Source organism: Lepidochelys olivacea, assembly GCF_965140295.1.
Source record: "Lepidochelys olivacea isolate rLepOli2 genome assembly, chromosome: 1".
NCBI lineage: Eukaryota > Metazoa > Chordata > Testudines > Cheloniidae > Lepidochelys > Lepidochelys olivacea.
Genome location: NC_140411.1, coordinates 262876680 through 263019799, shown reverse-complemented (window position 1 = coordinate 263019799; position 143120 = coordinate 262876680). Strand labels below are relative to the sequence as shown.

The 143120-nt window shown below is 46.2% G+C and overlaps 4 protein-coding genes across 9 annotated transcripts; 1 reads left to right on the top strand and 3 right to left on the bottom strand.

Annotated features, from left to right (window-relative positions):
* Positions 1-40754: 40754 nt before the first annotated feature.
* LOC311520540 (cytochrome P450 2D15-like) lies at positions 40755-75827 on the bottom strand. Its single transcript, XM_084628082.1, has 9 exons — positions 75377-75827; positions 73882-74053; positions 73254-73406; positions 72793-72953; positions 71050-71223; positions 51319-51460; positions 47739-47926; positions 46855-46996; positions 40755-42453 (listed from the first exon to the last, which is right to left on the bottom strand). Exons 1-9 carry the CDS (start codon positions 75587-75589, stop codon positions 42275-42277), a joined length of 1524 nt encoding a protein of 507 aa, XP_084484208.1. The 5' UTR covers positions 75590-75827; the 3' UTR covers positions 40755-42274.
* A 14270-nt stretch (positions 75828-90097) lies between these two features.
* Positions 90098-96420, top strand: NDUFA6 (NADH:ubiquinone oxidoreductase subunit A6). Its single transcript, XM_084640060.1, has 3 exons — positions 90098-90277; positions 92813-92928; positions 96221-96420. The coding sequence occupies exons 1-3, from the start codon at positions 90139-90141 to the stop codon at positions 96350-96352; spliced, it is 387 nt and encodes a 128-aa protein (XP_084496186.1). The 5' UTR covers positions 90098-90138; the 3' UTR covers positions 96353-96420.
* Positions 96421-99705: 3285 nt separating this feature from the next.
* On the bottom strand, positions 99706-103701 carry SMDT1 (single-pass membrane protein with aspartate rich tail 1). Its single transcript, XM_084621731.1, has 3 exons — positions 103434-103701; positions 101306-101445; positions 99706-100007 (listed from the first exon to the last, which is right to left on the bottom strand). Exons 1-2 carry the CDS (start codon positions 103587-103589, stop codon positions 101308-101310), a joined length of 294 nt encoding a protein of 97 aa, XP_084477857.1. The 5' UTR covers positions 103590-103701; the 3' UTR covers positions 99706-100007; positions 101306-101307.
* Positions 103702-106872: 3171 nt separating this feature from the next.
* PHETA2 (PH domain containing endocytic trafficking adaptor 2) lies at positions 106873-139906 on the bottom strand. 6 transcript variants are annotated; one of them, XR_014711639.1, is made up of 4 exons: positions 139450-139906; positions 131915-131969; positions 130533-130672; positions 106873-107509 (listed from the first exon to the last, which is right to left on the bottom strand). XR_014711639.1 is itself a non-coding variant. In XM_084628094.1 (4 exons), the coding sequence occupies exon 4, from the start codon at positions 116892-116894 to the stop codon at positions 116094-116096; it is 801 nt and encodes a 266-aa protein (XP_084484220.1). In that variant the 5' UTR covers positions 116895-116898; positions 130528-130672; positions 131915-131969; positions 139450-139889; the 3' UTR covers positions 110341-116093. The 6 variants fall into 6 exon arrangements, 5 of the variants coding, with proteins under 5 accessions (XP_084484220.1, XP_084484218.1, XP_084484217.1 ...); XM_084628094.1 differs by lacking the exon at positions 106873-107509 and adding an exon at positions 110341-116898 and having other exon boundaries at positions 130528-130672; positions 139450-139889; XM_084628092.1 differs by lacking the exon at positions 106873-107509 and adding an exon at positions 110341-116898 and having other exon boundaries at positions 139446-139888.
* Between the last annotated feature and the right edge of the window lie 3214 nt (positions 139907-143120).

The following is a 143120-nucleotide window of genomic DNA, read 5'->3' as shown; positions in this document are numbered from 1 at the left end:
CTGAAAAGGAGGACTTGTGGCACCTTAGAGACTAACAAATTTATTTGAGCACACTTCATCGGATGCATTCAGTGGAAAATACAGAACGCCACACTGCAGTTTCCACGGTATGCATCTGATGAAGTGAGCTGTAGCTCACGAAAGCTCATGCTCAAATAAATTGGTTAGTCTCTAAGGTGCCACAAGTCCTCCTGTTCTTTTTGCAGATACAGACTAACACGGCTGCTACTCTGAAACCTAAGATAACTGAGTGCCACACTAGAAACAGGAAAGAATTTTCTCCTTGTGGTGTTTTTTCCCGTTGTTACAAGGAAGGGTTTTTTCAACAGCAAGGTTTTTTGCCTTCCTCAAGAATTACAGCTTGCTGTACAATTCTAGGATTACCCAACACTGGATATGACCTCAGAGTCCAAGTTTACATGTTAGTACTCTTCTAAGTCCAGGAATGCAAAGACTATGCTCATTCTTCCACTAGATGGCGCCGTGCACTGATTTACATTGCAGACTCACAGTAAAAAATACTGCATGTCTGGCCACTATTGTGTGCCAATCACCCTCTTCCTTCCATTAGTCTTAGCGATACACACATATCCCAGTCGAGAGGAAGGGACAGAAACAGATGTTTAGTTCACACCTCTAGCGTGCATCCCAGCTGCTCTTCGGGGCACGTCTGTACTGCAGTGGGGAGGTATGATTGCACCTTGTGTAGACACACCTGAAGTAGTTAGTTCAGGTCACAATAGCAGCAGCAACATGGGTGGTATGTACCTGGGGTTCCAGGTGGACAGGGTTAGCCTGTGCTGCTGCAGCTGAGTTGTTGCTATTGATCTCGAGCTCACTTTGACCTAGCTAGCTCCTTCCCCCACCTTATTTCTTCTTGCCTATCGCTCTCTTTTGCCTTTTGCTTAATAAAAGTCCGGCTTAGCCAGCCAAGACCATATATTTTGCAACACTGCTGGGACCCTATGATCAGAAAGGCAGCTACAAGCAAAGCTCGAAATAGTCCACTGCGAGTACAAGCTTGCCCCGTCTTGGAGTAGCTCATAAAACCACAGGCTATGCCTGTGTGCTCTCTGTCTGAGAGGTTGCAGGTAAAAGTCAGCACCAAAGACAGAAGCTGCATTTTCTATCTTTGCTGCTCTTTTCTTTCCCCACTGGTGCGAGTTTGTCTTGTTTTGTCTTCCAGCGAACAAGACTCGACTTTAACAAAAGCAGCGCCAGACTAATTTAGTTAGTTCTCTTTCTCTCTCCAAAAAATACAGTTATTAAACACCTAAAAGACGGTCAGTGTCATGTTTCTGTACTAGATATGGACTGGCTTCAGAGCTTCCTTTTTAGCGAGGTACACTCCAGATGTGTTCATCCTGAGATTCTTTAATGCTCTGCCAGGTATGGCGGAAGTTAGCTTAAAGTATTGTATTCACAGCACCACCTAGTGAGTGAACTATATAATACAGTTTAGCATTCCATTACATCTCCTCCAAGTCCTACATTCCCACCATTTATTAAAAAAACAAGGAGTACTTGTGGTACCTTAGAGACTAACAAATTTACCATATATAGTATTTACACTATCACAGTGTCTGTGAAGTTCAGTATGTATCAGTCTGTTAAAGTGTCTCTGAATCATACCGGTTTTCTAATTACATGATCCAAATGCATAACAACTTGGTCATCTGGGTGTACGTTAGTTGCAACAACCGGCTGCGCTTTGTCTAGAATCCTTGAGTTTTCTTCTTCTTGTTCTGTATCAGTTATCTGTAGAGTTTGCTCCCTTGCTTATTCTTTCTGAGGCACAAACTATAGATGTGGATGGTTTCTACTGAAATCTCCACTGTTGAGCTCAGTCTCTCATGGTCTGGGCACTGAATTATTTTTCTTTATGACAGCTGGAGTTGTCCATTCTTTTTCTCCATCCAATTTGACATGAAACACAATTACTAGATTCTAGACCCAGAAGGTCTCTTACTGAGGCACTTCTGTTGTAAAAGTGTTCAGAAACTCTTTTAACCTTTTTATTTGGTTTGGCTACGTTCTTCATGTCTGGCCACTTTGGAAATAGATTATGTTCCAAAGTTGAAACAGTAGTTCTGAGCTGTCTTCCCATCAGAAGTTGTGCAGGACTATATCCAGTAGCTATGTTGGTGCTGATCTGTAATTCAGAGGAGCAAGGAATGGATCTTTCTGATGTAGGATTTTCTTGGCTCTCTGTACAGCTCTCTCAGCCTCTCCATTTGCTTGTGCATATTGTGAGCTGTTTAGTAATATGATCAAAATAATATTTCATTCAGAATTATTTAAAATCTGCTGCAGTAAATGGTGGTCTGTTGTCCGTCACTAGTTGTTCTGGAATATTTAAGTGAGCAAAAGTGCACTTCCGTTTCTCAATAAACCTGTGACATGTTATGTCTTTCAAGTACATTATTTCTATATACCTGGAAAAGTAGATCACAAAGAGCAGGTAACAATGTCCTCTGAATCTGCATAAATCTGCAGCTAGTCTCAGATTATCTCTGGTAATGGTGTTGTTATGAAAGGTTCTTTTATTGTGTTGGTTTGTTAGTTCCACAATTTTCACATGCAGATACTTTATTCTTTATGCCTTGCTGATGCCTGGCCATTACACTGACTGGTTGGTCCATTTGCAGCATTTAGTTAATTCTTGATGTCCTTCATGGATGAGGTTTAGGATTTCTCCTCTCATTTCTTTTGGAATTAAGATGCAATTGCCTTTAATCAGGTGGATGGGAATCTGAGAGGCAGTGACCTTGAGATGGTCGAGTTCAGGATCCTGACAAAAGGAAGAAAGGAGAGCAGCAGAATACAGACCCTGGACTTCAGAAAAGCAGGCTTTGACTCCCTCAGGGAACTGATGGGCAGGATCCCCTGGGAGAAAAATATGAGGGGGAAAGGAGTCCAGGAGAGCTAGCTGTATTTTAAAGAAGCCCTATTGAGGTTGCAGGAACAAACCATCATGATGTGTAGAAAGAATAGTAAATATGGCAGGCGACCAGCTTGGCTTAACAGTGAAATCCTTGCCAATCTTAAACACAAAAAAGAATCTTACAAGAAGTGGAAGATTGGACAAATGACCAGGGAGGAGTATAAAAATATTGCTCAGGCATGCAGGAGTGAAATCAGGAAGGCCAAATCACACTTGGAGTTGCAGCTAGCAAGGGAAGTTACGAGTAACAAGAAGGGTTTCTTCAGGTATGCTAGCAAAAAGAAGGTCAAGAAAAGTGTGGGCCCCTTACTGAACTGGGAAGGCAACCTAGTGACAGGGGATGTGGAAGAAGCTGAAGTACTCAATGCTTTTTTTGCCTTTGTCTTCACGAGCAAGGCCAGCTCCCAGACTACTGCACTGGGCAGCACAGCATGGGGAGGAGGTGACCGGCCCTCTGTGAAGGAAGAAGTGGTTCGGGACTATTTAGAAAAACTGGACGTACACAAGTCCATGGGGCCAGATGCGATGCATCCAAGGGTGCTAAAGGAGTTGGCGGATGTGATTGCAGAGCCATTGGCCATTATCTTTGAAAACTCATGGCAATCGGGGGAGGTCCCGGAAGACTGGAAAAAAGCTAATGTAGTGCCCATCTTTAAAAAAGGGAAGAAGGAGGATCTGGGGAACTACAGGCCAGTCAGCCTCACCTCAGTCCCTGGAAAAATCATGGAGCAGGTCCTCAAGGAATCAATTCTGAAGCACTTAGAGTAGAGAAAAGTGATCAGGAACAGTCAGCATGGATTCACCAAAGGCAAGTCATGCCTGACTAACTTAATTGCCTTCTATGACAAGATAACTGGTTCTGTGGATAAGGGGAAAGCAGTGGACGTGTTACTCCTTGACTTTAGCAAAACTTTTGATACGTTCTCCCACAGTATTCTTGTCAGCAAGTTAAAGAAGTATGGGCTGGATGAATGGACTATAAGGTGGATAGAAAGCTGGCTAGATCATCAGGCTCAACAGGTAGTGATCAATGGCTCCATGTCTAGTTGGGAGCCGGTATCAAGTGGAGTGCCCCTAGGGTCAGTCCTGGGGCCGGTTTTGTTTAATATCTTCATAAATGATCTGGAGGATGGTGTGGATTGCACCCTCAGTAAGTTTCCAGATGACATTAAACTGGGAGGAGGAGTAGATACGCTGGAGGGTAGAGATAGGATACAGAGGGACCTAGACAAATTAGAGGATTGGGCCAAAAAAATATGATGAGGTTCAACAAGGACGAGTGCAGAGTCCCACACTTAGAATGGAAGAATCTTATGCACTGCTACAGACTAGGGACTGAATGGCTAGGCAGCAGTTCTGCACAAAAGGACCTAGGGGTTACAGTGGACAAGAAGTTGGATATGAGTCAACAGTGTGCCGTTGTTGCCAAGAAGGCTACATTTTGGGCTGTAAAAGTAGGAGCATTGCCAGCAGATTGAGGGACATGATCATTCCCCTCTATCTGGCATTGGTGAGGCCTCATTTGGAGTACTGTGTCCAGATTTGGGCCCCACACTACAAGAAGGATTTGGAAAAATAGGAAAGCGTCTAGCGGAGGGCAACAAAAATGATTAGAGGGCTGAAGCACATGACTTATGAGGAGATGCTGAGGGAACTGGGATTATTTAGTCTGCAGAAGAGAAGAATGAGGGGGGATTTGATAACTGCTTTCAACTACCTGAAAGGGGGTTCCAAAGAGGACGGATCTAGATTGTTCTCAGTGGTAGCAGATGATAGAATAAGGAGTAATGGTCTCAAGTTGCAGTGGGGGAGGTTTAGATTGGATATTAGGAAAACCTTTTTCACTAGGAGGGTGGTGAAGCAGTGGAATGGGTTCCCTAGGTAGGTGGTAGAATCTCGTTCCTTAGAGGTTTTTAAGGTCAGGCTTGACAAAGCGCTGCCTGGGATGATTTAGTTGGGGATCGGTCCTGCTTTGAGGAGGGGGTTGGATTAGGTGACCTCCTGAGGTCTCTTCCTACCCTGATATTCTATGATTCTATGATTCTGTCACTCCACCCCACCACAAAATACCCAGCAGCCCAGTGGTTCAGGCACTCATGTTGTGGGGGGAGGGGTGTCAGTTCTCAGGGTACATAGAACTGTGAATTATCTCATTACCCCCTGCCTCCTACATGAGGGAGTCCTTCTTGTGGTAGCTGACTGTCAGCTCCGTGGCACCAACAACCTTTCAGCCACTCAAGCACTTTCCTCTGGGCTATGCCAGCCCTTCCTTCACCTTGCAGGTTAGCAATAGGTGTACCCCAATCCCAGAGTCCCTTTGAATAATTTCCTGTGATATCTAGCCCCTGACACTGGCTGCTGGTAGAAATTTCAGATCCTCTGCTCCCAAAGGTGCAGTGTACCACTGTTAACTAGTTTTACCTTTTACCACTGCTCTTGTAACCACACAGCACTTGTGAGCACTTATGATAAGACAAAGGTAGGTTTAATTAAGAACAAAGATTTAGGTAGAAATAAGAGAAACGATGGAAACAATTGGTTACAACTCCAAACAAAACATAAAACGCGAATCTGAACCTATACTTATTAATAGTTATCTTTCTTATATAATAGAGTAGATTTTCCCCCAAAAGTTTAGTCTTTTGCAAAGCTGCCTGGCTGCAGACAAAAACCAGGATCCAGGCATTCATGAATGCACCCTATTCCTCAAAAGGTTTCTTCAGTGAATGGATGCAAAGTGTCCTTCCCCACACTCTGTTACACTGAAAAGAGTCTCAGTTTTATGAATAGACACAATCCCTCTCTTGTTGCAAAGTTTCTTTTTTACTTTTAAGAGGTTTCATCTGTTTGTTGTTGCCTCTGATGGTTTCCCCATTCAAAATCTTAATATTGCACAAAGCTATGCAATTGAGCCTTGCATTGCATCACCAGCCAACCAGAGCAGGGTAACAACCCCATGCCCAAATGGGCCATTACTGAGACATCCTGATGATTAATCTTTACTTTTTACTCCAAGTCCATAAGACATATTTTCAATATAAATACATTATATTCCTTAAATATCACCCATACACGTCTCACAGGTTGACAAGTTGCAAGCTTTCTGTAGATACCTTACACATTACTCTTTATGGATATGTATCCTGCAAGACATGTGTTTGGGGCAGTGAGGTTGTCGGCTCTTAGGTGAGACTAGTTTGCAAAGAGCAGGGGATCCATTGCCAAGAGGTCTCTGTATCACGGGGGGAAGACCTGGGTTCAAGTCTCTGTTGCAGATGAAGTTCTCCTACATTCCTTGTAATGGCCCTAACCGCTGGTTGATGGGCTGTAATGGGGTGGAGGAGGGCTCTCTCCTTTCATGAGAAAGGGCCGCACTGGCTTAGGTGCCTAATTCCAGGAAAGGGTTTCTGCCTGAGAGCGCTGAGTGGAAATAGGAGCCTCCTTCTGGCCTGTTGGCCAGGCAGAAAAGGCCCAGTTGAATGGAAGTTAGGCTCCTGAGTATCTTTAAGGATCTAGGCCCTGTTTCTGTCCTCTGCATTTCACCCCTAGCTAAATTGGGCAGCTCCCAACTCAGCTTATTGGCTTCTGAGAATCCCTTTCCTTGGCGTCTAACATTCCCCATACAATGCCTGTCTAACTCAGGGCTGGGAATTCCACTGAGTGCCTAAGACTGAGGCACCAGAATACCTAAGTCACTTGTGTGAATCTAGCCCACAGTGTCCAGCCCAGTAGCAGGAAAAACAGCTCCATCTCTGACCCCTGCTTGCTGCCTGTCCCTTGTACACTCTCCTGGGAAATTCCTCAGCCCAAAGTCAGACAGCCCTTCCTTGTTCTCAGTACTGATCACAGGTTAGAGCCCGGATGTTAGCCCCCCACTTTCCAGCTGCTTTGAAACACAAAAAACCCTCAGACAGCTTCAACTATAAGCCATGTCCGCCAGAGCCAGCTCCACTAGAAAACTCATCCATCCACAAGTCTTCATCTCATAATGGGCTAGGCAGCGGTGACCCATAATCCCTTTAACTGGTGTCCAGGTGCGATTATGGCAGCTGACTGTTATGGGTCCTTTGGGCCAGAGTCTGTGTCTAACCCTGGCTATGGAGGATTTCATATTGAATGTTATATATCAGCAACTCATAATATGCAGCCCATTAACTCTTTTGCTACAACATCAGCAAGAGCCCCTGTAGCCAGACAGTCAGCCCCCCCCGCCCTCAGACCGGCATTGCTGGAAACACAGGAGGAAGCAGGAACAGGGCACTTAACATATATTCCAGCACAGCCTTTGAAGCTGTGAAAGCACAGGTGTGCTGCTACAATGTGCCTCTGGGAACAGATACAAGGATTAAGCTCACAGCAGGCAGAGGCCCTGTGACAGACATGGCTCTTAGCCCCAACTAAATAGCGTGATGCACACACACCAACATCCTAGTTGGGAAAATATTTACCCTGATAAAAGAAATGTCCAGTAGTCGACACTTATTGTTTCTCTCCTTTGCAAGTGTAAACTACTCTTGCGAAAGCTGGCGTCACCCCAACAGACCAGCCTCAATTTGGCATAAGAAAGGAGAAAGAGAATAAAGGAGTACAGAGGTATAAGTAGGGGACCTACAGCACCATGATTTTTGAGTGCTTTTCACTATCTATCTGCTGGTCAGATAAGTGACAGCCTCCCAAGGCTTCTGCAGCTAAGAGGGTCCCTACGCCTTGTCCCTTATTCGTCTTTCCGCAGAATTGAGTGACCGATCCTGGCTTGGCACCGCTGGAATCGAGAGATGCAAGGAGGGTAAGAAGCACCCACACCTGATCTCCTATCTTTAGTGTACACATATTTTGAAATAGAGCTCTATATTTTGTTTTCTTTCTTTGGGATTGTGGCTTCAGTTTTGTAACTTGTTTGTGTGTGTAACATCTCTACATTTAAATAAGTAGGCACTAGCAATTTTGTAACCACATGATTAGAATCTAGCTTAATAAATTTTGGTAACCATTTATGCATAAGCCTGACTTGTTTTCTCTGGTTTACTGTAAAGCAGCCAACACAATTAAAGAACCTCAGCCGTTTTGGCTCTAAAGCCTGGCCATTAGGTGAGAGTACTAAGAGCCTAGCGTTGAGTTGTGCCGCCTCCACGGGGCAAACTCTTGGGGCACCTGTCAGTCAATCCTGGCTGCCCGCTGCGAAGGAGCTCTGAGCTCTAGCAGTTAAAGTCACGGGTGTGGAGAGGCTCTTAGTGCTGCCATTGGGGCACCTGTCAGTCAGTATTGACTGCCCGCTGCGAAGGAGCTCTGAGCTCTAGCAGTTAAAGTCACGGGTGGTTAGGACCTTGGGGCATCCGTCAGCCTAGCCCGGGCTGCCCGCCGCGAAGGGACAGTGCGTCCTAGCGGTTAAAGTCACGGATGGTATAAACGGGCATAGCTGGCACCTCACCAAACATCCTTGGCCGTCGGCTAACAGAAATTGGCGTCACGAACAGGATTGTGATATAGGCTGCACTACAGTAACACAATGAAACCAGTCATGATAAACACCACAGAATTCCCTGAGCTAGAGAAAAGTTTGACCCAAGAGGGATGGGGAAATCCTCTGTGGAGCAAAGAACTGCTGGAGAAATATTGGGGAAAACCAGCAGAGATCTGGCAGCATTTCTGTAACTGGAGAACTGCCTGCAAGATGAAGAAAGGGAAAGGAAAAGGTGCTTGTATATGGCTGCTTACTAACGTTTGGCAAGCTGCCTGTAAGGATTATCATGGTCTGGCAATAGAATTTAATAGGCTGCAACAGGAAAGGGACACACTGCGCAAGGAATGCCAGAATTTAGATACCAGAGTAAGAACACTGAATAGGGATATGGAACATCTTCAGAAAAGATTACTTCCCTTAATTGAGAAATAAGGGATAGAACGAAGGGAAAAGCTGGAGACTAAAACACGCAGTATCAACCGGGCTAAAGTTGAGACTGCTCTCTGGCTAGACCCTGAGGAATGGGATGGAGACATTTGGGATTCAGCAAATGAGTCCCCCTCCTCTGAGGAGGAAGGTCCCTCTGTAAAATTAAGACCAGCTATCACACATCACAAATCAGAAGAACATGAGGAAAATTTGAGTGGGGCAGAGCTGGATGAAGAAGGGGATGACAATTATCCATCCACCTCTTCAAAAACAAAGAAGGGAGGTAAAAAGGGAAAAGGGAGTAAAGCTCCAACACACTTTACCAAAATTACCACCCGCCAATATACTCCCATGGAGTTAAAAACAATCCAGGGAGATTTTGCTAAAAAGCCTGAGGAAGGTATAATAGAGTGGCTGGTCCGCCTCTGGGACACTGGGGGTGGATATATACACCTGACAGCCCAAGAAACTGAGCGCCTTAACTTAGGTGCAGGAATATTCCTGGAACACTCAGAGGGGAACACCCCTAAAACACTTTGGTCTCTGGCTTGTCGATGGGCAAGAGGAATTTACCCAGCAGACCGAGATGAACCCACAGTAATGCACTGGACCAACATAGATGAGGTAAAAACAGCTCTATTAACTGTGGCTGTCATTAGCATGCTTGGCCAAAACCCTCAAGAGTTAGCCTATGAAAGCCCATGGGAGGGTCAGGTAAATGTAGATGATCTCAGACCCCTGCTTAAGGGAGTTCCGAGTAACCACAGGGCTATGGCACTGTCCCTTAGATCAGAAGCTGCAGCACATAACAGTACCTTTCGGGCACTGCTAAACCTTCTGGTGTCATACTTTAGAGAATTCGGAGACATCAGAGCACTGACAGGCAAAGCTAAGATGCGTTCCCTTCAGGGAAACAAGGGGGCACCATCTAAAGGACATAAAAACAAGCGAGAGCCAACCCAGGAGGAAAAGGAGCTTAGAGCCAAGTTGTGGAGACAATGTCTGGCTTTAGGTTATCCCAGAGATGTGATAAATGGACTGCCCACAGAGCGGCTAAAATTATTCACCACCTTTAAAAGAGCTGACTGGGAGACAACTAATGCTACTCCCAGTGCACCTCTGCAGCTCTCTCCTCTTTCCCCACCTGCAGACACCCGATATACTCCATTGCTGCGGCAACTGCAAGAGTTACCAGAGCAGGGAAACTAGCTTGTGGGGGTCAATCTCCTCTCCTAATAAACCAGCTTAAATCCAAAGAGGAGAAAACAACAGCAAAAGACCCCCGGATACATGTAACTGTAAATGACAAACACATTATCTTTCTTAATGGACACAGGGGCTCAAATGTCCATGATTAAGCGAGAAAGTTTTCAGGGCTCGCCACCTACTGGCGAAAAGCAGGTACTTGTTACAGGGGTAAATGGCAGTACCATAACTTACCCATTAGTTAAGATAAAACTGGATATCCCCTTGCAACCCCACCATCAGCCCCGAAAATATGAGGTGATTTTGGGCAATGCCAACCTACTGGGCATGGATGTTTTAAGAGGAAAGAAGGGAAGGATTAATGGGGAAAGATGGGCTTTTGGAGTCAGTTCTGTTCCTCATGCCACCCACCTGGAAGAGGAAAGCCCTCCCCACTATTCTGTAAACTTACTTAGCAGCGCGCCTGCTCTCCCGCCCTCAACAGTAACAAACATAAAGCAGTATAATGTCCCAGCTGAGGCCATAAGCCCTGTTACTGACCTGATCAAAGATTTGGAACAGCGAGGAATTTTAATTCGTACCCACTCTCGCTTTAATTCTCCTGTGTGGCCCATTAAGAAACCAAATGGCAAATGGAGACTCACTATAGACTATAGGAAGCTAAACAGTAACACTGGACCATTAACTGCAGCAGTCCCTAGCATAACAGATATTGTAAACACCACACAAACCTGGGATAAACCCTGGCTAGCAGTATTAGATGTAAAGGACATGTTCTTCAGGGTCCCTTTGCAACCAGCTGACCAGGAAAGATTTGCTTTTACTTGGAAAGGTGTACAATACACTTTTACCCGAATGCCACAAGGGTTTAAACACTCACCCACTATTTGCCATGGGGCACTGGCAAAGGTCCTAGATGACCTTATACTGCCACACAATGTACAAACTGTGCAATACATTGATGACATCTTAATAGGTGGGAAAACCCCAGAAGAGGTACAGGAGGCTATGAATCAAATCAAAGGAGCACTAGAAGCCCTTAATTTAGAGTTACCAGCTGAGAAATGCCAAGGTCCCTCCCAAGAGATAAAATTCTTAGGTACTGTATGGATGGGAGGTAGGAGGTCTGTGCCTAATGACACTGTGCAAGAGCTAAATCAGGCACCCTCCCCTGAAAGTAAAGATCAATTGAGACAGATTTTGGGAACCCTGGGGTTTTGGAGAAAACATGTACCTGGCTTTGCCATTATAGCCAGACCATTGTACAATTTGTTAAAGAAAAGTGCTGCCTGGGAATGGGCTCCTGCCCATGAGGAAGCCCTCAGGCAACTGATAGGGGAGATACACACCTATCAGGCTCTGGGTCCCATACATCCTGAAGCCCCATTCCATTTGTACCTAACTGTGGGAGCCACTGGAATGTCTTATGCTCTCTGGCAAGACAGTAACACTGCTCCCAGACGACCAATTCAGTTTGGTTCCACGTCATGGCAAGGGTCACAGGCTAACTACACACCTTATGAGAAGGTGCTTCTGGCAGCTTACACAGCCTTGAGAGAAACTGAGGAATTAACTCAGGATAAGGACATCACAATTCACACTCCTCTTCCAATCATTAAACCTATATTGGAAGGGAAAGAGTTACCACCTGGTGTAGCACAAAAGATGACTATCCAAAGATGGGCACTTTACATACACCACAGGGTAGGGAGTGCAGACACTGCACAAAACCCCACTATGATTCAGGAATCCCTATGGAAAGTAGGAATGCCTGATGAATACCGCCTGCCTCCACAGCAGTCTCCCATTAAGGATGCTGCCCCATTTGATCCTTCTAAGCCTGAGGGAGTATGGTTCACTGATGGCAGTGCCAGGCTGGTAAAAGGAAAATGGAAGGGAAAAGCTGCAGCAGTGCCTGCAGACACCTCTGCAGCGCCCCTAACTGCTGAAATTGATGGGTCAGCACAACTTGCAGAATTAGCTGCAATTAAACTGGCCTGTGAAGCAGGAGCCACCGCAGTATATACGGACTCCTATGCGGTATGGGCAGGTGCCACTCAGTGGATCACTAACTGGAAAAATAACCACTGGGAAATAGGAGGTAAACCAGTCTGGGGACTGGAATACTGGCAGTGGTTATATCAGCATGGCCTGCAACAACCCCTGTCTATAGGACATGTCTCAACTCATCAGAGGAATAATACCCCAGCTGTACAGTTAAACAATTTAGCCGATGCAGCTGCCCAGCTCTTTACCACACAAGTAGAATGGGAACGCTTATATTCATGGTTACATGATAATTTAGGACACACAGGAAATGATGAGTTAGTGCGGCAAGCACATATCAGGGGGTGGCCTATCACCCACAGACAGGCTAGAGACCTGGTGCAAGCCTGCACTATTTGTGCTGAGACTAGAAAACATATAGCAGAAGGACAAAGGTTTGCCAGGCTAAGAGATGGAAAAACACTATGGGCAACCTGGCAGGTCGACTATGTCGGACCACTGCCCACTACAAGGCAGAGGTGGAAATACATCTTGACTGGAGTAGAAATTGTTTCAGGGATTGGTTTTGCATATCCAACCCGATTGGCAACAGGGTTGTCCACAGTTATGGGACTAAACCGCTTAACAGCAATTGTCCCAATGCCTCAAGAAATCCAATCAGATAATGGTTCGCATTTTAAGAATAAACTTGTAAGGGAATGGACCCTTAACCATGGAGTCCAATGGACCTTCCACCTTCCATATCGACCTCAATCTAATGGCATGGTCGAGCGCTGGAATGGGTTGCTAAAGAATCACTTGAAGCCTACTGATGGCACATGGGGAGACAGACTGGACGAAGTGGTGCAGAGATTAAACAACAGACAGACTCCTACAGGAAGTCCAATCAGCAGGGGATTCTTCCCTACAGGGAAAGCTATCTCCCCTGCCAGAACACCACTGCACAGTTCCAAGTATGCTCCCGGAGATACTGTCTTGATTAAACACCCAGCCCTGGGAACCTTTACCTGCGTTTTGCATGTCTATAAAGAGAAAGGTGTATGGAGTGCCTTAAATGCTGATAAAAGGCTAATAACCATTACAGAGGCTTGGATCGCATCCAAGACCGGCTGACCATGTGATTTATTGCAGGAATGGTCCCATGGTTCCGAGCAACCTGTCAGCTAACCTGTCAGCAAAATGGATCATGCAGCAGACCTGTTTGATCACTAGAGACTACTATGGACTGTTGATATATTTGCCATTACTTATAATAGCAGCTGTAATTTTTGCTTTTGGTTTTAAAATAAGTTTTTTTAGCTAGAACACGACCCACCAGAGATATGTTCCTGCAAGCCCTCATGATCCTTCTGTTGGCTCCAGTCACCTTGGCAATACCAGAACATCCTCTTCGGGGAGCAATCCAAACCATCGCCTCAGCTGCTGGTGCTACAAATTGCTGGATGTGCACCTTGCTAGATTCAACCAATGGACTGGGAATTGAATTTGTACCACTACATGCAGTGGCTGAGAATGGACAAACCTCATGGATGCAATGGTTAGCTCAACACTTGGGATTCTCCCTCTCCCCGTTTTTACATTCGGTTGTGAAAACTGTTTTAACCATTTTAATTATTGTAATTGTTTTTTGTGTAACTTTATGTATTATGAAGCGTTTGATTCAAACTGCTCTTTCCTCCACGCAAATCAGATACCTAGAGCTAAAAAGGGATCCTAACCAATTCCGCAAACCCTCATCCTCTAATTTGGTTGTTGGGTATTTCTAGATTTCCCCAAGGAGGGCAAGAGGTGCTGGCATCACCGCCACCTTGCAATCTGGGATGTAGTGTGGTGCATCAGGGGGTGGAATGTAGCCAGACAGTCAGCCCCCCCCCCTCAGACCAGCATTGCTGGAAACACAGGAGGAAGCAGGAACAGGGCACTTAACATATATTCCAGCACAGCCTTTGAAGCTGTGAAAGCACAGGTGTGCTGCTACAATGTGCCTCTGGGAACAGATACAAGGATTAAGCTCACAGCAGGCAGAGGCCCTGTGACAGACATGGCTCTTAGCCCCAACTAAATAGCGTGATGCACACACACCAACATCCTAGTTGGGAAAATATTTACCCTGATAAAAGAAATGTCCAGTAGTCGACACTTATTGTTTCTCTCCTTTGCAAGTGTAAACTACTCTTGCGAAAGCTGGCGTCACCCCGACAGACCAGCCTCAATTTGGCATAAGAAAGGAGAAAGAGAATAAAGGAGTACAGAGGTATAAGTAGGGGACCTACAGCACCATGATTTTTGAGTGCTTTTCACTATCTATCTGCTGGTCAGATAAGTGACAGCCTCCCAAGGCTTCTGCAGCTAAGAGGGTCCCTACGCCTTGTCCCTTATTCGTCTTTCCGCGGAATTGAGTGACCGATCCTGGCTTGGCACCGCTGGAATCGAGAGATGCAAGGAGGGTAAGAAGCACCCACACCTGATCTCCTATCTTTAGTGTACACATATTTTGAAATAGAGCTCTATATTTTGTTTTCTTTCTTTGGGATTGTGGCTTCAGTTTTGTAACTTGTTTGTGTGTGTAACATCTCTACATTTAAATAAGTAGGCACTAGCAATTTTGTAACCACATGATTAGAATCTAGCTTAATAAATTTTGGTAACCATTTATGCATAAGCCTGACTTGTTTTCTCTGGTTTACTGTAAAGCAGCCAACACAATTAAAGAACCTCAGCCGTTTTGGCTCTAAAGCCTGGCCATTAGGTGAGAGTACTAAGAGCCTAGCGTTGAGTTGTGCCGCCTCCACGGGGCAAACTCTTGGGGCACCTGTCAGTCAATCCTGGCTGCCCGCTGCGAAGGAGCTCTGAGCTCTAGCAGTTAAAGTCACGGGTGTGGAGAGGCTCTTAGTGCTGCCATTGGGGCACCTGTCAGTCAGTATTGACTGCCCGCTGCGAAGGAGCTCTGAGCTCTAGCAGTTAAAGTCACGGGTGGTTAGGACCTTGGGGCATCCGTCAGCCTAGCCCGGGCTGCCCGCCGCGAAGGGACAGTGTGTCCTAGCGGTTAAAGTCACGGATGGTATAAACGGGCATAGCTGGCACCTCACCAAACATCCTTGGCCGTCGGCTAACAGCCCCTTGCAGGAATAAGGTTGGTTTTTTGCAATACCATAATAAAAACGAATAACTGAAAATGTTCTCTCTTAGCATTCACCATTGCCTGTCTCCCTTGTGATGACCTCTCCATCACAGTGGCTTCAAGGTGTTTCCAAGGAGATCTCAGAACATCTAAAGTAAACAGATGGACAGATGCAGATAAAGTCAGTGAATAACTGGATGTTGTACAATTTAGCAAGGATGATTAAGATTTGCAGAATGTAGAGGGGAGGCAGGCGTTACTCTGGAAAAAGCAGATTAAATGCCTTCTGCAGTGAATTCTCCGCAGCTGCCTGGGATCCCTAGGGAGCCTTCCATTCCCCACCTCCAGTCCACCTCTTGCCTCTAATAGTCCTTCATTTAAGGATAAGGCAGGATTCCCTTTGGAACCCACCACTGGTGCTCTTTCATTGACATTCTATTGAGTAATAAGGCACTCTCAGCACTACTTGCAGTCCCATGGGCTCCCATAAGAGCTCTCTTTAAATCCCACTTCCAGTGCAGATGTAGCAGGGCAGGGCTAATTGGAAAGGGCTGGCTGACCCACAGCCTCCTGGCCCTTCAAGGGGCAGGCCACCCTGTTACATGTGCACCACATGGACACAGAAGTTCACAGGGCCACTTGTTAAACTTAATCTGCATTCACCTTCAGGCTTTGCTAGTGGAACGTGGTGGCAGCATGAGCCAGAGAACTTGATTAGAAGCTTCCTGGAGCCTTAGATTTGGCAGACACAAACCTAGCCCATTGATGGACCTGAGAAGTACACAGACTGGCCAGGCAGGATGATGCCACCAGCAGGAAAGTAAAACTATTATTTCACCTTAGTGGGAAATGAGGCAGAGAGGTCTACAGCACTCTGAAGCTCACCACTGCCTCAAGCCTCACAGCAGTCCTAGGAGCCCTGGAGTCCTATTGCTCCCCAAAGCAGAATGAAACTGTGGAACAACACAAGTTTTTCACTAGATACCAACACCAAAGGTGAGGGTGTGACAGTTTTCTGTTACTAATCTGCCTGAGGCGTCAGGTGAGCAGGCTGAGGCCGCAGGATCATAGATTCATAGATTCATAGATATTTAGGTCAGAAGGGACCATTATGATCATCTAGTCTGACCTCCTGCACAATGCAGGCCACAGAATTTCACCCACCACTCCTAAAAAAGACCTCACACCTATATCTGTGCTATTGAAGTCCTCAAATTGTAGTTTGAAGACCTCAAGGAGCAGAGAATCCTCCAGCAAGTGACCCGTGCCCCATGCTACAGAGGAAGGCGAAAAACCTCCAGGGCCTTCCAATCTGCCCTGGAGGAAAATTCCTTCCCGACCCCAAATATGGCGATCAGCTAAACCCTGAGCATATGGGCAAGATTCATCAGCCAGATACTACAGAAAATTCTTTCCCGGGTAACTTGGATCTTACCCCATCTAAAAACCCATCACAGGCAATTATGTTTCAGGGCCTCATCTTACTACACCGCAAGCCCTAACCCACTTTCATACTCACACCTGCACTACCCGAGACTGGCCAAGCCTGGGTGTAACATAAGAAGAAGAGGGGGAAGGGTGGACAGGAGTTCTTGTCCAGTGTATGGGTTGTCCAGGGTCCACTGTTGATCTCCGACCTGCCCTGGCTCTTGGGAGGATTCTTAAGCCCTTGGTTCTTCCGGGATGGCATTCCGTTCAGGGACCTTTGTCCCTCTTGCTTTTTGTACCAGTCCAAACCAGCTTTTCGCGGCTTCCTCAGGTTCCCCAAAACATACTGGCTTCAGGGCCATGAGATGGTTATTTTTCACTCGCTGACCTTCGTCGTCTCACTCCTTTTCGCAGCCCCTGCAATTTTGTTCAGCAACTCTCCTTTCTCACGGCTGGTCAGGGGAGTGTGGGGGATGGACTCTCCCAGTGTTTCTTGGCAGGTAGCAGAGTGTGCAATGGCCTTGGGCTGGAGTCAGCTCCTTATCTTCAGGTTTAGCTGGAACTTCAAGTTAACCCGTTCCTTTCTCCTTTCCGCCCCCTTCGGCCTTTTGCCACCTGCAAAGAAACCTTTTGCTCCACACTCAGACCTTTAACCCTTCCCAAGATCCTTTCGAATACATATAAAAGCATTATCAATATATGATGCTGGTGTTTACCCAGCGAACCCCGGGGGGGGCAGCTATATTGTGACAAAGGGACAAACCCCTGCATTACTGCCTTATGCACAGTGGCTCCTATGTGTAATTTTGGGGACTTGACAGATTCCCAATTCAGGACAGGACAGTCTGCAGTACCTGGGAGCAGGAGTGACTGCTGTGGGAAGATAATCTCATATTAGACAGATGCTTAGACTTGGGGCGGGAACTAGAAGGCTCAAGAAAAAGGACAAAAGTCCGAGGAGGCACAACATCCGCTGAAGGACATGCAGTGAGGCAACTGCAAAGGAGGGCAGGTGGCCAGGCTTCCGTCCCCACCGTGAGATGCAGGAACTGTGGGAGACAGCATGAGCAGGTAAAGGAGAAGTGCCCCACCCTAGGGCTGCATTGCAAGAACTGTAGCAAGCTGAACCATTTTAGCAATGTGCGCAAGAGCAGAGGAAGGTCTCCGAAAGATCCAGTCAGACTTGTCCAAAGAGGGATGGCATATGACACAGCAGTGATGACACTGTGATTCTCCCCTTGAGTCCAAGAGCCTATCAGAGTCAGGCTGTCAGGACAGGAAAGCAACCAGGGACAATACCAGCTTCTGTGAATGGAACAAGAAATCCCCTGTGCGATTTCAACTGGATAGCAGGTCCTCCTGCAGCAGGATTCCTCAGGATGAATTGAACTCGAACACACCCATTTACAAAGAGCCGGCACAATCTAATATGTATAATGACAGGATAATGCAGCCAGTAGGAAAATGTGACCACATAGTAACTAACCCAAAAAATAATAGATGGTATCTACTGTAGTTTGTGGTGGCAGATGGTAAACACCACAGACCCCTCTTGGGGAGTCGAGCCATACAAGCCATGGATCTGATCAGGGTGCGGCATGAGAATTTTATAACTGCAGGGCAAGAAGCAAAAGGGGGAGTCCCGTGGACAATGGAGACAATTTTTAAAGCATGCGGGGATGTTTCCAAAGTCAATGGATGCCTCATGGGAAAGCTGTGACTGGAAGTAGACCCCACAGTAGAACCTATGTGTTTATCATGAAGGAAAATTCCAGTGGCACTATGTAATCCAGTATGTAAAGAGCTCAAAAGTCTGCAGAACAGGGGTATCACAGACTCTGTAGAGGCCACTATAGCCTGCGTAAGCACAGGCATTGATGGCACAAAAGACAAAACCCTGCTAGGGGAGCCCTGTTGCAGTGAAAAGGATGGGAACACCTGCCAGAGGAGATGGCCAACAATCAGAGAAAGCAGGCAATAGAGTACAGCAGGTCAACCAGGGAGGTGGGGCCTTTTCAGAGCTAGGCTCTAGGCGGTGGAACATCCTGCTGGAGAATCAGACTGCTGTAGTCTGGGCACCTTCAGAGCCTAGCGTGAAACCCACCTTCTGTGTGAAAGATCCAGTAAGTAGGAGAGCTGTGATGAGAAATACATTTAGCGAGCCCCAGCTCCTGAACCCCAGGAAGGCAGGAGTGGAGTCCGCTTTTCTCTAAATCTCATGTCCTCTTACTGTGTTCAGTGCCAAGATGATGCAGAGATTGGGACTCTGTAATTACTTTAGATAGACAGGAGTGGCAGGTGCCTGTCCAAACTATTGATGGGCAATAAAGACACATAAGCCAGAAAAGACAAATCATCCACCTCGCAGAAGACAGACCACAGCACTTAATACAAATGTGGCAAACCACTCCTTTGTGAAGAAGATTGTTGTCCTGCAAAAAGGGAAACCTGACACATTCCTGGGCAGAAATCTCTGCATCAGTGTGTAAAAGCAAGAAGGCAAGTGACATATATGTAATCACCAGAGATCCTAGAAATGCATTTGCCATGGAAAAAAGCAGAATTTGTGTTTTTACCGAGAATCTTTAGTTCTTACTTTTTGTGAAAAACTAAAAACATATACACTGGAACCCCGATGATCTGACCTAACTGGGACTGGGGCCAGATCAGATCATCAAAAATGTGGATAATGAGTAGAATGGGTAGAGCTCAGGCTCTCAGCTTAAAAATTGTAAATATAATAAATAAAACATTGTGTTCAACTGATACTGATCTATATTGTGGCTACAGAAACTAAAGTTCAGTGTTTCATTTTAAATGCAAAAAAGTGCAGATTTTTATGTGTTTTTAATCGGAGAATTTTGAGGAGGTTTTGTCATAGAAAACTAGGATCCCTGGTAATCACATTCAGACTCCAAGGCTTCAGACAAGACACAGCCCAACAGAAGACAGAGTTTCAAAAAGTTTCACTGAATAGAAACTAATGCAGATTCATAGAATACTTCAAAAGAAGATGAGGAAATCTGTGGGCTTATTTAATACCAAAATGTCAGATGGCATGCTGCATGGATAATCACTACCAACACCTTGGGCCTAATTAAAAACTGTGGGAAACACAGTGGTTGATTGAAGCACCAGGATAGTATTAACAATCTAGTAGCAGAGTATGACACACAGCTTGAGTGAAATAAGGGAGTACACAAGGCTCGCCTACATATGGATGCCACAATTATACTTGCAGTGTCGGAACACTGAAGCCATTTCTTTCATGTGGGAAAAGTAGTGAAGAAGAAATTACAAAAAACTAGACGAGCAAGACACATCAAGAAAGACGAGGGATCTGCCCCAGCGATATCTCCAACTGTTGCAGTCACCAAAGCACAAGAAACAGATGCAACATGTATTTTTATTTTCTAGATGTCTCTATTAAATAAAAACAGCATATTACACCAACTGTGGATGTTAGGAAGCAATTTAAACGGAGCTTTTGTACTCCTTAAAACTAGACCTTAACAACTGGACCTTAGTAAGACCCCAAGGTGTTTTACACTCAGGCATGCATACATATCCTGCTGTGGGGATGCCCCTTTAAGGACAGGTGGTTACAGGGGTAGTCACCAGCTACCAAAGCCCTGATACAATGGCTCCAATGGAACAATGCTGTCATGTAGTGGAGGGGTACAAGGGGACACAGAGCTGATGCAGAGGCACAGAGTCTGTGTGGTTGGAGCTAACCTCCTGCAGATCCTGAGGATTTGCCTAGTGTGGAGCTGGAGCCCCAGTCTGTTTTGAGGCTGGGGAGGAACCCCCGCCCACTGATCTGGACAATTAGTAAGAACTCTGAGAGGAGAACTCTCTGTGGTTTCTTCTCCCTTAGCCTCCTGCCAATGAAAAACTCCTGAGAGGGGACAATCATCCCTTCCACTGCAAATCCGAAAGCAAAACAGCTGATCAAAATTGAACAATGTGGCCTATAGTCCTTACAGTTCAGAGATCTGGAATGACCATTGCCACTGACTATACCTCCAGATGCCCCAGAAACACTAACACAAGTCCATTGCTGACTGAATATGTCAGGTATTATCATTGATAAAATTCCAGAAAAACTTTAACTATAACGGAATCTGGAAACATGTTAACAGATCTGTACTGGTTGCTGTGAGATAATTCACAAGACATAATGACTGGTGGAACTGAGGAACATTTTACTTCAAAAGAAAATGAAGATGACTAATTCTGGTCTGTGGTTTTGAAATCAAACAACCATTCATGAGGATTTCATCCTTTTAAAAGAAAGGGAGTGATCCCCGCAAGTCCCAGGAAAAGGGTCATGGATTGAAGTAGCATAGGCCATTCACCTGGTATTGTTAAAACAAAACCATTACTGACCAATAAAAAGTCCTTTCCAAAAATCAAGCAATATGTTGACAGTTGCGTTAAAATATGACAAGAATATTGTTTCCTTATCTTCCACCCACCTGTCTTTCTGTATCCGCCTGTTGTCCTAGTTTTATATGTAGATTGTAAGCTCCTTGGGACATCTTTTTGGTTTCAGTTTGTAAAGCAGCTAGCACATTTGGGTCGTGGCCCAGGAATGGAGGTCCTAGGCACTACTGCAATATAAATAAGAAACTATAATTAATACATGTGTATTACAAGCTAACGAGTTTGAACTGGCAGATATCAGACATGCCAAAACACATTTGAGAAAATCTTACAAATGCATTAGTCATTACTGATCAGATTACATTACAGGATACATTTTATGTCAACAGCAAACATCTTTGCATTGCCTCTACTGAACAAAGTTTTTGCAAACTTTGGCATTCCCACTGAAGTCAAAACAGAAAATGGGACTCCGTTTTATGGTCAGCACTTCCACGGGCTGCAATATTTCCATTGCGATTATTCCAATGGTTGCAATAATCTGGTGTTGTTCACCACCCCATAACCACTCTGACCATAGAATAACATAACAGTTGAAAGATCTGTGGATAATGAGAGTAAACAGATAAAAATCATCAAAGGATCCAAGATACCTCTCAGACAAGTACTGCCCCTATTCTGGTGACATCCATCTTCACCACGTGTAAACAAGATATGTTAAAATGTCAGAATCTTTTAACCAGCTGTGTCTTTTTGGGTCATGCATGCACCCTGTACACTCTCGTGCTACCCCTCTGGAGGGCATAAAGGGTTGAGCGGCACTCAACCGTTCGTATCGCCCATTGTAATGAGACAGAACGAAGACTCTGTACAGCTAGACTAGAAGAGCTGGGGCTGACAATGGCTGGACACATTCACAGCACCATAGGCACCAACTCCATGGATGCTATGGGGCTGGAGCACCCATTGGGAAAAAATGGCGGGTACTGAGCACCAGCAGCAGCCCCCGTATCAGCTTCCCCCACCTCTCCAGTGCCTCCCACCTGCTGGCGGGCCCTAGGGATCAGCACCTTCTCCCTCCCTCCCTCCCCGCACCTCCCACCCACCGCAATCAGCTGTTTTGCGGCATGCAGGAAGCTGGGAGGGACACGGAGGAGTGAGTACACAGGGCGGGGTGGAGTGGGGGCAGGAAGAGGCAGGGCGGGAAGAGGTGGGGTCTTGGGGGAAGGGGTGAAGTGGGGGGCCAGGTCCTGAGGCAGAGCTGGGGGTTGAGCACCCCCCAGCATTTTGGAAATCAGCGCCTGTGCACGGCACTGAACTAAAATCCCATATCTTTCCACACATTCCAGATCTCAAAGCACAGAAAGAAGAATGTGATGTGCTCCTTGCATTCAACCAGGCTATTGTCCATGCCCTCCAAAAAGTATGTGAGTAAGTCTGTGACAAAGAAGCACTTCACCTGTCCCAAATAGCAAAAATTATTCCAAGGGACATGTTTCACATGCGAACACAGTTCACTGGATCTCTTGACCCAGAATGCCAACCAAAATGTGTGCCTGAGTCACTACTGGCACTGATGTCCATGATATTGGATGAGCCAAACATTAAAACTCAATAGGAACAAGTTTCCCTTCAGCCAGCTCCTTGGCACAACTGTTGCAGTACAACAGTAAAACACGTCGCTGTGAAGGAACAGAAAGTTTGTACCACAACAAAGCTGGAGAAATGCCTTTCCTAATCTACATTGGTTTGACACTTAAGGGCTCCCAGGTGGGGCCTCAGGGCTTCTGCACTGCAGGAGCACCAGGGCTAAGGGATTTAGACCTGTGGGGAGCACTGGGGCTTGAGACTTCAGCTCCTCCTTCAGCTCCCACAGGGGGCGCCAGAACTCAGGATGCCCCCTGGCTCTGCTCCCAGTTTCAGCCAGTGCGGGGGGGGGGGGTGCCAGGGCTCTAGCTATGGGTGGGAGCACGGATTTCAGCCCTACTTCCCCCATAGCTAAAGCCCCAAGACCCAGCACCCCGGGGCTTTAGCTGGGAATGGATCCGCAGGGCTGAAGCCCTGAGCCCCAACACTCCCCCTGGGTGTAAAGCTCTGAGCCCTGATGCTCCCAAGGGTCAGAAGCCCTGAGCCTGGGCCCGCCGCCCGGAGTCCTGACCTCCCACTCTCTCCCCTCCCCTGGTTGAAGCCCCAACTCCTTGTGGCTGAAGCCCTGAGCCCCAGGGCTAAAGCCAGAGGCAGTACAGTATTTGCTGGGGGATGGGGGGTTGTTTTGGCTTTTTGTGTGTCTCCGCTGCTGCCTGATTGACTACTTTCGGTTCTACATGGTGTCCGGTTGACCAGTAACTCCATAACTCTGGTGTTCATATCTTTGAGGCTTTGCTGTATTGTCATAATTTTTGTATGTAACCCTTCTGCCAGTCAGAGTTGGCAGCAACAAGGGCCAGGTTCAGTATCTAGGGGTTCCTTTTCACAATACAACACAAAACTGGCTCGAGTCCTCTCCCAGTGACCTGGGACAATTACACACCGCCCTCTAAGGCAATACTTCCCCTCTCACAAGCACAGAGTCTGAGTGTAGCAAAAAACTTTTAATAAAGGGAGGGAAGTAACTTGGTGTTAATTTGTGAAAACACCACAAACAGGGTTCATAAACATAAACCATGAGCAAAAGACCCACCCCCAAGTAAGTTATGCAGTGTTCTTTTCCTCTCAGGTTCTTAAATCCAGCAACCCAAAAATCCCTTTAACGTGCCTGTCCCTTCTCTGTTTCCCACTCAGAGTTGTTGTCCTTGGCCAGTGCAGCCCCAGAGTTCAGAGGTGCATCTGCAGAGTTTACCTCCCACCCTGGATGGGGAGAGGAGGGTAAGGAGGCACCTTACTCACTCTGCTGCTCAGGCACTCACTTACCACCCCTCTCTGCAGAGCTCTGCTCTGGCCCTCTCCACCAGCCACCCTGCTGGCCACTTGCTGCGCCTCTCCACCAGTCACCTTGCTGGCTGCTCACAAAGATGTTTTTAGGGCCCACCACTTAACACAGCTCTCAGAGATTTTAGCTGCTAGTAGGGGAACCCCACTGCTGGTGCACACTGGGTAATCTCTTGCATCAGAAACACTATCCCAAACCAGATCTAATATTTAGACCTAGGTATCAGTGATTTCAGCTCTGCAGCTTGTAACAAGACTCTCAATTGAGTCTAAATTAGCTCTGCTTGTACACAGTAAAGAGAAGACTGGTCAAATGGCATCTGAGGTCCTTGGGCAGAGCCCACACCACCAGCTACAAGTACTCATCCCCACCTGCTCTCAACTCACTAGGCTTTGGAACCCATGTCCCCTGCCTAGTGAGTGCTGCTTAGTTAAGGGTGAGTCTCTCAATCGGGAAATGCCAAGAACAGTTCTGCTGTTCTTGAGTCACACAAAAAGAATAAACCAACACTTTATTACTCCTGCCCCAACAACAAGGAAACTGGGGATCCCACACCAGCCAAAAGTGACCATTTGGGCAAGCAATCCCATCATGCTGAGCACCTAGGCAGGGTTGGTATGCCCATGCAAACGAGATCAGCTTCTGAAGTCCTCTTCCACAGCTCATCACTACATGTCAGGGGAGAGCTCATTCAGACTCTGTTTACATGTACAAGTCTGCTTACATATCTTATAAGGTATCATTTGAGAACACATAATTTGCTGGTCATTATTATCCTGATAAAATATGTATGGCAACAATGTATGTAAATTATAATATTTCCCCATATGATATTATTAACTCATGTTACCAAACTCCACAGTCCTGCCCAAACTAAGGTTGGCAAACAGGTCTGTCCTAAACAAAGGAATGTGTGCTCTGCTTAATTTGCATTTAAGCCTCAAACAGAGTCATCAAGCAGGAAGGGAAACAAAAGGCTCAAAAAGATTAGAAAAAGCCAGCAGGGAGCATCCTTCCACATAAACTCTTAGTCCCTCTCTTGAAAAACACGCCCAGCTGGGCACTTGGAGATGGAGACTGTAAAAAGGAGGGACAAACACCCCAATGCACCCCACCCCACCAATCACAATTACTGCACCTGAAGAGAGAAAGGAAGCATTCATTGGACCCTTTGGCAGGGGTCCTGACCTGCAGAGTTTGGTCAGTAAGACTACTGAAAATGTATGGTGACAAATTTTGCTTGAATCTTATATAGTTTGTTAAGTTAGGTATTAGTAAAGTCGTATCTTTATTTTTCTTGTAACGATTTCTGACTTTTTATGCCACATTACGGATATTCACTTAAAATGTCTTCGTAGCTAATAAACTCATTTTATTGTTTTATCTAATCCAGTGTGTTTAAATTCAAGTGTCTGAATAACTATTTAAGATCATAAGCTAGCATATTAGTCCCTTTAAGGAATAATGGATTTAAAATATTTAGTACTGTCCAGGAGAGGGGTGAGCAGTACAGGACATACATTTCTGGGGGGAAATCAGGGACTGGCGTGGGGGTCATCCTACTGTATAACCAAGGCTGGTGAGAGCCAGAGCATAACCCAAGTGTGGTTGGCAGGCTGCAGTTGCATAATCAGGGTGGGGCTTGCACGCTGGAAGGCTGTTTGTGAATGGCCTAAGTGGGAGCTACTTCAGCAAGGCATTATAAGACCCCAAAGCTTGCAGGGCAGGGGTGACACAGTGGCTCATTAGTCTGGATTGTACCCTGGTATGTCAGAATGGGGTATGATACATCGTGTGATAAGCAAAAACTAGAAAACCCAGTGTCCCAGATCTAGCATAGCACACTTCATCTGAAGCCTCTTTTATTGACCCATGTGCTGTCAATCTGCCAGGCAAACTTCCCTCTCTACACTGAATGCCATGAGAAGCTGTGACCCTGATTCTTTGCATTAGATGGTACTAATTTCACTTGTAAGGTGCCTGTTTACCTCCCAGTTATGGTAAGCCTTCACACAGTACATCCAGACATAGCTAAAGAATTCCTAAAGGGGAACTTCACAGTTCGCCAGACATAGCACACTTTCTCTGCAATCATCCTTGACCAAGCTCATGAGCAAAATAATGCCAAACTGAAAGGGGATGGCAGCACTTGGTCTATCACAAAGTCCACAGACTCTTCAGCACTAGATGACAGCAGGACCAGAGGTGGCCATGTTGAAAGGAGTTTGGAGCCGCAGCAAAGAAAGGAGCTAACACAAAACACCATGAGCAGGTGAAAAGTGTCCAGGCTTCCTTTGCATGACATGTCAAGGTACTGGTTGAGGTCATAGAAGACGAGGGCAACCCCTTCTCCAAAAAGTGTGTAGACTTTGTTAAACCAGACACCAAAGACATTGCAAACCCTTCTGTGATTGTCTCCTTGTTACAGCATGTTTGTACCAGAGATTGCAAGATAAAGCCAAGCTATTAACAGAGCCTATCAAGCAAAATAAACTCCCCTTATTCAGCAAACCTCCTGCAAGGGAGATCTCCAAGACCAAAGTGCAGCTCTCCTTGAAAAATGGTGCACAATGCATTGTTTCAATATATTGAAGATTGTGAGAGACATTTTTCGGAATTTGGCTGCATATTTATGTAAGCTGCCCATTCAGTCTTCTTGAGACGCAGCAATATGCTGTTATGTATGGTTTCAGAGTAACAGCCGTGTTAGTCTGTATTCGCAAAAAGAAAAGGAGTACTTGTGGCACCTTAGAGACTAACCAATTTATTTGAGCATAAGCTATGTATGTGGACTGTAACTTTCTGTTCCTGAACGGAAACTTGTAAACTTATTGTGTTATTTTTCTGTGCAATTAATACTTCATAGTGTGTCATCAGGAAGAATTTACTAGAGCATGTTAATTCTTAATATTTTTGTACAATCTCAAGTCATCACAACTCATTGCTTTAGTTGTTAGAACACCTAAAACAATGGGAATATAGAAGTACAAAAATAAAAACCCACTGGGATGATTTAATACCATAAACAATCAGCATCAGAAAAACAGCAGTAGACCAAAAAATGCATTCTGAATTTAAAATGGCTGCCACAGCCAGCACTGCATGAGATGGCAATGGCCCCAGACCTGAAAATCTTTATTGGGTCATGTGCTAAGATTCTGGCAAAATTTGTGCTCTTATCATAAAAGCCATCATTCTTTCACAAATCTGATCTGCTATTACATATTTGGGAGTGTAGCTACTCAGTATACCATTGCCAGATTTGTATCAATGCACATCACCCCAACACAATGAAATTAGATGACAGGACAACTGCAAAACAACAAGATACGATTGGAGGCTGAGCCAAACAGAAAGCTTGCCACACTTGACTCAATGACAGCAGCCATGTACATGTAGAGAGTGTGTTGTAATAATAAAAATAATTGTTACATTTAATTGTGAAGCATGAAAAGCCCCCAATCAAAGCTCAGATTCCCATTGTGTTGGGCGTTCTACAGAGACAGACGTGGTTCCCACCCCTAAGGGTATGTCTACACTATGAAATTAGGTCAAATTTATAGAAGTCGAATTTTTAGAAAGCGATTTTATACAGTCGACTTTGTGTGTCCCCACTTAAAACCATTAAGACCATTAAGATGGCGGAGTGCATCCACAGTACCGAGGCTAGCATCGACTTCCAGAGCATTGTACTGTGGGTAGCTATCCCACAGTTCCCTCAGTCTCTGCCGCCCATTGGAATTCTGGGTTGAGATCCCAATGCCTGATGGGGCAAAAAAGATTGTCGCGGGTGGTTCTGGGTACATGTTGTCAGGCCCCCTCCCCCTCCCTCCATGAAAGCAAGGGCAGACAATTGTTCCGCACCTTTTTTCCTGGGTTACCCATGCAGACACCACGGCAAGCATGGAGCCTGATCAGCTCACTGTCACTGTACATCTCGTGAGTGCTGGCAGACGTGGGATTGCATTGCTACACAGCAGCAGCTCTTTGCCTTGTGGCAGCAGATAGTGCAGTACAACTAGTAGCCGTTCTTGTCATCTCCTGGGTACTCTTGGCCGGCCTCGGTGAGGTCTGTCAGGGCACCTGGGCGGACATGGGTGCTCCTGGCAGACCTCGGTAAAGTCTGTCAGGGGCGCCTGCACATAAATGGGAGTGACTCAGGTCATTCTCTTCTTTAAGTTTTGTCTAATGGAGGTTCAGTCCTGCCTGGAATATTGGCAGAGGGATAGCTCAGTAGTTTGAGCATTGGCTTGCTTAAACCCAGGGTTGTGAGTTTAATCCTTGAGGGGGCCGTTCTGCCTCAGGCTGCTCTCCCAGCCAGCAGCACAGTCTGCTGCCAGCCTAACCCTTGCTCCTCCCTCCATGAAAGCAACGATCATTTCGCGCCTTTTTCCGTTAGGGCACCATATTGCTGTCAGCATCGTCATCCACCCGTCACTTCCACTGCCACTCTGCTCTCCTGCTCACACCATACAATGGCAAACATGGAGCGCGCTCAGATCACCGTGGCAGTTGTGACTGCTTTAAACACCACGCACATTATCCAGCATATATGTAGAACCAGAACCAGAACCAGAACCTGCAAAAGCAGGCAAGTAGACGATGGCAGCGTGGTGATGAGAGTGATGAGGACATGGACACAGACTTCTCTCAAAGTATGGGCCCCAGCAATTTGGCCATCCTGGTGGCAATGAGGCAGGCTCATGCCATGGAACGCTGATTCTGGGCCCGGGAAACAGGCACAGACTGGTGGGACCGCATAGTGTTGCAGGTCTGGGACAATTCCCAATTGCTGCGAAACTTTCGTATGCATAGGGCCACTTTCATGGAACTTTATGACTTGCTTTCCCCAGCTCTGAAGCACCAGAATACCAATATGAGAGCGGCCCTCACAGTTCACAAGCGAGTGGCAATAGCCCTGTGGAAGCTTGCAATGCCAGACAACTACCGGTCAGTCGGTAATCAATTTGGAATGGGCAAATCTACTGTGGAGGCTGCTGTGATGCAAGTAGCCAACATGATCACTGAGCTGCTGCTATCAAGGGTAGTGACACTGGGAAATGTGCAGGTCATAGTGGATGGCTTTGCTGCAATGGGATTCCCTAACTGTGGTGGGGCTACAGATGGAATGCATATCCCTATCATGGGACCAGACCACCAGAAAAGCCAGTACATAAACCGCAAGGGGTACTTTTCAATGGTGCTGCAAGCATTGGTGGATCACAAGGGACGTTTCACCAACATCAAATTGGGATGGCCGAGAAAGGTACATGAGGCTCGTATCTTTAGGAACTCTGGTCTGTGGGAACGGCTGCAGCAAGGGACTTACTTTCCAGACCAGAAAATAACTGTTGGGGATGTTGAAATGCCTATAGTTATCCTTGGGGACCCAGCTTACCCCTTAATGCCATGGCTCATGAAGCCGTACACAGGCAGCCTGGACAGTAGTCAGGAGCTGTTCAACTACAGGCTGAGCAAGTGCAGAATGGTGGTAGAATGTGCATTTGGACGTTTAAAGGCGCGCTGGCGCAGTTTACTGACTCGGTTAGACCTCAGTGAAATCAATATTCCCGTCATTATTACTGCTTGCTGTGTGCTCCACAATATCTGTGAGAGTAAGGGGGAGGTGTTTATGGCAGGGTGGGAGGTTGAGGCAAATCGCCTGGCCTCTGATTACACACAGCCAGACACTAGGGCGGTTAGAAGAGCACAGGAGGGCGCGGTGTGTATCAGAGAAGCTTTGAAAACCAGTTTCATGACTGGCCAGGCTACGGTGTGACAGTTCTGTTTGTTTCTTAATGAAAACCCACCCCCCTTGGTTCACTCTACTTCCCTGTAAGCCACCCGCCCTTCCCTCCCCACTTTGATCACCACTTGCAGAGGCAATAAAGTCATTGTTGTTTCAAATTCATGCATTCTTTATTAATTCTTCACACAAATGGGGGGAGAGCTGCCAAGATAGCCCGTGAGGGGTGGGGGAGGAGGGAAGCACCAGGTGGTGGGGGGGAGGAGGGGGAGGAGGGAAGGACAAGGCCACACTGCACTCTAAAACTTATTGAATGCCAGCCTTCAGTTGCTTGGGTAGTCCTCTGGGGTGGAGTGGCTGGGTGGTCGGAGGCTCCCCCCACCGCATTCTTGGGCATCTGGGTGAGGAGGCTATGGAACTTGGGGAGGAGGGCAGTTGGTTACACAGGGGCTGCAGCAGTGGTCTGTGCTCCTGCTGCCTTTCCTGCAGCTCCACCATACGCAGGAGCATATCACTTCGATCCTCTAGTAGCCTCAGCATTGCATCCTGCCTCCTCTCATCACGCTGACGCCACCTCTCCTCTCGCTTGTCCCTCCTGTCCTTGCGTTCATTTTGTGCTTTCCTGGACTCTGACATTGTCTCCCTCCACGCATTGTGCTGGGGTCTTTCAGCGTAGGAGGACTGCATGAGTTTAGAGAACATTTCATCCTGAGTGCGGTTTTTTCGGCTTCTAATCTTTGATAGCCTCTGGGATGGAGATGATACATGGAGCGATGAAACATTTGCAGCTGCAGGAGGGAAAAGAGGGAGATTAGTCTTTAAAAAGAGACATTTTAGAGAACAATGGGTAGGCTCTTTCATGGTGAACCAAGCTGTTAACATTACATAGCACGTGTGCTTTCTTTACAAGGTCGCATTTTGCCTCTTATGTCGAGGGCCTGCCGGTAGGGTGTGAGAGATCACACACGCAGGCTGGTGGGCAACATAATTCGGCTTGCAGGCAGCCATGGTAAGCCACAGTCTTTTGGCTTCTTTAACCTTCCTAACATGGGGGAATTGTTTCAAACAGCACCGCCCTCATTTCACATACCAAGCACCCGTTGGGTTGGCCCTTTAAAACTGGTTGGCCATTTAAAAGGAGGGGCTGTGGTTTTCGGGTTAACGTGCAGCACAAACCCAACTAACTACCCACCCCTCCCCACACACACATACCCAATTCTCTGGGATGATGGCTTCACGCTCCCCACACTGCGTGGCTAACAGCGGGGAACATTTCTGTTCCACCACAGGCAAACAGCCCAGCAGGAATGGCCACCTCTGAATGTCCCCTTAATAAAACTCCCCTATTTCAACCAGGTGACCATGAATGATATCACTCTCCTGAGGGTAACACAGAGAGATAAAGAACGGATGTTGCTTGAATGCCAGCAAACACCGGGACCATACACTGCCATGCTTTGTTATGCAATGATTCCAGACTACGTGCTGCTGGCCTGCCGTGGTAAAGTGTCCTACCATGGAGGACGGAATAAGGCTGCCCTCCCCAGAAACCTTTTGCAAAGGCTTTGGGAGTACATCTAGGAGAGCCGCGAATGCCAGGGCAAATTAATCCTTTCACATGCTTGCTTTTAAACCATGTATAGTATTTTAAAAGGTACACTCACCGGAGGTCCCTTCTCCGCCTGCCGGGTCCAGGAGGCAGCCTTGGGTGGGTTCGGGGGGTACTGGCTCCAGATCCAGGGTGAGAAACAGTTCCTGGCTGTTGGGAAAACCGGTTTCTCCGCTTGCTTGCTGTGAGCGATCTACAACCTCATCATCATCATCATCATCATCTTCTTCATCCCCAAAACCTGCTTCCGTGTTGCCTCCATCTCCATTGAAGGAGTCAAACAACATGGCTGGGGTAGTGGTGGCTGAACCCCCTAAAATGGCATGCAGCTCATCATAGAACCGGCATGTTTGGGGCTCTGACCCGGAGCAGCCGTTCGCCCCTCTGGTTTTCTGGTAGGCTTGCCTCAGCTCCTTAAGTTTCATGCGGCACTGCTTCGGATCCCTGTTATGGCCTCTGTCCTTCATGCCCTGGGAGATTTTGACAAATGTTTTGGCATTTCGAAAACTGGAACGGAGTTCTGATAGCACGGATTCCTCTCCCCAAACAGCGATCAGATCCCATACCTCCCGTTCAGTCCATGCTGGAGCTCTTTTGCGATTCTGGGACTCCATCATGGTCACCTCTGCTGATGAGCTCTGCATGGTCACCTGCAGCTTGCCACGCTGGCCAAACAGGACATGAGATTCAAAAGTTCGCAGTTCTTTTCCTGTCTACCTGGCCAGTGCATCTGAGTTGAGAGTGCTGTCCAGAGCGGTCACAATGGAGCACTCTGGGATAGCTCCCAGAGGCCAATACCGTCAAATTGTGTCCACAGTACCCCAAATTCGACCCAGCAAGGCCGATTTAAGTGCTAATCCACTTGTCAGGGGTGGAGTACGGAAATCGATTTTAAGACCCCTTTAAGTTGAACTAAAGGGTTTCATCGTGTGGACGGATGCAGGTTTACATTGATTTAACGCTGCTAAATTCGACCTAAAGTCCTAGTGTAGACCAGGACTTAGAGGTTTCTAACCTCCCACTCTGCCCTGTATCTTTCAGGTAATGTAACAGCCCCTTTTTAATAATACTCCACTTTCCCAATATTTTTACTAAATCAAATAAAGTATTTTTTTTACCGTAAAACGTTTGAATTGCTCAAAAATCTTTTCCCTTTCTTTACTAAAGCCCTTACATACCCATAAACTGTGATCAATTGTTTCTTCTACCTTACAGTGTATGCATAGGCCATCTTTGTGTCTATTTATTTGGAAAAGATTTTTGTTTAAGCCACTATGGCCGGTTAATACTCTAAACAAAAGCACTTCATTAGTCCTATCCAGGCCCTGAAGTATGTCGTAATCCTCAATTCTAGGGTACAATTCCAAAATTCTTCTTCCTCTCTTTTCATTCATCCACATTTTTGCCATTCATCTTTTATTTTTTTTCTGTGCTGGGCTTTTGAATTTCTGCTACTCAAGGGAATTTCTATGTCAAGCCTTCCATTTCTTACAGCAGTTTTAGCTGCTTTCTCCGCCATGTCATTCCCTGTCATCCCGATATGCTCTGGGATCCAAGCTAATGCTACATGTACGCCCATCCACACTAGCTCTGTTATTAGAAATATCATTTCATTGATTAAATCACTTCTGCGTACCAAGACACTCCTTTTTATTGCCAGAAGGCCTGAGATTGAATCTGAAAAAATTACTGCAGCTGCTGGGAGTACATCCCAGATCCAATTCCATGCTCGCATTATTGCTACTAGTTTGGCTGTCATGACATCTACATAGTCAGATATTCTTTTAGATGTAACTAATTCCCAATTGTGATATACAATATGCTGTCCCTACTTTTCCTGTTTTTTCTTTTTTGGACCAATCTGTATATATTTGACAAAACTGACCACTTTTCTTCTATATATTGGTACCCTTCATTTTTAATACCTATTGTCTTTTTTACCCTTAAGTCTTTAAAATAAATCTAAATCCACATTGGACATGCAACTTCCCATCCCTAACTAATTTTCCCACGACTACAAGTTTTGACTTCGTTCAGCTTTTCCTTGTCCCTCAACTCCTGCATCCACACTTTAACTTGAATGGCTTGTGGAGTTCTAACGTCATGTGCTACAGTTTGCTTATCAATTTGGCAACAATCCTCATACATTTATTTGGTACTTTCGTCATTGCAGTTTCCATTAACGTTGTCCCAGAAAGTTGGGTCCAGTAGTTTCATTCGTAGTGTAACTGGCATTTCACTAGAAGCAATCTGCAGAATGCATATAGATGTTGTAATAAATGCACTGCACTCAAGTTGTAGTAATTTTAACTTAAGTTCTGATTCTGCTGCTGACCCAAAAGCTTGGCAGCATAGTCAATAACTGGTCTGATTAAGGCTCTGTTTACCATCAGCAGTGTTTTCTAATCCACCACCCAATTAGTCCCAGCAAGACTTTTAAGCAGTTTAATCCTTCCTGCACATGTATCGTTACCATAATGTATATGATTTTTCCAAAGTAATTTACTATCTAATATTACCCCTAAGAATTTGAACCTTTTAACTGTCTCTTTGTTCTCCATAACGATACAGTTATCATTCTTTTGTAACTTTCCTTTTTGTAAAGATCAGTCCTTTGGTTTTAGCAATGGAAAACTTGAAACCCCAGGCACTTCCCCAGTCAGATATCGCACATAAGGCTTTGTTGATTCTCTTTTCTGCCATCTCAGTATTCCTGCTCCTTACCCACAAAGCACAATCACCTACAAGTAGAGTGACACCAACCCCAGAACTTATTTCTTTTGGGAGACCATTTATCATACTGTTAAGCAAGGTTGGGCTGATAACACTTCCCTATGATGTACCATTTTTTATATAATATATATTGAACATAACTTTCCCAACTCTGACCTGAATGTCCTTTTAATCAAAAATTCTCTATTCCACCCATATATTTCCCCCTTATCCGCAGTGCACCTGCTTTGTACAATAACCCTTCCCTCTACAGCATGTCTTATGCCTTTGCAATATCTAGAAAGACAGCGCTAATGAAATCATTGTGCCTCATACTTTTTGGTATTTCAGTTTCTGAGGCTATGTCTACACTACGCACCTTTCTGTGACACAGCCGTGCTGCTACAGCCGTGCCGCTAAAAGGCACGCGGTGTAGTTGCTCTTTGTCGGCAGGAGAGAGGCCTCCTGCTGAAAAAAAAACTTCCACCCCCAGGGAGTGGCACTAGCTTTGTCAGTAGGCAAACTCTCCCACCGACAAAGTGCTGTTCACACTGGCGCCTTTCATCTGTAAAATTTTGTCGATCGGAGTGTGTGTATTTTTTCACAACCCTGAATGACAAAAGTTTTACGGACGAAAGTCCAGTGTAAACAAAGCATCTTCCTCTCCTAAAACCACTCTGCACCTATAATGTCATTGTTTTCCAAATAGACAACCAGTCTTTAATTCACCTTCTCTCCATAATTTTACCCAGAGAGGAAGTAAGGGCAATTTGTCTAAATGCATCCACTTTTGTGGCATAGTTTGCCTGGTTTCCATATTGGAATTACTACTGCATGTTTCCACCCTACTGGTCATGGGGGACACACAATCAAAAGTGGAAGACACGTGACTGCCCCACACGTCTCCTCCCTACCCTGCGCCCAGCCCAGGGCCACCGCGCTCTCCCCACCCCATGTTACCTATGGGGTGGGGGGCTCTCTGTCCTTCTCCTGCTGCGCCTTCCCCCTTGGGCACACGCACTCATCCTGCCCCCATCGTTCATGTAAACATGCCTTTCCTCACAGCCATTGTGTTCCTGATCAGATCTTTCCCTGCTGTATAACTATAAATGAAACAATGGCAGAAGGGGTTTTTCAAAACCAAAACACTACTATTAGTTCATCTGTTTGTGCTCTTGCCAGCATCCTAGCCACTGCTGCAAGCAATTCAGTGTTCTGGGCGGCTGCCTAGGAATGAGTGCCAGAGAAAAGAAGGAGGAGGCACGTTGCAACCCACACTGGAAAAGTCATCGTTTGTTCTCTCAAATATTGATTAACTCTAGCTTTCATCTTTGCCAGATGTGGTGAGATGGGTTATGGTGCAATTCATCTAAGTGGCACGGCAGTCGAGGGCATGAACTGGGACAGATATACATCCCCCGCCTTCAGCTAGAACTTGCTGTGGCATCACAGAGAGGGTGTGGGAGCCATTCTGCTGGGAAAGTTCCTGGGCATCTTCTCAGATGACTCCTCGCATACGGAGTGCAGGAATTGCGGTGTGACATTCAGGAGAACTGGATTACAATATGCCTTAGGGAGGCAGCCTGTGAGGGTGTGTAAGGAGTTTGCCGGAGCTCTGCTTTATTCCGTATTCAGTTCCAACCAGCTGTGCATAACAATAAGACCTTCTCAGTGCCCTGCCCAGACTCTCCAGAGCCCTCAGGCTTTGTGCATTTCTCAGACTAGAGTCCCCTTCATAAGCTCTTAAATAGGTGAGAGTCAGTTTTTGCCAGGAGCACCCACACTGAGTAGCCCAGTACTCAGCCAGCAGTACCATTAATTGCAATGAGAATATGCACAGGGTAAAGTGTTACTCAGTGAGAGTCATGGTGGCAAACTCTGTCCCCAACGAACATTACTTCCTGTACGCGACATCAGTGCTGTTCCTGGCACACCACAGAGCAGTCCCTTGGATGTGCAAATAGCAAAGCATGATTGTGATAGGCACTAGGGATTTTTGCTGGAAATGTGTCTTTTTTGGGACCATAATGGACAAATTATTTCATAGAATCATAGAAGATTAGGGTTCGAAGGGGCCTCAGCAGGTCATCTAGTCCAACCCCCTGCTCAAAGCAGGACCAACCCTAACTAAATCATCCCAGCCAGGGCTTTGTCAAGCTGAGCCTTAAAAACCTCTAAGATGGAGATTCCACCACCTCCCTAGGTAACCCATTCCAGTGTTTCACCACCCTCCTGGTGAAATAGTTTTTCCTAATATCCAACGTAGACCTCCCCCATTGCAACTTGAAACCATTGCTCCTTGTTCTGTCATCTGCCACCCCTCAGAACAGCCAAGCATTTTGGGAACCCTCCCTCCAGGTATCAAATCCCCCCTCGCTCTTCTCTTCTGCAGACTAAATAAGCCCAGTTCCCTCAGCCTCTCCCCGTATGTCATGTGCCCCAGCCCCCTAATCATTTTCTTTGCCCTCCGCTGGACTCTCTCCAATTTGTCCACATCCTTTCTGTAGCGGGGGCCCCAAAACTGGACGCAGTACTCCAGGTGTGGCCTCACCAGTGCCAAAAAGAGGGGAATAATCACTTCCCTCAATCTGCTGGCAATGCTCCTACTATTGCAGCCCAATATACCGCTAGCCTTCTTGGCAACAAGGGGACACTGTTGGCTCATATCCAGCTTCTCGTTCACTATAAACCCCAGGTCCTTTCCTGCAGAACTGCTGCTTAGCCAGTTGGTCCCCAGCCTGTAGCAGTGTCTGGGATTCTTCCGTCCTAAAGGCAGGACTCTGCACTTGTCCTTGTCGAACCTCATCAGATTTCTTTTAGCCCAATCCTCAAATTTGTCTAGGTCACACTGGATGCTATCCCTACCCTCCAGCGTATCTACCTCTCCCCCCAGCTTAGTGTCATCCGCAAACTTGCTGATGGCGCAATCCATCCCATCATCCAGATCATTAATGAAGACGTAGAAAAAAGCAGCCCCAGGACCAACCCCTGGGGCACTCCACTTGATACCGGCTGCCAACTAGACATCACGCCATTGATCACTACCTATTGAGCCCGACAATCTAGCTAGCTTTCTATTCACATATAGTCCATTCATCCAATCCATACTTTTTAAAATTTTCTGGCAAGAACTTGCCCTTGGTGAATCCATGTTGACTGTTCCTGATCATCTTCATATCCGCCATGTGCTTCAAAATGGATTCCTTGAGGACCTACTCTATGATTTTTCCAGGGACTGAGGTGAGGCTGACCAGTCTGTAGCTCCCTGGATTCTCCTTCTTCCCTTTTTTAAAGATGGGCACTATATTTGCCTTTTTCCAATCATCCAGAACCTCCCCCAATCGCTATGAGTTTTCAAAGATAATGGCCAATGGCTCTGTAATCACATCAGCCAACTCCCTCAGCACCCTCGGATGCATTAGATCCAGATCCATGGATTTGTGCATGTCCAGCTTTTCTAAATAGTCCTTAACCTGTTCTTTCACCACTGAGGGCTGCTCACCTCCCCCGCATAGTGTGCTGCCCAGTGCAGCAGTCTGGGAGCTGACCTTCTCTGTGAAGACTGATGCAAAAAAAAAAAAAAAAGCATTGAGTACTTCAGCTTTTTCCACAACATCTGTCACTAGGTTGCCTCCCCCATTCAGTAAGGGTCCCACACTTCCCCTGACCTTTTCTTGTTGCTAACATACCTGTAGAACCTCTTCTTGTTACAGTTCACATCTCTCGCTAGCTGCAACTCCAACTGTGCTTTGGCCTTCCTGAATACACCCCTGGATGCTCGAGCAATATTTTTTTACTCTTCCCTAGTAATCTGTCCAAGTTTCCACTTCTTGTAAGCTTCCTTTTTGTGTTTAAGCTCACTGAAGATTTCTCTGTTAAGCCAAGCTGGTCCTCTGACATATTTGCTATTCTTTCTGCACATCGGGAAGGTTTGTTCCTGCGCCCTCAATAAGGCTTCTTTAAAATACAGCCAGCTCTCCTGGACTCCTTTCCCCCTCATATTAGCCTCCCAGGGGATCCTGCCCAGCAGTTCCCTGAGGGAGTCAAAGTCTGCTTTTCTGAAGTCCAGGGTCCATATTCTGCTTCTCTCCTTTCTTCCTTTTGTCAGGATCCTGAACTCAACCATCTCATGGTCACTGCTGCCCAGGTTGCCACCCACTTCTACTTCCCCTACCAATTCTTCCCTGTTTGTGAGCAGCAGGTCAAGAGGAGCATGGCCCCTAGTTGGTTCCTCCAGCACTTACACCAGGAAGTTGGCCCCAACACTCTCCAAAAACTTCCTGGATTGTCTGTGCACTGCTGTATTGCTCTCCCAGCAGATGTCAGGGTGATTGAAGTCCCCCATGAGAACCAGGGCCTGTGATCTGGAAACTTCTGTTAGTTGTTCAAAGAAAGCCTCGTCTACCTCCTCCTCCTGATCTGGTGGTCTATAGCAGATGCCCACCACGACATCACCCTTGTTCTCTCGCCTCTAAACTTAACCCAAAGACTCTCAACAGGCTTTTCTCCAGTTTCATACTGGAGCTCTGAGCAATCATACTGCTCTCTTACATACAGTGCAACTCCTCCATGTTTTCTCCCCGACATGTCCTTCCTGAACAGTTTATACCCATCCATGACAGTGCTCCAGACATGTGAGTTACCCCACCAAGTCTCTGTTATTCCAATCACATCATAGTTCCTTGACTGTGCCAGGACTTCCTATTCTTCCTGGCTTGTTTCCCAGGCTTCTTGTGTTGGTGTACAGGCACCTAAGGTAACTAGCCGATTGCCCTTTCTCAGTATGAATTAGGAGGCCTCCCCATTGCACCCTCCTCCTTGTGTTTCCCCCTGGTATCCCACTTCCCCACTTACCTCTAGGCTTAGGTCACTGTATCACAGTGGTTCTAAAAGCCGGTCCGCCGCTTGTTCAGGGAAAGCCCCTGGTAGACCGGACTGGTTTGTTTACCTGCCATGTCCGCAGGTTCGGCCGATCGCGGCTCCCACTGGCCGCGGTTCGCCTCTCCAGGCCAATGGGAGCTGCAGGAAGGGCGGCCAGCACGTCCTTTGGCCCGCGCTGCTTCCCGCAGCCCCCTTTGGCCTGAAGTGGTGAACTGCGGCCAGTGGGAGCCACAATTGGCCTAACCTGTGGACGCAGCAGGTAAACAAACCAGTCCGACCCGCCAGGGTCTATCCCTGAACAAGCGGCGGACCAGCTTTGAGAACCACTGCTGTAGCAGATCGACACTCACCAGTGTGGCACCTCCTACTGGCTGTCTGGGAATTAGCTCAACTCCAGCTCCGGAGTGCCCTCTGCTGGCCAGTGTCTCCCCTGCCTCAGGCCCTGTGTTCCTCCCAGACCCCAGTACCCTCTTATGTTGGGGTGCTGCCCCACAGCAGTACCCCCACACTATGGATCTCCCCTCCCAGGGGAACCCCCAATACTCTAAGCCCACCTTGCCTCAGTGGCTACTGCCAGTCATCATCTAGTCCCCTTTCACTGGGACAAAGGGCAATCTGTAATGGCCGCTCATCATTGGCAAGGGGGTAGGACCTGCTGCCTCTGCCTATCCCTGGGATGCCCCTCGGCAGCCCCAGTACCTCTGTAGGCCTTCACCAAGGCACGCAGCCTGGAGGTTTACCAGGCTGGAGCTCCCCAGCTCCTCTTGCCCTTCCCTAGCATGGCTCTACTTCAGGTACCTTGCTCCCAGGCAGCTAGCCCTTCCTACTCCAGGGCTAGAGTGAGACTCCTCTCAGCTCCTGGCTCACACCAGCTGTGGCCTGATGGGGCTGGCCACACCTGTAGTCAGCTACTCCCTCAGATGCTTTCACTCCTTTTCCCAGCCACAGCCCTCTCCAGGGCTGCTTTTAAGCCCTGTTCTGTGGGAGTGGGGCAGCCACACCACTATAGTCACCCATCCCCTGGTGAACCTAGTTTAAAGCCTGCCTCACTAGGTTACCAAGCAGGGAAGTTCCATGGCCCGTGTTATACAGGAGATCAGATTAGATGATCACAATGGTCCCATCTAGCTTTGGAATCGATGAACCTCTGAAAAACTGCTCTTACCTGACAGATATTCCATATTTGCACCATTACAGCAGACGCTGTCAAAACCAGCTACAACATCACTGTTAAACAGTAGCCACATGGAGGTTTTTACCAGTATAACTATACTGGTTTCACTATAGCAGTAGAGATGCGTTAAATTTTTTGGATGAAGTTTTTTTTTTGACAAAAAAAATCCATAATTGGGTCAATCGCAACACCTTGAAAATTTGTGTTAAATGCGTCAAATTGTTTCAGCTGAAAAAGAATAGGAAAAATTCAGAAAAAGTCAAAATATTTTTATTTTTTTAATTCAAAATGACATTTCATTTAGAATTTTACTTCCATTTTATTAATTAAAAAAAGTAAAAACAAAAACCACACAAATGAAACAAAACGTATTGTTTCAGGTCAAATAAAGCATTTTGTTTGACCTGAAATGATTTTTTTTCTGTTTCCGCTTAGGTCAACCTGAAGCAAATATTTTATTTTAGTTTTTGTTAGTTTTTGGTTTGGCCACAGAACTGAAAAAATCAGTTATTTGCACAACTCCACATAACGGTATCATTATACCAGTGTATATGTAGACAACGCCGTAGGCTGCTATTAATGTATCCAATGTTAGCTACTCTTCCTGAGGGGACAGAAGAGCCCCCCTCAAGACTACAGTGAAGAATTGAGAAGGAGGAAGGGGGATATTGGTTCCAGTTTCTCTGTGTTTCATGAATGATGCAGATCCAACAGGGAGTGCTGTCTAGTTTTTTAATATATTTATAGTTTATATTTTTGAGTCACAGAAAAAAAGAAGGAGTGCAAGGGAAGGGTTGGCTTTAAGCAAACTACAGTAAAACCATCACACAAGTAGAAAGAATAATACAATAAACAGGGATTAAATGACTAAGATTTACACAGGAAATACATATGGTACAAAGGATAATAAGTTAGATGATTCACCTCTCTGCATATCAGATTCAGCAATCCAAATAGCAAAGTATTGACCACGGTTTCTATGTTTCATATTAGTAAGTTTATGTGGGGTCAGGCTACCACACGTTTTATTCAGCAATATGTGGGATTAGTGGTGTTTTGTTCCTGGCCTGCAATAGTGAACGTCGCATTGATGGTTTTTGTTGCTGGATGTTCATTGTTTAATACAAGTAAAGGAACAGACACAGAGAACCACACTCAGGCACGGCATATGCAGGTGTAATGCCATTTAAACCAGTGGCGTTGTACCTGCCTACCTCAAGGCTGAATTTGACCCACTGATTTCTGCAGGACAGCCTAAAACCAAATTGTTTTATTCTTGCTAAAGGTTCCTAAAAAATCAAGGTCCAAATTCAACTGTGGTTTAACTTCTGAGAAGTCAGTAACCTTACAAACCGGGATTACATTTGCCCCTGGACTCTACAGCAATCCCAGCAGGTATGTTATAAATAACAGCTGTTGAGTTACATTGGCAGCATGACTCTGTTTAGTGTTTCCCATTTGATAGACTTTGGGATTTTAACTGGGAGTGCTGTAAGATTTGCTGTTGCATCTTAAAATGATCAGCGCATAGTGACACGATAGAGGTTTATCTCCACAACTTACCCTGAAATCTGATTTGATTGCTAGCATCAGTTCTAAAACTATTATAATTTGCTCTTATTTATGTGCCACCAATGTGGGCTAGGAGCTTTGCAAACATGTGAGAAGAGAGCTCTCTGCCCTGGAGCATTCATAACCTAAGCAGACACAAAAAGGGACGAGAAAAGGGGGGGGAAGCTATACAGCATAAAAGCAAAGGGGCGGAACTGAGGCTTCCAACATATTGTTGGTTCCATGATTTTTCCAATATGTTTTCCAGTGTGTTCCATTTTCCCAGTTATCACTATATCTTTGGCTGTGCTGGACTTGTTTCTTAATATAGCAAATATTTTAATAATCGATTGTTCTGGTTGGCATCTTGAATCCAAAGTTCACGTCATTGAGTCTCTGCCATAATTGCTTTACAAACTTCAAAACACTTAGATAAAGTTATTTGAGCATAAGTTTTCGTGAGCTACAGCTCACTTCATCGGATGCAAAGCTTATACTCAAATAAATTGGTTAGTCTCTCAGGTGCCACAAGTCCTCCTGTTCTTTTTGTGGATACAGACTAACACGGCTGCTACTCTGAAACCTTAGATAAAGTTATTTCAATCTAAAAAAAAGTGCTTCCTAAATTGCTCTGCTGGGGAAACTTTAGCTCAGCTCAATGCAGATCTGGCAGCTCATGCCTGGGACACTTTATCTGGGGATGGCACACAGCTCGTAGGAATCGGGGGAATGTATGAGGATGTAGCACCCATCTTCCTGTGGCCTGGGCTGACCCTCAGGGATATGGAAAGTGAAATGCTGCAGGAGGGTTGCGAAGAAGAGAAAGAGCTCCTTCCTGGCCAGCTGCTCCCCCAGACACATGCGGCGACCTGTAAAAGAGAGAGTGAGGCAGGAGGAAGAGGGAGACCCCCAAAACAAAATGATACCAGGAAAGATCCTAGCGCAAATAATTAAACAATACATTTGTAAGCACCTGGAGGATAATAGCATTATAAGGAATAGTCAGCATGGATTTGTCAAGAATAAATCATGGCAAACCAACCTAATTTCCTTCTTTGATAGGATTACTGGCCTTGTGGACAGTTCCATGTGACATTCTTATAAGTAAACTAGAGAAATGTGGTTTAGATGAATTTACTAAAAAGTGGGTGCACAACTGGTTGAAAGACCGAACTCAAACAGTAGTTCGCAAACCATATGACTACTACTGTCATACTGGGAGGGCATCTCGAGGGGGTCCTCCAGGGGTCAGTCCTGGGTCCGGTCTATTTAATATTTTCCCTAATGACTTGGATAATGCAGTAGAGAGTATGCTTGTAAAATCTGCAGATGACACTGACGTTTGGTACCTCATGGGAACACCCTACATGTTCATCCTCATAAAATGATTGTGTGGTATCCAATGCAACGTTTGTCATGTCGGGTGTCTTCAGAAGACTCATGATGCACTGAGCATTGTTGTTCTAGTAATTTTTGTTGCAGTAATGTTATAGTAATGTTACAGGTTATCATTCCTGTATATAGTTATGAGGCTGAAAATGTATCCTCATGGCTTAAAATAAGCCCAGGCAAAAACTCTCTAAGAGCAGGGGGGCAGTTCACACCTCATCAGGGCATGCATGGGACAAACCCAGCCCAGCCTCACAGGAACAAAGGACACTGGCCTAGGCAGCAACAAAAGGATCTGTTGGACTCTCGAGTGAGTCACCCCCCTTCCTTTGGTCAGTTTGGGACTGTGATGAGGTAATGCTCACCTGACTCTGAAGGGGGGAGGGGGGGCAAAGCCAAGGGGGAAGAAAGAACATGATAAAAAGGAGAGACATTTGCCATGCTCTTCCTCTCTCTTCCACCTACATCTACAGACCAGTGGCAGATTTAGAGTTAGTGGGGCCCTGTGTGCAGTTTCATTTTGGGCCCCCCCCACATGGTGGGAGCATTCTCTCTTATCTTCCCCCAGCCCTGTTTTTCATTTTTCCCCCCTGCATTCTCCTCCTGGGACTCAGGGCTGGAGGTCCAGGCTCTGGGAGGGAGTTAGGGTGTGGGAATAGGCTGGGGGTGGAGGGTCTGCGTGGGGGTTATGGTGATGGAGGGGCTCAAGGTTGGGTTGCAAGGGAGGGAGTTAGGGTGTGGGAGCAGGCTGGGGCTGGGGGTGCAAGGTCTGGGTGGGAGTTAGGGTGCAGGCTAGGGATGGGGGGTCTGGCCAGAAATTAGGATGTGGGACGGGGCTCAGGACTGGGCAGGGGGTTGGGGTGCGGAGAACTTACCTGGGACAGATCCCATTTGGTGAGGGGGGTGCAGGTGAGGCCCTGTACTTGCCCACAGGCACCACCCCCTGCAGCTCCCACTGGCTGTGATTCTTGGAACCACCTCCCCCCCCGCCAGGGAGGGCCAGAACTCAAGGGCTTTAGGGGCTGCAGCCCAGGCTAAGTGGGCACCGGAGCCCTGGGCTGCAGCCCCTAAAGACCCACCCCATTTCTGAATCTGGTCATGTGAGCACGGGCTGGAGGACTCAGGAGAAGCAGGGGCAGCCACACAGCCAGAGAGAAGCGGTGGTTTCCCCTTCAAAGTGCCGCTTCTCTCCGGCTGGCTGCGCAGCTGCCCTGCGCTCCTCCTGAGTCCTCAGGCCCACATTCGCAGGGCTCCCGCCACCTGCACCTCCTGCCTGCTCCCCTGCGGCTGCAGGTGAGCCTCCCTCCCTGTTCTCCTTCTGCCTACAGCTTCTACCCTTGCAGCCCCCATCCTGTGGAGCATCCCCACTGTGGGGGGTGCGCTGCCTGAGTGCCCGGCCTTGGGGCCCCCTGTTGCTGGGGGGCCCCATGCCAGGGCACTGTGTGTTTCATGGTAAATCCGCCCCGCTACAGACATTGCCACCAAGCAACTGAAGCACTGATCAAAGGGGAGAGCCTGGCTGAAGAGCAACCAACCAGCCTGTGGTGAGAAGCATCTAAGTTTGTAAGGGCACTGAAAGTGTTAAGATCAGCTTAGAATGCTTTTTGCTTTTATTTCATTTGACCAAATCTGACTTATGTTTTGACTTATAATCACTTAAAATCTATCTTTATAGTTAATAAATCTGTCTGTTTATTCTACCTGAAGCAATGCATTTGGTTTGAAGCATATCAGAAACTCCCCTTGGATTAACAAGCCTGGTACATATCAATTTCTTTGTTAAATTGACAAACTCATATAAGCTTGCAGCATCCAGAGGGCATAACTGGACACTGCAAGATGGAGGTTCCTAGGGTTGTGTCTGGGACTGGATATATTGGCTAGTGTCATTCAGTTGCACAATCCAAGGAGCAGCTTACATGCCAGAGGCTGTGAGTGAACATCTCAAGAGTGGGGGTTCTCACAGCAGAGCAGGGTAAGGCTGGCTCCCAGAGACAAGGATTGGAATGACCTAGCAGATCACTGGTCCGGATAACACCAGAGGGGAACGTCAGAGACACCAAGCTGGGAGGGGTTGCAGGCACTTTGAAGGGCAAGTTTAAAATTCAAAATGATCTTGACAATTTGGAGACTTGATCTAAATTCAGCCAGATGAAATTCAATAAAGACAAGTGCAAAGTACTTCACTAAGGAATGAAAAGTCAAATGCAAAACTACAAAATGGGGAATAACTGTCTAGGTGGTTGTACTGCTGAAATGGATCTATGGCTAAGGTGGCCATACTGTGGCTCCTGAGACACATGTGGCTCTTCTAGTGTTAAAGTGCAGCTCGCGGAGCCTCCCACACCTCCCTCCCCATTCTCCACCTACCAGGCTGCAGTGGGGAGCTCGGGACCTCTTCCTTGCAGTGGGGTGCTGAGGTAGGGGCTTATGCCCAGTGAGGAGGGGAGTCTTGGTGCTCCTCACCAAAGGGTGTGTCTGCTGGGGCTTGGGACTTCAGCAGGAGTAGGACTGAAACTTCTGAAGGTGGTTGTATGTGGCTCGGAGGGTCAGTAAGTTTGGACACCCCCGGTCTATGGGTTACAGTGGATCACAAATTGAGTATGAGTTGTAAATATGATGTAGCTGTAAAAAAGGCTATTATGATTCTGCGGTGTATTAACAGGCATGTTGTATGTAAGACACAGGAGGTAATTGTCCCTCTCTACTTAACACTGGTGAGGCCTCAGCTGAAGAACTGTGTCCAGTTCTGGGCACCACAATTTAGAAGAGATGTGGACAAATTGGAAAGAGTCCAAGGAGAGCAACAAAAATTATCGAAGGTTTAGAAAACCTGACCTATGACGAAAAGTTGAAAAATCTGGGCTTGTATAGTCTTGAGAAAAGAAGACCGAGTGCCAACTTGATAACAGTCTTCAAATCTGTTAAGGGCTGTTATAAAAAGGATGGTGATCAAGTGTTCTCCAAGTCCACAGAAGGTAGGACAAGAAGTAATGAGCTTAATGTGCAGTAAGGGAGATTTAGGTTAGATATTAGGAAAACCTTTCTAGCTCTAGGGTATTTAAGCTCTGCAATAGGATTCCAAGGGAGGTCAAGGACTCCCTATCAGGAGCGGCAAAAGCGCCTTAAAAGTGTGGGGGCCACCGGCGCCCAAACTGTGGCCCTGCCCCTGCACAGTCCCTTTCTCTTGAGACCCCACCCCCCACACTGCCCCTTCCCTGTGGAGCCCCACCCTTGCGCTGCCCCTTCTCCCCAAGCTCCTGCCCTCGCACCACCCATTCCTCCGAGGCCCAGCTCCACTCTCGCTCCTCTCCGCCTTCTCCCCCATTGCTTGCCCTTACCTCTGTAAAAAGTGGGAGGGCAACAGGGCCATTGCCCCCACCCCCACCCCCGCACCCCAGGTCTCCATCACTGGAAGCGTTTAAAAACAGGACAAACACGTATCAGGGTACTTGGTCCTGCCTCAGCACAGGGGGCTGGACTTGAGGGTTTCTCGAGGTCCATTCCAGCCCTGCATTTTTTATGATTCTAAGTCACTGGGAGCAGCACTCCCACCCCATGAACAATGAACTGAACCAAAGGATCTGACCCACTTTGCCACTCTGCCATATATCACTAACGACTGCGAACACCTAATTCCAGAAAGTACTGCCTCACTGGAACACACCATTTCTCCATCTAGTCCAGCATCCTCTCCCTGACCGTGACCAGTACCAGAGAATTCTGAGGAAGGTTCAAGAAGCCCCGTAAGGAGCAGTTAATATTTGGCTTCTGCCCTGCAGCATGAGAACTGATGCCCTTTATTCATTTTAAAGATAAAGACATCTGTGACTCCTTTCCACAGTGATGGCCTCACCCAACTGCTCTGCCCTTGGATTTACCTGCAGAGAAAGGCAGGAAGGCCTCTTGCTTCACAAACTGCCCATCTGCATCCAGGAAGTGCTCTGGGTAGAACTGGTGGGGCTTCTCCCAAATCATTTCATCCTTCAGCACTGAGGACAAAACCGCGATGATGGTGGTGCCCTAAACATTCCCATTAACGTCCCCAAAACAAAAACAAACAGGTTATTTCAGGAGAATATAAACCATTGTCAGCTTTACCTTATGCTTCCTTTTACTATCATCTACAGTGAAAGAAAAGCCAGGCAGTTCTCTGTTGCCCTATTAATCAGATAATGGCACCACTTTCCATTGGAAAAGGCCTATCAATATAACATTTGTATATGTAAATGAGATTTCTACTTCCTTCAATGATATTAGCAGGACAAAATTTCCTCCCACTCCAGATCTCCCTAAATTTTAAACCAAATGAATTCTGTATAATGAGATTCAGTTGAATCTATACAGTTGGATCTACTGGTAGAAATACAAAAACAACAAAGAGTCCGGTGGCACCTTAAAGACTAACAGATTTATTTGGGCATAAGTTAACTCTCTTCTCTTCATGTGTCATTGTCACACTTCCTGCATCTGTAATCTTTACTCCATGAATTTGAAGAAGTGTTTTTTTACCCACAAAAGCTTATGCCCAAATAAATCTGTTAGTCTTTAAGGTGCCACTGGACTCCTCGTTGTTTTTGTGGATACAGACTTACACGGCTACCCCTGATACTTGCTAGAAATACAGTTCTCTGTGACGTTCAAGTCCTTTAGAATAGCATGCTACATAACGAACCTGTGACTTAGTAACTAAGTATCCTAGCAATATCCCTTAACAATCTGCATCTGGGCTGCATTAATTTTCCAGGGGTCACAATTGCTGTACCTTAGGGATGAAAAAGCCTTGAACTTCAGTGTCCCGGTACGTTGTGCGAGGCACTCCAGCAAAAACAACATCACAATAACGCTGAGTTTCATAGATCACAGCATTGGTGTAAGGCAAGTTCACTTGGTCCTCTATCTCGGGTGACCTGTCCCTGCCAATCACCTTATCAATTTCCTCATGGACTCTTCCTGAAAATATAGGAACACTTTATATAGCATGGAGTATAACAGAGTAGATGTAATAGACTATTAAGGGTCTGATCCAGTTACCACTGAAAACAGTTGAAACATTCCCATTAACTTCTCTTCTAAAGAGACCCTCTATCAACCCTTTATATTTGGCACGAATAGGTATTCCCATCCAAGAAACAGGTAACATGTATTCAGTGTAAATAAGTTTCCGTGCGTTATGTCTACATTAGACGCTTACACTGGCTACTACTTTGTTGACGTGAAAAATTCTAGCAGACTGCAGAAGCACAATTTCCATATCAGACACAGGGACAACCACTGTGGGGAGTGCGGGGGGATACCCTCCCTCCAGGATGTTGTCCTCCCCACCACTCTGGTCATGGAGTTAAAAATGCAAACGCTTTTCATCTTTCCCTTAAGATGTGCCCTCCTGCTGCTGCCCACCTCCTCTTAACGCCCCCCTGCACATCACCATTTTCACCTCTCCCCCTGCTCTGCACTGTGCTCGGGGCTGTACCAGTGTAAATATGACAAACTGCTGTGCTGCAGCCAGCCAAGCCTACAGGGGAAGGCAGAAGCACAGAGGCTGCAGCACCACTTAGGCCTGTACACTGGGAAATCAAGTCGGCCTAACTACGTCGCTCACAGGTGTGAAAAATCCACACAGGGAAACCTCGGAATTTCAGAAGCCCCAGGAGGAGGTGGGGGGCGGGGCGGGGAGGCGGGGGGGGGGTGACTGGGGAAGGAAGCAGGGGAAAGAGCCAGGGTGGCGGGGGTCGGGGAAAGGAGACGCACGCGAGCAGAGAGTAGGGAATGGGTGGGTGTGAGTTAGCTTGCGGAGGGAGGCTGACCTTTCTGTGGGGGGCAGTGAAGCGGGGAGAGGAACATGAGAGGAGAACGGAGGCTGCACAAAGGGGGTCAGAAAGAGCTCTCCCCAGCAGAGGGGTGGCTGAGGACTGTGTGTGGAGGGATGGCGTCTTGTTTTGGCAGAAGGCTCTGGAACACCAAGGCCAGGTTTAGACTACAGACCTATATCCATATAACAACATCGCTGAGCAACTAGTTATACCGACCTCACCCGCCGTGCAGACAGGACTCCCTGGGTCGCAGGCAGGTGTCTGCGGAGTGAGGTAGGGCAGCCTGCATGGAGGTATGTGTGTGAATGGAGTCGTTAGGGCAAGGGCCTGCCTGCGTGAGTGGGCTCTGAGGGCGTGTGTGGGGCTCGGTTTGGTCTGATTGATTGAGAGTGCGGGGGGGTTGGAGGAGGACGGCAGCTGAGCCAGAGAGTGATCTTTGTGTGGGAGGCCAGAGGGTGCGTGCGAGAGAGGTCTGGGGGACGGGAGGGAGCGTAAAGTGCCTGTGGGTGAGGAAGGACGGGGTGAAGGGTTTGGTCGGGGCTGCAGAAGAACGTGAGACTGACAACCTGGGGGAAGGAGGGAGGGAACACAAAGTAGGAAAGAAGAGGAAGGTAGATGCAATGGAGAAGAGAAGGAAAGAGAGGGAACAATTAGGACACAATGTCAAAAAATACTACTAAGGGGATAATAGACTGAAAATACAGAGCAAAACGTCTGCAGTGAGGAGATGACGGTGTGAAGGAAATGGAAAAGGGGAAAGAACAAATGTGAGGGAGACCAAGGATACTGTGTAAAGGTTTTGTTGTTAAGAAATATGATAAAATGTGCTGTGCAGGAGGGGACAAAAAATTTGCCTTGGGCCAGCCCTAGCTCCCAACTAACCCCTCTCCCATCATTGTGACTTCTTTATGTTCGACAAAATTCTCCCACCTGGTCCCCATCCATTTTGTTTTCCTGTTGTTGCACCTACGAGAAGTTGTACAGATGTGTCAGTTAATCGAGGCTTTTCATGATTCCCTCTATTTATTGTTTCAACCAATTTGTCTGTACTGAAGGAAGGTTCACTGGTCTGCATTTCCCCAGCCCAGTCCGAGAGGCTTTTTAAACCACCGTGACAATATTTGCTCCTCCAGTACGGTATTTGATCATTTCAGAGACAGCACGAGTTTGTTAGCAGCTCAGCCACTTCATTCTTAAAGTCCTTGGAATCTCTTGGAGATAAGCCAGCTGGTCTTGGTGGCACTTAAATGTATCCATTTATTCCAGAACCTTTTCTTTTGTTAATTCTATCTCTGACTATGCCTTGTGATCACTACCTGAAAATACATAGCAGAGGTAGATATCTCCCCAAAGGTTCGCTGTTGTAGTGAGGACTGATACAAAGAAACCATTTAGCTTCTTGTTAATGTCCTTATCCTCCTTGATCGTTCCCTTTCTTCCCTGGTAGTTCTGGGAACCAACCAATTCTCCCAGACATCCTGCTTCTGATATACGAAATAATGTGTTTGTTTTCATGTCTTTGGATATAAATTCTTTACATTTCCTCTCACCTCTCCTAATTTCCATGTTATAGTTTACCTCTTTACCTTCCTTTCTACTGGCATCACTTGGGCTGGATTCCATTGTATTTTTTACAGATACCTCTTTGGTCTGGACAACCAGGATGCTACTTAAGCAACCCTACCCTATCCTCACTTCTGACTCTAGCGCCTTTTTGACTGCCTTGTTCATTTTTAAAAGCCCCCTTGGAAAGTGCAAGTTTTTGGTTTGATTCTTTCCCTTCAGCAGTTGAACTTATTTATATGGTGGTGACACTTAGTGTCTGAACTTCTTGAATTAAGTCCTATGTGGTATTAGGACTAAGCTGAGTGCAGACTCTCTTTTTATGTGTTGGAGAAATAATTGTTTCAAGAAGAAATTGTGTAAAAGAGTTGAGAAAAGGTTTCTTCTTATATATCCCTGAAGTTGATCGGGGGTGGAAGTGAAAGGGGCCAAGATTTTCCAAAGTGACTAGTGCTTGTGGGCGACACAATGTGTAGGTGCCCGTTTTGACAAGAGGCCTGATTTTCAGAAAGTGCTGAGTAGCCACCCTCTGAAAATCACGTCCTTTTAAGGTATCTCAAGTTGAACACCCAAAAGCTGAGCTGCCCAAAATTGCTAGTCATTTACCGAATCTTGGCTTAAGCATTTGTGGCCAGAGAGAGAAAACTTAGCAAGGAGCTGCTGGAGACACAAGGTGCACTTAACAGTAGCAGTGGGTTTCTGTGAACATACTGAGATCTTTAACAAGGGCTTTCCCTCTCCTCATGAGATTTTGCTCTCCCCCTCAGCACATAATGCTCCATGATGATTGTGTGGACTTATCCCCTCCTCATTACTGTAGTTCTGTCCAACAGTAAATACTACTGACTGTACTCCAGGAGGTCACATCCGAAAGACAAAAGCATCTATAAGTAGAAAAATACTGGAAACTTGTCAATGGGAGGTACAGGGTGTGAGGAAGCTCTGGCACTCCCAAACTGCATCACTTACTTTGGACATCAGGATAGCAAAGCATGAACAGCAGTGCCCAGCACAGGGTTACAGTGGTGGTTTCAGTGGCGGCACCAAACAGGTCAAAAACTGTAAAGATCAGGTTGTCCTCACTGAAAGTGCTCTCTGGGTCCATTTTAGCCTGAAGGAAATAACAATAGACTTGTCATACAACTTGGGTTTGTTGTTTTTTATTTAATTCACCCTACTAGCTAGGAGCATACATTTGGGTGTATAACGCATTTTCCAGACGTAGGAGTCTGAGGCCCTGTTGCCCCACACCTGGTGTGATCATTGACACCCATGCAGAGTGGAGGAGGATGCCTGATCAGAATGATAGCATTTTACACTCCCTTTGAACTGGTGCACATGTTTATACAAGGTATAGGGCAGTCAGGAGACAGGCCCACAATCCTGAAAATCTTCTTAGTAGGGATTAGAATTCAAAATATGAATGAGTTTCAAGATTCTTCCTTGACTGAGAAGAGCTAAATAAACCAGCAATTCATGCATTGATCAAAGGTAGAGTCATTAAGGTTTCATGAAGTATGGGAATGAAATTTGAAATATTTTTGCATTACTTTCAAGGCTCATAATACTAGATTTCATAGAAGCACCAAAAAGCAATGGGAAGTCCAAAGGAAAATATAATAAGGATATTTTAATAGCTTAAAATCATTGACTTACTTCTTGTGGGCAAGAAGAAAATAGTGGATCTTTAGAAGGGATTTGGATGAAGAGAAGGCAATGGCTTAGTAGACCAGAATTTGGAGGGTGTTTCAGTGGTATGAAGTAGCATGAAAGAAGACACAGAGAAAACTGTGGGAGAATTAAATGAGTAAGGCATTGAAAGACCACAGGTTATGGGGGTGATGCATTAAGAGACTATGTCCAAGATATAATGTGGGTTGTGTAAGACTTTCAAGACAAGGACAAGAGATTTAAATCAGATGTGATAAACAAGAAGGAACCAGTGAAGCAGAGAAAGAAGCAGCAAGATTTGAAATTGGATGTGTGCAGGGGGAGGAGAGGAAGGATTCATAGAGAAACCTAATTTTATGATCCTGGCTGAGCAGGAAGATGGGAGAGGGGTTTTGGAAAAAAGTAAGAATCTCATTTTTAGCTATGTTAAACTTACACAGTGGACAAATCACCTCGGAAGAAATGTCAGAGGGACTGAAGTACAGGACTCCTTAGCGAGAGATGGGTCAGGAGAGCTGAGCTTGGTTTGCTAGTTATGAGCCTCGAGATGAAAGTTGCAACTGTGTAAGCAGATATGGTTCCTCAGAGTTACAGTGTAGAGGGAGCGGGCAAGGGCAGAGGCTTTAGGACTTCCACAGACAGTGGACGAGCAGAGGAGGATCCACCACAGAGAATGCTGAAGCAACAGTTGGGGAGAAACTACTGGGGAGATGGTTCGCCAGATACAACAAGAAACTGCTAGGCATGAGCTCCAAATCAAAAAAGCAATGGAAGAACAGCAGAAACTGTATCATCCTGAAAAGCCAGCTCCTCTCAACAGCAAAGATGGGGATAGAATCTATCCAGTTTGTAAAAATGTTGGTATGTTGTTTGACTCTAAGCAGTTGTCTGTGTGAAACCAAATATACCCCAGCACTGACACCTTTTATGAAAATGCTTTTACTGTGAGCTCAGGTGAAGGTAAACCCCATAACTTGTGCAGAGAATATAAAAAATCAATGGTAAAAGCTGTTTAGGGCAAATTACAACTTTTAACATCACTCTAGTTAAAGATTTCAGAGTAGCAGCCGTGTTAGTCTGTATTTGCAAAAAAAAAAAGGAGGACTTGTGGCACCTTAGAGACTAACAAATTTATCTGAGCATAAGCTTTCGTCTTTGTCAAAGAGGAAGATTATTTACCAGATAAATGTGTGAATATTGTAATCCTCTATGAGTTTCCTGTAAGTTTGCCTTTAGCCAGAATCCACTGTGAATAGAATGGTAATAAACATGAAGTTATAGCTGGTGTAAGGAAGTTATTGCCTAAGGATCTTTTGATTGGGGTTTATATTAAAGCTTTGTTCAGTCAAGTTAACTAGTCACAGGAAAGAAATAATCCTGACTTTGTGTCTATTAGAGACAATGATTTGCCTATGGAGGGTTTCTCCAAATGTTTGTCTGGGGAAGATAGCTGTTTGTCTGTGCAGAAAAGCAGGGTATATGTGGAAGAAATTTCTCAGTATTTGTCTAGTATCTCAGAAGTGAATCTAAAATTAGCTAAAGCACAGAGAGAACTCATTGGTCAGGAAAAAGTTTCTCTGGAGCAGATTAAACTTGGTGGTCAGGTTAAAGTCCTAATTGAGGAAGAAAAAGGTAGATTTTTTAGGGGTGATGGATTGTTGGCAAGTAAAGTTTGTGAAAGTAAGCCTGAAAAAGTGAGAAGTGATTTGCTTAAAGTATCTCAGTATAATGTGGAGAACAGCAGTTTATCTGTTGGGAGTGGCAACCTGCCTGTTAAGGAAGGTGTCCCACTTTCCAGGTGTGTATCTGAAATCAGCCATGGGTGCTGGGACAAAGGAAAGGGTATTTCCAATGGTTTGTCAGTTTTAAATAGCAGCAGCACGCCTGCTGAGAGAAAGTTTCTTTCCCGTTCTTTGTCTGTGGAGCAGACAGAAAATGCTTCTCAGTTTATGCTACTTGAGAATTTGTCAGTTGTCCCAGAGTTGGTTCTGGATACAACTAAAGCCCAGGATGGAAATGTTGCTAAGTTTGTGTCTGCTGGGGAGAATGGCATTGTAAGTAGTTTGCATCCAGTTAATGTCATAACTGAGTCCCAGGGACCAGGTGATTCTGGTGCTTCTATTTTGCCTGTTGCTAGTGTGTTGCTGGGTAAAGGTGTGACAACTCGGTTTAACCAGGTTGATATCATAGCCAGGGCACAAGGAAAGAATGAAGGTGATTTGATTGGCAGTGTGGAAACTTGTAACAAGAAGGAAATTATTCCTAAGCTTGTGTGTGTGGCAAAAGGAAGGGGAGTGCCTCTAACCTTTTATCTAGTAAGTCTATCAAATTGCCTAAAAGGGGTTATGTGAAAATCCTCCTAATGTGCCAGAGATGATTCTGGGTGTAAGTGAAACTCGGAAGGAGTTTGTTGTGGCTTCACAGAGCAATGCTTTTGTAGAGCAAGAAAAAAATGGATTGTTGCTTAGAAAGATTCCTGAAGAGAAAAATCTTCCTGGTAGTCTTTGCAATCAGTTTGCTGCAAATGAGGGGTGTGGTGAAAGTGATTGGGCAACAAAATCGCAAATGAAATTTAATGTGGATAAATGTAAAGTAATGCACGTTGGAAAAAATAACCCCAACTATATATACAATATGATGGGGGCTAATTTAGCTACAACTAATCAGGAGAAAGATCTTAGAGTCATCGTGCATAGTTCTCTGAAGACGTCCAGGCAGTGTGCAGTGGCAGTCAAAAAAGCAAACAGGATGTTAGGAATCATTAAAAAAGGGATAGAGACTAAGACGTAGAATATCTTATTGCCTTGTATAAATCCATGGTACGCCCACATCTTGAATACTGCGTACAGATGTGGTCCCCTCATCTCAAAAAAGATATACTGGCATTAGAAAAAGTTCAGAAAAGGGCAACTAAAATGATTAGGGGTTTGGAACGGGTCCCATATGAGGAGAGATTAAAGAGGCTAGGACTTTTTAGCCTGGAAAAGAGAAGACTAAGGGGGAATATGAAAGAGGGATATAAAATCATGAGTGGTGTGGAGAAAGTGAATAAGGAAAAGTTATTTATTTGTTCCCATAATATAAGAACTAGGGGCCACCAAATGAAATTAATGGGTAGCAGGTTTAAAACAAATAAAAGGAAGTTCTTCTTCACTCAGCGCACAGTCAACCTGTGGAACTCCTTGCCTGAGGAGGTTGTGAAGGCTAGGACTATAACAGGGTTTAAAAGAGAACTGGATAAATTCATGGAGGTTAAGTCCATTAATGGCTATTAGCCAGGATGGCCAAGGAATGGTATCCCTAGCCTCTGTTTGTCAGAGAGTGGAAATGGATGGCACTTGATCATTACCTGTTAGGTTCACTCTCTCTGAGGCACCTGGCCTTGGCCACTGTCGGTAGACAGGATACTGGGCTGGATGGACCTTTGGTCTGACCCAGTATGGCCTTTCTTATGTTCTTATTTAATTGAGGTAGTTTCAGTTCCTAACTGCCAGAGTCTTTCAGATGTGTATGGATCCACTGCCCCAGCTTCAGAAAGACCCAGTGTGGATAGCTTTGAGAAGGTTTTACATAAAATAAAAATTGTTTGGAAGTTTGAACAGCCCTATAAGCTTAACCAGCTTGTTGGGGAGCCAATGTTGGGACAGGAAGGGCTCCATGTTGATTCTTTAAGTAAGTATTTCAGGTTCAGAGAAAAAACTGGGTAGCTGATTCTGTAGAGCAGGACAGCTGTGCAGCTGATCTCTCAAGAATACAGGGGATGGCAGGCAAACTTTGATCTCTAGACACTTTGAATATGTCTTGTTGTCTGTTAGTGGATTTGACATCTGATTCCATGTTGAAGCAGAGGTTGGTAATGAAAAGACAAAAGGACCTTGAGTCTAACTTGCTAGTGAAAATGGATGGTATTTCTTTAAGACAGAGTCCAGCCTTGGAATTGGTAATGGTTAGTCATAAATATAAAGGGAAGGGTAACCACCTTTCTGTATACAGTGCTTTAAAATCCCTCTTGGCCAGAGGCATCATCCTGTTACCTGTAAAGGGTTAAGAAGCTCAGCTAACCTGGCTGGCACCTGACCCAAAGGACCAATAAGGGAACAAGATACTTTCAAATCTTGCGGGGGAAGGCTTTTGTTTGTGCTCTTTATTTACGTGTTTGTTGTCTCCTGGGACTGAGAGAGGCCAGACAGAAATCCATCTTCTCCAACCCATCCTAATCCAAGTCTCCAATATTGCAACCAGTATAGGTAAGCCAGGCAAGGCGGATTAGTTTATCTTTTGTTTTATGTGAATTTTCCCTGTGTTAAGAGGGAGGTTTATTCCTATTTTCTGTAACTTTAAGGTTTCGCCCAGAGGGGGATCCTCTGTGTTTTGAATCTGAATACCCTGTAAAGTATTTTCCATCCTGATGTTACAGAGGTGATTCTTTTACCTTTTCTTTAATTAAAATTCTTCTTTTAAGAGCCTGATTGATTTTTCATTGTTCTTAAGATCCAAGGGTTTGGGTCTGTGTTCACCTGTATAAATTGGTGAGGATTATTATCAAGCCTTTCCCAGAAAAGGGGGTGTAGGGCTTGAGGAGATATTTTGAGGGAAGACGTCTCCAAGTGGTCTCTTTCCTTGTTCTTTGTTTAAAACGCTTGGTGGTGGCAGCATACTGTTCAAGGACAAGGCAAAGTTTGTACCTTGGGGAAGTTTTTAACCTAAGCTGGTAAGAATAAGCTTAGGGGGTCTTTCCATGTGGGTCCCCACATCTGTACCCTAGAGTTCAGAGTGGGGAAGGAACCCTGACAGTTAAGAATCTAAAAACGAGTAAACAAGCTAGTGTCTGTGTTGATGCAAATTACTTAACTGAATGGAGGGAGAAAGACTTGCCCATAGCTGTCACCAGGGAAGACACACCTAGCCAGCCAATGAATTCTGTTAAGCAAGAGAGCTCAGGATTTAACCCTACTGGAGAGGGATGAAAGGGAAAAGTTTGTCATGCTAATGGAAGCCACAGGTTAACCCTAAAATGCCAAAATCCCAATGACATTGAGCCAAGGTCGTGGCATAACAAAATTATTGTAAACGTACACTTGTAATGAACTTAATGTTAATATTAATGCTAATGTTAACTGTTGTGACTAATGTGTTGCCAATACCAACAACTGTAAAAATGTACAATGTGCCTAATCTTTTGGAAAAACCCTTGAACATGTTAAGAGTGAGACATAAGAACACACTTTATGTGAAAAGGCCTTGTGATACTGATATTTCAAAGCTAGTGCCTGTAACCAGTCTTGGAACTTTTCTCAGGAGAAAAGACATTACAGATCTAATGTGCTATATAAAAAGAGAAACTGTGGGACACTACCATATTGCTTTCGTGGCTAAATGCCAAGATTCCTACACTTTGGAGAACATTAATATCTACATTGACTTGATGTTATTTGGATTCCAAACATTTTCCAGAGCTTGTATGAATAAATTAGCTATTTTCTTTAGCTTATGGCAAAATCACATGAAACATACAAAAATTATGCTGCAAAAGCAGATCCAATCCACTATTGGTCTAACCAAGTTTTACCTTGATTGGGTTTGTAAAGGGATTCAACAATATTGTGAAACATGATTTTGATAAACCATTTCTGTTATACACTGATACTTCTAATATTGGGTTAGAAGCTGTAGTAATACAGAACCAAAAATGGGAAATCCCTGTGATACATCCAGTAATGTCTGGGACACCACTTCCTGCATCAGTTTTGCATTGGGATTCTGACATTATCTGATTAAAATATGACCATATAGAACAACCACTGTTATATATTTGCAACAAATCTTATACAAAGGTTGTCAAGTGAGGTGTCTATGAAAAGGTTATGATTTGTGGTTATGATTATGCTATCTGTATGCATATATCATTTTTGTATTTGAAGTTATAAGTGTTGGCTCTATATCTGGATTTGAAATATTTGCTCTTGGGGTATCGCCCACAAGGTAGGTAGTCAGCACATCTTGGAGGGACTATTCAAATGGAGTGGCCCATCGAAAGAACATTTAACTGACAGTGGACCATGGAGAGACGTCCATCTACACTTAATGGAATTTCCTGCTGTGTCAAGCCCATGTGACTCCAAACACCATCTTGCTGCTGTAATTCTCCACAGTAAGAACTATGGAATTCCCTCCACATGGCAGAAGAGATAAAAGGGCTTGGAAACTTCTCCATTTTGCCTCTATCCTGCTCCAGCCTCTTTTCTAGCCAAACCTCTGGAATATGGACTATACTAATGGGAGAATTCTAACCAATGAACTGAGGACCTTCCAATAATTTGGAAGCAGCCAAAGACTTGACTTAAGATAGCAGTTTATTCCATCACTGCTACAAGCCTGAAGAAGAACTTTGCAATTATTGTATGTATTTGATTCCTTTAACCAATTTTAACTCTCACCTTTCTTTCTTTCTTTTTATAAATAAACCTTTAGATTTTACATACTAAAGGATTTGCATCGGCATGATTTCTGGGTGAAATCTGAGTTATATATTAACCTGGGTGTGTGACTGGTCATTTGGGCTCAGAAGAAACTTTTATTTAATGAGACTGGTTGTAAAGAACCACTCACCTTTAAATCCAGTGTTTTGGTGGTGACATAAGAACTGGAATGCCCAAGGGAACTGCTTTTATGACTTCTTGTTAGCTAGGGTGGTGAAACAGGAGTTTACTTTTGTTGCTGGTTTCGTATATCTCATGGAAGAACAACCACCAGTTTTGGGTTGTGTTTGCCCTATTTCTCAGCAGTTTGTCCTGAGTTTGGCATTCTCAATTGTGGCCCACTGAGGCACAGTTACAGACAGAAATGTGCATTCAGTGGTACTGAAAGCAGCGGAGAAGTCAAAGAAAATAAGAATTAGTTTATAAGCCATGAGACCTGGCCAAGAGAAGGCTACAGGCAACGCTTCTATATCAGTACATGTCCTATAATTAGTGATGTGGGATTTTTGTCTCTTTCCATAGTGTCATTGATGTTTACTTGGCAACAGAGCCACCTTTGGACTTGGTCATATCACTGGGCATCACAACTTCACTCTCACCTTCCCGCCACATCTCTCTCTGCAGTTGGGTAAGGAATGCATGCTGACAGGAAAAACCCGCAAGGATGGATGAGATTTTAAAATTTCACTAGTATTGGTAGGGCTGCTTTGCCACACATGTGTAAGTGGGGGAATAGTACATTGGCTGACTGAAGTCCATTAGGTAGGTTTACCCCAGATGTAGGCTCTACAAGAGCTCAATATCTATTGGTATTTTCTGATACACAGCAGTGTTCATCAAGGACCTTCCCTCTCTGAGGAGGAATAACAATCTTCTGTTTTCTGCCCACTTTAACATTTCCAATCTGCCCCGCAGGGTCCAATGAATGATTTTGTCTCTGTGCTCGAGCCAGTACTCTACTCAACACAGCATTCTTCTTAGAGTGTCCATGATGGTTCATCCTCCTAGTTCCTTCTACTGGCAATGGTAGCTCCCTCAGCTCACTAATGATGTTCATCGCTAGAATCCCTGGGACTCCTTCTCCCACATGGCTCCCTTCAGAGTCTTTGTCTTTCAGGATGAAGATGCATTTCCCTGGCAGTGTCTGGCCCATGTAGTCTATGTCTGCTTCCAGGCATCCCACCACTGGGATTGCCAGTCCATTAACTGCTGTTAGAAATACAAACTGTGTGTTGTGCATGGTCAGCTCCTTGTCTTTCAAATATTTTTGAAAATGTGACTCAGTAATGGTGGTGACTTCTGAGCCAGTATCTGACAAACATCTGGTCTTCACCCCTGCTATGCATACTTCAGCAGCTAGACAGTCTCCAAAAGCTCGCTTACAGAAGTCACTAGATATGCTGGCATTGCCCACATTCCTTTCAACACTGTATGCAGAGTGATTTTCCACCAAGGAGAGGCCTAGGAATCCTTCTGCCACTGCTTGGCCTTCTACTGTAGATGGACCACTCGCTCCTGGTGCCCCATTGGTTTTCAGTGCCTGGGACTCTGTTCTCTTTCTTAGTGGACATTCCCGGCTAGTATGCCCTGGCCTTTCACAAGTGTAACAGATGTACCTTCCCAGCTCATCCTTTAGTGGGGCTCTTCGGGATCCCGGTGCCCTTGGATACTTTGACATACTAATGGGATTTTTTTCTTTCATTAACTCAGTCATCACTTTTATCATCTCCTCCTGTTGGACCGACAGTTTTTGGACAGCCTCACTTAAACTTTCCAGTGTTAACTGTGTTTGGGGCAGGGCCTTTTCCCCAGCAGCTGCATTCACTAGGCCCCCACTTTGTGTATGGGGATTAGGCTTGGCTGTCTCTGTCACAGGAACTTCCTCTTCTTCTGACCATATAATGGCAGCCTGCATGAGTTCATGGAACTTCTCACTGGGCTCTTCCTTAAACTTCCTTTTCATTTTGCAGCAGAGGGAATCATCCTGGAGCCCCAGCACTAACTGCTCTTTCAGAACCACATCTGGGTCTGGAACTCGTTGAGGGTCTCGCTGCTCCACTTTGCTCATACTCTCCTGGAGGTCATATGCATATGCCTGGATAGTTTCACCGGGCTCCTGCTTTCACTCAAAGAACTCCTTTAGTCGGGTTCCAATAGGTACCTTGTCTCCATACACTTCTAGGAGAAGTTCAAATACCTTTTCCACATCTTTTTTGTCTGACATTACCATGAACTTTACTGTGGCCTTGGCCTGGCCCTTGAGGTGCTCCTCTACGAAGTCTACTTGATCTTCTTCAGGTACTCTTAGCACACACAGGGCTGCCTTCACAGACTTGACCCACTCCTCTACCATAATGTCTCTTGATCTTGTCGGGAAGCCACCAAACTCGGTGACCTTCTGCTTCCGTGGGACATAAATAGTAGGGGGTTTCTTAGCTTCTGCTGCCTGTTGGTCTATTACCGCCTAAGCCAGTGATAAGCCTTCTCTCTGTTCTGTTCTAGCTTGTTGTAATGCCTCAGCTTGGTCTGACAATCTGCGCTGAAGTTCAGCAAACTGGGCCCGTAGTTCTTCAATTCCAGACATGATAGGGTTCTTGACCAGGTCTGGACAGTGCTACCAGAACTCAACCAGTAAACCAGTGGGGTGGACCCTGTGGATAGAATCCTGTTCATGATGCCAATTTTGTAAGCGGGGGAATAGTCCCGCTATTGTGGGGAACTTTCCTGGCTTCTGCACTACCCCGGTGAAGTGGGCTAGCGAAAGGATCTGAGTCCTCACTCCCACTTCCTTTACCCAGTGGCCTCCCTGCCCTTGAGGACTCCCCTTCCACTCTCCTGTCTGGCAGAGTCCTTATAACCCCAGCAAGGCTTGGCCCAGGATTCCCAGGGGGCTCAACCCCCATCGCTGCTGTGGTCACCTAGGACAGGGGCTAGGGTGTCCCCACTCCGGGGTACTCTCTCTGCACTGGGCACTTCTCTGACCCACTGATCATTACATACAATTGGAAGCAAATGCAAGTTATTTAATCAACAATGAATTTTAAAAAGAATAAGGAAAAATGGGAAAGGTTAAAGGAAACACATCACCCCGCTCTGTGGCAGGGAACACAAAACAAACAGTGTCTCTGGAATGTCCGGGCAGTTCACAGTCTGTCCTTGTAAGTCCCAGGCCTCCTTCTCAGGCCCTGGCTGTGCTGCAGGGATGCTGTGGGTTGGACGCTCGCTCTGGTGGTGGCCACAGGCTCTAGGTGGCAGGGCCCTTCTTCCCAGCGTCGCCCCCGCCCTGTCGGGGTTACTAATCCCCCTTTGAGTCTGGCCTGCAGAGCCTCCTGGCTGAGGCGTCTCCCTGTGCTGGGCCCACTGCCCAGGGTCCCCCTCGCTCGCCCCAGCTGCTCATGACACCCGGCTCCGGACTGCTCCAGCCCCAGCTCCACCACTCTGTCTCTGCGGCTCTGCCTCCAGCTCCCTGGGCTGCTTCTCTGGCCCCTCTGGCTCTGGTTGCTGCAGCTCTGCTCCCGGGACAGGTCTGCTCTCTCTGGGCTGTGCCTCTGGCTTTGGGGCTGCAGCTCTGCTCCCAGGACAGGTCTGCTCTTCAGGCTGCTTCTGTGACTGGGCTCCCAGCACTGACCTGCTTCGTGGGCTGCTTTTCTGGCCCCTCTGGCTCTGGTTGCTGCAGCTCTCCTCCCAGGGCAAGTCTGCTCTCTCTGGGCTGTGCCTCTGGCTTTGGGGTTGCAGCTCTGCTCCCAGCACAGGGTCTGCTCTCTCTGGGCTGCTTTTCTGGTCCCTCTGGATCTGGCCCAGCTCCGCTCCCCAGCTCAGCTCGGGCCCCTGCTTTCTCCTTAGCTCGGCCCCACTCTGTCTGACCCAGGCAATTCCAGCTCACACGGAGGATGGGGCCCACCCTGGCCTCCTGACTCCCTGATTAGCCTGCCCGCCCTGTCATTCAGGCTGACCTGGAGCATTGGCCTCTCCCCATTGCTCCTAGGGACTGGCAGTCTCAGGGTCCTGATTCCCCATCAACCCTTCCCCCTTTTAGTACTGGGAGCTAGCAACTAAAACGCCCTCACTGAATGTTAGTAAGGGGGCAATAGTCCCCTTACACCTAGGCCAGTAAATAATGTGAAAGGGATCACACAGAATAGAGCAAATTATACTCTAACGTCTGCGGGGCCAGGACTGTGTCTACTAGTGTATCCGTACAGCACTCAGCACAGTGGGGCCTTGATCCTGCCTTGGAGCTTAGGGGGCTACCTCACTGTGAATAATGACCTCGAACTGCGTTTTGATTGGCATTTTCTCACACATGCCATATACCACTCCACTGGGAGTGAAGTGCTATTGGAACCGAGATAAATCAGAGGCAGGGAAGATAAGGTGAATTGTTAAATAACTAAGCACCGCATTTGTGAGCTGAGGTTACACTTAAACCAAGGCCTCCTTAGACATCCTTTTCCATGTGCCCTTGAGTGTAAGGGGGTAGGTGTATGAGGATCTCGAGATCTAATTCCACTCACCTAGTGCTTTTGCATGTGTGTGCCTACATGTTGCCTCTACTTGCACTGGAGAGCAACAGCTTTGTGCTCTTTGCTGCATGCACTCGTGTTGGGGACACTGGGGCATGGCCACTAGGTAACTCGAGGGAATGGAAGACCACGAGTGTCGAGGAAGCCCTCTCGTAGTAGGCCCAAGTGTCCTTGGCCCCCCCGCCTGAAGGCACTGGCAGCAGTTATGCTAAAAATCTGCAACAATATGTTGCAAAGTCAAACTGCCTGAAACTAAACAAGGCCAAACAAAGCAAATATAAAAAAACAATGCTGAATAAAGCAGCTTTATATATGGTTTAACAAATGGTACAAAAAACAAAAAAACTAGCTGGTAACTGAATTGGCTGGCTATATAAATACTTAGGGCAGCTTGCTATTAAATACATATGCTAAAAAAAAATGTATAAAAGCCTGTGTAACTTCCTGCTCTGGGTGCAGGATTTGAGATTCTATTCTCCCTGTACCTTCTTTGCAGCTGCAAATAAACTTTTCTGCTTCTCCACCCCGTTGTGATTATTGGGTGACGCACACCAGGCAACGAACCTTGCTGTTGTTCGCCTCTGGCACTGGGTGCCGGCAACCGCTTTTGGCGTCCCTGGGTGGGCGACAAGGCTGCTATTTAGCCTTGCCCGGACCCCTCCTGGAGGTCGAGGATTGCGGTGAGAACCGACGCCTAGCGCACACCGGTGAGTTCATTGGGGGCCTCAGAGGAAACGCGATTTGATCGACCCCGGAGGGCACAATGGTGCAACGCACTCATATAGTGGAGAAGCAGCTGTGGACGACGGTGAGGAACCGGTCCCTTGGATAAGGTAGGAACCTTTTGAAATCCGGATTGTATGCTCTGTTGGAACCTGGGGACGCCCAGAGTTACCCTGTAGGTATGGGACAGGGACAGAGCTCGGGGGTTAGGGCATGGTGTACGCCCCTAGAGTGCATTCTAGCAAACTGGAAGGTATTTGGTGCGGATCCAATGACTAAGAGTCAATTAAAACAATTCTGTACAGTTAACTGGCCTCAATATCAACTAGAGGACCAGGAGTGGTGGCCACCAGGTGGGTCAATTAATTACAACACGATCCTCCAGTTACTCCTGTTCTGTCAAAAAACAAGGAAATAAAATGAACATATGTATGCGCATTTGTTTTTGGCTTTATGTACTCAACCAGATATTTTACAGCACTGTAATCTGACTCCGACTGGTTCGGTAACAGCTAATGTTAGTCCCCAGACCCCCAACCTCACTGTAATGGCAGAGCCGGTGTCCCCTTCGGCCCCTACACTCACACCTTGTAAGTCCCCAGTGGTTGGCCTATACCCCTTAATCACCGAAACTAAAGTCGCCCGGTCTGGATCGGACAGGCGTCCGGCCACGACTATGCAAGTTTATACTCATGTGCCCTTTAATGGATTTGGCTGCTTTCAAAGCACAGGCAGGAGAGTTTTCCACCAACCCAAGCAAGTTTATTTCAGTTTTTGAGGGATGTCGTAGCAGCCACAAGCCGGACTGGGATGATTGTAACATCCTCCTGCGAACCCTGTTGTCTGAGGTTGAAAGACAACAGGTTGTGTCAAAGGCAAGGGAGGAGGCGCAGAAACGGTACGACTGGGATCGTATTAATGTCCCTGACCCAGATGCACAAGTCCCCCGAGCAGACCCCAGGTGGGATCCAAATGATCGTGGGGATATGACCCGCCTTACCTCCTATAAGGAGTTGCTTTTGCATGGACTCCATCACTTGGCTGTCCGACATAATAATTGGGCAAAGCCATATAAAGTAATGCAGGATTTAAAAGAAAGCCCAGGGGCCTTTCTACAGCATATTCAGGACACGATTCAACAGAACACTAACGCAGGCAACTGATCAGGCAACTGAATCAATTATTAAGGGAATTTTTACAAGCAAAGCAGCCCCTAATATTAAAAAAAAGTTACAAAAAAAAAAGAATTTAATGGGCATGATCATGGCACAAATCTTAGAAACTGCAAACCGAGCTTATAGTCTGAGAGAGACAGAGAAGGAGAGAAAGCAAGTGAGACTGATGGTAACAGCGGTACAGGCCGGCACTAAGGGAAATGGCCGGGGAGGAAGGGGCCGTGGACACGAACGTCCGGGCTCGCAGGAGAGACAACTGGGTTGCAACCAGTGTGCCTTGTGTCGACAAGAGGGACACTGAAAAAATGAGTGCCCAAAAAGGAAAGAAAAGGGGTGTGCCTCTATGATGGCGATGGCGGAACAGGAATAGGGGTGTCAGGGGAGAGGGACCACCCTATCCCTGGAACCCCGAGTAAAGATGCGGGTGGGAAGCTCAGAAATAGATTTTTTAGTGGACTCTAGAGTGGCATGAACTGCCGTAAATCGACCCCTTCAGTTGCCAGTAGCAGATTCCCTTACCGTGGTGGGAGCCACAGGCAGAGACACCAAGTGCCCAGTGTATGCCCCAGCAGAATGCGCTTTGGGAAACCGAACTATATCCCACAAGCTGGTATACCTCCCTGAGTGTCCAACACCTCTGCTGGGACGGGATCTGCTTTGTCACCTTGGTGCCACCCTGCATTTTACTGAGGATGAAATAACCCTTACCTTACCCCCTGAGAATGCATGGATCATGACCCTTGCAGTTGAGCCCTCAGCCATGCAAGCCCCAGAATGGAGCCTGTGGGAAGACCAGGTGTACCCCCTCGTGTGGGCATCAGGGATCTCAGAAAGGCCACCCACCAGACCCCCATTACTATTCAGCTCATACCAGGGAAAGGCCCAGTGCAAGTAAAACAGTATCCAATCAAGAGGGAAGCCAAAGAAGGTTTACAAAAAACTATAAATCAATTCCTAATGTATGGTATTCTCCGGGAATGTCAGTCAGCCTGGAACACTCTCATTATACCCGTACGGAAGTCTGATGGCATGTATTGGCTGGTACAGGACCTAAGGGCAGTCAATGAACGGGTTAAGACTCTGCACCCTCTTGTCCCTAACCCGTATACCTTATTGGCTTCTACAGGGGGACAGTATACCCATTTTTCAGTCCTCGATCTGAAAGATGCTTTCTTTACCATCCCAGTTGCCACCCCGTCACAGGAGATCTTCTCCCCCACCCTCTTTGGTCAGGCTCTGGCCAGGGACCTAGAGGAGTGGGATAATAAAAAGGCCCTCCTTCTGCAGTATGTAAATGATTTGTTAACTGCCACTGTGGGCCAAACCCCCTGCCTTAAAGCCACCGTGAGCCTCCTGAATTTTATTGGACTCCGGCGATATCGGCTAGCACGAAGTACTAGTACCTCGGGTTCCACATACGGCAAGGGGAGCATCAGCTTTCAAACGAAAGGAAGGAAGCTATCTGTCAAGTTCCTACCCCAAGTAATTGTAAGCGGCTCAGGGCATTTCTGGGTATGGCAGGCTTTTGCAGAATATGGATCCCAGAGTTTGGACTATGGGCTAAACCCCTGTACGACTGTGTAAAAGGAGCAAATCATGACCCCTTCTATTGGACCCTAGAGGCTGACAGGGCATTTAAAATTTTTAAAAAACAGTTAATGGAAGCCCCGACTCTGGGCCTGCCGGATCTCTCTAAGCCGTTTCAGTTGTATGTACATAAACAAAACGGGGTGGCCCTAGAAGTGCTCACACAGCTGTTAGGAGCATGGAGACGTGGCTTATTTTTCTAAGCAACTGGATCAGGTTGCAAAGGGTTGGCCGGCATGTTTACGGGCACTTGCAGCTACTGCCCTAGTGCTTGAGGAAGCCGAAAAGCTAACATTGGGAGGGATTATGCAAATCTATACTCCCCATATGGTCCGAGCCTTACTGAATGCAAAGGGTGGGCTCTGGCTCACCCAGGCTCAGAATCAGGCTAAGCTGTTAAAGAACTCTGAAGTCACCTTACAGCCTTGCCCCTCCCTTAACCCAGCCACCCTCTTGCCAGAAACAGAGGAACAGAAACATGACTGTTCAGAGATGATAGATGTCCAGTACTCCAGCCGTCCGGATTTAAAGGATGTACCCCTCCCAAATGCAGATTATGAGTGGTACACTGATGGTAGCAGTACTGTAAAAGATGGGCAAAGGAGGGCGGGTTATGCTGTTGTGACCCTCCATGACACTGTGGAAGCTGAAGGTTTGCCTGCTGGGACCTCTGCCCAGCTTGCCGAACAAATAGCCCTGACCCGTGCACTTGAACTGTCAAAAGGAAAGCGGGTCAACATTTTTACTGATTCAAAGTATGCTTTTGGTGTGCTGCATGCTCATGCTGGCCAATGGAAGCAAAGGGGAATGCTGACAGCCCAAGGCTCCCCAGTCAAGTACGGGCCCCAAATCCTCCGGCTCCTAGAAGCCATACAACTTCCCTTGGAAGTGGCGGTGGTACACTGTAAAGCCCATCAAAGGGAAGACCAAGATGTGGCCAGAGGTAACGCCCGGGCAGATAGAGAGGCTAAGCACGCTGCCACCCTGCCATCCCCTCAGACTGAGAACGTCCATATGCATGCCCTTATCCCATCAGTAGGGGAGCTTCCAACCCCTCAGTACTCTGGGGAGGAGAGACAGCTAACTGACAAACTCGTTCTCCAGGAAAAGGAGGGATGGCTCCATTCCTCAGAAGGGAAGGTCCTCCTACCAAAGGGCCTGATTCGGCCGGTGCTGCAAAAACTACATCAAACCACTCATGCTGGCAGGAAAGCACTTATCCAACTAATGGGAAAATACTTTATCACTTCTGGACTCTGACCCCTGGCTGCCCAGGTACAAGCGGACTGCTTAGTCTGCCAAAAGAATAGCCCCCGACCAGGACATCCTGTGCCACCAGCTGCCCTGGAACCCACTCCGGGCCCCAGACAAATGTGGCAAATAGACTTTACTGAGTTTCCCCGGACCCAAGGGTTCAAATATCTCCTTGTCATAGCGGATCGGTTCAGCGGATGGCCAGAAGCCTTCCCATGCCATAATTGCACTTCCAGAACAGTGGCCCTCAAGTTTGTTAAGGAGATCATTCCTTGCTTTGGACTCCCCTGGTGGATGGAATCTGACAACAGGACACACTTCACGTCAAAAATCATTCAAAGCATCTCACATGCCTTACAGATCCCCTGGAAACTCCATACGCCCTGGAGACCGCAAGCCAGTGGTGTAGTGAAGCGTACCAATCAGGCCCTTAAACGGCATCTCTCAAAAGTGTACCAAGAAGCCTCACTGCGATGGCCTGATGCTTTGCCCCTCGTCCTACTCCATATCCGCGTTCTCCCTAAGGGTCGATTAGGGCTTAGTCCCTTTGAAATTATGTTTGGAAGGGCATGGCCTATGAATAGCACCCCAGTTCTGTCAGGGGAATGGGAGCTGGCTGATGGTTTTTTTGTCTCAGTATATGTGTTCCCTGTCTGCTGTTCTCTTGTCTCTTCACAGGTATACAAGGATTCCCAGCCTCTCCCCTGGGACTCTCCCGTCCACTCCTTACAGCCCGGTGACTCTGTGCTTGTTCGTACCTGGAAAGATGAGCCTCTCCAGGAAAAGTGGAAAGGACCCTATACCGTCCTGCTGATCTCCCATACAGCGGCAAAGATCGAGGGACACAAGAACTGGATCCATCACTCTCGTCTGAAGGCAGTACCTGCCCCCTTGTCAGCAGGACAGTGGACTGTCCAACCTGCTGACTCCTCATCTAGTGACGATCTCGGGCTAAAGCTACTGTTTAAAAGACACAAATAGTGGGCACCTTAATGCTAAAATGGGCCCACCCAGGTCCTGGAGACCCTGGGTTGGGAAGACTCTGGTGATAATTAATTGGGTAACATTGTTATTCTCTGTATTGGTATTTCCAAACCGTGCATATCGGGAGCATAACTCCTTTGTTTCGCTTGCGCACCAAGTTGCTACTTTAACAAATCAGACTGATTGCTGGGTGTGTGCTCCAACCCCACTGTCCCCCAGAACGGGAATGCCCCTTGACATGCTGCCCCTGACCCTAGCAGAATTAGCCGCCACCAAAGAGCAGGAAAGAACGGACTCGCCGTTCTGAAACAAGACCTCTTTACAGCAAGCCACCTATCAGGACCAGGAGTATTCAGTTGCAATACTCACTGAGGGCGTATTATGTTTTACCCGAAACCAATTTAATCACTATGGGCGTCCTGTGGGAAAGAGCTCCTGTGTTATTACACAATGGGCTAATAAGTATTAAATAAAGACCAAAAAAAAAGGTCAGCTGTGTGGGTGTAATGGTTCCTCCCCTTTTAAAAAAACTCTTACAAATAATCTTACCACAGAAAAAAGGTTTAGAAATATAACTTGCCGTCCAGTTAATATCTCCAATGCAGCAAGCCAATGGTGGGTTTGTAGTAGTCTCTATGGCAAGTGTAATTTAAACAGCACAATTAGAAACACTCCCACTTGTACCCGATCAAAAAAAGGGGATGCCCTCTTAGGGGCATATAAACTGTTTAAAAAAGCAGCCAAAGCAGCCTTAATTATCCCAGGAATCCCCTTAAAAAACAGTCCTTACTGGGCCCTATAGGGTCACTGTTTTGTATGTGGTCAAAAGGCTTACAAGGTGCTGCCAGCCAACGGAACAGATAGCTCTTATATAGCTCATGAAGTTCCTCATCTGTCAATAACTGCCACACTGCCCAAAGGCAAGATTAGAAATGCCCAAAATACCTCTGTTAAGTCACAAAAAAAGACCCTGCGGCGACTGACTACAGCATTAAAGGGCAATATAAAAAATCCCCTCACAACCCAGAAGCTTGTAGGGTGCTCTGTACTGAGAATAGCGCCACTGTTTACTGGGCCAGCCATGGCATGCGTAGGCCGCTATACTGTAAGGCTGCAAATGGTACTTTAAAAAATTGCCTTAAAGTTAAAAAACTTGGTTAATAATTTAGAGTCAGCAATAAAAACATTAAATAAAAAAAGGTACAGCAGCTCAGGACCTTTTCCCTCCAAAACAGGCTGGCTTTGGACTATCTCTTAGCATCCCAAGAAGGGGTTTGTGCCCTCGTCAGGCCCCAATGTTATGTATATATAAATAATAGCAATGATAAAATCTATAAAAAGGTGGTACAGCCTAAGGCCCATGCCCGAGCCAGAGCACAGGTTGCCTATACTGCCCCGAGAGCAATTGGTTGCAAACCTTGTTTTCAGGCTGGGGTTTGTCGTTTTGGCTTGGTGGTTTATTTAGCCTGTTATTAAAATTTCTTTTTTCTGTATTGCTTGTATTACTGGTATTATGCTGTGCAGTCCCATGTGTCAGGGCCCTTTTGCAAAAGTTAATAAGTCATTCTCTTCAGGGCTTTCACAAAGTGCTTATGCAAAATCCTATTGTAAAAAAATAAGTAGCCCAAGTGAAAAAACTCAGAGCCAAGGCTGTTGAGTGTTCTCAAAGGCGGGAGTTGTTGGGGACACTGGGGCATGGCCACTAGGTAACTCGAGAGAATGGAAGACCACGAGTGTCGATGATGCCCCCTCGCACTAGGCCCAAGTGTCCTTGGCCCCCCCGCCTGAAGGCACTCGCAGCAGTTATGCTAAAAATCTGCAACAATATGTTGCAAAGTCAAACTGCCTGAAACTAAACAAGGCCAAACAAAGCAAATATAAAAAAACAATGCTGAATAAAGCAGCTTTATATATGGTTTAACAAATAATACAAAAAACAAAAAAACTAGCTAGTAACTATATAAATACTTAGGGCAGCTTGCTATTAAATAAATATGCTAAAAATATATATATATAAAAACCTGTGTAACTTCCTGCTCTGTGTGCAGGATTTAAAATTCTATTCTCCCTGTACCTTCTTTGCAGCTTCAAATAAACTTTTCTGCTTCACCACCCCATTGTGATTATTGGGTGACGCACACCGGGCAACGAACCTTGCTATTGTTCGCCTCTGGCACTGGGTGCCGGCAACACTCGGGTGAAAGGACCTGCAGGGTCCAGGTCTCAGCATAACTGACAGGTTGTTCCATCACAACCACACATATCCAAACAGCAAAATATGGATCCATGTCTGTCTCCTCCTACCTTTTCTATCTCCTCCAGAAAAGCATCAATGAAGTCTCTGGTAAAGCCTGGATCCCGGGTCTCCTTGTGCTTCTTCACAATCTCTCTTAGGATGTCAAAGCTATCAGCATAGGGTTGGAAGATGTTATGATGAGGCCCAGGAATATACAACAACCAAGGCATCATGTTCAGAATCTAGGACGGAAGAGACAGGAGAGGAAAAGCATTAGATAAGAAAGGCAGTTCTCAGATACTCGGCGGGGGAAGAAATGGAACTGGGATGGAATGTTCCCAACAGGCCAGCTCCCCGACTTCACACTGGGTAAATGTTTTGGAGCTCCCTACCTTGCTCCCTCCACCATGCAATACAATGTGTTCTGACCAACATTGTCTGCATGTAAGTTAACCATCTGACTAACTGCCCCTGTGAGTAAACACCCTCCTCAGTTCAGACTCATTCTGTTACGGGCTGTTCCTAGCCTCCCATCCGCATGACAGTGGCAACAGGAGAACAGTGAAAGAATGGAGGGACAGGGGAAAGATTACTGTTGAGACTTTTCTTATTGTTTCAAGGCTCTAGGGAGATTTTAAATGTTACAAATACTGGCCCTGATGCTGCAGTCCTTACTCAGGATAAATGTCACTGACTCTTATGGGCTGGGCTCATATACCTTTTTTTTTTCTCCTGAGCTATCTATTGAGTGTGATGGCCAAGGGCCTGTAAGGCGGAGTTCCCTTGAAGGGCTGGTTTTCTGGAGGAGAGGAAAGTCTCTCACTCGCCATTCCCTGATCTTGGTTGTACTAATGGGATAGTTAATTCTTTTGTAAGAATGTGTGTGTGATATAGAAGATAGTAGTAAGATCCAGTCTGAAAGTCAGCTTCTTGCAAAAATCACATAGAGCAAAGTCACTTGTGTTCCCAGTTGGGAGAAGGTGGGAGGTTCTGGATGCCTTCCTTCCCTAAAAATATTCACAGAGTTCTCTTACTGTATTGAAAAGCATTGAAGTCGGGGGTTGGTTTTGTTGTTGTTGTTGTTTTAAGTTTTAGATGTTCTGTTCAGAAAAACCCTTACAAATTAGGAAACTTCTCTAAACTATCCCAGGCCATCAGTTCATCCAAACTGGGCTGGAAATCTCCCGATAACAAGCCCTCCTTAGAATTTCCTGTACACATCTCTTGTTGACCAAGAAATACTAAGGCTATGTCTACACTACGCAGCTTTGAGCGTCACGCTAGAGGCGTGCAGTGTAGCTGCTGTTTGTCGGCGGGAGAGAGCTCTCTTGCCGACAGAAAACTTCCACCCCCAAAGAGTGGCATTAGTGTTGTTGGCAGGACACACTCCTGCTGACAAAGCGCTGTTCACACCAACGCTTGTCGTCGACAAAACTTTTGTCTTTTGGGGGATGTTTTGTTAACACCTCTGACTGACAAAAGTTTTGTCTTTCACGTGCCAGTGTAGACAAAGCCGAAGAGACCAACCTATCTCCAGGCATTTCAGCAGTCCCACTTCCTGCCCCAGCTGCCTCTAGAAAATGCAGAGGAACACAAGGGAAATAGCCATGTGCAAACCCTAGCCAGAAAGCATTTGACGGGTTTCAGGAGATTTCTGTTTTATCCAAACTGGTTCATAATCCCTGCATCAAAAGCACCACGGCACCTTTGTCTAAAACACCGTATGGAGTGTGAGCTCTTCATCCCCCTCGGACCCACCCAGGCAACCAAGAGGTTTCATCTTTACTGACAATCAGATTTTTGTGGGCTACCTGGGACATGATTCCAGCTCCTATATTGAAAGCCTCCTCTATCAGATGTAGCATCCTCAGGAATTTCTCATTGTTGTACTCAAAGCGGTTGCCAAAAGTGAGGGAGCACATCACATTGCCGACGGCACTGTTTATGAGGAAGCGTGGATTGAAAGAATGGCCTGAAAAAGATACAGGAACCAACCCAGGAAATTAGGAGGCACACCAGGATTGCAGCCTGCTGCTACATGGGGATGTACTCAACGAGACCCTCCAACACCACAGGAAGTGGGAAATGCACTGCACCTTGCTATTTAGCTGAATCCCCTCCACAGTGGCTGGATCATCTTCACATGGAAACCTCTCTTCCTCCTCCTCTAGAATTGCTCTTCCCACCAGCTCCATGTACCCTACTCTTGAGAGCACCCCCCTTCCCTGCTTTATGACTAGAGATATGAGAGTTTCCACTCTCCCAAACATACCATCTTTAGAACTGAACGCAGAGCATAGATATCCAGCTTCCTCAGTCACGCGCTGATCCAGGGATTTCTTCCCCAGCCCAAAATTCCTCAAGGTGGAGAGTGTGAATCTCCTCAGCTCCTTCCAGCCACGGCCATACCTTGCCATCATTATCCCTGCAGGGTTTCAAAGAAATACTAGTCACATAGCCACCTGTTCCCCCCACCCCTCCCTGCTGCTTTAATAAATGGAAAAGGGTTGGTTTTGTTGTATTGATTTACTCTTTTTAGTTAATTATTTCCCCGTTAACTGTGCCACTGTACACATGGCTCACGACAGTGATACTTGTGGGGAGAAATGGGCTTGGGTCCCTTGGGAAGCTGTGTGAGCTAGAGCAATAGTTCCCAACACCGCTCCATGGGCCAGATTTCCTGGTACTTCCAGTTTTTGTGACTCTAGGGGCTGTCTGTGAAACAGGTTTTCAAATAAAGTTTATAATGCCAGATGGCCTTTGAGGCTCTTGCTGGTGGCATCCATTTTGCTGAAAAGCAGAGCCATGTTGTTTGTGCTCCCCAAGAACTGATGTGCATGGAGGAGATGGGAAATTTGCCCAGGACTATGAGAAGCTTTAACTGCTCGAGGGACACTTACCTTCACAGTTTTTTCTATAGCCCAAATGGTCAAATAAAGAAAAGGGTGGTCGATCAGCAAAGTCCTCTGATCTCTGGACTAATGCTTCCTTTACAGCTTCTAACCCATTCAGCACGACCACATTTTTCCATCCAACCTGAAGAGAGAAGATCTTTCCAAACTTCTCAGTGGGCTGTCAAGTAAGAGAGAAAAGAGAAAAAAAGAAAAACAGGATTAAAAATTAAAAACAGCTACACAGGCTGTAGCTTAAAATGAGAGACACTGTAGCATAGTCTGTGGCAAGCAGAGGGCACAGGGGCTTTGACTGCAGAGTGCTTAATCCCTGCAAGGCTGTCAACCCAAGAGGGAATATGCCCAATTCTGGTAGGAGGGATCTAGCTCAGCACCACGTTCTCATACCATGCTGTGCGGATTTGGGTGGAAAGGCAAACAGTGTCCCTCTCCCTGGCCACTTTCATTTCCCAACTGCTATTTGTCCATAAAGAACATTGTTGGGTTTCAAAGTACTGTCTCACTGCACCAATACTCAGCTGTCCATTAGCCTGGTCAAAACTCAATTTCCAGATAGCGGGAAATTTTGACATTTTGAAATTTGTTTCCAGTTAGAATCAGAATGAAAACAAATTTCCCAGACATTGAAATTTCCAAAAAAGTTCTGTTTTGGAAAGTTTTTGTTTCAAAATGTCATTTTGAAATCTGGACGTTTGGATTCTAATGCTGTTTTGTTACATGGGGCTTTTTTATTTGCATAGGATTACATTTTATCCATAACATGTCAGTGGTAATAGCGCTCTGAATAGTACTGCTACTGATGTGTTACGAAATAATATAAAAATAATTAGAAATGAAGAACTCGGAAACAAACATTTTCCAAAGTGAACACATTTTCCCTTCAAAAGGCCACCCCCGGGGAATAGTCATCAAAACCAGCATTTCTGGTCTAAAAACCGGTTCAATGAAGACATTCCCACCAGCTCTACTGTATAGCTGTGTATGGGACCCATTGCTAAAGTGCTGTAATTCTCCAATTTACACACACTTCTTGGGAGGGTGCGTCCAAGTCCTAGTTTAAGGGCCCAAATGAGGAATAAGGCACTTACATGGCTGCTTTCTCAACTATTAGAGTAGTGCAAACTAGTGTCAATGCTTTCTTTATGTTAACATTTACTTTAACAAGTATAGTGAACGATGCAAACTGGTTTACAGTTTTGATGTACATATGGTTCCATAATGTATTACTGATCAACAATTAACCACCCACCTACAGTGAGAGGGGGATGTCACAAGTTCATATGATGAAAATTGGTGATTTTTTTTGCCTTGCTTTTATTCTGTTTAGCTTTTCTCCTTTTATAGATTGAAATCTTCCTGCAATGCAGTAAATAATAGGTGCAGTTCAGCTGCCACACAAGAACCAGAAACTGATCTGGCATGGCTGCTATTCACCAACCCTCTCTGCCAGTCAGTGAAAGGCATCTGTCCCTCTGGCACTTACCTCTGTTAAGGCAAGACGAGGACATTGGAAATTGATCTGCAGCAAGTTCCCAATGAAAGGGAAGGAGACAGGACCCGGAGGGTAGTTGTTCCATCTCTTTCTGCGCTTCATGTGATCGAAAAGCAGGATAAAGACAGCACAAGAGAGGCCAAGTGTTGTGAAGCTGTTCCAGAGGGATGGGAGCTGGGACCCGAGCCAGGAGAGCAGTTCCATTGTGTTTCTCCTACCTCACTCTGTCCCCCAATACGTTTTTCCCTTTCCCCTCCAACACTTTCCCTATTCCTGTTTCACCTTCTCCCAGTCTGTCTTTCTGTTTCTTTCTCCTACTTTCCCTCTCTCACTCTCCCCATCTCTCTCTTCCTTTCCCTCCGTTTTTATCTATTTTGCTAGCTATTCTATTCTAGTCACGCCCTCTCTTCTAAGAATGAAGTGCCATAAGCCTACACAGGACTTTACAAATAGCAAAGTGCCGGGCTGTGTAGTTATTGTTTCTCTTCAACTCCTCCCCAGACCTCGTAGGAGTGGTGACGAAGGTGTGCCTGTCCTCACTTTACGCAAGCCATAATTTTACACAAAATCTGTAGGAGGAGTCACAGCTGGGGGCCGATCTTGTGATAGTTGGAGCCAAAAAATGTACCGGTGAGGACTCTTGATTCCCTCCCACTCTCTCCACTTCAGCAGTAGAATTATAGCAGGCAAATTAGCTAAAAAGGAAGAGGTTTGACTGGCTTTGTTACCTCTGACATCAATATCTAGGTTTTTTTTAAACAATATATATATCTGCTCATCCCTGTGGTATCTAACCATCACAGTAGCACTACTTAAGAAGCATCTGAGTTTTCCATGACTGGAATTATAACAATTAGACATCAATCATTAAGAATTTAATTACAACCCACTTTCTTCAAAATCATAAGAATATAAGAACGGCCATACTGGGTCAGACCAAAGGTCCATCAAGCCCAGTATCCTGTCCTCTGACAGTGCCCAATGGCAGGTGCCCCAAAGGCAAGTGATCCATGCCCTGTCACCCAATCCCAGCTTCTGGCAAACGGAGGCTAGGGACACCATTCCTGCCCATCCTAGCTAATAGCCATTGATGGACCTATCTTCCATGAATCTATCTAACTCCCTTTTGAACCCCATTATAGTACTGGCCTTCACAACACCCTCTGGCAAGGAGTTCCAGAGGTTGACAGTGCATTGTGTGAAAAAATACTTTCTTATGTTTGTTTTAAACCTGCTACCTACTAGTTTCATTTGGTGACCCCTGTTTTTGTATTATGAGAAGTAGTTAACAACACTTCCTTATTTACTTTCTCTACACCAGTCATGATTTTATAGACCTCAAACATATCACCCCTTAGTCGCCTCTTTTCCAAGCTGAAAAGTCCCAGTCTTATTAATCTCTCCTCAGATGGAAGCCGTTCCATAACCCTAATAATTTTGTTGCCCTTTTCTGAACCTTCTCCAATTCCAATATATCTTTTTTGAGATGGGGCGACCACATCTGCACCCAGTACTCAAGATGGGGCATTCTGTCGACTTATATAGAAGCAATATGATATTTTCTGTCTTTTTATCTATCCCCTTCTTAATGATTCCCAACATTCTGTTCACCTTTTTGACTGCCGCTGCACATTGAGTGGATGTTTTCAGAGAACTATCCACAATGGCTCCAAGATCTTTTCTGAGTAGTAACAGCTAATTCAGACACCATCATTTTATATGTATGGTTGGGATCATGTTTTCCAATGTGCATTAGTTTACATTTATCGACATTGAATTTCATCTGCCATTTTGTTGCCCAGTCACCCAGTTCTGAGAGATCGTTTTGTAGATCTTCGCAGTCTGCCTGGGACTTAACTATCTTGAGTAGTTTTGTATCATCTGTAAATTTTGCCACAGCACTGTTTACCCCTTTTTCCAGATAATTTTGAATATGTTAAATAGGACCGGTCCCAGAACAGACCCCTTGGGGACACCATTATTTACCTCTCTCCATTCTGAAAACTGACCATTTGTACCTACCCATTGTTTCCTATGTTTTAACCAGTTACCAATCCATGAGAGGACCTTCCCTCTTATCCTATGACTGCTTATTTTGCTTAAGAGCCTTTGGTGAGGGACCTTGTCAAAGGCTTTCTGAAAATCTAAGTACACTATATCCACTGGATCCCCTGGTCCACACGCTTGTTGACCCCCTCAAAGAATTCTCGTAGATTGGTGAGGCATGATTTCCCTTTAGAAAAACCATGTTTACTTTTCCCAACAAATTATGTTCATCTATGTGTCTGACAATTTTGTTCTTTATGATAGTTTCAACCAATTTGCCTGGTACTGAAGTGAGGCTTACTGGCCTGTAGTTGCCAGGGTCACCTCTGGAGCCCTTTTTAAAAATTGCTGTCACATTAGCTATCCTCCAATCATTGGTACCGAAGCTGATTTAAATGATAGGTTCCAGATGACAGTTAGTAGTCCTGCAATTTCACACTTGAGTTTCTTCAGAACTCTTGGGTGAATACCATCAGGTCCTGGAGACTTATTATGTTTAGTTTATCAATTTGTTCCAAAAGCTCCTCTAATGACACCTCACTTTGGACAGTTTCTTAGATCTGTCACCCAAAAAGAATGTCTCAAGTTTGGGAATCTCCTTCACTTCCTCAACAGTGAAGACTGATGTAAAGAATTCATTTAGCTTGTCCGCAATGGCCTTATCGTCTTTGAGTGCTCCTTTAGCATCTTAATCGTCCAGTGGCCCCACTGGTTGTTTAGCAGGCTTCCTGCTTCTGATGTATTTAAAAAAAGTTTTGCTATTACTTTTGGAGTCTTTGGCTAGCTGTTCTTCACATTCTTTTTTGGTCTTTCTAATTATATTTTTACACTTCATTTGCCAGAGTTTATGCTCTTCTCTATTTTCCTCATTAGGATTTATCTTCCACTTTTTAAAGGATGCCTTTTTGCCTCTCACTGCTTCGTTTTATTTGTTGTTTAACCACGGTGGCTCTTTTTTGGTTCTCTTACTATGTCTTTTAAATTCGCGTATACATTTAAATTGAGCCTCTATTATGGTGTCTTTAAAAAGTTTCCATGCAGATTGCAGGGATTTTACTTTTGGTACTGTTCCTTTTAATTTAAAATCATTTTTTGCATGTGTTTTCTAGGAGGTTTAACTACATAGAAATGTCTGTCTTACTCTATTATCAGGATCGTTCCATCAAAGAAAAGGTGAGCCAAGTGCTGCATTTCTTAAAAGCTCACTTTTTCTTTGATTGTAATGCTAACTAATTAACAATTTGACTTGTAAATCCTCAGAGAAGTCAGTCAGTACAGTCAACCCTGTGGCCTGAAGCCTAGGAAAGAAGGAAGGAAACAGAGTCAGCTCTCTGCTGTTATCTGCTGGAGAGCAAGAGGCATGGACTGAGTAAGGCAGCACCACATTTACATATTAACTTCAGATAGTTTGGGGACATAGGGGTATAATCTGGCTGAGTTTTGAACTTGCAGCCCATATTACCCTGGTGGGAACCATCTGGGCAAAGCCTGAACAATGACTGAGTACAGGGTTGCCCTGAAGAAGACTGATGTTTGCCAAGGTCGGGTAAGAGTCCTTGGACAGAAGGAGCCCAAGTTCCAGAAAAAAGAGAGATTGTCCATTCTTGGTTAATTGCTGGGACTGCTTTCGCAGTGGTTAAGAACTCTTCTGGGCCTGTCAGATCACTTATTCCCCTGGTACCGTAACAAAACCTGAGCTGAAAGCTACAGTTGCCTGATATGGGCAGAGCTGAGCAGTGGTTCTTGGAATGCTAACTGGGCCTTTAAACAACAAAAAATAAAATAAACAAATAAACCTTTCCACCTTGAAGTGCCTTGTGTACCTAAAGTCTGACTGCAATGCTTTTGCTGTGTGTCCAGCTCATTACATTCTCCTCAGCCTCTATTCAGTGATATTCCAAGAGAATTCGAGCAAGCAAAGTCCCAAAAGGCAAACTCTTCTCCATAACCTTGAGTAGTTTTGGCTTCTGTGCTAGCTTTGGTTATGTTGTCATGCTTCCCGCAGCCTCCATTGGCCGGGAACGGTGAACTGTAGCCACTGAGAGCTGCGGGGGGCCATGCCTGCAGATGGTCAATGTCAGCAAAATATCTCACAGCCTGCAATCAGCTTACCCTCATGGACCACATGCAGCCCACGGGCTGCAGGTTGCCCACCACTGCTTTAGAGCCTACCAGTCAAAGCATGAAGGGACATATGAATGTTTAGCATATCTGCCATTTTTGCCAGAAGCTGGGAATGGGCGACAGGGGATGGATCACTTGATGAGTACCTGTTCTGTTCATTCCCTCTGGGGCACTTGACATTGGCCACTGTCGGATGGCTGGATACTGGGCTAAATGGACCTTTGGTCTGAGCCAGTATGGTCATTCTTAGGTTCTTATGTAAATACCTTGCAATACCTGCTAAAACAGTGCTATGCAAATACCTGTTCCCACTTTCAGGTGACATTGTAAATAAGAAGCGGGCAGCATTATCTCCCATAAATGTAAACAAACTTGATTGTCTGAGCGATTGGCTGAACAAGAAGTAGGATTGAGTGGACTTGTATGAGGTGAATTGAAAAATACTACTTCTTTTGTTTATCTTTTTTACAGTGCAAATATTTGTAATAAAAATAAATATAAAGTGAGCACTGTACACTTTGTATTCTGTGTTGTAATTGAAATCAATATATTTGAAAATGTAGAAAAGCATCCAAAATATCTATAATAAATTTAAATTGGTGTTCTATTACTATTTAACAGTCAATTAAAACAGAGATTAATTGCAACTATTTTTTTAATCTAGTCAATTTGTTTTGCGATAAACTCATGCATTAACTGTGATTAATTGACAGCCCTAGAGTGGCAGGGTGGACTAGGTCTGGAGGTCCCCTGCTGGAGGCCTTGCAGCCTGCATCACCCTGCCCCAGAATACAGCAGTGAGAAGTCCTCCAGGCAGCCTAGAGTGGCTGCAGAGAAACAACAAATCAGAGGGATGATGAAGCAGCTAATCTGGGGCCAGAACGGCCCTATATAAGACAAGCACTAGAGCAGAGAAGTCAGTTGCTGGCTGGAGCTCGAGGAGTGAAGACTGGGTGACTGGCTGGAAAAGCAGCAGTACCGCAGACAGCTTACTGTGGAGAGCTCACTGCAGACAGGACTGAAGCCCAGGGAAGGCTGCTGATGACCAGGTGCCTGGCTGGTGGGAAGAGCAGCAGGACCAGCGGAAAGTTAGTGTGGGCAGCCTGAAGCCCAGGGGGACTGAGCACAGAACCTGGCCAGGCCAGCAAGGGTACCGAGATGGGTCCCGCTGGTCTGGTTGAAGACTGAGCCCCTGGGCTGCTGAAACACCAGCAGCTGTGGGTACTGAGATGGGCCCTGGCTGGGTGGCTGAAGAAGGCAGTGCCTCTGGGAGAAACCTTAGAGCTACGACCCCATACCAGGGCTGAGCTAAGAACTTGGACTTTAAACCCCAGAAGGGGAGACAGTGTATGTGGCTCGGCCAGAGGGCTGAGTCGCTGAAGACCCACTGAAGAACCATCGGCTGGGGACGGGGGGTGCTCATGAGAGGCAGGTGCCACCCCGAAAAAACCCTGGGATCGCAGGCATATCAGCCAGAGAAAAGGGGACACTCATGAGAGGTGGGTGCTGACCCCGTTACATCTAGTTAGAAATGTGACTGTATGCTGGTAAATGTTACTGCATTGGAGGCAATGCGTTCCATTCGTTGGGCAGGAAGTCCTCTGCATTAGTCAGTAGCACCCTAATGAAGGACTAGTCTTAATGGAGTTCAAAGGGAATCCTGTCTCATCCATGACAGGCAAATGTCAGCTGCAACGGGGGAATACCCAAAAGAGTAGGGATGGACAGAGGGAGCCTTAAGACTCCCAGATGGAAACACACAATTTAAAGGGGTGAGGGAAACCACTCCTCCTGCCCAAAAAAGTTGCGGGTTTTTACATTGTCTTTATTTTTTTTGCAGGGTAAAACCTAAATTCTCTTTCCAGCTGAAAGCACCAACCATCCTTGGTAAGTTTTTGTGCAGCCACAAAAAACAATCGTTTTTTTTGCGTCTAAGTTTTACTTTAAATGTGGTAATTATTCCTGTGGTTTATTGTTTGTATTAGGATAGTACCTGGAGGTCTCTTTGTGCTAGGCATTGTACAGATACACAGTAAGAGACAGTCCCAGCCCTGACTGCGCCCCGGGACCCTCTACCCAACCCCACCACCACCACGCGCGCTGCCGCCCCCTTTACATGCCACTCAGAGCAGCAGGAGCTCGCAGCCCCACTGCCCACATGGCAGCGTCACTGCGTGGCTGAGGGAGTAGTGTGGGAGAGGCCGGGGACGAGCCTCCTGGGCCAGGAGCTCAGGGGCCGGGCAGGACAGTCCTGCGGGCCGGATGTAGCCCGCGGGCCGTAGTTTGCCCACCTCTGGTTTAGATATTTATTGTTAGAGGTTGACAATGTAACCGAAGGACTCCTGTCTATCGCTGTATTCTGTTAAGTCAGAGATCAAAAGGAGATGTTAACATTTAGATGAACTGTCAATGTAGTAATAGCACTGTCTTCATTTCTCTTTGAAGTATGCAGTAAACTTCCTGTAAATGGCAGGAAATGGGCAGTTGCCTTACATTAATTCATGTAACTAATTAGCAATGGTGCTTAGGAAATAGGAGGTTACTTCAAGACCACTACTGGTCACCCAAGGACTGCACGCTGTCAAGAGGCTGCTGGACAACTATAAAAAGAACTCTAGGGCCCTGAGCCTCTTATCTCAGATCTGCTTAACCTTCATCAGGGGAAGTTTGAGTCACAAGACTGAGGTCTCCAGCTCCATTCTGGATCACCCTGATCTTGGATATTGGACTTTGGACAAGAACCTGAAAAACTGATTCTGGAAAGGACTCTCTGAAATTCTAGAGCTCACCCACTCTACTATGAAACTGACCTAAGCACTTTGTTCATATCTGTATGTATAATGATCTTTTAACCAATACTCTCTCTCTTTTTTCTTTTTTAATAAATCTTAGTTTTGTTAATAAGAATGGGCTGTAAGTGTGTATTTGGGTAAGATCTGAGATATTCATTAACCTGATGGGCAATGTGTCCGATCCTTTGGGATTGGTAAACTTTTTACATGATGAACAAGATATTCAGTAATCCTCATCATATCTGACTTGGGTGTCTGGGTGGGAGCTCAAGGGTGGGTTGCTTTCAGGGAACTGTATTTTGGTTTCTGAGTAATCAGTAAGGTATTGTATTGTAGAAGCTGTTTTGTTACTGGCTTGGTGAATCTAAGTATTACAAAAACCACCACTGTTGGGGATTGTCTGCCCCATTCTTTGCAGTTTGCCCTAATTGAGCAATGTCAGCATGCCTTCCCACTCCTGGTACCCCGGTCACACCTTGTTATGGGTTGACTCAAAACCTCATTCAAACTGATGTGTGAACATGCCTGTCACTTACGAAAGTTGTAAGAAATACTTAAGGGGCCACACCTAATACAAGGCCGAATAGAATCCACCCAGAAACTAGCATCAGGTGGGTACGGAGTTCCACTTGGTATTGTAACCAGGTTGTCGGGGGGCGGGGGGAATGGAAGGGGGTTGTGAGTCTGTGAGAGAACATACAGAAACTGAGAACAGAAAAAAACAGAGACAGGCAGTGAAAAAAGCAAGAAGGACAAGTAGTAGTAGCCTGTGACCATAGTGAGACCCTAGAAAAAAGCTTTTGGTCTGTTGGCAAAAGAGGCTTTGGGCCATAAGCTAAGAAACTGCTCCTTTTGTTACTGGTTCCTCCTGAGTTCAGAGGAGCAGGACTTTGTATGTTCCTTATAAATAAAGAAGACTGCATCAAACAAATTTCCGAACTCCATCAATTTCTACTTCCAACTGGAATGTCCCCAGAGCCCTGAAATTTGACGAACATAAGAACGGCCATAGTGGGTGAGACCAAAGGTTCATCTAGCCCAGTATCCTGTCTTCCAACAGTGGCCAATGCCAGGTGCCCCAGAGGGAATGAACAGAACAGATAATCATCAAGTGATCCATTCCCTGGCACCCATTCCCAGCTTCTGGCAAACAGAGGCTAGGGATACCATCCCTGCCTATCCTGGCTAATAGCCATTGATAGACCTATTCTCCATGAATTTATCTGGTTTTTTTTTAATCCTGTTATGGTCTTGGACATCACAACATCCTCTGCCTATTAATTTCATTTGGTGACTCCTGTTCTTGTGTTATGAGAAGTAGTTAACAACACTTCCTTATTTACTTTCTCTACACCAGTCATGATTTTATAGACCTCAAACATATCACCCCTTAGTCGCCTCTTTTCCAAGCTGAAAAGTCCTAGTCTTATTAATCTCTCCTCAGATGGAAGCCGTTCCATAACCCTAATAATTTTTCTGGCCCTTTTCTGAACCTTCTCCAATCCCAATATATCTTTTTTGAGATGGGGCGACCACATCTGCACCCAGTACTCAAGTTGGGGCATTCTGTCGACTTATATAGAAGCAATATGATATTTTCTGTCTTTTTATCTATCCCCTTCTTAATGATTCCCAACATTCTGTTCACCTTTTTGACTGCCGCTGCACATTGAGTGGATGTTTTCAGAGAACTATCCAAGATCTTTTCTGAGTAGTAACAGCTAATTCAGACACCATCATTTTATATGTATGGTTGGGATCATGTTTTCCAATGTGCATTAGTTTACATTTATCGACATTGAATTTCATCTGCCATTTTGTTGCCCAGCCACCCAGTTCTGAGAGATCGTTTTGTAGATCTTCGCAGTCTGCCTGGGACTTAACTATCTTGAGTAGTTTTGTATCATCTGTAAATTTTGCCACAGCACTGTTTACCCCTTTTTCCAGATAATTTTGAATATGTTAAATAGGACCGGTCCCAGAACAGACCCCTTGGGGACACCATTATTTACCTCTCTCCATTCTGAAAACTGACCATTTATTCCTACCCTTTGTTCCCTATCTTTTAACCAGTTACTAATCCATGAGAGAACCTTCCCTCTTATTCCATGACAGCCTTTGGTGAGGGACCTTGTCCACGTGCTTGTTGACCCCCTCAAAGACTTCTAGTAGCTTGGTGAGGCATGACTTCCCTTTACAAAAACCATGTTGACTCTTCCCCAACAAATTATGTTCATTTATGTGTCTGACAATTTTATTCTTTACTGTAGTTTCAAGTAGCCATTCAGGTTGGAAAGGGGCAACACTATTATCTAGTGTGGCTGTTGAGCAAATAGGAAAGGTAGAGGTGTTGTTCTTTGTGCTGCTAAGGTACAAATACTGAGCTAGCTAACAAAAGTCCATTCTTGAATTATGTGAGGCTTTAGACCAGCAGGTCCCAATTTTTTTGCTGGCATGACCCCATTTTAATGAAATATTTTCTGCCGGAACCCCAGACTACATGGAGGAGCCAAATAGTGTCCTCTGCATAGCACGATCTCAGACACACCATAAGTGTGAGCTCACCCCTTCTGGAGAACGCCATTTTGCTCTACAAAATGGTGTCCTCCACCCAGTGTGACCTCCTACATATGGTGCATGTGAGGTCATGCTGTACAGAGCAAAATGGCATTCTCTGCGCACAAAGGATTGCCACGATCCCATGTGCTGATGGCACGGCCCCATTTGGGGTTGTGAGCTACGCTTTGGGAACTGCTCCTCCAGAAAGAGTGAAAGGCAGGCACTGACAAAGGGTGCAGGGGAGACACTGATTGCACTGCAGTTTGGCACAAATGGAAGATGGTTGCTCAATTACCTGTTTACAGACTAAAATAAAATCATAAAATGAAAAACAAAAGTGGCTTTTAACCAAGGATACGTCCACACTTCGGTAGGTGTAATCTCCAGCTCAAGGAGACGTGCCTCCACTAACTCTGAGCTAGCTAGTGTGCTAAAAAGAGAAGTGTAGCCATGGGGGTGCAAGTAGTGGGAGGGGCTAGCCACCTGAGCAGGTACCTACCATCTTCGACGGGATCATCCTCATTGCGGCCAGCCCCGCCCATTGCTCATGCTGCAGTGGCTACGCTCCTACATGTTATCACCGAGTTAGCGTAGGTATGTGTCCCCAACCTGGAACATACACCCCCAGTCTGAAGTGTAGATGTACCCGCTGAGCCAATACCTAGCTCAGCTTAGTACCCAGACACACAGAGAACCCCCCAGTACTGCAGAGTATCCTAGAAATGCATTAGAAGCTGCCTAAGTTTGTGATACTTTTTTTTCCTTTGATGGGACCTCAACCCCTCTCTGCCACTGAAACAGTTGGCTGCATTGAAACAAACCTAGAAAGCACCAACCACCCTGCTAAATGTTCATGGATTTTTGGAGGTGATCTGCTCACTGGGAAAGGTTCTGTGGAAAAGCTATAATACTGCTCCTTGCATAGACCCTCCTGTCTAAGCCCTCATGGTTCACACTGCTGGAACTCCTAAGCTGCACTCGTACAAGCCTGGCAGAGGCAGTGCCCCACCAGTTCAGGCCTCCCACTGCTGTTGATGTGGTGACCAGAGTGATTAGGACAAACCCTACAGCCCCTCCACCAGCCACGGCTGGCCTCCTTTGGTGTGTATCAGAGAATCAGTATTTCCCTCTTCCCATCTCTCTGGTGAGTTGGGAAGCATATGGGAGACTGGGAACATCCCTCTCTCCTTTATCCCCTACTAATCCATGTACCCCATTGCAGTGGTCCCAGAGCCTCCAGTAACAAACGCCTTCCTTTGATCAGGGGGCCTTGCAACAGATAAAGAAGCATGTGGGACACAGCAATTTTGATCATGGTTTAACAGAAAGCCTTAACTCTGACCTCATCCTTTTCCCAATAACACACACCTCACCTGCGTGCATATTGTTTCTGAACAGATTCCTGGGCTTGTAGTTAAGGTTTTCCATCATAGTGCAGAAGATTAATGTATTGCATTCAGTATGTCCCTGTGTCTATTGGAGTATGAAGTAATTTCTCTGGGGAGATGCAGCATGCTCATGAAGAACAGAGGCTAATGTGACGAATGGGTGTATAGGGATAAGGGAGGGAGGTCCTCCTTAACCTGGCAGTTCTGTTTTCCTCAGGGATCTGGGTTTGTTACATAAGCAACCGGAATTGATTTGTAACAAGTTTATTTTCTACTTAAATAATGACAATGGTAGAAGATAAGCAATGCATTATTTAAGGTGAGGGTTTACTCCTGGAGGAATTCTGCACCAAAAAATTAAATTCTGCACACAATATTTTCTGCAAAATTCTACATATTTTATTTGTCAAAGTAACAGAATATAATCATGCAAGTTTCACTTATTTTGGTAATTTATTTCAAAATATCTGTCAGCGAGTATGTCTGTAACAATACAGACAAAAAAAGATTCTGGTAATTTTTTTTTGACAGATTCCTTTCTAGGCATATTAATGCAGAACTTTGAGTACTTCATTTAAATTACAATACAGAACTATATTTCCTGCACCTGTCAGCAGTGCAAAGGCTTGGGGGAGTCAGGGATAATGGAGGAGCTGAAAGAGAGGGAAGGAGCCTAGGGAGTGAACCTGAAGGGTGTTGGGTGTGGGTGGGAGAAGGGTTTCTTTCGGGGGGGGCAGGGGGGATTATTAGGGAGTTGGGAAGCCTCCCACATGCAGACCCTGGCTGATCCCAAGCCTCTCCCATTCAGTCAGGAACATCTGCCCCTGTCCCCACACTCCCCATCCCCATGGGTCTCTGCAGCACTCCTCCCCCACCCCCGGCTCAATGTTGTCACCCCACTAGCTCCTGAGCCCATGTCCCAGTTTGTACCTCCACTATCCATGCTGAACCCCAGTCTGTGGCCCGCCCAGCAGCCCTGTGTGCCCTACTCTGTCCAAACCTGGCTCCACAGGCAGGGTGCTGTGATGAACTTCTACTCCTGGGGGAATGCTGCAGCTGACTGTTCTGGTGCCACATCGGCCTCCGGTGGGCAAACTGTGGAACTGCAGCACTTCTTGGGCAAAATGTATTTTATGCAGGAAAATACCAAATTATGCAGGAGAGAAGAATTCTGCACAACCACAGATGTGCAGAATTCCCCAGGAGTAAGGGTTGCCCAGTTTACTGCAGAATATGGAGTACGGGACTGCTTCCCATTGAGCTGAGTAGTTTACATAGGCCCCTAGTGCAAGCAGCTCAGGCTCTCAAGGCCTAAGTAAACCATTACAAGGCCAGAATTTCTTCACTGGAGAAATAGAGAGAGGGAGTTATTTTGTAGAGATTGCATATAGTGGTACCATGAGGACACTGTAGAACAGACCCAGCTCAGCACAGACTGCACTGATCTTCCCCTTGAAGCTGCTCGCATGATGGGAGGGACACCTTCCTCTAGAGGAGACTCACCTTTCTATAACAGTAGTGGGTCATTTCTCATGCACTGTGCCTCATTTCTACAGGGATGGCCTCTCCCAACTGCTCCTCCCCTTGGATTTACCTGCAGAGAAAGGCAGGAAGGCTTCTCACTTCACAAACTGCCCATCTGCATCCTGTAGTTGAACGCTGGTTCCGAACAAGACTAGCAAATGCTCACTATCTTTCTGCAGGAAACTCAGCTGACTGGCTAGAAGCATATGGTGCAACACTGAAAGACTCAACAATTGAAAAAGTGAAGAACTCTCTCACCACATTCAAGAAAATTGCATACATGGCTGATGAATGCACCGATGCAAATGGACATCAAGTATTAAGTTATTGTGTACATTATCTTGAGGTCAGGGGTAGGCCAGTAGATGCATTTCTAGATGTTCAAGTTATAGAAGACACATCGGCTGCATCTGTGACAACCCACATCTTAGAAGATGTTAAATGCTTGTCAATTGGACCCCAAACAGATGGCTGTTTTTGCATTTGATGGAGCTGCAAACTTCTCTGGAAGACGTGGTGGAGTACAAGCTTTGCTCAGAGAAAAGTGTAACCCTAATCTCTCCTATGCACACTGCAGAGGCCACCTACTCCAACTAGCACTAGTATGAGCAGCAGAATCTTCAAAAGACATTTAAAAAGCTATAAATTTAATGTCTTCATTATATTCTTTTTTTCAGCAAGAATCCAGAAAGACTGAATATCTTGGAAAATATAGAATACACACTGGGACTGAAGTTCAAATTTGTCCAACCTGGGAAAACCCTCTGGCTTTCTCATCAGCGATCCTTGGCTATTGTCTTAAAACTACTCCAGCCATTATTACTGGCTTTAGAATGTATCTACCAAGATGGGATGAATCTAAGTAGTGAGGCTAGTGGATTACTTTTGCTACTACGTTCAGAGAAGACTATTGCCATTCTCTCTCTTGTAAGTCTACTGTTGAAACCACTTGGGCCATTAAACAATGCCATCCAGGCATCTGCTACAACAGTAGTAGATCTTTGTCTAGCAATAGAAGCTACATTTGGATCAATCAGAGAGCCATCCATTGAAAAAGTACTGGAAGAAGCAAAGACTTCAGTCCAGAAGTTGACTAATGAAGGCATTTATATTGAATCCTTAAGTGAAGAGGACAAGAAGTGTTTGTTAAGACAACTGAAAAAGTACACAGACTTGATTCTTAAAAATCTACAACAGCGACTTCTAGATTCTACTCAACCTCTATGTAGCTTTTACAGATGCATGTCCTATAAAACACCGACAATTGAGTGGAGTGAGGCACTACCAGCAATGGGGCTGCCATGGGATCAGAACAGAATAGAGAATTTGAACGCAGAGTGGAATATCATACGACGAATGAATGAAGATTTGACTTCAACTTCTTCTTTTATCATTCTTTGTGTTCTGTTTCCTGGGATGAAAGAAGTAGGAATTCATCTCTTGCTATTCCCAGTCACAACAGCTATAGTTGAGCATTGTTTTTCCATCATTGAATAGAATTTCGTGTTTTGAAAGAAGTCACCTTCTGCCTGATCATGCGAATGAACTAATGAGCATATTAATTGAAGGAATGGAAGTATCGGACACACGAGAAGCCACCAAAGATGAACGCATTGCATTCAAGAAGTTCATTAACAGAGTCGTGCAAAGTTATAACAAGAAACCAAGAAGGATGTAGACATAGTGCTTCATAGAAGGCTTGAGTAGCCAACTTTAGTTTGTGTGATGATTTTAAAACAGGAGTTAAATCTAATAAAATGGTCATGACGCATTTTTCAGTTTTTACTATGGTGCCATACAGCCCACGTTCACCCTCACAGTCTTACCCCTCAACGGCCCTGACATACACCTCTGTAACGTTGAACACCCCCCTAATTTCAATTCCTAGGGAAACCACAGCGCAGAGCCCAAACCCAGCTGGAGCCCGGGCACCTCCCCTGGAGCCTGCTGCTAGGGCCGGCGGCATGGTCAGGCCTGGCGGGGGCGGGCAGAGCAGGAGGCCTGGCCAGCTCCTCGGGACCCCACAGCTCTTCACCCCCGGCCCCAGCCACGGAAGCGGGAAACAAACCTGCTCTAGCCCCTCTTCAGGGCCTGCCTGCAGCTAGGGTAACCCGGGCAACGGGCAGCCCGAGGACGATTATCAGCCACTTAGGTCCAATCAGGGATCAGGACCTCGGCCTTCACCCAATGGTTTGCCGGCGTGGGTGGGCGCTGCCGGGGGGCGGAGAACGATAGCTTCACAAACCAATCAGACGCCAGGGTCGATAAGACCCCGCCCCGTGCCCGGAGCAAGGGGCGTGGTCGCCGCTCCGACGGCAAGATGGCGGCGGCCGGGCCGGGGAAGGTGGCGAAGGCGGCGGGCGCGGCGGTGAAGCCGATCTTCAGCCGGGACCTGGGCGAGGCGAAGCGGCGGGTGCGGGAGCTGTACCGCGCCTGGTACCGGGAGGTGCCCAATGCCGGTGAGGCCGGCGGCGGCTTCGTTGCGGGACCGTGCGGGCTCCTGGGCTTCCGCCGGGGCGCTGCGGGGGAGGCCCCGGCCCCCTTCCCGGTGGCAGCGCCTCGGGGGCGCTGCGGGCTTCTCCGCTTTCCTGCCAGGCGGCGGGGCGGGGCTGACCTTGGGGCTCCAGTGCGGGGAGGGGGACTCTGCCCATCTCTCCCCTCCCGCTCTTGGAGACCCCGCGCTGGGCAGGACTCCCCGCGGCTCTGCCCTGGTGCCTGCTTGCCACTGAGCCTTGCAGTGTCTTGGGTGCTGGGCTGGGGCTCACTCAGGCCACCTGGGCTCTGTTGCTAGCGCTGCCAGTGGCCTGCTGTGTGACCTTGGCCATGTCACTCTGCCTCCGTTTCCCCATTTGTAAAACTGGGACAGCGATAGTCCCTTTTCTTTATGTAGCACTTCCCCATTCAAATGGGGATGGGGGTAGGGGTGGCTCTAAAGAGATTATTTATTCTTCAGGCTTTGTCTTCCACTGAATCCTCATGGCTGTCGACACTAAATACTTTGGTTGTGTGGGCTGCCTTCCCCGTTCAGCAGCAGGGAGAGTATCCAATAAGGTGCATGTACCATTGGCACAAGTTACAAAGTGTACTGTTTTTTTTAAATCAGGCACTTCTGTCCAATCATGCATCAGGACCCTGGACTTCTTTTACTTAATGTGAATGGCTCCTAGACTTTAAAGTCAGGCGGGACCATGATGATTAGACTCTAATCTGATCTCCAGCATGTTGCAGGCCACAGAACCTCACCCAGCTGGGAAAGAATTTTCTGTACTAATTCTGAACCCTCCCCATCTAGTGTCCCATCACTGGCTTTTGGAGATATTTGCTGCTAGCTGTCACAGATAAACTACATGCTATTGTAGGCAGTCTCATCATACCACTCCCTCCATAAACTTATTGAGCTCTGTCTTGAAACTAGTTAGGTTTTTTTGCCCCCACTTCTCCACTTGGAAGCCTGTTCCAAAACTTCACTGCTCTGATGGCTAAAAACCTTTGCCTAATTTCAAGCCTAAATTTGTTGATGGCCAGTATATATCAATTTGTTCTTGTGTCCACTTTGGCACTTAACTTCAATACCAAAGAAGGAGAAGAGTTATTTATCCCTCTGATCTATTGATAGAGAGCAGTCATATCTCCCCTCAGCTTTCTTTTAGTTTGGCTAAACAAGCCAAGCTCTTTGAGTCTCCTCTCATAAGGTAGGTTTTCCATTCCTCTGATCATCCTAGTAGCCCTTCTCTGCACCTGTTTCGGTTTGAATTAATCTTTCTTAAACATGGGAGATTAGAACTGCACACAGTATTCCAGATGAGGTTTCACCCCGTGCTTTGTATAATGGTACTAACACTTCCCTGTCTCTACTGGAAATACTCTGCCTGATGCATCCTAGGACTGCATGGACTCTTTTCATGATGGCATGACATTGGTGGCTCATAGTCACCTTGTGAGCAAACAGTACACCCAGGTCGTTCTCCTCCTCTGTCATTTCCAGCTGTTAAATCCCCAGTTTATAGTAAAACTTGTTGTTAGTACCTAAACGCATGACTTTGCACTATTAAATTTCATCCCATTTCTATATTACTCTAATTTTAAAGGTCATCCAGATCTTCTGTGGTCCTCCTCCATATTGGCTGTACCTCACAACTTTGTATCATCTGCGAACTTTATTCGCATACTCCCCCTTTTTGTGATAAGGTCATTAATAAAAATCTTAAATAAGATTGGTCCCAAGACCAGTCCCTGAGGAACTCCACTAGTAGCCTCCCTCTAGCTGACAGGTCACCTTTCAGTATGACCTGTTGTAGTCTTCCCCTTAACCAGTTTCTTATCCACTTTTCAGTTCTCATATTAATCCCCATCTTCTCCAATTTAATAATTTCTCTACTGTATAAATCGGTGGGGACATCTTGTCTGGTATCCTGTCTCCTTCAGTGAACAATACTGGATATTCAGTAGAAAATCATAAGCCTTACTGTCTGTACCCCTACCATCTCTGGTATGATATGATGTATCCCATCAGCTGGGAACAAGAATTATTGAGACGATATGTAACTGGATCTTCTGCCACTTATTTTGTGATGCTGCAAGTCATCTTGAGATATATATATATTTTTTTCAGTACTTTTTAGCACAGTTTTCAAGGTGCATCCCGTCCCAATGGCTGGAAGGGGCCTAGAGAGGAGGAAAGAAAGACTGCATCAAGACTCATATGTCTTCTCTTCTAACTTTGATCTCTTAGCCAAGTAGTGGGTGAAGCTCATTCAATAAATTCTGCAAAGTAAGAATGTGTATTATAACTGCCTAAGTCTGCAAAACTGGGCTGATCAATTTCTGATTACAATTTTTAATAACTTCTAGCTGAAGAATAATTTCTAGTTGAGAAATAAAAGAACAAATTTTTCTTTGCAGTGTTCAATACGTACAAAATTGAGACACTCTATGGTGGAAAATTTTAGCACATTGGTGATGACTTCTGTGAATATTCTTTGCTCTTTGTCTAGTACAACTATACCAGTTGGACATCTCGGTGAAACAGGGGCGTGATAAGGTGCGGGAGATGTTCATGAGGAATGCCCATGTCACAGACCCCAGAGTGATTGACATACTGGTTATAAAGGTAAAACAAACAACAAACATACTTACTTTCTCAAATCCACAAAGTGGTGTGATTAGCATGTATAAATAGTAGTGGGAGAGGGTGGCTCTTTGCTTATCAAAGTTCTGTAGAACAAGCTGAGATATTGGAGTCCATTAAGATCAGAGTAATATAGTTAGGATATGTATTTCAGTCACAGATCCTAGAGAAGAAGAGACCTCCTTGTTCTTATAAAGCAGGTTGGTCTTCATAATAGACTCATAACTAGGGCTGTCAATCAATCGCAGTTAACTCACGTGATTAATTTTTTTAACCAAGATTAATTTATTTGAGTTAATTGGAATTAATCACACTGTTAAACAATAGAATACCAATTGGTATTACTAGATATTTGTGGATGGTTTTTCTTCATTTTCAAATGTATCTATTTCAATTACAACACAGAATACAAAGTGTACAGTGCTCACTTTATATTTTTATTACAAATATTTGCACTGTAAAAATGATAATAGTATTTTTCAATTCACCTCATACAAGTACTGTAGTGCAATTGCTTTATTGTGAAAGGGCAAGTTACAAACGAAGGGTTTTTTGTTACATAACTGCACTCAAACAAAACAATGTAAAACTTCAGAGTCTACAAGTCCACTCAGTCCTACTTCTTGTTCAGCCAATCGCCAAGAGAAACAAGGTTGGTTTGTTTTTATAATCACAGGAGATAATGCTGCCCACTTCTTAATTACAATGTCACCTGAAAGTGAGAACAGGCGGTCACATGGTACTGTTGTAGCTGGCATCACAAGATATTTACGTGCCAGATGTGCTAAAGATTCATATGCCTCTTCATGCTTTGGCCATTGTTCCAGAGGACATGCTTCCATGCTGATGATGCTTTTTTTTTTTTTTTAAAGTGTTAATTAAATTAGTGTCTGAACTCCTTGGGGGAGAATTGTATGTCTCCTGCTCTGTTTTACCCGCTTTCTGCCATATATTTCATGTTATAGCAGTCTCAAATAATGACCCAGCACATATTGTTCATTTTAAGAACACTTTCACTATAAATTTGACAAAATGCAAAGAGGATGCCAATGTGAAATTTCTAAAGATAGTTACAGCACTCAACCCAAAATTTAAGAATCTGAAGTGTCTTCCAGAATCTGAGAGGGATGAGGCGTGGAGCATGCTTTCAGAAATCTTACAAGAGTAACACTCTGATGCTGAAACTATAGAACCCATACTACCAAAAAAGAAAATCAACCTTCTGTTGGTGGCTTCTGATTCAGCTGATGAAAATGAACATGCATCGGTCCGCACGGCTTTGGATTGTTATTGAGCAGAACCTGTCATCAGCATGGACGCATGTCCTCTGGAATAGTGGTTGAAGCATGAAGGGACATATGAATCTTTAGTGCATCTGGCATGTAAATACTTGCAGCGCTGGCTACAACAGTGCTATGCAAATGCCTGTTCTCACTTTCAGGTGACATTGTAAACAAGAAGCAGGCAGCATTATCTCCTGCAAATGTAAACAAACTTGTTTGTCTGAGCGATTGGCTGAACAAGGACTTGCGGGCTCTAAAGTTTTACATTGTTTTATTTTTGAATGCAGGTTTTTATTGTACATAATTCTACATTTGTAAGTTGCACTTTCATGATAAAGAGATTGCACTACAGTACTTGTAGTAGGTGAATTGAAAAATACTATTTCTTTTGTTTTTTTATAGTGCAAATATTTGTAATAAAAATAAAGTGAGCACTGTACACTTTGTATTCTGTGTTGTAATTGAAATCAATATATTTGAAAATGTAGAAAACATCCAAAAATATTTAAATGGTATTCTAGTATTGTTTAACAGTGCGATTAATTTTGTTGACACCCCCCTACTCATAACACCAGAGAGGAGGAGTTTAGTTAATAAAACTTCTCTTGTTCTGCATTTGTAAACAGGAATTGTCCAGCAGATGAAACAGTTGTGTTTAAGGATTCCTGTGTCTGTGCTTATAAAAGGTGATGGAAGAATTACTGTTGATGGAGAATTTGTGACCCCATTTCCCAGACCTTCATCTTATTGTGTCTTTTTCAGTCACAGTTGGAGACAGTAGACATTACAGAAATACTTCTGCTGTAAACGATGGCTTTGGATTTTTAAGTGGGTGGCATAGCTGCGTCAAGATTTCCTAGATAAACTTGCTAGATATGTAATTTGGGCTCTAGACCTGTCTGTGAAAGGGGGAATAAAATTACCAAAACACACAAGCACCCCCCTTAGCATTTCAGAACAAGTGGCCAAAGCAAGACTAACTGAACTCTGCAGTAGCATTGCTTTACCAAGAGATTCCTTCAAACTGTGAACTGCATGCTCACCTGTAGTGCTATATAAGTACCAAGACAGACAAACAGTGTTTGTCAAGAGTGTGTATTAGTAACTTTAAAGGGCAAAAAAATTATCCCCAAACCAACCATTATAAACCCAGAAATCCGGAATTAAAGTTGCACTTAAAAGAGCACCACTCGTGTTAAGGTAGGGAAATGCACAGTTTGGGCACCCAAACAATCTTACCTCTGCCCTGTAGCAACACCATGTAGTAACACATTTAAAGGAGGTCAGATGAATGATCATAACAGTCTTTCTGGCTTTGGAATTTGATTGACATTTTAGACCCAGATTTGTTTCATACATTTATACAAATGTTTTATTTTCATGGTGTCAATAGAGAATTTTCACATAAAGCTAAGTAATCTCACTGGTGAATCTGGGTATTGAACAGGAATTCTAAAATAAAGGTGCCTGCAGCCTTGTTACATGTCTGGAAGGGGGTGCTAGGCCAGGGATGGGTTTCTGGCAGAGGAAATGGGGCAAGTCATGATACCTCTATGGAGAAGAGTCTTGGCTTTTCTCTCCTGTGCAGCTTGACACCTGCTGCCAGGCTGTAGAGGCATGGATGTTTGAAAAGTAGGTGGGTAGCTAGGAATGCAGGTCATGAAAGGAGAGAACCAGTGATCTGGGTCACTTGCTCTGGGTGTTTGGGGGTGGGGCAGAGGAAATTAGTGATGTGATGCTGGGGAGGGTAATGTTGAGTATACTTGTTAGGGGGACAGATTTAAAAGACTGTAAGGGTGAGGTTAGTAGACTTTAAAAGGACTGAATAATTGAACTAACCAGTGGAGTTTTGTTAAAAAAAACCCAAACTTCTGAATGCAGAGGTAGAAATAAACCATCTATGCATTCTGTTCTCATCTGCTTAAGCTACTTAAGATCTCCTAACTGGGAATTGATCTATGAACCCTGGCTTGCTTTTTGTATAAATGCAGGGGAAAATGGAACTACAGGAAACTGCTCGTGTATGGAAGCAGCGGACACACATCATGCGGTTTTTCCATGAGACAGAAACCCCACGACCCAAGGACTTTCTGTCCAAGTTCTATGTGGGCCATGACCCTTGAGACAAACTGACTGAAAAACTAATTCTGTGTTTCACTGTCTTACTGCAAATAAAGCTCTGTATATTGGAGAGCAGTTCTTGAAATTCTTCATAAGGAAAGTATCCATCTCAACACTGTGTATGCTATTTTACTGATACAAGGGGTTGTGTGCAGCAAGGATCCTATCTTCTGTTCCTGTCCCCTTCTTAAAGTATTGTGCTTGCTCTGGAATATCATGTAGCATGAGAAAGCAACCAAGTATACAATGAGCTAAAGTAGGTTGGGGAACTTCAATTAGATTCAGCCTTTAGTGAAGTAAGCCTGTCCTTGATGGTGGGCATAGGATATTAAGTACAAACCACCTCAGAAGGAGTTGAAAAACTTTATGAAATTGGCCAGTACTGAAATTCTATAGTAGGGCTGAGGGTTACTGTATTGGAGGCAGCTGTTGATCAGTTGGTATGTCCAAGCATAACTAAAAATGTGCTAACTTTACCTAGCTGATAATTCTGGATATGCTACTTGAGTGAAGTCTAACTTAAAAAAACAAACCCAAACTCTCAGCCTTGGTCTGCTTGCTTTTTTCCCCAGCAACAGTTACTGTACACTTGCCTATGCAATTGACTACAACCTATTAAAGCTGGTGTATCAAACTCTTTGAGAGCTCTGTCAGTAGCTACCATAACTATCTATTACTCTTGAGGGAATTTCTCAAACGCATTCTTTGGTGCCTGAGCTAGTCCACTTGCAGCTGTGAGTGAATGTTGTGGTGGCATAGAATTAATATTTATTCAGCACTCTGAAGCCAATCTAATGGTAGCAAAACAGCTCCTTTTCTAAGATCTTCATTTATGAATATTCTCCCAAGCATTGATTATGTAGGCTAACCCTTCTCACATGCTTTGGCTGTAGTCCTGTCTACATTCCCACTAAGATCAGGGCAAGAGGAACCCTTTTTGAATACTGGTCTGAGACTTCAAAGACCATTGAAGATTCTAGCATAGTACAGATACTTTGCCACAGATAGCGCTCCGTCATGAGGTAACTAGCTCTGTGGTACAGCCAGTCTCTGTTTTGTTGGGGGAAAAGTGAAATAAAGCCCCACTGTTGGCTGTGCATCAAGGAAAGATTTTTCAGTAGCATGTAAATTGTTTAAAAAACACTCCAAACAAACTTACCTTCAGCTAAAATTTGAAATTGGCCCTTTCAGTGCTCTTTGTAATACTAGAATTAAAATAGCTTCACAATTACTGTTTTCAGTATATTCTTGATATTAAAGATAGTGGCACCTTCTTATGGGATAGAAGGGGTCTTCTGCCACCAGTAATTTTCCCGTGCCCTTGCAGAGTTGTGGCTCCCCATTTCATGCAGAAGTCTGTCTGCTTGGGGTGGAGGTTGTCTGTCAGTGGTCCTACAAGCCTGGCAAAACACAGTGGGAGGGTGTAGAGAAACTTGGGTGTGCAAGCTTCTGCATAGCTTACAGGCCTAGATATGTGAATTGGGGTCACTACACAAAAGCAGGATAACTATCAGGAAAGCACCCACACTTTACCTGGTCACATAAGCACTCTTGCACTGGGGAGCAGCAGAATCTGGGTTATGCAACTTTCTCTACCCCCACTTTCCTCACATCACTTATCCCTTCTCTGAATTAATAGCTGCCTTCTCCCTTTGACGTTCTCTGCTCAGCCTCACAGGCTGAGGGACAGGTGCTGCTGGGGAAATTAAATATTAAAATTATAAACATTTAACATACAAATCTGCCCTCCTTTAAAAAGAGAATCTTAAAAATAGCCAATGCTGCTGCTACTTTCCCACCACAATAGGCAAGTGCCTGAAGAGAGATGGGTGGTCAGCACTGTTACTAAAAGGTCAAACTCAAGCTGTGGTGGAGCACCTAGGGAAGTGCCTGGCAGAGGCCAAGTCTCTCCCTGTAAACACAATCTACTACCAGCAACTTTCTGTTTAAATCAGGAATTACTAGCTGAACTGTCTTAGCTAACTTTGGTAGATCAAAGGAAGAGAAAGCGGTCTCTTGAGTAGTAAAAACCCTTTATAGGTCATATTGCAAAGGCATTGGGTCCACCAAGTAGAAAATAGTAATCCACTGTAGCTGTTGGAGTGGTATGTTTGTATCTGCTAGGACCTAAGTAGCTGCACTTTGAATCACCTGTAGACTTCCAGGAGTCTTTTGAGTACAGCACAAAATCAAGCATGCTGAAATACTCTGATCTAGAAGTCAGAAAGCAATAGATGATTAGCTCCAGCTCTGTAAAACAAGGTAACAAACAAGTAACATGATGGGGCCTGTACGCTTATTAAAATGTTACTGTTCAGGGTATCTCACTGTTGACAGACCTGAGAGAATGAATATGGGTACTTGTCCACTACCAGAAGGCAAGTGAAATTAATGTTGTCTTTGTGCCTATTTCAGGATTAAAAGGGAGCAAGGAAATTTAAGATTTCCAGATAAGTGAGGTCTTAACAGAAGCTTTTCAGGAATTAAGAAAAACAGAGGATGTGATACAAGGGGAGATTTCTAGCATCCAGGTATGGCTTCTTGAGAAAGAGAATAAAACTCATTAAACAGAAGAGATGCTTTCCTGCACCCACATAAACTGTGACACCCAACACATTCTGGGATATTTGAAATATAAATAAGCTATTGTCTTGTTAGCCCAACATGGCAGAAAATACTTCAACCACACACAAGCAGCGAAGGTAAAACCTTCAGTCTCTACATGAGCCAATTTAACTGAAACAGTAAGTACCTTTAAAAAACAAAAAGTCCAGGAAACTAAATTTATAGCATTACAGTTTGCACATAGTCAGAACATGAAACACATTAGGTTTCTGATAGGACTGTTCAGTGCAGATATGGAGTAGTTTCTGGTAAAGTGTCTAGCTGACTATTTCATTGTTTATGAAATGCCGCAATATACATGGTATAGTTGACATTTGGTATTTAAGAGTTTTATTCTCTGTATTAGCTGACTTATTAATTTTAACTCTGCAATCTTAAAGTTGCATTTTAAGGTGAGGTGAAGTTAATAGTACTTAATGCTATAGCAGGTTGCATGGGAGCATTATAGTAACCCTAGGTCCAGTGATTTGCAGTGACTGCCTTTCAAAGCAGGTGAGTCCACCTGCAGTAGCCTTGCATATTCCAACATGAATTATTTTTCTATAGTCAACTGACAGGTTTTAAAGCAATGCAATAGATTTCAGCCTAGTGGGGTCCTTTTATATACTTTCAATAGAGCAAAAGAAGTGACAGAACCTTAGCCAAAAAGAAATAAGAACATAAAGTCTGAAGCATTGATGCTAATTAACAGGAACTTAGCTGACAAGCATGAAAAAACAAAAACAAACCCTTATATGGTTCAGTCTGCCATTCTTTATTCATAATCTAATAATTTATACTGCCCATGCTCATTACAGAAACCCAAATGTTCTCAGGAGGTGAAAGGTACAGCAGGCAAGGGTTGCTGGACCTACTGTATATACATCCCTTCCCAACTGCCACACAGACATGAAGAAAACATTCATTGGTACAGAGGGAGGTCCAACTGCACCTCCTTTCCTCTTTAAAATGAGGGAGCGGTATGAGGAGACAGTGATGTCAGAACCAGTTCTTTGTTTATGGCTTTCTCCTTTCTGTTCTTCCATTACAATGCTGCAAAGAGGTTAAAAAAAAAAAATGTTAGCCAGCACTGTGGAACAGCCCCATGCTATTCTTCAGCTAGACAATACTGGTTCCACTCCATAATTAACAAGAGCAAAGCCCAAAAGCAGAGTCAAGTGAAACAAGCTTCCTGTGCTGATAACTACACACAATTTAAGTTGATTGTGTGGCTGAAAATGGAATGCACCAATTTGACAGTACCTGCGAACTTTTCAGAAGAAAACATGGCCAGGGGACCATGGAAAAGAGGGTTAACAAAGGATATGTATTAACTAAACTGATATGGAAAAATTATAGAATGTTTGTGCTGCTGAACCTCTAAAGGAAACACATGAACTCCACATAAAATATATTACCCCATTTCATCTTATGCCACTTGTCTTGTCCTCATTAAGCAATATTCGATGTAGAGTAGATAGAGAGTTGAAATAATACAAGACTGGGAGCAACCAAAGTTTCATCTTCGTTATTATAAACCATCATCATTTAAATAAATCTTCAGCCTGCAAGATCTGAGTACTCTTAAGACTGCATACAAAGGACCAATCACAACGTGAGAATGCAAGCTTTAGTATGGAATACAAGTCATCCTCTGAATTAACAGGGGATATTTTAAGTAGGCAGAATGTAATAAAATTGGAATTAGCTTAGGACACCTAAGCTACCCCTACTATACTTGCAATGTGCTATGGCAATGGTCCCCAAACTGTGGGGCATGCCCCCCTAGGGGGGCATGGAGGAACATTGGGGGGGATGCAGCAGGACCTGAGCCAGCCCCCATGGGGATGGGGAGGGAACACTACCCAGCTGCAGCTCTGGCCCTGCTCCCAACCAGAGGAGCGCGGACACATTCCATTACAGGTAAGGGGGGGCGTGAGAGGAAAAGTTTGGGCACCACTGTGCTATGGTAATACAAATAATAATATGAACAATCAAATTCTGTAGTCACTACACATAGCCAGTTTGTTTTATATCTGACCCAAATGACAAGACTTTGGGCACATTATCAGTTTAGTACTAGCTCAAAAGCAAGTGTCACCTATAGCATTTATGTATTCTTTAGAGTAGGTCTCATTCAAATACTGATAAGGTCAGATCCGGAGCCAGCATATATATAAGATCACAGACAGAGGTAGTACAGCTGCAGGTTTTTATGGGACCCGTACTGAATGTGCAGCAGTTTTCCAAAGCAGTAGCAGTCTGCATCACCCAGTTACATAATCCCCTCCCTCTCCCATGCCAAACAGGTAATATAAGTAATTGAACTGTTAGTGGCACTGATGTCATACCTTTAATCATCATCATCATCATCCTCTGGGACAAAGATATCATGTTCCTCGAGCAAGGCTGCAAAATTCTTACTGATCTGAGTCCCAACGTAGAGGAAAGGGATCACAACGGTAAATACTCGTAGGAGGCCAAAGGGCATCTATACATGTTCAGTCAAAACAAATTAATCTCTATCAGCAAGTTCCATTTTGGATCAACTGATGTGCATTAATCTAATAGAGCAAGGAGGGAACTTTAAACTTCTGAGACCACATCTAGAATATTGTGTTCTGTTTTGAGCATTCAGAAAGATATTAATTACCTAGAGGGAATTCAGAGAAAAGAAACAAAACTGATTAAAGATTAGAATGAAAAAAAAAATTAAGTGTGTAAGGAACGAGAAAAATTCTTCTTGGTGATAAGGAGTAACACGACTAAAACATCTACATTTCCTCTACAATGTAAATATCTTCTATATTAAGATACCCAGCTAGAGCAATTCTGTCCCCAAACGCTGACAGCACAGTCTTGTAGCATACGTGACATCATTCTGTATTTTACCCATATTCCCAAATTGTGCTATTGGACTTTGCAAAGTTGTAGTACCCTTTGGAAACATGTATATAACATGCCTCCAAACCCATTTCCACTGGAAGACTAAACCATATTGTAACAAGGTCCTCCAGCAAGACATATTTTATTGAACAGGAGGGACTTTACTAGGCAGAACAGTCTCCCTAAGGAAATGGTGGTATAAACCCAATCAATAGTCATTTAAAAGTTAGGCAGAACATTGAATACTATTAAACAGAATGGTGAAATCCTCTATGTTCATCAACTGAGCTCTTTGTTCCAAAGCAATGTTATTAATTATTCTATAGCCCCATTCATCCTGCAGCATGCTAAAGTGTTTTATGGATTAAATACACAGGGAACACTCGGCCACCACCGTAATACACCTGGAAAAAGGCAGTTCTGTTTGTATCAAGGAAGGAAAGTGAAGAAGAACTTCTGCACTATAAACTCTAAGGGAAGTTTTAGGAAGGCTGATTAACTACTTGACCCAGAATTTGACTAGTGGGTTTAAGAATCTTACTCTTGCAAAAAGTGTCATGGGATTTCTTAATAACCAGGAGTGACCAGGGCTTTTATTTTCTGGCCGACCTGAAAAACTGCACCTCAGGTAATACCGTGTCCCCAATACCATGCTGGACAGCTGGTTCTGTAATAACTCAGAGGAAAGATGGCCACCTCAGTGATCGCCAATACCATCTCCAGCATTACCATAGTATGACTTGTCCCAGGCAAGTACTGATCCCAGGCCCCACCCATCCTGTTCAGTTTATGAGACCTGACAAGACCATAGCCTGAGCCCACAGGACTTAACTCGAATCTGTTATAATGGGATTGTCACGGGGCAGTCGGACACTCTGGTTTCCCCCGTCCCACGCAGCCCTCTTGAAAAGGTCGCTGTGTGGAACACACTGGACTCAACAACCCAGCCTGTTCACTAACCCTCAGCCCCGCCCCACACCCGGCTGCTGCAGAGCTTCCGTCGTGCCGCATCTTCCAGGCTCGTCTGTGCCTCAGCAAAGTCTTCCGCCCAGGAGGCCTGAAGCCCAGAGCACTGTGACCCCACACGGGGCACCGGTCGCCGGCCCGCGGGCAGGGCCTTCGACCCCCAGGGTCCTGCTGCCGAACGAGCGCCCTTGCTTCCGGGCCGGCTGCCGTGGCGGTTCCATTCCCTCCTCCCCGTCTCACCATAGCGGCAGCTGCCTGGGGAGGCGGCGCCGGGGGGTGTCCGGCTGCCCTGCGGCCGAGCCCTCACCCGGGACAGACCCAGGCGTGGGGGAGGGGCATTCTCATCCTGCCAGCGGGCAGCGCCGGGCCTGTGGTTCCTCCCCGCCCGCCAGGTGACATGCCGCCCCCCGCCCAGCGGTGCCGCCACCTGGGGGCGCTTCCGCATTCCAAGAGCCCCCGCAGAGCCATTCCCAGTGGGCCGGACCCTCACTTTTAATCCCGCCCCTCAAGGCAATGGTTTGTACTCTGATTGGCCAATGCTCCTGTCACTAACCCCAGCCGGCGGCTGACCGCGATCTGCGATTGGTTGCTCCCCCAGCCAGACTACGCCCCTCACCCCTCACTCACTTTTGCCGGTTTGGGTAAAATGGCCCCGCTGCGAGTGACAGTCTCGCTCCGCGCAGGCACGACGGTCACCGCGGAGCCGCTCCGGGGCCCGCCGGGCCCCGCCCGCCCCCGGGAACCGGCCGCTGCCGCCAACAAGCGTCCCGCCAGAGCCGCCATCTTCGTGCCGTCGGCCGCTCTGCCCCGGCCCGCGCTGCTATAGCGACGCGCCCGAGCTGTCCCCGGGGCGCCGCCGCCTCCTCAAATCTCGCGATGACCGGGGAGGGGTGGGGGCGTCGGGGTAAAGCGGCTGGCTCCAGTGCGCATGCGGACGAGCGCGAGGGCAGAGCAGGGGCTGCCGGTTTGTGCTACGTTAGCCCAGCTCTGGGCGTGGCAGGGCTCTGGGTGCCCAGGCCTGTCAGTCACCTTCCCCTCCCCCCGCGCCCGCCGCGGGTGTCCGCTCCCTGCCGTCCCCAGCCCGTTACTCACTCACGCGCTGTCCCCGGGGCTATGCCAGGCGGGACAGGGGGTGCACCCCTCCCCGGTCCCTTCGGCACAGCCCTGCAGGGTCCTGCTGAGGGCGGCCAGATGTCCCGTCTCTATAGAAGGGACAGTATCCTGTGTTGGGACTTTTGCTTATCTAGGTGCCTGTTCCCCCCCGCAACCCCTATCCCCTTTTTTCACAGTTGCTATCTGGTCACTGTACCTGCTCCTTGACCACTGAACAGGCTCAGAAATACCAACTCTGCTGTGCCCATGGGAACCGTGGACACATCAGCCTGTGTGATTTAACTCCAGGGCAGCACCTTGCTGAATATCACATTACTCAGATGTAAGGAGAGTAAAAACAGCAATAAGATTATCAAACATTCAAAAGTCAAGTGATAGTTACATATAAACTATATAGCAGAACAGATGTAACATGCTTTCTAGAGACTAAACTTAACTGACAGGTTACTTAAGGGTATGTCTACACTACGAAATTAGGTCGAATTTAGAGAAGTCGGTTTTGTAGAAAGCGGTTTTATACAGTCGATTGTGTGCGTCCCCACACAAATGGTCTAAGTGCCTGTAGTCGGCGGAGTGTGTCCACAGTACCGAGGCCACCGTCAACTTCCGGAGCGTTGCACTGTGGGTGGCTATCCCACAGTTCCTGCAGTCTCCGCCGTCCATTTGAATTCTGGGTAGAAATCCCAACGCCTGATGGGGCTAAAACACTGTCACGGGTGGTTCTGTGTACGTATCGTCAGGCCGTTCCCTCCCTCCCTCCGTGAAAGCAAGGGCAGACAATCGTTTTGCGCCTTTTTTCTTGAGTTACCTGTGCAGACGCCATACCACGGCAAGCATGGAGCCCGCTCAGCTCACCGTCACTGTATGTCTCCTGGGTGCTGGCAGACGTGGTACTGCATTGCTACACAGCAGCAGTTTATTGCCTTTTGGCAGCAGACAGTGCAGTATGACTGGTAGCCGTCATCAACGTAGTCCTGGGTGCTCTTTTAACTGGGCATCTGGGCAAACATGGGAGTGACTCAGCCAGGTCATTTCCCTTGTTTCATCTCGTGGCGACTGAGTCCTACCAGCAGTGCACTGTTTTTTAACCTCCAGCCAGCAGAAGATGATGGCTAGTCGTCATACTGTACCGTCTTCTGCCAAGCACCCAGGAGATGATGATGGCTAGCAGTCATACTGCACAGTCTGCTGCCAGCAAGATGTATAAAGATAGATGAAGTGGCTCAAAACAAGAAATAGACCAGATTTGTTTTGTATTCATTTTCTCGTCCCTCCCTCTGTGAAATCAATGGCCTGCTAAACCCAGTTTTGAGTTCTATCCTTGAGGTTTTGAGTTCTATCCTTGAGGGGGCCATTCAGTTTCTTGCAAAGCCACCCCCTTTGTTGATTTTAATTCCCTGTAAGCCAACCCTGTAAGCCATATTGTCAGTCGCCCCTCCCTCCGTCAGGACAACGGAAGACAATCGTTCTGCGCCTTTTTTCCATGCAGACGCCATACGACGGCAAGCATGGAGCCCGCTCAGATCACTTTGGCAATTAGGAGCACATTAAACACCACGCGCATTATCCAGCAGTATATGCAGCACCAGAACCTGGCAAAGCGATACCGGGCAAGTAGGCGACGTCAGCGCGGTGACGTGAGTGATGAGGACATGGACACAGACTTCTCTCAAAGCATGGGCCCTGGCAATGTGGGCATCATGGTGCTAATGGGGCAGGTTCATGCGGTGGAACGCCGATTCTGGGCTCGGGAAACAAGCACAGACTGGTGGGACCGCATAGTGTTGCGGGTCTGGGACAATTCCCAGTGGTTGCGAAACTTTCGCATGCATAAGGGCACTTTCATGGAACTTTGTGACTTGCTTTCCCCTGCCCTGAAGTGCATGAATACCAAGATGAGAGCAGCCCTCACAGTTGAGAAGCGAGTGGCAATAGCCCTGTGGAAGCTTGCAATGCCAGACAGCTACCGGTCAGTCAGGAGTCAATTTGGAGTGGGCAAATCTACTGTGGGGGCTGCTGTGATGCAAGTAGCCAATGCAATCAAAGATCTGCTGATATCAAGGGTAGTGACCCTGGGAAATGTGCAGGTCATAGTGGATGGCTTTGCTGCAATTGGGATCCCCTAACTGTGGTGGGGCCATAGATGGAACCCATATCCCTATCTTGGCACCGGAGCACCAAGCCGGCGAGTACATAAACTGTAAGGGGTACTTTTCAATAGTGCTGCAAGCACTGGTGGATCACAAGGGACATTTCACCAACATCAACGTGGGATGGCCGGGAAAGGTACATGATGCTCGCATCTTCAGAAACTCTGGTCTGTTTCAAAAGCTGCAAGAAGGGACTTTATTCCCAGACCAGAAAATAACCATTGGGGATGTTGAAATGCCTATAGTTATCCTTGGGGACCCAGCCTACCCCTTAATGCCCTGGCTCATGAAGCCATACACAGGCAGCCTGGACAGTAGTCAGGAGCTGTTCAACTACAGGCTGAGCAAGTGCAGAATGGTGGTAGAATGTGCATTTGGACATTTAAAAGCACGCTGGCGCAGTTTACTGACTCGGTTAGACCTCAGCGAAACCAATATTCCCACTGTTATTACTGCTTTCTGTGCGCTCCACAATATCTGTGAGAGTAAGGGGGAGACGTTTATGGCGGGGTGGGAGGTTGAAGCAAATCGCCTGGCTGCTGGTTTCGCACAGCCAGACACCAGGGTGGTTAGAAGAGCACAGGAGGGCACAGTGCGCATCAGAGAAGCTTTGAAAACCAGTTTCATGACTGGACAGACTATGCTGTGAAAGTTCTGTTTGTTTCTCCTTGATGAAAACCCCCCCACCCCTTGGTTCACTCTACTTCCCTGTAAGCTAACCACCCTCCCCTCCTCCCTTCAATCACCACTTGCAGAGGCAATAAAGTCATTGTTGCTTCACATTCATGCATTCTTTACTCATTCATCACACAAATAGGGGGATAACTACCAAGGTAGCCCTGGAGGGGTGGTGGAGGAGAGAAGCACCAGGAGGGGTGGTGAAGAAGGGAAGGACAAGGCCACACAGCACTTTAAAAGTTTAAAACTTATTGAATGCCAGCCTTCTGTTGCTTGGGCAATCCTCTGGAGTGGAGTGGCCGGGTGGCCAGAGGCCCCCCCACCACGTTCTTGGGCGTCTGGGTGAGGAGGCTATCGAACTTGGGGAGGAGGGCAGTTGGTTACACAGGGACTGTAGCGGCGGTCTGTGCTCCTGCTGCCTTTCCTGCAGCTCAACCATACGCTGGAGCATATTGGTTTGATCCTCCAGCAGCCTCAGCATTGAATCCTGCCTCCTCTCATCACGCTGCCGCCACCTTTCAGCTTCAGCCCTCTCTTCAGCCCGCCACTTACTCTTTTCAGCCCGCCACCTCTCCTCCTGGTCATTTTGTGCTTTCCTGCACTCTGACATTGTCTGCCTCCATGCATTCGTCTGTGCTCTGTCAGTGTGGGAGGACAGCATGAGCTCAGAGAACATTTCATCATGAGTGTGTTTTTTTCGCCTTCTAATCTTCTCTAGCCTCTGGGAAGGAAAAGATCCTGTGATCCTTGAAACACATGCAGCTGGTGGAGGGGAAAAAAAAGAGACAGTGGTATTTAAAAAGACACATTTTCTAGAACAATGGCTATACTCTTTCACGGTAAACCTTGCTGTTAACATTACATACACAGCACATGTGCTTTCGTTCCAAGGTCACATTTTGCCTCCCCCCACCACGTGGCTAGCCCCTCCCCCCTCCCCGTGGCTAACAGCGGGGAACATTTCTGTTCAGCCACAGGCAAACAGCCCAGCAGGAACGGGCACCTCTGAATGTCCCCTTAAGAAAAGCACCCTATTTCAACCAGGTGACCATGAATGATATCACTCTCCTGAGGATAACACAGAGAGATAAAGAACGGCTGTTGTTTGAACGCCAGCAAACATACACTGCAATGCTTTGTTCTACAATGATTCCCGAGTACGTGCTACTGGCCTGGAGTGGTAAAGTGTCCTACCATGGTGGACGCAATAAGGCTGCCCTCCCCAGAAACCTTTTGCAAAGGCTTTGGGAGTACATCCAGGAGAGCCGCAAATGCCAGGGCAAATTAATCCTTTCGCATGCTTGCTTTTAAACCATGTATAGTATTTTAAAAGGTACACTCACCAGAGGTCCCTTCTTCGCCTGGTGGGTCTGGGAGGCAGCCTTGGGTGGGTTCAGGGGGTACTGGCTCCAGGTCCAGGGTGAGAAACAGTTCCTGGCTGTCGGGAAAACCGGTTTCTCTGCTTGCTTTCTGTGAGCTATCTACCACTTCTTCATCATTATCTTCCTCGTCCCAAAAACCTGCTTCTGTGTTGCCTCCATCTCCATTGAAGGAGTCAAACAACACGGCTGGGGTAGTGGTGTCTGAACCCCCTAAAATGGCATGCAGCTCATCATAGAAGCGGCATGTTTGGGGCTCTGACCCGGAGCGGCCGTTTGCCTCTCTGGTTTTCTGATAGGCTTGCCTCAGCTCCTTAAGTTTCACGCGGCACTGCTTCAGGTCCCTCTTATGGCCTCTGTCCTTCATGCCCTGGTAGATTTTGACAAATGTTTTGGCATTTCGAAAACTGGAACGGAGTTCTGATAGCACGGATTCCTCTCCCCATACAGCAATCAGATCCCGTACCTCCCGTTCGGTCCATGCGGGAGCTCTTTTGTGATTCTGGGACTCCATCATGGTCACCTCTGCTGATGAGCTCTGGCCAGCATGGCAAGCTGCAGGTGACCATGCAAACCGGAAATTGAAATTCAAAAGTTTGCGGGCCTTTTCCTGTCTACCTGACCAGTGCATCTGAGTTGAGAGTGCTGTCCAGAGTGGTCACAATAGAGCACTCTGGGATAGCTCCCGGAGGCCAATACCATCTAATTGCGTCCACAGTACCCCAAATTCGACCTAGCAAGGCCAATTTAAGCACTAATCCACTTGTCAGGGGTGGAGTAAGGAAATCGATTTTAAGAGCCCTTTAAGTCAAAAAAAAGGGCTTCATCGTGAGGACGGGTGCAGGTTTACATCGATTTAACGCTGCTAAATTCGACCTAAAGTCCTAGTGTAGATCAGGGCTCAAGAAGTTTCTCTCACCCCTCAACGTCCTCTGCAGCATTTGAGCCAAGGTTGGCTGAGGTCCCATTTTCATGAATGTTAAATGCACTGTCTGTTTATCTCCTAGGTGCAGGATAAAGGGTGTGTCATCTTTGCCTTCTACTTATATCCCCAAAGTGCACACTCTACTCAGATGGGATAACCACTCATGGCTTAATTTTCCTGGTTACTGCTGCTGACTTCACATTTATCTGTTGATTTCATATGTGAATGGAACAGGAGTACTTGTGGCACCTTAGAGACTAACAAATTTTTGCGGATACAGACTAACACGGCTGCTATTCTGAAACATATGTAAATGAGCATCCATTGTGTTTGCTTACAATGCTTAACTAACATCCAGACTGAGAGACAGGTGAATAATCATCTCTCGTCTAACAGAAAGCCTATTTCTCCACCTCTGCTGTGATATAGAATCTACAAACATATTTTGAATACCTAAACATATATTTGCAATGCTAGTAATGACCAGTGTGACCCCAGCTTTAATTTAAAACTTCACACAACATTCTTTGGTGAACCAGAATGCACATACCAGTGTCTGGATATTCCTGTAACCCAGTTGGCATTAAGGGGTTCTTGACTCACAGCGGGCTCTGCAAGGACCCCACCCTCCCAGTGGAATCACTGTCACATCTCCTTAGCCACACTTCTGAAGAGGCAGCCTCTGACACAGTAGAATGGACTTTCAGTGTTTCTCAAATGTGGCCACCAGGGGCTTTTCTTGCAGCTACAGCCTCTTGGGTGGCTTGGGGTGGGGGGAAGCAGTGGCCTCTCTCTGGGGACTCACAAGCTGGAGGAGCAGGCAACCAGTGAGTTTCCCACCTTCCCAGGGTTGCGGTGGGGTTGGGCTTCAGCCCTGGGGTTGCACATAGCAGGCTCCAGCCAGAGGGCTTTGGGCTTCATTCCTTGAGCTCACCACCCCTCCTATCACATCTGGTCCCTGCTGCCTCCCCTAGTGCCCCATTGCCCCTGGCTCCCACTGCCTCCTTACCCACCTCCCCATCCAGGGCTCAATTTGTCCCCGGGCTTGCCAGGGCTGAGTAAATCTGCTGTGAAAAGTGACGTTTGTGTGTTTGCTAATATCACTTTTCACAGCAGACTTAGTAGCTAGCAAGTCTAAAAAAAAAAAAAAAAAAAAAGCAACCAAAAATACAAAAGAAACAATAAGAAAAAAGACAAGAACATGTAAAGCACCTTATTTGTATTTCTATTCCGCTTAGGTCCAGTAAAGAATAAAGACAACTGTTTATTATGTTTATTATTGAGTCTACAAAAAAAATCCTACATAAATAAATTACAATGATTTGGACACGTATATGTGCATATTCATTTGTGTTTCCTAAAGTATTTTAGGAAACACTGTCAGAGCGGCCACCAGCAAGAGTTAGTGGCCGCACTCTGAGGCCATCAAAAATTTTGTTGTGAGAACCCCTGGACTAGATCCTTTAATGAACAGAAAAAGCCTAACCAGACAGACTGTTCCTCATTGGCTGTGGCACTGTCGTCAGATTACATAGGCTAAACGGGGTCAGAGTTTGGATGGAAGACCTTTAAATGAAAACCTGTGTACAGCAGGAAGACCTGAAGCACCACAGGGCACACTTTTCTGAGTCAGTATTGTGTTAGTGCTCGAATACCATGCTGCCGTCTTTGAGATAAAACCAAGGCCCTTATTGCTTGGCTGTTATATCGAGAAAGCATTTTTGTTAGAGTAGAGAGTATTGAGGATCTGTCTAGGACATTAGGGCTAACAAGAATAATTGGTTTCAGAGTAGCTGCCGTGTTAGTCTGTATCCGCAAAAAGAAAAGGAGTACTTGTAACACCTTAAAGACTAACAAATTTATTTGAGGATAAGGTTTTGTGAGCTACAGTTCACTTCATCTTCTACACTTTCCACAGTATGCATCTGATGAAGTGAGCTGTAGCTCACGAAAGCTTATGCTCAAATAAATCGGTTAGTCTCTAAGGTGCCACAAGTACTCCTTTTCTTTTAGCTCACTTCATCGGATGCAATTTTAATAATTGCATTCTTTTAACCTAAAATTCCCATGTAGTTTCTTTTATGTCAGATTTTTTATTGATGTCTTGATCTGTTTGGATCTGTACACTGCAGTGTAATGTTAAATAGCTGCTACATTCCACATCAGTGGCAGATGAAGTAATGCTGGCATATAGTATAGGGAGCTCATGCTTCCAAGACACTGAGTGTCCTCACTAGGGCTCTGTAATTCCATCCCTCAGCTCATTTATTTCCCCCCACAGCCTGGTTACTATACAAAGAAAAACACAGCTTTACACAACTCCAGTCAAAAGGTGCACCAATGTTTGGAATGGAGCATGTAATTAAGCAAAGGAAAACAGAAGCTGAATATCTGCAAAAAAAAGTTATGAGTGGCTAGAGCTGTTAGGCTGTGGTAGCCCTGATGTTGGGGGGTCATTTAAAACGGTCTCTCTGATTCAATCGATCTCAATACACAGTCCAAATTCAAAACCTGTTTATTTACCATTACTAGCTTAAAATACAAATGTTAACAATTAAATGCACAATAATATACTGTTTTTATATAAAATAAAGGCCATGCAAAACTGCCTTCTTAAAAAAATACAATATCTACTTAAAGTACTTAAACACTTCAAGGTAACTAGAGAGAAACATACTGCAAGTTGTTTTTAGTGTTCTTTGTTAAATTGTACAGATTTTACAAGTGAATTTGGTGCTGGCGAAAGATGCTAGATTAGCAGCGCTGGAGACTCATCTCCACTTAATCCACAGACCAAATACACCATAGGTGCAAGCTTCCGACCATCACCTCCTGTTACTCGTCTGGAGATGCCACCTATATGGGTGAGCAGGCAGGTCAATCTCCATGGCTATTTGAACCTTTGGCCTCTCTACTAAAACATCACAAAAAACACGTCAATTGGCTGGGAACAAGTATGCCACTGGGAAATAGTCTGCAACCCTAAATTCACATGAGTCCACCAGATGACGTATTTTGTTTACTATCAGCCCGGTCTCAATTTGAACCAAATGGTAAACATCATAGTGGTTGGATTTTTTTTAACAACAAAGTGTAGGTAAATAAAGCTATAAAGCAAACAGGTCTGGAGATGAAAACCCTTCCTCAGAAGAGTACAATGACTTCAATTACTACTTTGGCAGGATCAGACCCAATCTTTGGCAGAGCTCATGAAAAACATACCAGAACCACCAGCCTCCCTCTATTACTGAAATGTTATCAAGCATTTTCTTCCCATATATGACAGAAAGAGCTTTTCATATTGTACCAAAGATTTATTGCAAAAGACAGCATCTTGAATAACTTCAGAGGGACAGCTATCAAACTTTAAAATATTCAATCCTCTTTTGCTAGAAATTCTGTTCAGATTTTCACTGTTTAAGAATAATGAAAAGGGGCGGGGGGGGGGGAAGAATAAGCAGCCCTAACCTAAATGATTGGGAGAAAAAAAGTTTGGCTAAAACCTATGTCTCAAATTTTTGCAGGGGAGACTGTGCTGGCAGGCAATGACGTGTCTCCCTTGCCCTGTAATGATCTGTGCCTGAAGATGCAAAGGCAGAATGGTCCATTAACCAACTCAACTGCAATATCAGGGAACAGAAGTCCTCACCTTCTGCCTAGGGAGCAGTTCAAGGGCACAGCCAGCAGGACTGATAAGCAGGTTTGATATTCTATCCAGTAGAAGGCAGTGGTGCACACACACACTAGCTAACTGATCCCCCGCCTAAAGGAGCTCTTGCCTTTGCTCAGCCAGCAAAGAAAACTAACTACACATGAGCAGATCTTTGCACAGACCCAAATATAATTTTTTTTTAAAGACACCAGGTGCCAATACCTAATATGAACTGAGGTGGGAAAGGGATGAGGAAAACCCTAAATCAGTGCATCTAAAGTCATGCTGCACCCCATAACCAAATGAAGTCTCAAAAACATTTGTAGGGGAAGCACAAATATCACTCAATGTTTTAGTTTCTGATCATTAATAAACAAAATTATCCCAAACACAGACACTGGTATCCTGCCCCTGGTTCACAGGACTTAGGGATATAAAGACCAAAAAAATCATTAGAAAAACACTGGATGCTTGAAGAGAACACTGTGGGTCACACTCCAAAAATAACTATTTAGCACACATACTAGCTATGAAGCCAGATAGCGTGAAAACTATGTAATGGGATAGGCAAAATAAAAATATTAAAATAAAGCTTTTAGGAGTATTAGGAACACTACTTAGTCTTATTAAAATGAGAAGAATCTTAAAAATAAAACTGACTTAAATCAATTATACTATTCCAATTTCAGCTCCAACAGCAAAACAGGCTGGATTACTTATTTTCTCTTTCAGTCATTTTCACTTCATGGTTCTCAGGCACCAGCAAAGTGCTGGTGTCTCTGGGTTTCCAACAGTGACAGGGAAGGCTTAACCTTCCAAATACAGCTGGTTTTTATTGACTTTAAAAAGTCTCAAAAATATTTCTCTCCACATTAACTTTTATAAACACTTTCTGCATCCTCAACCCCAACCAAAAAACCCCAGGACAAAACAGAACTTGGAGCCTGCACTAGTTGGCAGCGTCCCCTTTAACTCATGAATGCAGTAGATAGGATACAGGTAAAGGGGTGGGGATTTCAGCCAAAGAACGTTATAAAGAAACCGAAATGCAGCAGTGAATAAGAGATACACAGATTATGTTGTTCACAGATCAAAGTTGCGCCATTTGAGATTTACAACAGGGTGCTAGGCACCCAAAGCATTGGAAGTTGGGGGCGTGACTCCCTTTGTGCTTTTGGAAGCTTCTCCTGCACATTGTGAAGAACAAGGCTGAATGCTTCAACCAGCCAAGAAGTGCCCCAGTAGCCTATTAGTGCACAAGCCAGAGACACTCATTGCTCTCACGGTATGGTTCATTAATGGTACATGTAATTAAAAACATTGTTAAAAACATTCTTTGGCTGGTAGCAGGGGTCTGCACACCATGTTCTGCTCTGAAACGAAGTTCTTAGTAAGAGGATAAAAGGAAGGAGTAGGAAAATTATAAATACTCTCTCTACATAATATTTGCCACCAGCTTTTTACACAGTCCCTGGGCTATTTGTCCATGTATCTTTATCCCCGCCGAAGCCCAACTACCTTTTTAACAGCAATTTGTGGCCTAGCAGCCTCTCTCTCAACTCATTTTCATTTATAGACGCTATGGACTTGATTCACAACAGCGTCAGTGACACACTGGTGAGTCTCTCTTAACCCCAAATGCCTCTCTTCATGCCCTTCCCCCTCTACCCCATCCCTACAGAGTGTACGATTATCTTTGTCCCTCCTCCACTGATTTTCTCCTCCCCTTCTGTGTTATATGTGTGTGTTCCAGTGATGAGGCCCCACTTTTGGGAGTTGGGGCTCAGCTACAGTATCATCAGAAAGACCCAGCCAAAATTTGGGTCTGAACAATTAGTGTCCTCAGCCATACCCTAAGAACTGTGACCATGTACCACATATAACACTTTGCACAATCAACACACTGTACTGAGGTTAACAACTGAAGCCTTTGGGAGGTAAAGAAGTATTATTATCCCCATTTTACAGAAGGAGAGTCTGAGGTTAATTGACTTGGCCAGGGCGCCACAGCACATCAGTGCTAGAGCAAGATTAGAATTTGGGAGTTCTGGTCTCCTGACCTTTGGTTCAGTCCAGAATTTGTTGCCTCTCTGGGAGTCTTGCTTCCAAGCTCACATTCAGAGAGGGGAAAATATGAGTTTGTGGGGGTCTCTGCAAGTCTGTCTGATGGGTTTAGCAGGGTTTGGTTTGAGTTTTTTTTGTGAAAGGTGGTGCGCACCCAAGTATCACCATGCCCCTACCTCACACTGCATCCTCTTACCCACCATAAATACTACAGCACCTAAAATTCACTTGTAGATATGCTAATTCTATAATATGCAACGAGATGGGCAGTGACAGATCCCTGCACTCCTCACCTCTGTCAAGAATTTACTAGGGGAGGAACGGTTGGTACCACAGACTTGTGTAAATAATTATTGGTTATTGAGTCACACCTGCCCTCATGCTTGATACAACCATATGATCCAGAATCCTTTGGTGGCCTTTTATGTTTCTTCTCTTTAGCCAACCCATACTATAATTCATTACTGGATATATTGTATAAGAATCTGATCCTAGTTTTGAAGGCTGGGGAGTCCTATATCCATAAATCTGAGCCCATTCAAATCAGATAGACTGAGACTAAGGCAAAGCACCATCAGGGATTGATTAAGGTGAAACATGGCCCATGGACCAGCCAAAACAATGCAGCCCCAAATCTGCTTGAGTCCAGGCCAGTGAGAGGTGTGAGAGCTACACACCTTCAGGTGCTCTTCAGAGCAAAAGGGCCCAGTTCAGCCACTCTGTTCAATCCAGTCTTAATTCACCATTGATTACTCTGGGGCTCAGAAGGAATGTGAGTGTGACATAAGAAGCCATTTTCTAAAAGTTACCAGGCAATAGATGCTCCTTACCTCTAACCTAAGCAAACATTCAGTTGCTGACGATAAATCAGATAAATCAGAACAGATTACTCAAAGAAGGCGTAACAATAAAACACACCACTCCATCCAGTCCAGATTGGTAGGGAATAAAAACAGCCACCTGAACGGAAGCAGAGTGATGCCCATTTTGTGTATGCAAGTCTGGTCACACACACCCCACTCCACAATCTCCATCCCAGATTCAAAATCTACAGTTCCTGACACTTTACAGCCCTGCTGCAATATTCCACAGGGGAACATACACTGTCTGAGGGCTCAAAGGTGAAAACGAGGTCTTGGGAAGACTGGTGTCTCTCCTAGATCCCAACCTCACTCACCCACCCAACGTGCAATGATTCCAGAAAGGAAGGAGAGAAAACATTGTCACTTATTTGGCTATTCTCCTGGATGGGAGAGAGGTCACCAAGTACAGCAACGATAATGTCGAAATGGGCTTGGTGTCACTCCATGCCTTGCCTTCCCCAGTTCACAGTTCCCCACTCCTCTGGCTCTCCAGCCACTCCCTCCTTATCTCTGCAATCTCCTGACCGTACCAGTTGTGTAGCTTGGAGAAACAGGCTGTCTCCGGAGACATGGGGCTTTCCTGCCCAGTCAAAGAGAGGCCAGTGACGAGTGCTCCGCATCCACTGCCAGCTGCCAAGCGCCGGCGAGGAGGCAGAGGCGGGGGTTTGGAACACCCCCCATCGTGGTCAGCACAGGAGGCCCCTGCAGGGATGTAACCACTGCCCCATGTGGAGTAACCGTTCTCCAAGACGGGAGGCTGCTCCTGGACGAGCGCCATAGCAGGATTGGACAAATGCCTTTTTCTGCCAGATGATGACTTCCTTGGAGATTTGTAGCAGGCAGCCAAGCTCTTACGGGCATCCTCCAGTTGCTTTTCCAGCTCTCTCACCACCAAACGCATGTAATCAAAGCTGGCTCGCGAAAGCGCCTTCACCCATCCCTCCATGGCGGCCTGGCAGTCAGCCACCAGCACGTAGGCCTTGGCACCAGCGTCATCGAAGCGGATGGCAAAGGCAAACTCCTCGGCAGCCTCGCACAGTTCCACGGTGCAGCCCTCCAGCACAACAAGCCCCAGGGGGTCCCGGCTCTCACGATCTTCAAAATAGAACAGCAGGTTGCCCTTGAGGATGAACCAGCGACGGTGGTAGGAGGTGGCGTGGTGGTGGTGGTGGTGCCGCTCGACACGCTTGTGGAGGAAGCCAGCATGATCTGCCGGAGAGTCACATGTGGCATAATGCGCCACGCTTCGCTCGTTCAGCTTCATTGTCCTGGCAGGACAAAGACAGAGGAAGGGAGTCAGTTCAGTGCAGGGAACTACTGGTTCGAATTATACCCGATAGGTCACGTGCACTTCGAGTCTAGGCTGAGGCACACGAACAAAGTCCACAACTGCAGAGTTCCCAAAGATATTAAGTTTATTACACTCGAGCGTGGTGCCCCCCTGCTAGTCAGAAGGGGACCCCAAATGCAGGTTATACAAAGATTATATACCTTTTAGCAAAGCATGTTGCCCTTGTGCATCGGTAACCTTAGTCAATAGGCAAACCCTTTCCTTATCTACCACCTATCCCTGCTAGGTACATTCCCCTTGCTAAACTATTACTGCCCTAAAGCAATGCATCATTAACTTTTCTTATCAGGATGGGAGGCCCACATCAAAAGGCCAGGGGGCAGAGAGTTAGGAACAGACAAAGAACAGAAACCGGGAGTCGAGACAGGCTGGAGACAAGGCGGGGTTTTCACAGGAATGCAGTATCTAAGGAACACTGCTCCTGGTGCATGATGTGCTTGCTTTTAGACAATGGTGGCCCCCAGACCAAAATGGAGTCACAGATGCTAACTTGTCCTTAACAGTCCCCCGTTTTCTTTTGTACGTCAGTAAGCTATATCGGGCTGAGTGACCGCGATGCAGGGTTAGCAGTTGCCGACAGCACATTCTACAACACTGTAGGCATACAAAAAAAAATAACACAAAAGCAATAACAGCCAAAAGGATTAAAAACAAAATAAGCCGTCCCCAAGCCCCCACATCCGGTAGCCATGAGGTGAGCCAGTTCCAGACCTCCTGGAATCCAGCGCTGGTAGTGTCGAGGCTGACATGGTGGAACAGGACTGCCTGCTGCATGAGGATGTGGATGTCAGTTTCCACCCTGTGCTGCTGATTCACATATACACAACAGCGTGAGTTAACCAGCGCACAAACCCCGCCCTGGTTTGCAAGGAGATAGTCCAGGGCTAGGCGGTTTTGCAATGTAGTTTGGGATAGCTGAGTTACTTCAATTTGAAGGGCAGATAAGGCGTCTGCAGTAGCATTTGCCATGAATTCCAAAGCAGCTGAAATGTTAACTATAGCTTTTTCTAGCTCGCTTACTCCTAACCATGGCAGAAAACAATGCACAAAGGAGTGAAAGCCTGTGGGCCGTTGTGAAAGAGGGTTTAAAGGAATACTTTGTTGGTTTCTTTATACTAGATTGCAGATCTCTCCCTGGGTTAGGGTCTGGTGTACTGTCACGGCGAGTACTATAGCCCCTAAGGTACATGTACCACACCATCCTGCCGGGAGAACCTTATAGGCTGTGTGATTGCATAACCAATACCAGCCAGACCCCTCAGGGACTGACCACGGGGCACTGGGAGTAGGTGGAGGGGCCTGCCGCACCAGAGCTGATCTGGGTGGTGTCCTTGCACCCCACAAAATTCCCCACAAAAACTGTATTTTCTATGCCCTTACGTCGTGACACACATAAAGCATAATTACGCTGGGCCACCATATCAATAGACCATATTTGGATCGTAACATTCCACTTAAATGTAGAGTTTGCCCATAGCTTAGCTTGGAGTGTTCGATTAAGAGGGATAGGTACCCCTACCAACGGGACCCCCTGACCCAAATATGTGGGGGTATGAATACAAATCCAACACTGCGTTCAATTCACACCCTGTTTTATAGCGCAGGTTAAATTCAAGAAGCTATTGCCCTCCCATCCTTGTACTGGACTTAGGAATAGGGAGAGGACTGGGGGTGGTAAGGGGTGTGGAGTTGTCATGCAATCCCCAGGCACCAGTACAGCTCCTCTAAAATCTTTGCAGTGAAGTGCGATCCTCGGTCTGAGTCGATGACTTCAGGGACTCCAAATCTGGGCACAATGTCTTTCAGTAGAAATTTTACCACAGATCTGGCATCTGCTTTTCTGGTTGGTCCTGCTTCAGGCCATCCGGAAAGTTGATCCAACTATTACAAGGAGGTTGCAAAACCCCGAGCTTTTAGGCATTTCTGCATAGTCCATCTGTAATCGCTGAAACGGAAAGTTAGCCCAAGGTCTCCCCCCCCACCCTTAGTGTTGGCATCAAGCCAAGACCGAGCAGAGAAGGCCAGGCAAGTAGAGCAGGAGCCAAGAGCTCGCTTCACTGTCGGATAGATATGAGGCGCTGCCCAACATTTGAGAATAGCAGCTGCAGTGGCCTGAATGCCGGCATGACCCAAAGAATGAAAATAGTGGGCGGCTGAGAGCAGATAGTGACGGGGGAGAATAGGTTTGTTCCCGATTTGCCAAACCTTATTGACACCTTCAGAGCCTTCCCAACGTTTCCAGTCCTGGAGCTCGTCAGGTGGCACATCAGCACACAAGTGCGTCCAGTCCGTCGGATGGAAGGACGTATCCAGAAGAAGAGTTGCTGACACCAGGAGGGGCTGAAGGACAGCAGTCTTTGCGGCCGCATCAGCCAAGGCATTACCTTCAGAGACAGGATTCTCAGACTGCTGGTGAGCATAACAGTGGACAACAGCCAGTTCGAGAGGACCTTGAATGGCATCCAAAAGTGCAGAGATTAAAAGGGCCGTTTGCAATCTTAGTGCCTGAGGAGGTTAGAAACCCTCTCTGTTTCCAGAGCTGGCCCATAGCATGGCAAACCCCAAAGGCATATCTAGAGTCTGTATAAATGGTAACAGATTTCCCATCAGACAGCAAGCAAGCCCTAGTAAGAGCGTGCAATTCCGCGCCCTATGCACTAAAGGACGGTGGAAGGGGGGCTGCTTCTACAACGGTTGTCTGAGTAGTGACGGAATAGCCGGATACCCGCTGGCCCTCCAAATAGAAGGAGAAGCCATCGGTAAAAAGGGACAGGTCCGGGTTTTTCAGAGGGAGGTCACGTAAATCCGGGCGAGGCTTACGCTCTCAGCGACGACGTCCATACATACATGGTGCGGTGTGCCATCCTCCGGAAGGGGTGTCAGAGTAGCGGGGTTGAGGACGTTGCAGCGGCGAAGGGTGATGTTGTCAACGGCCAGCAGAATCAGCTCGTGTTTGCGTGCCTGCTGCGGAGACAGCGCTTGCATTGTATGCTGTTTTAAAAGAACCTCAACCTCGTGGGGGACCCAGACAGTCAAAGGGTGCCCCAGAACAATAGGGCGTGACCATTCCACCATTAGGGCTGCAGTGGCAATGGACCGCACACAGGAGACCGATCCCCGAATGACAGGGTCCAATTGTACAGAATAGTAAGCTATGGAGCGTGGGTGATCCCCTAGGTACCGCAATAGGACACCACTGGCCACTCCCCGCTGCTCGTGGCTGAAGAGGAAAAATGGTTTACCGTAATCCGGGAGTCCCAAGGTGGGCACAGAGATCAGAGCCTTCTTGGTGGATTCAATAGTGGCTTCCATTTCCGGGGTCCAGGAGACAGGATCGGGGGTCAATGTTGTGGTGGCCTGGACTAATGGTTTCACCAATTTCCCGAAGGCCACTATCCAGGGTAGGCAGAACCCCGCAGCCCCCAGGAAAGCCCACAACTGCTTTTTCGTAGTCAGGCACAGGCAATCCTGGATTGCCTGCACCCTATCAGGGGAGAGTAAACACTCTCCAGGCCGAATCACAAAACCTAAATAAATTACCTGATCTTTGCACAGCTGCAATTTGGATGGAGATGCACGATGACCCTTATTGGCTAGGGCAGTAAGCAAAACAACAGAGTCAATTAAACATGCATTATAATCAGAGGCAGCAATTAACAAATCATCCACAAATTGAACTAGGACAGACAAACTAGGCAAGACAAAATCTTTTAAATCCTCGGTGAGAATCCGGGAAAAAATAGTGGGGGAGTCTGAGAACCCTTGGGGAAGACGTGTCCACGTTAGCTGCTGGCCCTTCCAGGTGAATGCGAACAAATATTAGAATCGGGGTGCAAAGGGATACTGAAAAATGCTGCACACAAATCTACGACAGTAAAACAAGTGGCTGACTGAGGAATCAGTGTTAGAATGGTGCTCGGATCAGGGACAACTGGATGGGGGGCTATAACATAACCATTTATAGCCCATAGATCCTGAACAAACCGATAGACTGGACGCCCGTCCGGTACCGGTTTAGGCTTCCTTACAGGAAGAATGGGAGTATTACAGGGCGAACTGCAGGGAACTAGAACCCCCTGAGTCAAATAGCTGTCAATAAGAAGTGAAATGCCTTCTTCCGCCTCCCTCGGCAAGGGGTATTGTTTACGGAGGGAGGCAGTCTGTCCCTTGTTTCCAGACTAACTGGAATGGCTGATTTAAGAAGGCCTACATCGGTAGAATTCGTGCTCCACAAACTGTGTGGAACACTGGACAATTCAGAGGGGACGTCAGGAACAGGGGTAGCCGATGACATAAGAGAAGCAACAGCTGAGTCCGGGACGGACATGCGGAGCCCCTCGGGGGCCCAATATATGTGTGCCCCCAGTTTGCTCAGCACATCCCGCCCGAGAAGTTTCGCGGGGCCCTCTGGCATTACAACAAATCTATGACAATTTTAAAGAACCAAGCTCAACAGGGACAGGGTAGGATAGGGGAGCCGGGCACGGATTGCCCTTTATACCCTGCATCCAAACTTTGGTATCGGAAAGAGAGCCCAGAACAAAAGTTAAAGTGGAGAGGGTGGCACCGGTATCTACTAAAAAAGGCACAAGCTGTTCCCCAACTTTTAGATAAATTTGCGACTGTAACCTGAAATCCCATTCCAACTCTCCCAACGTTCCCAAAATCTCCACCTCTAGTCACTGGGGATTAGCAAAGTCCTGGGGAGCGTTAGGGGGAAAGGAAGAACCGGTCTCCAGCTGATCCTGCAAAGGAGCCCCTCGTGGAAGCAGGGGGCATTCCCTCTTCCAGTGCCCCGGTTGCTTACAATAATTACAGTTCCCGTTCCTTGTCCCGCCCCAGCCTCCTCCTCGTCCTGTCCCGCGTCCCCTCCCCCTTGTATTCCCATGTCCCTGCCAGTGCTGATTCCCCAAGGGAACCTGCAATGCGGCTACCAACATACTTACTTCCCCCTTCTTTTGCTTACGTTTTTCCTTAGCTTTTTCCTTGTCCCTACCATTAAACACAAAAGTGGCCAGGAGAACTACTTTGCTTAGGGGTTTCCCTGGCCAGTCAGGAACATGTTTAGTGAAATACTTCTTTATGTCCAGCACCGCTTGATCGACAAAGTAAGAGACCATCATCGTGCGGCTAACCTCGGCTTCTGGCTCCACCCCTCCCCCGTACATCCTAACTTGCTTAAACAAGTGGGCCAAAAAGGCAGATGGATGCTCATTTAAGTCTTGCTGGCACTCTCTAATTTTGGACCAATTCGCAGTCTTACTACCTGCCCTGCGGATGCTTTCCAGAAGCCCCTCCCGAGCTGCTGAGAGGGTGGCCTTACCCCCCTCCACGTTGACATCCCACCCAGGATCTGTGTCTGGCCAGCCAGGCCCTCCCCTGGGCCCCCCGGCCCAACGGCGGTTGGCATCTAAGATGGAATATCTTTCATCCAGGGTAAATAGAGTCTGCAAAATGGCCTCAACGTCCGCCCAGTTAGTGTTAAAGGCCGTAAAGACAGATCGGATAGTCTGCAGAACCCGTTCCAGATCGTCGCACAACCTCAGCATCTGCGACTGCCAGGTGATTAGATCCCTAGGGCCGAAAAGGCGATGAACCGTGACCATAGCCACTTACTCCCCGCCGTCCGGCCCGTGTGTTATAATGGGCGGCTGTATCAGGGGCGCCTGAAGTGCCACAGAAGGCAGGGTTAAAGAGGGATACAGAGCGGCAGCGGGGAGAGGAGTGGGGCCAGGGTGAGGAGTAGAAGGGAGAGACGGAGGCAGGAAGGCAGCATAGGGTGGAGCGGAACCCATAAGCGGCATACAAACCTTAGATCTGGTACCAGAGCCCAAAGTCGAGGGGCACCCCTTACCTCGGGCATATGCCCAATTATCCCATACATACCAATAATCCATTTGAGCTGGATATTTGTCCTCCAGCTGTTGTCTAAGGCAGGTTAATTCATCCTGTCCAAAAGTTCTGTCGGGTGGCCATCCAAAGGGCGTCTGAATAGTCAGCGCTGGCCACATGACTTTACACAAAATTACAGCTCTCCTTTTACCTAACCCATGGGTGCCAGATATATTTTTCCAATTCTCAAGAATCTCAGCCAAAGGGGTTCCCCTGCTCACACTCTGCCCAGAGCCCATCCTAGGGCAACCAAAAGAACTCCCAATGTGCCACCTTATCGCCTAAGCGACGGCCCAAACTCCCGTTCCTTGGAGTTCTCAAAGGTGAACTCACCCTATGCCGGCTGAAGCTGTCCGAGAGGAGGAGTGCGGTCTCGCTCATTGGGGCGAGCCTAGAGTCCCTTCGTGGTCGCCAAGAACTGTTGCGAATTATACCTAATAGGTCATGTACAGTTTGAGTCTAGGCTGAGGCACAGGAACAAAGTCCACAACTGTTGAGTTCCCAAAGATATTAAGTTTATTACGCTGGTGCTGCTAGTCAGAAGGGGACCCCGAATGCACGTTATACAAAGATTATATACCTTTTAGCAAAGCACGTTGCCCTCGTGCATCGGAAACCTTAGCCAATAGACAAACCCTTTCCTTATTTACCACCTATCCCTGCTAGGTATATTCCCCGTGCTAAACTATTACTTCAACTACACAACATGGTCCTAAAGCAATGCATCAGTAACCTTTCTCATCAGGATGGGAGGCCCACATCACAAGGCCAGGAGGCAGGGAGTTAGGAACAGACAAAGAACAGAAACCGGGAGTCGAGACAGGCTGGAGACAAGGGGGGGTTTTCACAGGAATGCAGTATCTAAGTAACACTCCTCCTGGTGCATGATGTGCTTGCTTTTAGACAACGGTAGGCCCCAGACCAAAATGGAGTCTGTGACAAAGCTCTGTCCTTGCCTCCGTGGGTCCAGTGTTTCCTGGCAGATTTCGCTAGCCTCAGAGGCTCCCTGTGACCCTCCACGTAACCCTTCTTTCTCTAGAGACAAGGGTCACAGTCTACTGAGCCATTTTCATCATAAGCCAGCAAGGGAGGTGAGGAGAAGTTATCCTTCCTTGCACAGTTTCTGTTGTCTCCCAGTCTCAGTGATTAATCAGGGGGCAAAGCAGGGGGGGAGCCCGGACCCACCCTCTACTCCGGGCTCCAGCCCAGGGACCCTAATAGTATCAGCTATGGTAGCTGACCTTTTAGAAACATGACATGTACAATTCCCTGGGCTACTTCCCCCACAGCAGCCCTCACTTCCTCAAGCTCAACTTCACCCTTACCTCAGGGCCTCCTTCCTTGTGCCTGATATGGTGTGTACTACTCAGCTTCTCCAACAGTGCAACTTCCTCCCACAGCTCCTGACATGCACACCCACCTGACTGACTGGGAGGCTTTTAACTCATTTCAGCCAGCCCCTGATTGGCTTCAGGTGTCCCAATCAACCTAGCATTGTCCCTGCCTTCTGGAAAGTTCTTAATTGGCCCCAGGTGACTTAATTAACCTGGAGCAGCTTCCATTTCACTTAACCTGGTACCAGGGATTTGTTTAGCCTGGAGCTAATATATCCATCTCCCACTACTTTTCTATAGCCATCTGGCCTTGCCCCGTCACATATCTTCCGTCCCCCCCCCCCCTTCTCAACACCATAGAGTTGGGCAACTTGGGACGCCAGGCAGTATGCTCGTGACAGATCATCAGCGTTGCCATGGTGGCATCCAGCCCTGTGCCGTATGCGGAACTGGAATGGTTGGAGGGATAAGAACCACCTGGTGACCCTTGCATTCTTTTCCTTATTCCGCTGCATCCACTGGAGGGGTGCATTGTCCATCACAAGAGTAAATTGCCAGCCTAAGAGGTAATAACGCAGTGTCTCCATAGCCCATTTGACAGCTAGGCATTCTCTCTCAACTACTGCGTATTTCTGTTCTCTTGGGAGAAGCTTTCTGCTTAGGTAGAGGATCGGGTGTTCCTCTTCTCCCACCATTTGCGACAGAACTGCTCCCAACCCCACCTCGGAAGCGTCTGTTTGTAAAATAAATTCCCTATTGAAGTCCGGGGCTATGAGTATGGGGTCATTACAGAGGGCCGTCTGAAGGTCTGTAAATGCCCCCTCTGCTGCGTCGGTCCACTTTACAATGTCTGGACCTCGGGCCTTCACCAGGTCCATTAGGGGACTTGCCCTAGTGGTGAAGTGGGGAATAAACCGTCGGTAGTAGCCTACCACGCTTAGGAACGCGCGGACCTGCTTCTTTTGGGTCAGCCGGGCCCAGTTTTGAATTGCCTCTAGCTTATTTGTTTGGGGCTTCACTATGCCCCTTCCCACAATATATCCCAGGTACCTAGCCTCTGCTAGCCCTATGGCACATTTAGAGGGATTAACAGTGAGGCCAGCCCGCCTTAAGGTGCGCAGTACTGCCTCAACTTTCTTCAAGTGGGTTCCCCAGTCTGGCGTATGGATGATGACATCATCTAGGTATGCAGCAGCATAACTAGTATGGGGGGGCAGCAGCTTATTCACGAGGCACTGGAATGTGGCTGGGGCCCCATGTAGCCCAAAAGGGAGGACGGTGTACTGGAATAGCCCATCCGAGGTGGAGAATGCTGTCTTTTCTTTAGCTTCTTTGGTCAGAGGAATCTGCCAGTACCCTTTTATCAGATCCAGTGTAGTCAAGAATCAGGCACTACCCAGTCAGTCAACCAGTTCGTCGATGCATGGTATGGGGTATGCATCAAACTGGGATATTTCATTCAGTCGGCGAAAGCCATTACAGAATCTCATGGTACCGTCAGGTTTAGGGACTAGAACAATTGAACTGGACCACTGACTGTATGATTCTTTAATAACCCCTAATTCTAACATTTTCTTTACTTCAGCCTTGATTTCTTCTCTTTTGGCTGCTGGGATTCGGTAGGGTCTCAGTGTTACCTTAGCTCCGGGGACCGTGTGGATATGGTGATAGGTCTCAGTCGTCCACCCTGGTTTTGTAGAGAACATATCTCTGTTGCGATTAATCATGTCGGCTGCCTCGATCTTTTGGATCGGCGTCAAGTCAGATGATCTCCTCACTTGCTCATGTAAGTTATCCTCCTCGGGAAGGGTCTCCTGCATGACTAAGCATGCCTCTCAATCATGCCAAGGTTTTAGAAGATTGATGTGGTAAATTTGCTCCGATTTCCGGCAGACTGGCTGCCGCACCTTATAGTTCACCTCTCCCATGGCTTCGATTATTTCGTAGGGTCCCTGCCACTGGGCCAACAGTTTACTTTCTGCTGTGGTCACCAGTACCATCACCCGGTCCCCTGGTTGGAACCGTCAAAGCTTCGCTTGGTGGTTATAATGGGTTTGTTGGGTCTCCTGTGCTCTCTCCAAGTGTTCCCGTACAATGGGTGTAACTCAGGCTATCCGATCTCTCATCTGCAGTACACGCTCAACTATGTTCCTTCTGGGATTTGGCTCCTCTTCCCAGGCTTCTCTGGCTATATCCAATATGCCCCGAGGGTGGCGCCCATATAGTAGTTCGAATGGAGAGAAACCTGTGGAGGCTTGTGGAACCTCCCGGATGGTAAACATGAGGTAAGGCAATAGGGTATCCCAGTCTTTCCCATCCTGGCTCACCACTTTCCGGATCATGGCCTTGAGGGTCCTATTGAACCTTTCCACAAGGCCATCTGTTTGCGGGTGGTATACAGAGGTCTGTAGGGCTTGTACATGGAGCAATGAACAGAGATCTTTCATCAACTTGGACATGAAAGGTGTCCCTTAATCAGTCAATATCTCCTTGGGTAGCCCAACCCGGGCAAAGATCTGTACTAGCTCCTTAGCTATTGTCTTGGAAGCTGTGTTGCGCAGGGGAACAGCTTCCGGGTACCGGGTTGCATAGTCCAGTACAACAAGCACATATTGGTGGCCCCGAGCTGTCTTCTCTAGGGGCCCTACCAGATCCATGGCTATCTGTTTGAAAGGAACCTCTATTATTGGAAGAGGTATCAAAGGAGCCCGCAAGTGTGGGCGAGGGTTATGTAACTGACACTCCAGACAAGAGGTGCAGTATCGCCGGACATCTTCATGTACTCCTGGCCAGAAGAACCTCCGCAGGATCCGTGCCTGGGTTTTCTCTACCCCTAGGTGTGCTCCAAACAGGTGACTGTGGGCGAGACTCAATATGGCTTTTTGATGTTTTCGTGGCACGTGGCACCAGAAGTTGTATCTCTTGCTCCTGCATTTGCACCACATGGCACAGGAGATCTTTCTTCACTATAAAGTAAGGTCTGGGACCCCGGACCTTCCCATCCATCTATCTCGGCCACCTCTTTCCTGGCGTTATCATATCTGGGGTCCTCCGCCTGGTCCCACCCAAAAGTCTCTCTCCCGGGACTAACCTGCCCAAACTCCCAGGGGCCGGCTTCTGCTTCTTCCAACGGCTCACCGCCGTCATGGCTGGGGGCAGCTTCTGGCTCACCTTCTGTGGTGGAAGTTTCTCTGTTGGCTGCTCGCATCCATCTGCTTACTAGGGAGGTCTTCTGGCCCTGGGTCAGGATCTGGGTTCCCAAGGCCTTCACGGCCTTCCTCTCTTTTTTTGTCTTCTGGGTCTTTCGGGGGAGGGAGAACAGATCCTGAGAAATCTCAGCGAACATTGGGGGTTGACATTCCCCCAGTGACGAGTCGCTGTCCTCAGGGTCCCCACCTCCCTCCAGCCTCTCCGGGGAGAGTAAATTATCAAACCCTGGATAGTCACTCCCAATGACTACAGGATATAGGAGTTTAGGAACTACGCCCACGGTCACCTCAATGAGGTTTCCCTGAACCTCTATCTCCACTGGGATGGTGGGGTAATGGCTCACGGCCCCATGCATGCACGTCACTGCTACGTGTTTGGCTTGTAGCAGCCGACTATTTTTTACCAGCTTACCTGATATGAGGGTGATAGCACTCCCAGAGTCCACAAGCGCTGTAGTCTCTGCTCCATTTATCCTCACTGGCCAATTATGCGGGGCTAATGTGACCCCTGTGAGGTGGATAAGGGAGCATGGGACCTCCCAATCCCCCAAGTTACATTGCATAGGCTCCTCGGTGCTGTGACACTGTGCTGCTATGTGTCCCCACTCCCCACATGCATAACATCTATAATTGCTTTTAATCATTCCCCTATCCCAGGGGTTAGGGGGTTTAGTCCTGGGGTACCCCCCACTCAGGCCAATCCCTTCCTTCTGGGGTCCCCGCTGGTTTTCAACCTCCCCCCCTTCTTCCACCTAGGACTCCCCAACATTCCAGGGTTGGGGTCGGGTGCTTGCTTCGAAAGGGGCCTTCCTTGGGTAGTTGGGTCAGTTCCCTGGCTGTCATCCGTCTTTCTACCAGTGTGATCATCTCATCGGACGTGGACGGATCGTTCTGGCCTACCCATTTGCGGAGATCTGGCGGCAGTCCCCACATGTAATGGTCCATGACCAGGGTCTCCAAAATCTCCTCCAGCCTGCACACCTCGGACTGTAACCACTTCCATGTGAGGTGTATGAGGTTGAATAGCTGGGACCTCGGGGGTTTGTTCTCCTGGTATTTCCATTCATGGAACCTCTGGGCCCTTACCGCTGCCGTTACCCCTGATTGTGCTAGGATCTCTGCCTTCAGATGGGCATAGTCAGTGGAATCCGTGGCAGACAAGTCAAAGTTGGCCTTCTAGGCCTCTCCACACAAAAAAGGGGCGAGAATACTGGCCCACTGCTCCTGGGGCCATGCCTCACGCTGAGCAGTCCTTTCGAATGAGAGGAGATATGCCTCTACGTCACCTCCTGATGTCATCTTTGGCAGATAACCAGTGGCCCTCAGGGTTTGCGTCCCATCAGACCCCCGGGCCTGGGTGGTGAGGATCTTCAGCTGGTCCACCACGTCTCTCAAGAGGGCACGCTCTTGGGTTGCCTGGCTCATCAATAATTGATTGGTTTCCTGCTGTAGCCGCATAGACTCCTGTTGTGCCATTGCCTGAACCCGGGTGGCCTCCTGCTGGGCTGCCATGGCTCTTACCACCTCCTCCATTGTGGTACACAGCAAACAAACAAAAACAAAAACAAAAAAAATCCAAAACCCCAGTGCACTTTTTCCTTTTCAAAACTTCTGTCTTCCGCCACGCTGTGAACGAAGTCCCACTCCTGACACCAGTTGTGACAAAGCTCTGTCCTTGCCTCCATGGGTCCAGTGTTTCCTGGCAGATTTCGCTAGCCTCAGAGGCTCACTGTAACCCTCCCCGTAACCCTTCTTTCTCTAGAGACAAGGGTCACAGTCTACTGAGCCATTTTCATCATAAGCCAGCAAGGGAGGTGAGGAGAAGTTATCCTTCCTTGCACAGTTTCTGTTGTCTCCTAGTCTCAGTGATTAATCAGGGGGCAAAGGGGGGGGGCAGGAAGTCCGGACCCACCCTCTACTCCGGGCTCCAGCCCAGGGACCCTAATAGTATCAGCTATGGTAGCTGACCTTTTAGAAACATGACATGTACAATTCCCTGGGCTACTTCCCCCACAGCAGCCCTCACTTCCTCAAGCTCCACTTCACCCTTACCTCAGGGCCTCCTTCCTTGTGCCTGATATGGTGTGTACTACTCAGCCTCTCCAACAGCGCAACTTCCTCCCACAGCTCCTGACATGCATACCCACCTGACTGACTGGGAGGTTTTTATCTAGTTTCAGCCAGCCCCTGATTGGCTTCAGGTGTCCCAATCAATCTAGCATTCTCCCTGCCTTCTGGAAAGTTCTTAATTGGCCCCAGGTGTCTTCACTGACCTGGAGCAGCCCATTTCACTTAACCTGGTACCAGGGATTTGTTTAGCCTGGAGCTAGATATATCTATCTCCCACTACTTTTCTATAGCCATCTGGCCTTGCCCCGTCACAAGTCACATATGCTAACCTTTCCTTAACACAACTCCTGCTTTGGAACAGACTATTAAGCCAGTTAGTGCACTGTCCAATCTTCTCAGGTAGCAGCCACTAATTAATATTGAAGAGGAAGGTGTAAACCCCCAACACTGCACCTTACAAAGCAGTACTAGACCATGGGGAGAAACTTCATCCTGATTCCAGCAAATGATCATCTTGAGGTCTATTGTACAATGTTTAATCTAAGTGTCATTGCAGATGTTGGGCCAGATCATCAACTAACATAAAAAAAGCACAACTCCTCTGAAGTCAGTGGAGCTATGCCAATTTACACCAGCTGAAGATTTGTGGCCTCTTATTCTGTTTTATTCAAATAAATTATTACTTCTTTAAATTTTTGTGAATTTCACTATTTACTTCAATATCCTGCAGCAGTGAATTCCACAGATTAATTGTGTGTCACTTAAGAGGTGTTTTCCCTTTATTCCTTTTACATCAGTTGTCTCTTAATGCTGCCAAATGCTCTCTTACTCTAGTATTATGGGACAGGATAAACAGAAGGCATCTTTCAAACTGAGCAATGTCTGTTACCTCCCCTCTGCAGTAAATGCTTTCCCTGCCCTCCCACTTGTCACCTACAAGACCAGCAGCAGCCCTCAGTCCAGTCCCCTTCCTTCTATGCAGAAGCCTAGCTTGCCCAGAACGTGGACAGGATCGGGAATGGGGGCAAGGAGATACCATACCTTACCAGCTATGATGGTCAGACTGCAGTTCACTGGCCCTGAACAGGCTGCCTCTTTGACAAGGGTCCACAGTGCTCCATCCTTCTGTTCCCCACGTCCAGTCAGAGGGGAAAGTACTGAAGACAGAGACCAGGGCACCTTGGAACTGAAACACAAGGTCACATCACTCAAATATACATTCCCCATCATAAAGTCAACAGAATGAACCTGAGCAGAGTTCACACTAATGACAGGGCTGAGCACACGTTCAACAAGATTACCTGAACCACACTGTCAGCGCCTGCCGAGCTCAGACATTCAGCCATTGGGTGGAAAGGGCATTCCAGTCTAGATAGAAACACTGAACTGGAGCCCAATCCAGCCTTGTGTGGCCCAATACTGCCAGTAGCTGACAGAAGAATGGATTTTAAACTGTTTTCCTTTGAAATATATACATGCAACCTAATTCTCGAGGCTGGAAATAGATTCTGGATTCTGAACAGCTTTTTTTGTTTACAGAAGCATTTCCGTTTACCATCTGCACCCTGTACTGTGCAATCCAACACACAGTATACAGTGGATCATACATAACAATGTTATGAGAACGATCCTTTTACTTTTCCAGCCTGCTGGCATGTGTTCTCCAGCTAAAATTTAGGACAAAGAAATGCACAAAACAAGAGGGATGAACTGGATTATAAACCATGATCTTCACCTCCACCCAATCAGCATTCAGGATTCCCCTCCTCCTACATTCCTGCCCTGTCAATTAGACTATAAAATACCCCTCCCCCGCCCCCCAATATTCCAAAGTGGTCCTCCCTAGGCTGTGCTCTTCCGGCAGGGACACAGGGCCCATTTCTCCTCTCACTTCAGTTGGAAGTGATTCCATTGACCAGTGTAAGTGAGCTGGCAATCAGGCCCTGGTTTAGGGTGTTCAGAGAGCACATAAATCGTGGGTGCCACTGGAATACATTAACACACAAAAAGTCTCCACTACCCTCCCACAATGTCCTGAAGCCCTCCATGTCACCTACTATATATCTGAGAACACTGGAAATAAACGCTGGTGATACCCCTTCACCGAATTCAGCATTTACTCCTGCTCTTGGATTTTGTACAAGGGACCTCCTTAGAGTATATCCCCACTCTTGCTCATAATACAGGCACTAGAATCTCTCTGCATTTTCTTCAACCCCTGACCATTCACAAATCAACACCCTTAACTCTTCAAGGGTCTCCATTCCCAACAGCAGAGAGGCATTTATACAGGAGGCTGAGCCATAGAGGAAAAATCCCATATTGTGCAGGGACTTTGTTTTTATTTGTCTGCAAATGGCCTGGCACCTTTTTGCTGTTACAGACACAAAAAGAACAATCATCTTGTTCACATAAAGGATGTGGTTACCTCTAGGTGGCTAGCAGGATCAGCCAGTTTTCTAAGCCCATGATTCCAAATGCAACTGTGGAGACACAGAAAGGGAAGATTTGTGGTTTCAATACTCTCTTCCCAGAGAAGTGAAAATGTAAAAGGAAGGGGGGAGAGGGAGAATTTCCATGCACAAAAGGGAAAATAAATGTACAATAAATGAACAGCAAAGTAAATACATTAGGCCAGATTCTCAGCTGGTATAAACGATCATAACTCCATCAAAGTCAATGGAGCTATGCCAGTGTATACCAGCTGAGGATCTGGCCTATTAGTTTTGTGCCTGTCTATTAATGTTAGTTGAGGTACACTGGTTTGATGCCAGTGAACAACAACAAAGAATCAGGTCCTCTGTTCTTAAAACAAGATTAACAATGAAAATAATCAATGATGGTGCACATCACGTTGACTTCAAGGGCCTCAGAACTAGGCTCTCTGTGTGGGTGGTCGCCAGCCTGTAGCCAAAGCCCACAACTTTTAAAGATTCTATAAAGAAAAATCAGAGCTTTGTTTGAAGGAGGCTGCAGATACATGTGCTCAGAGCTCCAACGTAGAGCAAAGATACTGACAAGCTTTAAAAAGGGACAATGTTTCAGAGGATACTAAAGATGCCATGACTGGACTGCGATCTCTAAAAATTGGTCCAAATTCATCCACCATATAGCACAAGAATTCATGCATCAAACCTAATGTCTAAAAACCACACATTAAAAGATTGCGAAGTGCTCCCGTACTACAGTAATGGGGGGGGGGGCACATAAGTACCCAAGATAGAAATACAGAACCTACAGCCTTAATGACAACCAATCAGCACATGCAACCCAGCTACCAGCTCTTGCAGAACAGCCCACAAAATGACCCAACAGCAAACTAGTGCTCACTTCTGAGGACTCTACAATAACCGGACTAGCGCACGCAGCCCCGCTGCTCATAAACAGCCCCACAAACGAATGCCTTCAACCTATTAAAGAGACAAGGTGGGTGAGGTAATGTCTTTTATTGGACACCCTTCTGTTGGTGAGAGACACAAGCTTTTGAGCTTGCACAGAGAAGCTTGTCTCTCTCACCAACAGAAGTTGGTCCAATAAAAGACATTACCTCACCCACCTTGTCTCTCTAACACCCTGGACCGACACAACTACACAGCCTTCAGCCTAGTTGTTCCAAATGATCCTACGGTAACAAATTGTGACGCTGGCAGGCTAGGTGCCAGCTCTTGCCAAGGCTGCAGCCATTAGCTAAGAACTGACAAACTCATGGCTGGAGACCAGACCAGTTCATTTCAGTCTGTTAGTTCTGGTCTACACTACAAACTTCGGTCTGTATAACTATGTTGCTCAGCAGTGTGGAAAATTCACACCCCTGAGTGACATAGTTATACCGACCTAATCCCCAATGTCGACAGCACTGTGTTGATGGGAGGGCTTCTTCCACTGCCATAGCTACCACCTCTCTGAGTACCTACGCCAACAGGAGAAGCCGTCAGCATAGATAGTGTCTTCACCAAGTGTTATAGTGGCACAGCTGCACCAGTGCAGCGCTGTAACTGAAGACAAGTCCTTAGTGTTGCTCAAATTAGGTATCAGTCCACGAAGAACGTATTTAGTGTTTAGACTGTATAGAATGTATGTAAATTGCTGCACGCATTAATCTTATCTGTAATGTCTCTATTCCAGGCTGTAAGGAAATGTGTACGTTTTGCTTTGTAACTTTGAAAATGTTTGCTCTAAACTTGTGAACTGAGATGGGAAGAGTGTTTCCCCCCACCCGTCCAGAAGAACCATCAACATCAGGTGGGCCATCAAGGAACATTGCAATAGAAAGAACTGGTGAATGGCCCTATTGCGCCTTGGAAATGCTTTGAGCAAGAAAGCTTGTCTTTTACGGTCTTGGAGGCTGAATGAAGGAAATAAAATAAAGTCACGGGAAAAATGTTCCATCTCTTTTCTTTTTGAACTCTCACAAGGCCAGAGACACTAAACTGAAGCCAGAGATCCCAGGGTCTACCCCTGGGTGGATCTGTCCTGAAAGACATTTTGAATTGACAGATCTCTACAACTCTGTCACTCTTAGGATTTAGATTGCAACAAATTTATGTGCACGTTTGCTTGCTTTAACCTATAAATAACTCTCTCATTTCTTTTTCCTAGTTTATAAACCTTTAGATAGGCAATGCCTGCAGCCAATCCTGTACTAAACTTTGTCTAGGGTACCAGGTGATCTGGGGTAGGTGACTCGTCTCTTGGGAATGGGAGCAACCTGAACATTTTGTGATTTTTTGGTGTAACTCAGCAGTTCTCAACCAGGGGTCCGAGGCCTCCTGGAAGGCCCCGAGCATGTTTCTGGGGGTCTGCCAAGCAGGGCCGGCATTAGACTCTCTGGGGTCCAGGAAGAAAGCCAAAGCTACGCTGCCCCGAGCCCTGCCACCCGGGCCGAAGGCGAAGCCTGGGCGGCTTCGGTGTGGGGCTATGGGCAATTTCCCTGCTTGCTACACCCTAATGTAGGCCCTCACTTTTATATGCAGAAAAACAGTTTTTGTGGCACAGGTGGGCAGTGGAGTTTTTCTAGCATGTTGGGGGGGAGGAGGGGAGGGTTCAGAAAGAAAAGGGTTGAGAACCCCTGGTGTAAGTGACCATTTATCACTAAGTCCAGCTTCCCTGGATGGCAAGATAAACCTGAGAATCTAAGGGAACTGTCATCTGTGACTCCATGGTCAGACTGTTACAGTGATCCAGGGGTTCACATTCGTCACTGGCTTGGTGAAAGCTAATTATAGAACCTACCCCCAGTTTGGGCTATCTATCCTGTTTTTGATAGTCTGCCCTGCCACTCCAGACAGCATGACACAAACCACCGCCTACTACCCAAGCCCTCATGCTGCTGAAACAAGAGATCATGGCATGCAGCTGCCATGCGCACAATCATTCCTACAACACAGAACCACAAGGAATTCCTATACTCACTCAGAGCCCTTGGTGTGCAAAGCCCCAGCACTCATGAGCATTCGTTCACTAACAAACCTGCATAGAGTGTCCAACGCCCCATAGCCACCCTACAACAAACCAGTGTGTTCGGCTCCGCACTTCCAAACACACAAACCATCACATGCACTGCCCGTGCCCCGAATGCCCACTTCCCTCAAGCACCCACACTGCACTCGGAGGTCACTGTACATTCCTCTCTGATGCATACATTTCCCACTTTTCCTGCCTCTTTTCTAGGAGCCTTTCAAGGAGAGATTTTCACAAAGTAACTTGAGGCCAGCGACCATCCTTTCTCCTAAAAGCAGTTCATTTCTAATTTCCCCTGCTGCTGTTGAAGATTTAGAGCCAGAATGAGACCTTTTCCTGCTACCACTCTGCATCACAGCTTAGATCCAGAGTTTGTGCCACTATGCAATCTGTAGCTATAACGACAACTGTAATGTCACAAATCTGTTATTCAGACACCACTGTGGGGTTAGGCACCTTAACAAGGAGAAGACCGTCAGGTGTAAACACAGTTCTAGCTAATTAGAATTTTTAAGTTAATTTAGTGCTGGCGAAAAGCACTGGATTTCCAGTGCAGGGGTTCATAGATTCTGAGGCCACAAGCGACAATTGTGATCAGACTCCTGTATAACACAGGCCAAAAAACTTCCCAAAATAATTCCTAGAGCAGATCTTTTAGTAAAAAACATCCAACTGTGACTTTAAAATGGTCACCAATGGAGATTCCACCTTGGTAAATTATTCCAATGATTAATTACTCTCACTATTAAAAATGTACACCTTATTTCCAGTCTGAATGTGTCTATCTTCAACTTCCAGCCAAGGCATCATGTTATATTTTTTTCTGTTAGATTGAAGAGCTCCTTATTAATTATTTGTTCCCCATGTAGATACTTTTACACTGTAATCAAGTCCGTGATTCAAAAAGAATATGAAGAGCAACTAGCAAAAGACACGAAAACTAACACCAATTTTTTTTTTTAAGTACATCAGAATCAGGAAGCCTGCCAAACAATCAGTGGGGTCACTGGACAATCACCATGCTAAAGGAGAAGCTAAATGAATTCTTTGCATCAGTCTTCACTATAGAAAATGAGAGAGAGATTCCCACACCTGAGCCATTCTTTTTATGTGACAAATCTGAAGAACTGTCCCAGATTGAGGTGTCAGTAGAAGAGGTTTTGGAACAAACTGATTAACTGTAATAAGTCACCAGGACCAGATTGTATTCACCCAAGAGTTCTGAAGGAACTCAAATAGGAAATTGCAGAACTACTAACTGTGGTATGTAACCTATCACTTAAATCAGCTTCTGTACCAGACAGCTCATGTTAACAATGAATTTTTTAAAAGGCTCCAGTGGCAATCCTGGCAATTACAGGCTGGTAAGACTAACTTCAGTACCAGGCAAATCAGTTGAAACTCTAGTAAAGAACAGAATTATCAGACATATAGAAGAACATGATATGTTGGGGAAGAGTCAACACGGCTTTTGAAAAGGGAAATCATGCATGTTACAATTCTTTGGGGGGAGGGGGGGTCAACAAACATGTGGAAAAGGTGATCCAGTCGAGACAGTGTACTTGGACTTTCAGAAAGCCTGGGACAAGGTCTACACCAAAGGCTCTTGAGCAAAATAAGCAGTCATGGAATAAGAGGGAAGGTCCTCTCATACATCAGTAACTGGTTAAAATACAGGAAACAAAGGGTAGGGAAAATGGTCAATTTTCACAATGGAGAGAGGTAAATAGCAGAATCCCTCAAGGATCAGCAGTGGGACCAGTACTATTTAACTTACTCACAAATAAATTGGAAAATGGTGGGGTGGCCAACTTTTCAGATGATACAAAATTACTGAAGATGGTTAAGTCCAAAGCAGACCACAAAAAGTTACACAGGGATCTCACAAAACTGGGTGACCGAGCAATAAAATGGCCGATAAAATTAAATGTTGATAAATGCAAAGAAATGCACACCGGAAAACATAATTCCAGCTATACACGCAAAATGATGGGATCTAAATTAGCTGTTACCACTCAAGAAAGAGATCTTGGGAGTCATCATGGACAGTTCTCTGACAACATCCACTCAGTGTGCAGTGGGAGTCAAAAAAGCAAACAGAATGTTGGGAACCATTAGGAAAGGGTTGAATAATAATCCAGAATATATCATAATGCCACTATAGAAATCCATGGTACTCCCACATCCTAAATAATTCATGAAGTTCTGGTTACCTTATCTCAAAAAAAGATATATTAGAATTGGAAAAAGTACAGAGAAAGGCAACAAGAATGATTAGGGATATGGAACAGCTTCCCATATGAGGAAAGATTTCAAAGATTGGGACTGTTCATCTTGGAAAAGAGGGGCAATATGATTGAGGTCTATAAAATCATGCATAGTGTGGAGAAGGGAGTGTTATTTACCCCTTCACGTAACACAAGAACCAGGGATCACCTGATGAAATTAATAGGCAGCAGATTTGAAAGAAACAAAAGGCAGTACTTCTTCACATAATGCACAGTCAACCCGTGGAACTCATTGCCAGAGGATGTTGTGAAGGCCAAAAGTATAACTGGGTTCAAAAAAGAATTAGATAAGTTCATGGAGGATAGGTCTATCAATCGCTATTAGTTAAAATGGTTAGGGTCAAAACCTCATGCTCTGGGTGTCCCTAAGCTTCCAACTGCCAGAAGGTGAGACTGGAGAACAGGGGATGGATAACTTGATAATTACCTCTGTTCTGTTCATTCTCTCCGACGCATCTGGCGTCAGTTGCTGTCGGATGCGGGGCTAGATGGACTATTAATCTTACCCAGTATGGCCATTCTTTTGTTCTTAAGTCTCCCCTTAATCTTCTCCTTTTTAAACTAAATAGATTGAGCTCTTTGAGTCTGTCACTATAAGGCCTGTTTTCTAATCCTTTGCTCATTCTTGTGGTTCTACTCTAACCCCTCTCCAATTTACCAATATCCTTCTTGAATTGTGGACACCAGAACTGAGCACAGTATTCCAGCAGAATACGAAGGCAAATACAAAGGCAAAATAACCTCTCTGCTCCTCCTTGAGATTTGCTTCTCTATGTATCCCAGGCTCACGTTAACTCTTTTGGCCACAGTGTCACACTGGGAACTCATGTTCAGCTGATTATCCATCGCCACCCTCAAATCTTTTTCAGAGTCACTGTTTCCTCTATGGTCTATACTCTTTGTTCCTACTTGTATATGTACATTTAACTGTAATCAAATTCATATTGTTTGCTTGCATCCAGTTTACCAAGCGATCTAGTTCTCTTCATTATTTGCTTCTACCCTGTCCTCTTCGTTACCTGCTACTTCCTGAATTTTTGGGTCATCTGCAAACTTTATCAGTGATGAGTTTATGTTTTCTTCCAGGTTATTGATAAAGGTGTTAAATAGCATAGGGCAGCAATTCTCAACCAAGGGCCCAGTGTACCCCAGAGGGCCACAAGCAGGTTTCAGGGGGTCAGCCAAGAAGGGCTGGCATTAGACATTATGGGGCCCAGGGCAGAAAGCCCAACCCTGAGCCCGAGTCCCACCATCCAGGGCTGAAGCTGAAGCCCAAGCAACATAGCGTAGGGCCCCAAGAATTGCCCTGCTGGCTACCCCCTAATGCTGTCCTGAACTTTTATATGCAGAAAAGCAGTTGTGGTGGCACAGGTGGGCCGTGGAGTTTTTATAGCTTGTTTGGGGGGGGGGGGCCCTCAGGAAGAAAAAGATTGAGAACTCCTGGTGTAGAGCCCAGAACTGATCCCTGGGGGACCCCACTAGAAACACACCCACTTGATGACGATTTCCCATCTACACTTGCATTTGGAGACCTATCAGTGAGCCACTTAGTGTGGGCCACCTTAAATCCCACCACTCTCGTTTTTTTAATCAAAATGTCAGGCAGCAACAGGTCCGATGCCGTCCAGCAGAGGAAGTAGATTCTGAAACCCTCCTGGCACCACTGCAGTCAGCAGGAGTTTTGTCACTGACTTCAGTGGATTTCATCCTGGGAGCCTGCTGTACTAGGGCCTCCTGTTTGGGAGATTCCAGGACACCCAGACCTCGAGCTCTTTGCTGAGACTGCCAGCATTGCGGGGGGGGGGGGGGGGAGTATACGCCCCCCAACTAGGGCCAATTGTGACGCCAATCCCCCCAGCCAGTGACTACGCCTGATCGAAGCAGGAAGGGCTGTATTAGCCCAAGCTGTTGGGGGGGGGGGGAAGGTTTCCCTCTACTCCTAACGGGGGGGGGGGCGCTGTGCTCCTCCCCACCGGCCTTTCCTGGAACCCCCGCCCTTTGGGGACTGAACGGAGGCATTTCACGCCGGCCACTGGCCCCAGGCTGGCGCGCTCCCGCCCCGGGGCGGCTGGCTGCTGGAGCGCCCCTGCGCTCGCCCAGCTGGCTTGGGAGGAGGAATCGCAGCAGCACGGCCGCTCTGGCCGGCTCGCTGTCCCTCTCCCCCCGCGCCAGTGGCCCCGGGCCTGCGGGCCGCCCCGGTGTCTTACTTACTCACCGCCGCCGGCAAAGCCCGTCCCCCTGCCCGCCCGGCTCGGCTCGGCTCGGCCCGCTCCAAGTTACGAGTTGGGGCCGCCGCTCGGGGCCGCCCCGGTACAAAACCCTGACGGTCCTTCGAGCCTCCCCGTCCCCGCTAACTCCAGAGTCGGCTGCGGTTTTACGGCGGGCTCCTGCTGTGCGTGTTGTTTGGTCCTGCAGCCATGAGGCAAACTTGCACCCAGTTCAGCTGGAGAGAGGGGAAAAGTGACTAGCCGGGACTCCACAGGCACTGTCCCTAGGTCGGTGGGGCAGTCCCTAGAGTGGATCCACCCAGTGGGGTGGTGTCACAAAGCAACGGTCCTTTCCCCACCTTCCACTCCCGTGTATTTCAATGGCGTTAAAAAGGCATTTTCTCGTCTTGCTTTCGAATGCGCACAGCTGTGCCCCGGCTGCATAAAACCCCACCCCCTGCTGGTTAACTGCAGAGCTGCCTGATCCTGCTGTCTAAGAATACTAGACAAGGCCAATTCCCCACTGCATGGTGGCTCTTTTATGATGCTCCACTGCCATAAAGGGGCCACGTAGAGGGTGGAGCCGGCTCTGAAGGATACGCCTGGCATAGAGGGGGCTCCCCTCTTGGCACAGAGCTATATGAAGGGCCAGCGTAGTGGGTGTGCCGAGGAGGGAAAGTTAGAAAGAGGATGGTTCTACACCAGGAGTTCCCAAGGAGGCAAAGCCCAGCACTCCAACTATGTTTGGCTGCTAGAGAAGTGCCCGAAATCACCCGAACCTTGTGAGGGTTCCAGTCTAATTAAGCATCTGAACTTTAGAAACTTATTCATAGATTCCAAGGCCAGAAGGGACCATTGTGATCATCTACTAGTCTGATGATTCTATATAACACAGGCCATACATCTTCCCTAAAATAATTCCTAAAGCATATTTTTTAGACAAACATCCAAACTTGATTTTAAAATTGCTAGTAATGGAGAATCCACCACAACCCTTGGTTAATTGTTCCACTGGTCAATTACCCTCATTGTTAAAAAAACTTATACCTCATTTCCAGTTTGAATGTGTCTAGCTTCAACTTCCAGACATTGGATCATGTTATACCTGTCTCTGCTAGACTGAGCCCATTACCAAATATTTGTTCCCAATGTAGGTACTTTTAGACTGTAATCACGTCACTCCTTAACCATCTTCTCTGGACACTTTGTGGTTCACGCTTGTTAATAGTTGTGAGGCCATGGAGAGAGAAAGTTCCCTAACCATGTTTAATTGTTAGAAGATGGAGACTCACAGGATGTGAGACAGACCCCTGATAATCAGACCCTGTGAATTTCAAGACAGGCGGTCTCCCCAGTTACCACACTGTTCATGTAGCTGGTCTCTGTCATGTAACCCAAGAACCCTAACTATACAAGTCTAGAGACTGGGGTACTCGGTTCCCTGCAGGGGACTTGAGTCCTCTCTCCCCCGTCAACAAAACAATCAGAATCCAGTCACAGCAGATATACCACAAGCACAGCACAGTGTTATGTGAGACTCAGTGTCTGTTTCTGCCCTTTCTGAATTAATGTATGCATCTGATGAAGTGAGCTGTAGCTCACGAAAGCTCATGCTCAAATAAATTGGTTAGTCTCTAAGGTGCCACAAGTTCTCCTTTTCTTTTAGAGAATACAGACTAACACGGCTGCTACTCTGAAACCTGTATGTAATGTGTACATCATATTATTGTCTCAGGTACTGCTGTGGCTTCCATCATCTCTACAGTATCTGGGTAATTTATTAATAAATAATAAGACTTTGCACTTCTCTAGAGCCTTCCATATTAGGATCTCAAAGGTGTTTACAAACATCAGGAAATTAATCCTCACGCCCCTCTTGTGAGTTCGGAAAGTAAGTATGGTTGTTTCCATTTTACATGGGGAAACTGAGGCACAGAGAGAAAACTATTTTTTTAAACTGCACAGGGGCACAGGGACATTAATTAAAAATATCTAGGGAGGGTCTGAGGCTTTTTTTCAAAATAATTCTAGAGCTGATTAAATGTGCTTGCCTGACAGAGCTGGAGACTGCAGCCCTCTGTTTATCTGCAGAACAGGGATGATAAAGACACTGGCTGTGCATGCATCTCACAGATATCGCCTGCCAGTCTGTCCATTTGTCATAAGAAGGAGGCGACAGCTTTAGGTAGGGGTTAAGTCTTTATAGCTCTTGAACCTTAGCTTCTCTGCTGAGACTGCCAACAAACAAACTTTGCCTGGGTAGCCAATCATCCCATTTGTCTACCTTGGGAGGTGCCACGTCATTGTATTTCTGCTGTGGAACACCATAATTTCATGGAAGCATTTGTTTCTTTACCTTGCTAACTTTTTTACATGCAAATTTTAACTGTTGTTTGGCTCTTCGATATGGTTGTGATAAGTGCCATAAAATATCACAGACTGACATCATTGTATTGTGCCAGTGGATGATGAGGCAAAGCCTGAAATAAATGTGGATTTCTTTAATATTCGTTGGAACACAGGACAGAGCTGTGAAATGGGGATTGTACAACATATTTCATATCCCTGCACTTAGCAGCACACATCCCCTAACAAGCACCTGTAACAATAGGTAGACTCCTATTATAATATAAAATAATATAATAGCTGGCTCCTGTGACCACTGTCTTTCATGAGGACCAATGTAGTCCCATCATTTCCTTCTGCTCCCCTTTGTTTTATCCACTTATTGATCTTATACACTTTGATTGTAAGATCTTTGGGGCTGTGGCTGTCACTATTATATCTGTTCGTCTATTAGGCTGCCATTATTGTGATATCTGAGCATCTCACAGTCTTTAACGTATCTGTGCTGCTGGCAGACCAGGTGCCAGCTCTTGCCAAGGCTTTAGGCCTCAGCCAAGTTTTGACAAATTCATTGGTGGAAACCAGTCTTGTTCACCTGTGTGTCAGTATGCTTAAAATGGATATTGGACCTATAACAATGTGTTTGGTGTTTAGACTTTATGAAATGCTTGTAAGTTGCTGCATGCATTCATCTCACCTATAATATCTTTATCACATACTATAAGGTAATATATAAGTTTTTGCTTTGTAACTGTAAAAAAAATGTTTGCTTTGAAACTATGAACCCAGTCAGGAGGGATCATCTCCTGCCCATCAAGAAGGCTTATCAAAACTAAATGGGCCATCGTGTGACATCACAATACAAAGACTTTGTTAACTGCCCCCTTGCAGCTATGAAGAGGCTAGATGCAAAAGGACTTGTCCCATCAGGTTGAAACTTGGAAGAAGGAAGTAAAAATAGCTGACAAGAAAATGTCTCATCTCTTATGCTGTTTGGACTCTCACAGGGCCAAAGTTACGAAACAGAAGCAGAAATCCCCAGGGTCAACCTGGGTTAGCCCTAAAAGACATTCAAAGCTGACGGACTACAACAACTCTCACCTTTGGAACCATAGACTATAACTTATTTGTGTATATATGTCTGCCTGCTTTAACCTTGTAATAACTCTCATTTATTTTCTTCGTTAATAAATCCTTAGTTTATTATAGGATTGGCTGCAAGCATCTTTGGTGTGAGATCTAAGGTACAAATTGAGCCAGGGTTAAGTGACTGGTCTCTTGGGACTGGGAAAAACCTGAATATTTTGTGATCTTTGGTGGATAGCAACCAACT

What these genes read in the sequence shown, in the direction of transcription:
- SMDT1 (XM_084621731.1), bottom strand. Translation starts at nt 103,589, where the DNA reads ATGGCGGCTCTGGCGGGACGCTTGTTGGCGGCAGCGGCCGGTTCCCGG. An exon ending in TTTTACCCAAACCGGCAAAA is followed by an intron (nt 101,446 to 103,433) that starts GTGAGTGAGGGG and finishes GAACATGTATAG; the next exon opens with ATGCCCTTTGGCCTCCTACG.
- NDUFA6 (XM_084640060.1), top strand. Translation starts at nt 90,139, where the DNA reads ATGGCGGCGGCCGGGCCGGGGAAGGTGGCGAAGGCGGCGGGCGCGGCG. An exon ending in CCGGGAGGTGCCCAATGCCG is followed by an intron (nt 90,278 to 92,812) that starts GTGAGGCCGGCG and finishes CTCTTTGTCTAG; the next exon opens with TACAACTATACCAGTTGGAC. An exon ending in TTGACATACTGGTTATAAAG is followed by an intron (nt 92,929 to 96,220) that starts GTAAAACAAACA and finishes GTATAAATGCAG; the next exon opens with GGGAAAATGGAACTACAGGA.
- LOC311520540 (XM_084628082.1), bottom strand. Translation starts at nt 75,589, where the DNA reads ATGGAACTGCTCTCCTGGCTCGGGTCCCAGCTCCCATCCCTCTGGAAC. An exon ending in TTCTGGAGGAGATAGAAAAG is followed by an intron (nt 51,461 to 71,049) that starts GTAGGAGGAGAC and finishes TATTTCCTTCAG; the next exon opens with GCTAAAATGGACCCAGAGAG. An exon ending in AAGGCTTTTTCATCCCTAAG is followed by an intron (nt 46,997 to 47,738) that starts GTACAGCAATTG and finishes GGGAATGTTTAG; the next exon opens with GGCACCACCATCATCGCGGT.
- PHETA2 (XM_084628090.1), bottom strand. Translation starts at nt 130,832, where the DNA reads ATGGCTGAATGTCTGAGCTCGGCAGGCGCTGACAGTGTGGTTCAG. An exon ending in GCGCTGACAGTGTGGTTCAG is followed by an intron (nt 130,673 to 130,787) that starts GTAATCTTGTTG and finishes CTTGTGTTTCAG; the next exon opens with TTCCAAGGTGCCCTGGTCTC. An exon ending in CAGTCTGACCATCATAGCTG is followed by an intron (nt 116,899 to 130,532) that starts GTAAGGTATGGT and finishes TTGTCCTGCCAG; the next exon opens with GACAATGAAGCTGAACGAGC.